The sequence below is a fragment of the Cynocephalus volans genome, chromosome 2 (genome assembly GCF_027409185.1).
Source record: "Cynocephalus volans isolate mCynVol1 chromosome 2, mCynVol1.pri, whole genome shotgun sequence".
Lineage (NCBI taxonomy): Eukaryota > Metazoa > Chordata > Mammalia > Dermoptera > Cynocephalidae > Cynocephalus > Cynocephalus volans.
Window position 1 is genome coordinate 213,491,760 of NC_084461.1, and position 144,179 is coordinate 213,635,938.

General features: G+C 42.7%; 3 protein-coding genes, 1 long non-coding RNA gene and 2 pseudogenes across 9 annotated transcripts; 4 read left to right on the forward strand and 2 right to left on the reverse strand.

Moving 5' to 3' along the window:
- Positions 1–7,818: 7,818 nt before the first annotated feature.
- Positions 7,819–36,694, reverse strand: UBE2D4 (ubiquitin conjugating enzyme E2 D4 (putative)). 3 transcript variants are annotated; one of them, XM_063087978.1, is made up of 7 exons: positions 36,578–36,694; positions 30,580–30,643; positions 26,727–26,758; positions 26,555–26,632; positions 12,385–12,490; positions 10,362–10,455; positions 7,819–8,743 (listed from the first exon to the last, which is right to left on the reverse strand). In XM_063087978.1, the coding sequence occupies exons 1-7, from the start codon at positions 36,599–36,601 to the stop codon at positions 8,698–8,700; spliced, it is 444 nt and encodes a 147-aa protein (XP_062944048.1). In that variant the 5' UTR covers positions 36,602–36,694; the 3' UTR covers positions 7,819–8,697. The 3 variants fall into 3 exon arrangements, with proteins under 3 accessions (XP_062944048.1, XP_062944046.1, XP_062944047.1); XM_063087976.1 differs by lacking the exon at positions 36,578–36,694 and adding an exon at positions 32,055–32,125; XM_063087977.1 differs by lacking the exons at positions 26,727–26,758; positions 36,578–36,694 and adding an exon at positions 32,055–32,131.
- An 88-nt stretch (positions 36,695–36,782) lies between these two features.
- Positions 36,783–67,171, forward strand: URGCP (upregulator of cell proliferation). 4 transcript variants are annotated; one of them, XM_063087972.1, is made up of 6 exons: positions 36,783–36,978; positions 58,805–58,831; positions 59,127–59,197; positions 61,512–61,562; positions 61,778–61,816; positions 63,820–67,171. In XM_063087972.1, exons 4-6 carry the CDS (start codon positions 61,529–61,531, stop codon positions 66,411–66,413), a joined length of 2,667 nt encoding a protein of 888 aa, XP_062944042.1. In that variant the 5' UTR covers positions 36,783–36,978; positions 58,805–58,831; positions 59,127–59,197; positions 61,512–61,528; the 3' UTR covers positions 66,414–67,171. The 4 variants fall into 4 exon arrangements, with proteins under 4 accessions (XP_062944042.1, XP_062944044.1, XP_062944040.1 ...); XM_063087974.1 differs by lacking the exon at positions 36,783–36,978 and adding an exon at positions 46,404–46,536 and having other exon boundaries at positions 58,810–58,831; XM_063087970.1 differs by lacking the exon at positions 36,783–36,978 and adding an exon at positions 46,456–46,536.
- A 7,279-nt stretch (positions 67,172–74,450) lies between these two features.
- Positions 74,451–79,655, forward strand: MRPS24 (mitochondrial ribosomal protein S24). The gene is made up of 4 exons (XM_063087975.1): positions 74,451–74,511; positions 74,592–74,660; positions 74,875–74,986; positions 76,136–79,655. Exons 1-4 carry the CDS (start codon positions 74,467–74,469, stop codon positions 76,417–76,419), a joined length of 510 nt encoding a protein of 169 aa, XP_062944045.1. The 5' UTR covers positions 74,451–74,466; the 3' UTR covers positions 76,420–79,655.
- Positions 79,656–85,174: 5,519 nt separating this feature from the next.
- Positions 85,175–91,462, forward strand: LOC134370817 (serum response factor-binding protein 1-like; annotated as a pseudogene).
- Positions 91,463–106,885: 15,423 nt separating this feature from the next.
- On the forward strand, positions 106,886–107,961 carry LOC134370818 (chromatin assembly factor 1 subunit B-like; annotated as a pseudogene).
- A 17,019-nt stretch (positions 107,962–124,980) lies between these two features.
- LOC134370143 (uncharacterized) lies at positions 124,981–132,024 on the reverse strand. The gene is made up of 3 exons (XR_010022648.1): positions 131,773–132,024; positions 130,788–130,866; positions 124,981–126,669 (listed from the first exon to the last, which is right to left on the reverse strand). It is a non-coding gene; the product is annotated as an uncharacterized LOC134370143 (long non-coding RNA).
- Between the last annotated feature and the right edge of the window lie 12,155 nt (positions 132,025–144,179).

Consider the following 144,179-nt stretch of genomic DNA (forward strand, 5'->3'; position numbering starts at 1 on the left):
ATGAACTCACATAAATGGAGGCTGCCCAGCTCTCTCAATGTCCAGTCATTTTTTTTTTTTTTTTTTCTTATTCAACCTTCAGTAATATCTCTCTGCTGCCCTTTTTTCCTCAGACCAGATCCTCAGGTGATGTTCCTCTGCTCAAGCCTGGTTTCTCTGCTTCCAATCCCCATATTCCAGGTGAGTTCAGCCCTCAGTCTTATGGTTCTCCTGCCTTCCTCCCTTTGACCCTACATGTCTTTGTTTTTCTTGTCTGGAAATGTTCCTATTTAAAAAACTTCCATTTGCCAGTTGCCTTCACCCAGTTGGCCTTCAGTCCCCAGCCTGGGGTCCCTGGACCCCTAGGAGGTCTTGGAGCACTTTTCAACATTTCAGTCAACCTGGGGAGAACCTACCTTTACCTGAAATCAGGTTGTTCAGGACAAAGCAGGTCTTTGTGTTCTGGAATTAGATCAGCTCAGTGTGGTGACCAGGCTCATCCATGCTGATGAGAGAAAAGCAGGAAAGACCCAGGCTCCGTGGAGAGAAGGCTATGAAGAGGGTCTCTGGTGGTGGGAAGTGGGGACACCAGGATTCTGCTTCCTGCTCTAGTGTGTGGGAACCTGTTTCAGCTTGACAGGCCAGGGAAGGCCTCTCTGAGGAGGTAACCCCGGAGGGGAGACTGAATGGGGGTGGGGGGTTGGAGTCATGGGAAGATCTGGGAAGAAGTGTTCCAGCCTAACAGATCTGAGGGATGGGGCACAGGGAGAAGAAGAGGCCCAGGGGAAGGACTTTGGGTTTTATTCTAGGTGTAATGGAATCCCTGATGGATTTTAAAGAGAGGATGTGACCTGCCATATGTAGATCATACCCACCCTTGTCTCTCTCCCACTCCCATTTTCCTTATGTTCCTGTTTCCTCTTGGCCATCCCTCTCTTTTTGGCCAGCTGTTCCTTGGTTTGAGAAAGTGAGATGTCTCCAGAAGTCCTAAGACTCCTTTCTCTTCTTAACTAACTCCTGTGGCATTGGCACAAGCCTTAATACTTTTCTTTTTCCTTTTTATTGTTTGGCAACTGGCCAGTACAGGGATCAAACCCTGGACCTTGATGTTGTCAGTACCATGCTCTAACCAACTGAGTGAACAGGCCAGCCCCTGTACTTTTCTTGTATCAGACGAACTCAGATCTGCTTTACCTCTCGATGCTCTCCTGTTGGGTTTAGATGACAGATCCAGGCCACAAAACCAGAGCCCTGAATGGTCAATGTCCTCTACACTCTGAGGGCAGTTGACTGTATCCTAAAGGCATCTGGGTCCATGTCTGGAGGGAGGATCCCACTGGCAGACTCCCTCTGGAGCCCACCGTCTGGAAGGAACCAAGAGCACAGAGGAAAAGACTGTGCTGACAAGCACAGCAAGGCACTGCAGTAAGAAGGAACTTCTGTTAATTCACTCTTCCTCGATAGAAATGTCAATTAGCAGGAAAATAATTTTCTTAAAAACCACCAGGATTACACCTCTCTGCTCCAGATACACGTGGCCACATCACTGCAGAGTTAGAGAAATGGAATTATTGCTTTTCCTGCCCTAAAAAGAAAACTTTATGCTACATGGCAAGTGGAATCCAGTGAACAAACACATCACATGTTGAGAGATTAAAAAACAAAAACCACTTTCCTAGCTGAGTCCCTGTAATGATTTGAACAAGAAATAAGCTGTCAATGGCAGGGAGGTGGGAAGGTGTGCAGCAGATGACGCTCTAATTCTGACCGCACCCAAGACACAGGCCCTTCGGGTGGGAAGCAGCCTTTGCTGAATGCAGTGCTTCCTCTGCCTGGAGGGCCCCCACTCCATGTCCATTCATCAGGACTCACCCTAGTCCTACCTCCTCCCCAAGGTCTTTTCCACACCTGCACATTGCTCTAATATGTTCCTGCAAGGCCCTTATTTGGGTTTTTCACAGCCTGCCCTGAACCGTAATGACCCACAGCTTCATGGGGCTTGTTTCAGGTCTCTTTACTTGGCTCCCAGAAGGGAGCGTGTCATGCATTCTTTTCATAATTCCCTCTTCCTCCTCTCAGACCTTGCAAACTGCAAGTGCTCGATCAATGCTCTCATAATGCCATTTGAGGTAACTGGAAAGTGATTGTGATGACCAGCTAGCAGCCAATGTTCCTCGCCTTGGGCCCTTGTGGGTGGGCTGGGGGAAGCAGGGTTGAGAGGCAGGCTCTGAGGGGCCTGGCTGAGCCCCTGCACTTGAGGGAGATCTGCTGTGGGCAGCTGGACACCACAGAGCACACCTATCTGGAGGATGGGGAATGGAGGCCTGGGAGAAGCGGGGGGTGGAATGGGAAGGAAGGAGACACATTTTTTTAGGAAAATATAGGAAGTCACTGTCTGGTCTGATAAGGAGTTTTGTAGATTCTCTATAGCTTTTTGTTTTTGTTTTTAATAAAATCTCTCAACAAGAAAAGACCAGGATGGTAGGCACAACAAAACCAGAAAACTGGCCACGAGAGAAAAAGTCCTTCTTCCTCCTGTCACCAGTGGACAGCAGGTGATGGAGCAGTCCTCTGGAAGGCATGCTGCTCAGGATGGGCTTGCTGCTGCTGCTTGCATGGCAACAGGCTGCTGTCTTGAGGGTGCTGACCACCACATCCTCTGCTTGCAGAGGACCAGCATTCGAGGCTAGGTCCAATACAGGTCCAGTCACTACCCAGCACTGCTAGGGAGGGAGTATGTGCACCAGGCAGAAGAGCCAGACTCAAGGAACACACGCCTGGGAAGAAGGGGTGGAGAGGAAAGGAGAGACTAGTGGCTCCATGCTGATCTTAGGGCTCCTTCTCTGCTCCTTGGGTACCAGGGACAGACCCTAGGCCAGGAATTCTGCAGACCAGTCCTGTAAGCACCTTCTCTGGCATTTAAACAGTATTTCTCCTGAATTTCAGAGACAGAAATCTGTCTATCCTTGAGCAACTGCAGCGAGTCAGTGTGGAATTCTAAGTGTTGATACACTACCCAACTGTGAGCTATGTTGGACGTTTGCATTCTGGCATTTTAATCCCTTATCATGAGATTTCCACCCTTTGCCACGTTCTTAGAACTCCTGGGTTTCCCAGAGCCTGACAGAGGATCAACCTCTTAGCTCCACTCAGCAAACCCAGAAGCTTCTGGGGAGAGTTAGTACAGGTTGAGCATTCCTAACTGGAAAATCTGAAATGCTCCAAAATCTGAAAATTTTTGAGCACCAAAATTATGCTCAAAGGAAATGCTCATTGGAGCACTTCAGATTTTGGACTTTGAGATTAGGGATTATCAGCTGGCACAAATTCTGCAAATATTCCAAAATCTGAAAAAAACTGAAATCTGAAAAACTTCAGGTCTTAAGTATTTCCGATAAGGGATACACAACCTGTAGCCATTTGTTCATCACAAATCAATTGCTTAAGATCATGCAACTCCCTGATCTCTCTGGCCCACAGAGAAAAATGCACATCACCTGGCAGTTGGCTTTTCAGTTCCGCTGTCCAGTGGCCAACCTGGGACTCTCTCTGGAAACGTGGCATCTGCACATGTGGATCACACGAGAGCCACACATACCACAGTGCATCTTAGAACAAGGTTTTTGACCTGTAGAGCCTGTCCTCTGGGCCAACCTAAGCCCTGGAAGGCAGAATAAGTGGTGACTTTCCCAGTGGGAGAGAACCCAGGGGATTTTCTGAGAATAAACCTGTCCCAGGGGTCTGGCAGGCACAAAGCCCACTTCAGGCTTGTAGTGGATGAGTGATTATTTACACTGGGGACCCCAAAGTATTGATATTACTCTCTCTACCACATATCTCCAACAGAGAGGACAGGCTTATGGAAATTTTGATTGGACTCAGAAAATTCATCTGTTTCTTTGGAGTCATAGCTATTACACTTCAAAGGCCAGAGTATGGTTACTCCCTACCACCAACTTGGGCCTGGACTTTCCCCTCTGACCTGTCTCTAACAAGTAAACCAGTCCCACCTTCCCTGACAACATGAATCATTATCTGTAAAGTGCTTTGTAATGCTTGGCTGCAGGAACACTGTGCAACTGCCTGAAGCACATGGTCTCAGACACCACCTGGCACTGCTGCCTGGGAGGGCCACATGCTGACAGCCTTCCTAGAGGACACCTCAGCAATGGCATTCTCCTCATCTGTTAAGATTTATTGTTTTGTTTAAGCAAAGACCAAAGGGGTAGCAAAGAGACAAAAATTAAAAAGGCAATCCTCACCATGGTGAGAAGCAAGGAACTGGGCCCACAGGACCCAAAAAGTAGCCTACGGTAACAAGAGGATCCAAAATGGGGACACTGACAAAAGAAATGCAGACCAGGCTCACTCTGCCTTACCCATTGCTGATGATTTGAATGACTTCCATATTCTCACTGGGAAAGTGTCAGGCCATAAAGTCACAGCTACATCTTGGGAATTTCTGGAGCAAGTCAATCTCCCAAGGTCACTGTTGGCTGAGCCTCAGTGCTACTTCCTTCCACTCAGCCTGGAAAGACCCTGTCTGGCCATTTGATAACAGTTTTACTGTTACTCCACTCCCTGCTCCTACTCACCCAAGCACCACTTCTTGGAAGGTGAAATGAATTGAACTGTGTCCCTCAAGTTTTACATATTAGAAGATTGGTCCCCTTTGTAACTGTTAAGAGTGGGAAATCCTATTATGGTGATTGAAAGGTGGGGCCTTGAAGTAGTGATTAGATTCTTAGGACCATGCCTTAATGAATGGATTAATAATGGTAGTCATGGGCGTGGTTCTAAGGGCTTTAAAAGGAGAGCACGTGAGAGTCTCCCTTTCTCTGCTTCTACCATCTCACAATGTGATACCCTGTGTCACTGAAGCCATCACCAAGGAAGACCCTCACCAGATGTGTTCCCTGGACTTTGAACTTCTCAGCCTCTAAAACTGTAAACAATAAATTTTGCTTTCTTTTTTTTTTTTTTTTTTTTTAAAGATGACCGGTAAGGGGATCTTAACCCTTGACTTGGTGTTGTCAGCACCACGCTCAGCCAGTGAGCGAACCGGCCATCCGTATATGGGATCCGAACCCGGGGCCTTGGTGTTATCAGCACCGTACTCTCCCGAGTGAGCCACGGGCCGGCCCTAAATTTTGCTTTCTTAGAAGTTACCCAGTACTGTGTATTTTGTTATAAAGCAACAGAAATGGACTAACAGAAAATTGGTACCAGAGAAGTGGAGTGTTTCTTATAACAACTATTTGGAACTGGGTGTTGAGAAGAGCCTGGAAGAATTTGGATGAGGCTAGAAAAAGCCTAGGTGCTAGTGAAAGTTTAGAAGACAAGAAAATCAGGGAAAGTTTGGGATGTTTTAAAGACTGATTAAATGGTGGTGACCAGAATGCTTATGGAAATATGGACTGTAAAAACTATTCTAAGAAGGTCTCAGATAAAAATAAGAAGGAATTTATTGGAAACTGGAGTAAAAATCACCCTTTCTATGAACTGGCAAGGAACTTGGCTGCATTCTGTTCATGCCCCAAAGTTTTATGGAATGTGGAACTTCAAGGTGCTGACCCAGGGTATTTGGAAGAAGGAATTTCTAAGCAGCAAAGCATTAAGGAAGCTGCATGGCTACTTGTAAATACAACAATGAGTTATGGCAGTAAAGGCATGACATGAAGCCAGAATTTAAAAGAGAAGCAAAGCATAAAGATTTGAAAAATTTGCAGCCTGGCCATGTGATAGAGAAGCAGAGAGCATTTTCTGGAGAATAATTCAATGGCATAGCCCAGCAACTGTTTGATAAGGAGATTAGTAGAGAAGAAAAGGATTATCAACAGAAGGGAAAAAAGACCTTGAAGGCATTTCAGAGGTCTTGGAGGCTGCCTCTTCCATTACAGGCCCAAAGGCCTAGGGAATGGCCGCAGGGAATAGGCCTGAGGTGCCCTCCACTGGCTCGCTGCCCAGGACCACCTCAGGAAGCTGCTTCCCACATCAGCACCCCAGCTACTTTGGCTGCTCCAGCTGTGACTAAATTAGCTGTAGGTGTGGCTGGGCCCACAGCTTTGAAAGATACAAGCTAGAAGCCTTGGCTGCATCCAGGTGGTGGTAAATTTGCAGGATCACGGAATGCCAGAGCTGGGAAAGCTTGGGAGCCTCTATCTTGATTTCAAAGGATGTATGGAAAAGCCTGGGGGCCCAGGAAGAGATCTGTCCTATGGGTGGATTCACCAAATAGAGTCTGCCCTAGAGGAATGCTAAGAGGAAACAGGGGGTCAGAGTTGCAGCAGAAAAACACCACCAAGGCCATGCCTAGTTGAGCTGTGGGAGTGAGACTGCCATGGAGACCCCAGAATTGTGGAGCTAATAGCATGTAATGCCAGCCTGTGAGAGCTGTAGCATGGCATCAGACCAGTGAAGCCATAGAAGTGGAGCTGCCTGAGGACTTAGGGACCCAACCCCCACACCAGCATACAGAGGATGTTGAACATGGAGTCAAGTTACATGATTCACCAGCTTCGAGATTTGATGCCTGCCCCACTGGGTTTCAGACTTGCTTAGGACCTGTTACCCCTTTCTTTTGGCCTATTTCTCTCTTTTCAACCGGGAATATGTACCTTATTCTTGTCCCACCATTGTATCTTGGAAGTAGATAATTCATTTTGGTTTCACAGATAGGACTTTGGACCTTTTGAGTTGGAAGGAGTTAAGACTTTGGGGATGGAATAAATGTATTTGCCTGTGAGGACATGAACTTTGGGAGCCAGGGCAGAATGATATGGATTGAATTCTGTCCCCCAAGTTTTATGTATTAAAAGCTTGACTCCCATTGTAACTGTTGAGGGTGGGAAATCCTATTATGGTAATTGAAAGGTGGGACCTTGAAGAGGTAATTAGATTCTTAGGACCATGCCCTAATAAATGGATTAATAATTGTGGTCATGGGCATGGTTCTAAGGGTTTTAAAAGGAGAGCATGTGAAACTCTCTCTCTGCTTCCGTCTTCTCGCAATGTGATACCCTGTGTCACTGAAGCCACCACCAAGGAAGACTCTCACCAGATGTATTCCCTGGACTTTGGATTTCCCAGCCTCTGAAACTATAAACAATAAATTTCATTTTCTTAGAAATTACCCAGTTCTGTGTGTTTTGTTATAAGCAACAGAAACAGACTAATACAGGAGGGGACCAGATTTATAACCAACTCAGAAAAGACCAGATCAAATTTGGCTTTCAAGGGCCGGCCCGTGGCTCACTCGGGAGAGTGTGGTGCTGATAACACCAAGGCCATGGGTTTGGATCCCATATATGGATGGCCGGTTGGCTCACTGGGTGAGCGTGGTGCTGACGACACAAGTGAAGGGTTAAGATCCCCTTACTGGTCATCTTTAAAAAAAAAAAAAAAAATTGGCTTTCGAGATTTTAAGCCCCTCAATTTTTCTTCCTCTTTGGAGGTTTTATTAGAATAATCCCTTTCCTGGGTCGAGCCCGTGGCGCACTCGGGAGAGTGCGGTGCTGGGAGCGCAGTGACGCTCTCGCCGCGGGTTCAGATCCTATATAGGAATGGCCAGTGCACTCACTGGCTGAGTGCCAGTCACGAAAAAGACAAAAAAAAAAAAAAAAAAGAATAATCCCTTTCCTGCCCTTTTCCTAGCTAGCCTAATCTCAGAGCTCTAAGCTCTAAGGGCAAACATTAAAATGTGTTGCATCAGAAAGCCAAGAGAGGAAGCCAGTCACCCAACAGACTCTTCTAATTTTAGCCTCTGAAGAACCTGTTAAAAGTTTCCATGTCTTCCGTTCTGCCTGAAAGAAAAAAGGAGACTTAAGTGTCAACGATCAATTAGAGTTATGAGTGAATTGCATTTTTATTCACGTTTAAAAGAGTATCTCCACTCTCTTGTGTTCTAGTCTGTAAAAGGCTTACATTTGGACTTAGTGCAGGCTCCCAGTGGAAGAATGTGTGGGGGCGGTGTAAAACCTCAACACATAGAAAAGCATAACCCAAATCCCTCAGGTTTCATAATTTTGCTCTTGCTTCTAAAAAGACAGTCATCTCTAATGGGTTGTTAGTGCTTTATAGCCTAACGATTTTCCACTTGCTGCTTCTTTGTGTAGGGGGAGAAACGCTAGCGTGAGGCACTGCAAGACTGGGGGAAGCCACAGGGCAAGGCCTCCACTTGCCAGTGACGCCTTGCCTCCACTGTTCCTGATGCCTGGGAGCCTCCAGGATGAATGGACACTTCTTGGGACATGGTTCTATGACAGACGGGGTGTGAGGAAAGCCTGCTCTTCCCTGGGCACCCAGGACAACCCCGAGTTCCAAAAGGAAAGGGCATGTGAGGAGAAGGGCGAGGCTCTGTGTGGCACCATGGCAGGAAGTGGCACCAGTTGAGGCCAGGCTGGGGAGGCGTGCAGGGCCTGGCCCCCAAGAAACGAGCAGATGAGTCAGGGCAGGGGGACCGATTCCAGTGTAACCAGGAAGCTGCAGATCATGACAATGGCTGCTGATATGGCATCAAAGACAAAACATTGTCAAAGCCACAATGGCTGAGACTGGCACCAACATGCTGCAGCTGTAGAGACAAGGCGACCAACGTTTGTTTGAGGAACAGATGACTCTCTGTGAGAGGCTCAGCCAGCAACTCAGAGTCTCACAGGAAGACCTCTCTGCATGGCCAGTTTCTCTTGGACAATGTCTCCTGTAAAACCTCCGAGGCACTTACATAGCATATTTCTGTGTCCACTCTCTTGCTAGTCTGTTGTACCTGGAAGAAAAAAGCAGAGGGAATGACACCCTCACTTGAAATGTCACTTCTTTCACTGTGGAACAGAGAACAGGACTGATGTGGGGAATTGCTGCTACTGCTGCTTGTCAAACATCTAGGACTGACGATGAGTGAAATAAAGACTTTCCCTGGAGCAAGAACATGTCAGTGGTGGCTGTAAACCCCTGGCTCGGAGTCCTGTTGATTCTCCATAACTGTGTACTGTGGAATAAGGCAATAAACCTCCTCCCTTTCTCTCTCTCCTCTCCTACAGTATGGATGTGGGGAGGATAGGAAGAGAAAAACAAAGGTCAGCTTGGAATAGTCCCAGGCTGTCTAGCACACAAACTCCAGAACATGGGCTTGGAGCCTGGCTACTGGAGTATGGACCAGCGCCCTCTCAGCAGCTGGGCCACCTCTCTGTGTCCTGGCCTCTGTTTCCCACGGGGAGACAATCTGCCTGTGTGGTCATGGGGAAGACTGGACAAGCATGTCTGTAAAGCACGTGGAGCAGGCCTGGCACCCATGGAGGACTATGTAGGAGTGTGTATTTATCCTCATTATGGTAAAGAGATCTGATGCCATGAGAATGTAAGAGAGATTTGTAGTTAGAGGAGGCACTAAAAAATCTTTTTGGTATGTCTAAAATATCTTTTAATAAATGTTAAAATAAATACAATTTTAAATCTAAGCAATTAAAAATCGTTGTGACTGTGATTCAGGAAACCTCAATGAGGGAAATAATGAGATCTATAAAGGTGTCAAGAAAAAAGTTAGTTGGAAAAACCACATTCCATTCTAATCTCTTCAGACAGAGAGAAGTAATGTACTAAAAGATTCACTGGAAATGTTCTTTGAAAGAGCCAGCATTACCCTCCTCTCAGTGCCACATGCTGGGATTGTGCCGCACACAGGGCCACTGCTCCTGCTGCCTGGGCCCCCACCATGCCTGGCCCTTTCTCACTATGCCATCAACACTCAGAAGTTAACATATAGTGATGACTCCTGTGCCTGCTCCACCAACCACCCCCGCTCCGAGGTTGTGCCTGGCCAGGGGGTTTGGAATTCTACAATTCTGGGTCTGGTGATTGGTGTTTAAACAGAGTTGGCAATGCAGGTCTGCTGGTGAAACAGCAACACACTGCTGACTTCTGAGCTTCAACCAGCAAACTGAACTCAGCAGCATTTCCTCCCTTGTCTGGCCTTGGCCTTACCCTGGGTGTATGACATTCCCTCGTCTTATGCTACAAACCTTAGATTTCTATCCAGAATTTTCTTGTTGTCAGATTCTTCGAGTCCATTCTTTGGCTCACCACTGACTTTGCTGGCCTCAAGGGCTTGGCAATAATATTTTAAGGCTCAGGAGTGGCAGCTGATGAGCTCTCCAGGAAGGTGAATTGCCTTGATCTGCTTCACCCTCCTTAGAGTCTAAGAACATGTTAGTCAGAGAGCCAGGACTCCAAGCCCAGGGCATGCCCTCAGTGCACATGGATTCAGCATGGGCAGGAAGATGTCTGTGGGAACCTGTATAGCCTGAAGCACCAGCTCAGGGTAAACGTGCTGCCTGGAGCTGCCTGGGGCAGCCATGGCACAAAGGCAACCCAAAGAGGATGCATACTTCTCTCTGTCAGCCTTGTAGGTGTGGGCTATCTCTGGCACCAGGGGGTCATCAGGGTTGGGGTCGCACAGCAGGGAGCAGATGGACAAGAGAACTGGGAAGAAAAGAAAAGGTTGGTCAGTTGCAGCCATGGGCTGCCAGGTTGCCACTGGGCTAGTAAGCCTCCCCGAACTTGAACTCTCTATCGACTGAGCAGTTAGCTGTCTTCTCTTGAACACCCCAATCTAGATCATTCTGCCCAACGGCACAGTAGTCATGAGAGTATTAGCTCCACACATGAGTTGAATGGCAGTCTTCGCTGTGAACTTCATGGTGTGGTCCAGGCACACTTGCTCCAGGAAACGCCCCTCCTCTGGGCAGCTGGCCCTCCTTCCCCAGCCTTAGCCTCTGCCAGCCCCACCCCCACCTGTGCTCCACACCACACATCTTTGGTGTCTGGTCCCAGTAGCTGTTTACTAATAAGGAAACAGGAATTCAGAGCATTCAGGTAATTTGTTCAAGGTCACAGACTTGGAACCCAGTAAATGGGTAAAAATGAGATTCTGAACCAGGTCTGTGTGACTGCCAAGCAAATGCATTCTCCTGCTCCTGTGCTCTCATCAACACCCTTGCAACTACAGTGTCTGGGACACGCACTCAAGGTGGCTCTCAGCAGCCCAAGGGAAAGGACTGTGGTGAGGGGCAGAAGGAACCATGGTGCCAAGATTCTTGGGGTCCTGGACAGAAATGTGGACTGTCTTTCTTGGCTTTGCTTGGGACCTACCACATGATCCCAGACGAAGTCAGTGAGTCCATCAATGTCCTGACCACAGTTCCCCATAGGTAAACTGCAGCTGGTAGGGCAGGTCTGCCCTTCTTAAGCTCCTCAACTCCTGCTGCTCTGAGCCCAGATGTCACAAGGAGGTCTGCAGTCTCCCCTCCATGTTGCTCAGGCTTGCCTGCCCTTCTTCCTTCTCACCCCTTGGTGCTGCTCCCTGCCACCCTGCTTTCCTCTCCCCTTCCTCACTCCATGCCTGGCTCTGCTGCCTCCACATCAGGCAGTCCCTGGAAGCTGGTGGACTGTGATGGCTGAATCTGCCTCCTGGTACTTCTTCCCAGCTTCAGGCACTGGGATGAGGCTACACGAGGCTCAAGGTTCAACTCAGAGAGGAGCTATCTTGGCAAGACGTTGAGCTGTTTCCTGGATGCCTAGCTTGGTGGAGCCCACTCTGCATCCACAGGGACTGCAGCTCAGTGCAGGGGCTCTGTCCCTCTGGACTTACCATGCCCACTTCTGCAGGCCTTGCTAGCCTTCAAAACCCAGCTCTGCCTGCTGCCCCGGTGCCTTGTAGCCTCTTGGGCTGCTCGGAGCTCTGCTGCCTGCACCGCCTCACACTCCACATTCTGCTTATTTCTTGCGCTCCAGTATTCTGCTTTTCTTGTGCGGATTTTCACCAGCCCTCCACCCGACAGGATGCTGCACTGTACCCACATGGCCCACGCTCAGGCCATCTACGCTCATAAGGAATGCCTGCATTTCTAAAGCCCAGTCTAGACAGGTTTCTTCAACCTCATCAGAGACATGTGCTCAATATCACTTATTCTGGGGAGGGAGGATTTCTCCACTGATTGCAAGCCCCTGCAGTCAAGCCCTGCACTCTTCCTTCAGAGCTGACTCACAGTCCGCCTTGGTGCTTGTTAGATGAATGAAGAAATGAGGGAACAGAGAAAGTAATGCAATATTTGTCTTTCTTATTTCTAGATAAAAGTGTAAGTACAATCAATATTTTCTTCTTCCACCCATGTGACATTCTTGAGCACCCCACAGTGACTGACTGCTGGGACGTGCCAGGGTCCTGAGCACTGGGTTCTGCCACTGCTGCCACCCTGCAGTGTGGGAACATCTAGGTGGGCACAGTGGTGGGTGGGGCTGTGTGACCTGGGGAAACTGCCTGCTCTTTCTTAGCCTCCACTGCCGCCCAGTCAGCGTTGGGATACAAACGTGTGTGAGACAGGGTGCAGGGAGAGTGCTGTCAGTCTCTACCTTTTGACATGGTCAGCGCTGGAGACCACTGAGACCGTAGGATGTCCAAGCAGATGCTGCCATTGCTGTTGATGTTGGGGTGATAAATTTTGGTAGTGAAAGCAACCTGCAGAGACAACAGATTCTAAGTGAGACAAACCACAGAGATGTCTGGAAAATGAATGAAGAAGAAGCAGACGCCACTGGGAAGAACCCAGAGTGTGCCCTGTATACAGCCCCACACAGTCCTGGGTGAGCAGGACCCCCATGGGATATACAGGAGGGGGTAACCCCAGGGAAAGTCCCTTGACCCATTTCCTGCTGGATTCTCACTCTGAGCACAGGGGGGATTGAAACCCTCTCCCCCAAAGTAGTACACTCTGAGCAGTATAAAGAAGGGTGGTGGGGAGGACTCAGAAGCTCCCAGAACTCAGAATTTCTATGCAAAAAACAATGACTCTAATTATGGATACAATGAGGAAATCGAGTTACCACAGGGCAAAAGCCAGACAAAATTCATTTCTTATCCCCTGCTTAACTGCTTACTTTGTTTGGTCTAGCCGGCTTAGACAAGACTTGATATTTCAGCCATGATCGGCCTTGGCTGGATCAAAGTTTTGCTGACATCAGATGTGTCACCAGCAGATAAGCCCAGGCCACCAACCTTCCTCCTTCTGTATTTCACCCTTTGTAAGAACTCTTCAGAATTTAGCCTTCAAATACCCTTGCACATTTCAAACAGGGAAGGATACCCATTGTAGAAAAAGATATGAAACCACCTAAATGTCTCCCAATTCATTTTTGGTGAAATTAATGTTACATTTACGCAACGCAGTACTATATGCTATGGTTTGAATGTCCCCTTCAAAACTCATGTTGAAACTTAGTTGCAACTGTAGCAGCATTGAGAGGTGAGGTCTTTGAGAAGTGATGAGGTCATCAGTGCTCTGCCCTCAGAGTCCTTAGTTCCATTATTGCTGGAGTGGGTTGTTATAGCGAGCCTGGCTCCATGTGGTTTTTCTTTCACGTGCGTTTTTTTCTTTGGCAGAAGGATGAGGCACCACCAAGGCCCTCACCAGATGCCGGCCCTTCCACCTCTGACTTCTCAGATTCCAGACTGTGAGCTAAATAAATCTCTCTTCTTTCTAAATCACCCAGTCTGTGGTGTTGAGTTAAAGCAACAGAACCAGACTAAGATACCATACAAAAAAAGAATTGTTTAAAAAGAATGAGGTGAATAGTTATGTGTTCATACGAAACAATGTCCAAGATGTATTTGCTGATGGGAAATGCATCAAAGCAAGATGCAGCTCCATGGTAAAATCTGTTTCATTCATGGCAGAAATAAGGGAGACCACCAGTGCCTGCACAGGTGTGGATTATGCCTAGAAGATAAATAAGAAATAGGTGGGACTCTGTGCTGCTGGCGAAAGAAGGCAAGGGCTGGGGAGGTGGGTCATGGGGACGGTCCTATTTTCACCATATACTATCCTACCATTCGACTTAAAAAAGAAAACAAAAAAACAAAAAAAACCCAAAAAAACTATAGCCACCTATTACTTCTTCAAATGACCTCCCTGGGCCTCTGGCTCCTTGCCATGAACAGTGACTTGATCTCTCTCCCAGGCCTGTTGTGGGGCCCATGGAGTCAGCCCCCTGTGATGTGCAAGGTACTGAGTCAGCTGCAGATTTCACTGTCACAGAAGCAAGACAGGAACCAAGCTCACCCCTCAGCCCCACCTACACTCCCACTCGACAGTGACCCCAACACAGTCTGGAACAATGCAACAGTGATCATTTTGCCTCCTTCCTTGTTCTGAGAACTCAACAGTATTTCTTAGGCTGCGTGGTGGATGCACGGGCATCCTTTATGTTACTACCTACAATTTTCTGCATGACTGATTGTAGGGAAAATGGTCTGAGCCCCTCAGATGTTCAGAATCTTCCCGAGCATTTGATGTAAATATGCAGGTGCACCCAGGTATTCCTCGGTTATTGTCTGATGTAATTGTGTATGTGCACCCAGGTGTCCTGGGTTATGGACTTAAGTATAAAGGATGAGTGGCTCTAATCTACAGGGCCCCCCTGCCCCCAGGGGGGCCATGGGGAGGCCACCACTGCTGCTACCGGCTCTTGCTGCCAGTGCCCCTGGGATGTCCCAAGAGGCCACTGCCGCTGCTGGAGACTACTGCTGTTGGCTGCTGATGCTGCTAAGGACTGAGCTCCTATCGTCTGCCAACAGCTCCCAGGACCTTTCCCAATTACCTAGCTTTTGGACCTGGACTGGCATGTGAGGGGTCTGGTGACCCAGACTGTACAACAGGTTTGAAGGGTCTGTGGGCCCTAATCCCTAGCCCGGACAGTACAAACGGAAAACTTAGTGTAATTAAAATAATGAAATGTCTTGGCTTCAGTTATGAATTGCTTTAGCAATACAATTGCCTCTTTAGTTATGAGATGCCCAGCCAGACAACTGGCATAGTCACATAACCCTCCAATTGGCGTAGCTATTACTATTGCTGTAACCATTCAAATGGCATAGTCGTAGCAGGATTCTGGGCAGGTAAAAGAGCCCAACAATTGGTATCATGGGTAGGATGCCAAGCAGGTAAAGAAGCAGAAAGCCCCTTGAGAGGGAGAGGAAATGTGGCTACCCTTGGGTATGTGGTGCTCGGTGGCTGCTTTCCTGTTGAACAGGGCGTGGCTGTTGCTTGCTGGACTGCAAGCCAACATGGACCAGAAGCCCCTTGAAGCAGCATAGTTTCGAGATTTGCAGCAGAAAGCAGACAGGTTAGAAGTGCAGATATATGCCCTGGAGGCTGAAGTATAGCAACAGATTGTCCCTGCTTCCGACACCAGGGATGATGACAAGCTCAACGGTGAGTCAGGGGAGACTGTGCATCTCCTGGCATGACTTGCTCATCAGAAAGTGAAGCACGAGCAGCCTATGGGGCCGGGCAGACCGGTTGGTAACCCACAGGTGACTCAATTCACTACCTATGTCCCATATACCCAGAATGAATTGGTTGGCTTGGGGAAACAGTAAAGCAGCAGAAACAGTGAGAGACCCTGGCTGCTGCAGCTATGAGACCTAGGGGTGGATGGTGTGAAGTGTTCTGGAGAAGATATAGTAAATGCATGTCGTGTTTATTTGAAGGCAAATGGCTTGCCAGGTGCCACTTAAACCCAGTGGTTTGCTGGGTGCCATATAAACCCAAGAAAGCAGATGGCTCACAGGGTGCCACTTAAACCCAAGAAAGCAAATGGCTTGACGGGTGCCATATAAACCCAACAAAAGAGTGCCACATGCAGATGGGCAGATGACCCAAGGACGGGTGCCCCTGCATAATTTCAAGTATGTTTTCACCTGGTGAAAAGGTGGAAAAGTTAGCCTCCGTTATTATGTGCCTGTCTCTGTGGCAGTGGATACAGGATGGCCTCAGATATGCACAGAGGCAAGACCACCACTTCTTGATGGAATGAGTGAATGCAGCTGTTCGAACTGTGTGGGTGAATGCCAGAGACTGTGAGTAAATAGCCACAGTAAGCCGAGTTAATTCAAGTAATTGAGGAGCCGGAGAGGGGGCAGCTAGATGCTAATAGCTAAGACAATAGAAGAAAGGCCCTGAAGGCATTTCAGAAGTTTGGGAGAGTGCCCCTCCCATCATAGGCTGGAAGGCCTAGGAGAACTGGGTTTTTACGGAGGGCAGCCTTGGGGCACTGCTGCCCTTGAGGAAACTGCTCCCTGTATCCCAGCAGCTCTGGCTGGAGCAGCCCTGCCTTGGGTGGCCCCAAGTGTGGTTTGTGTAGCAGCTCCAGAGATCACAAGCTGGAAACCTTGGTGGCATCTATGTCAAGTTTGCAGGCCAGCAGAACATGAGAGCAATGGAGGCATGGCAGCCTCCACCCAGATTTTGGAAGATGTATGAGAAAGCTGGGAGACTCAGGCAGAGACCTGTTGCAGGGGTGGAGCTGCTGCGGAGATCATCTGTGGAGCAACCTGGAGCAGAAAATGCTGGAGGCTATTGCTGTGGGCTGCTGCTACTGCTGAGGACTGAGCTTCTGTCATCTGCCAATGGCTCCCAGGACCTTTCCCAATTATCTAGCTTGTGGACCTGCATGTGAGGCGTCTGGTGACCCAGTCCGTACAATGGGCTTGAAGGGTCTGTGGGCCCTAACCCTTAGCCCGACAATACAAATGGAAAACTTAGTGTAACTAAAATAATGGAACATTTTGGCTTTAGTTATGAATTACCCCAGTAATACAATTAGCATGGCTATTGCCCTAACAGTACACTGATACAGTTTATAATAAAAGCTTTTTTTTTTAAAAGAACTTACTTTAGAATATAAGAAGGCTGTGTCTCTGTGAGCTTGAACATCTATTATCATTTGATTTTTTCCAGAAAGAGTCAAACTTCAAAAGGGGGGGATGGGGAGGGATTGGTCAAGGGGCATGAAGAACAATTACAATTTGTAACAATAATATATATGTTAGTAATATTGATTTGATCAACATATCTCAATGTTGAACCCCCAAAATATGTATAACTAATTTTGATTCAATAAAAATTAAAAGAAATTAAAAAAAAAACAACTTCAAAAGGGTCTCAGACAGGGCCGAGCCCGTGGCGCACTTGGTAGAGTGCGGCGCTGGGAGCGCGGCGACGCTCCCGCCGCGGGTTCGGATCCTATATAGGACTGGCCGGTGCACTCACTGGCTGAGTGCCGGTCACGAAAAGGACAAAAAAAAAAAAAAAAAAAAAAAAAATGGTCTCAGACAGGAGGTATTTGCCTCAATATCTCTAAAGAACATGCAGCCTTGCCAGATTCCTCCTATAGTCAGAACATCCTTGCCAAAACAAACTTCCAGTTTATCTTGTTCCCCTGGGGAAGGAGATTTTAAAAAGACAGAAGCACTTCCTCTCTTGTAGATTATCACTTATTTCTTAGTATTTTAATAGGAGCAGTGTTTTCACTTTGTCTTTGGCAATTAGGGATCCTGAAAAGGCCCGACAGACATACAGGACTACATCTTATTTATTTTAAGAAAGATCCTCAGCTGCTCACATGCCAATGAAGGAGATGTCAGAAATTACTACTTTAGACACTGCTGTGTCTCTCTGCAGGGAAAGGGAGAAGGTGGTGGATCAGAACTGTGGATCAGAACTAGTGAGCATGCTAATGCTTTTTTGACCAACCCCCCTTGAATAGCAGTTGTATTCCAATCTGGTGGAGATATTTTAGCATCCTTATTGACACATCCCACTCCACTGCCAAAGCCTGGATAGGTCTCCAGAATCCTGAACACATTTAACCATGACTTAAAACACCCAGACACTGGGTGGCCTCTGGTAGCAATGCCTGGACAGAGCTGTGGCTGGTGAGCCTGGCAGGGACTTCATACCGGCTCGGATGAACATGTAAAATGGTGGCTATGAGTCTGACTCAAACCGAGCCATTGAGGCCAACTCAGGTGGTAAGATACAGTGACACCACAGTCTCTTGTGCTGTGGTGCTCTGACATGGACTCAGGACTTTTATTTATTTATTTTTTATTTTTATTTTTTAAAGATTACCTATAGGTTTCATGGATTGTACTGCTTCTACACCTCGCGCCCGGGCAAGTGAGCGGCGATGGGGACTACCGGTCAAGATGGTGGAATAGACGGTCCCTAGCGTCACTCTCTCCCACAAATCAACCGATTTAAACTATAAAAACATAACATCAAGTGCATATGGAACGGGGAGACGTCCAGCGGGGGAGGCAGAAGCTCCGCAGAGACCACATGCCCTGCGAGGCTGCCATCTCACAATCCGGCAGATAGGCTTCACTGCTGCCACCTGGCTCCATTCCCAGCCCAGCCCCATGCGCACAGAGTGGGGAGACGTCCGGCAAGGGAGGCGGAGGTTCCGCAGAAACCACACACCCAGTGGGGCTGCCACTGCATGATCCAGCAGGTAGGCTTCACCACAGGCACCCGGCTCCATTCCCAGCCTAGCCTAGTGCGCTCGGAGCAGGGAGACTTCTGGCAAGGGAGGCGGGAACTCCAAGGGGACCACACTGCTGCCACTCGATCCAGCAGCCCAGCCCAATGCGTACCGAGCACAGAGTCGTCCACCAAGGGAGATAGAAACTCCGTAGAGTCCACACACCCTGTGGGGGGGCCGCCGCCACGTGATCCAGCAGCAGGTAGGCTTCACCGCCGCCACTCGGCTCCATTCCAAGCCCAGCCTAGCACGCACAGGGCAGGGAGACATCCTGCAGAGGAAAGGGAAGCTCTGCAGAGTCCACATGCTCTGCGGTGGCTCGGCGCATCCCAGCAGCCCAGGCCAGAGCACATAGAACAGGGAGAAGTCCAGCACAGGAGGTGGAAACTCAGCAGAGACCACACACCCTGCGGTACTGCCCTGTGATCCAGCAGCCCGGCCACGTCCAAACTGACCAGAGAGGTGTCTCCCTGGAGAGGCCCAAGACCCGAGGCAACCACACACGCAAGGCACTAGTGGCCAACTGAGCAGTCACTGAGGTAGCCATACCAAATTGGCAACCACAGCAACATCTTAGTCAGTCAATAGTGTCAAACCTGTGGACTGTGAAACCCCCTGCCACAATGAATAAACACCAAAAAGAAAATACCAGAAATACGAAAAATCAAGAAAGTACACCACCAAAGGATAATAACTCTCAAGCTCTAGATCCTATAGAACAAGAAGCCCTTGAAATGACTGACAAGGAATTTCGAGTGATAATTCTAAGGAAACTGAATGAGATACAAGAAAACTCAGCTAGACATCATGATGAAACGAGGAAAAGTATACAGGACCTGAAAGAGGAAATGTACAAGGAAATCAATGTCCTGAAAAAAAATGTAGCAGAACTTGCCGAACTGAAGAAGTTATTCAGCGAAATAAAAAACACAATGGAGAGTTTAACCAGCAGGCTTGCGAAAGTTGAAGAGAGAACCTCTGAACTTGAAGATGGGCTGTTTGAAATAACACAAGCAGACAAAAAAAAAAAAAAGAAAGAAAGAAAGAAAAAAGAATGAAAGGCATTGAAGAAAATCTGAGAGAGATATCAGACAACCTTAAGTGCTCAAATATCCGAGTCATGGGTATCCAGAAGGGGCTGGAAAAAGGAGATTGCATTGAAAACATATTCAACAAATAGTGGCAGAAAACTTCCCAGGTATAGGAAAAATCACAGATCTTCAGATCCAGGAAGCTCAACGATCTCCAAACGTATTCAACCCAAAAAGGTCTTCTCCATGACATGTTATAGTCAAATTGGCAAAACTCAAAGACAAAGAGAGAATCTTAAAAGCTGCAAGGGAGAAGCGTCAAATCACCTATAAGGGAGCCCCAATCAGGCTAACATCAGACTTTTCATCACAAACCCTAAAAGCCAGAAAGGAATGGGATGATATATTCAAGATACTAGAAGACAGAGATTGTCAGCCAAGAATACTCTACCCTGCAAGGCTATCCTTCCGAAATGAAGGGCAAATAGTATATTTCTCAGACAAACAAAAACTGCAGGAGTTCACCACCACACGACCACCCTTACAAGAAATTCTCAAGGGAGTACTGGGTTTGGTTCCTGAAAAATAACTACCACTGCCATAAAAACCCAGGAAAAATCAAAACCCACTAGTATAATAAAAATGGCACTCATAAAGAGAAAACAAACAAACAAAAAGCCTGTCTACAACCTAAGGAACCAACACAGAAACCAAACAGTAAATCAGAAAGCAAGGAACGAAAGACACCTAAGACAATCAAACAATAATCAATAAAATGCTAGGAATAAATCAACACTTTTCAATAACAACTCTTAATGTAAAAGGCTTAAATTCCCCAATCAAAAGACACAGACTGGCTGACTGGATTAAAAAGGAGGACCCAACTATATGCTGCCTTCAAGAGACCCACCTCACCCATAAAGACTCACATAGACTAAGAGTGAAAGGATGGAAAAAGATTTACCATGCAAACAGAAAAGAAAAACGAGCTGGAGTAGCTATTCTTATATCTGACAAAATAGACTTTAAATTAAAAACCACAAAAAGAGACAATGAGGGACACTACGTAATGATAAAAGGACTGATCCATCAAGAACACATAACAATCATAAATATGTATGCACCCAATGTTGGAGCAGTCAGATTTATAAAACAAACTCTATTAGACCTAAAGAAGGAAATAGACACTAATACCATAATAGCAGGGGACCTGAACACCCCACTGTCAATATTAGACAGATCATCTAGGCAAAGAATCAGCAGAGAAACATAAGATCTAAACAATACTCTAGACCAATTGGAATTGGCAGATATCTACAGAACATTCCATCCAACAACCTCAGAATATTCATTCTTCTCATCAGCACATGGATCATTCTCCAGGATAGATCACATATTAGGTCACAAATCAAGTCTCAATAAATTCAAAAAAATTGGAATTATCCCATGTATCTTCTCAGACCACAATGGATTAAAACTAGAAATTAATAACAAACGAAACTCTGGAAACTATACAAACACATGGAAATTAAACAGCATTCTACTTAATGACATATGGGTCCAAGAAGAAATCAAGCAGGAAATCAAAAAATTTCTTGAAACTAATGAAAATAATGATACATCATACCAAAACCTGTGGGATACTGCAAAAGCAGTACTAAGGGGGAAATTTATTGCATTAAATGCTCACCTCAGAAGAATGGAAAGATGGCAAGTGAACAACCTAACACTTCACCTTAAAGAACTAGAAAAACAAGAACAATCCAAACCTAAAGTTAGCAGAGAGAAAAAAATCATTAAGATCAGAGCAGCACTTAATGAAATTGAAACCCAAAAAACAATACAAAAGATCAATGAATCAAAAAGTTGGTTTTTTGAAAAGATAAATAAAATTGACAAACCATTAGCATGGCTAACAAAAAAAAAAGAAGAGAGAAGATTCAAATAACAAAAATTAGAAATGAAAAAGGTGATATTACAACTGATCCATCTGAAATACAAGGAATCATTCGGGACTACTATAAACAACTATACACCAACAAATTTGAAAATCTGGAGGAAATGGATAAATTTCTGGACACACACAAGCTCCCAAAACTGAGCCGTGAAGACGTAGAAAATCTGAACAGACCAATAAGTATAAAGGAGATTGAAGCAGTTATCAGAAGGTTCCCAACAAAGAAAAGCCCATGACCAGATGGATTCACAGCAGAATTTTACCAAACATTCAAAGAGGAATTGACATCTATTCTTTACAAACTATTCCAAAAGATTGAAACAGACGCAAATCTCCCAAACTCATTCTATGAAGTAAACATCATCCTGATACCAAAACCAGGTAAAGATATAACCAAAAAAGAAATCTACAGGCCAATATCCTTGATGAATATAGATGCAAAAATCCTCACTAAAATACTAGCAAACAGAATACAGCAACACATACGTAAAATTATTCACCACGATCAAGTGGGATTCATCCCAGGGATGCAAGGTTGGTTCAACATATGCAAATCAATAAATGTGATATGCCATATTACTAAAATCAAACACAAGGACCATATGATCATCTCTATAGATGCTGAAAAAGCATTTGATAAAATTCAACACTCATTCATGACAAAGACCCTCTATAAGTTAGGTATAGATGGAAAGTATCTCAACATAATTAAAGCCATATATGATAAACTCACTGCCAATATCATCCTGAATGGGGAAAAGCTGAAAGCTTTTCCTTTAAGAACAGGAACTAGACAAGGATGCCCACTCTCACCACTCCTATTCAACACAGTGTTGGAAGTACTAGCCAGAGCAATCAGAGAAGAGAAGGAAATAAAGGGCATCCAGATTGGAAAAGATGAAGTCAAACTGTCCCTGTTTGCAGATGACATGATCCTATATATCGAACAGCCTAAAGCCTCTACAAAAAAACTCTTGGAGTAGATAAATGATTTCAGCATAGTAGCAGGATACAAAATCAACACACAAAAATCAGTAGCATTTCTTTTCTCCAATAGTGAACATGCAGAAAGAGAAATCAAGAAAGCCTGCCCATTTACAATAGCCACCAAAAAAATAAAATACTTAGGAATTGAGTTAACCAAGGATGTGAAAAATCTCTATAATGAGAAATACAAACCACTGCTGAGAGAAATTAGAGAGGATACAAGAAGATGGAAAGATATCCCATGCTCTTGGATTGGAAGAATCAACATAGTGAAAATGTCCATACTACCCAAAGTGATATACAAATTCAATGCAATCCCCATCAAAATTCCAATGACATTTTTCTTAGAAATGGAAAGAACTATCCAGATATTTATATGGAATAACAAAAGACCACGCATAGCCAAAGCAATGCTGAGCAAAAAAAATAAAGCTGGAGGCATAACACTACCTGACTTTAAACTATACTACAAAGCTATAATAACCAAAACAGTATGGTACTGGCATAAAAACAGACACACTGATCAATGGAATAGAATAGAGAATCCAGAAATCAACCCACACACCTACAGCCATCTTATCTTTGACAAAGGCACCAAGCCTATACACTGGGGAAGAGGCTGCCTCATTAGCAAATGGTGCTGGGAGAACTGGATATCAATATGCAGGAGAATGAAACTAGACCCATACCTTTCACCATACACTAAAGTCAACTCGAAATGGATTAAAGAATTACATATACACCCTGAAACAATAAAACTTCTTAAAGAAAACATAGCAGAAACACTTCAGGAAAGAGGACTGGACACAGACTTCATGAATATGACCCCAAAACCACAGGCAACCAAAGGAAAAATAAACAAATGGGATTATATCAAACTAAAAAGCTTCTGCACAGCAAAAGAAACAATTAACAGAGTTAAAAGACAGCCAATAGAGTGGGAGAAAATATTTGCAAAATATACATCTGACAAGGGATTAATATCCAGAATATACAAGGAACTCAAACAACTTTATAAGAAAAAAACAAGCAACCCAATTAAAAAATGGGCAAAAGAGCTAAGCAGGCATTTCTCTAAGGAAGATATACAAATGGCCAACAGACATATGAAAAAATGCTCAACATCACTCAGCATCCGGGAAATGCAAATCAAAACCACATTGAGATACCATCTCACCCCAGTTAGGATGGCTAAAATCCAAAAGACTCTGAACGATAAATGCTGGCGAGGTTGCGGAGAAAACGGAACTCTCATACATTGTTGGTGGGACTGCAAAATGGTGCAGCCTCTATGGAAAATGGTATGGAGGTTCCTCAAACAATTGCAGATAGATCTACCATATGACCCAGCTATCCCACTGCTGGGAATATACCCAGAGGAATGGAAATCATCAAGTCGAAGGTATACCTGTTCCCCAATGTTCATCGCAGCACTCTTTACAATAGCCAAGAATTGGAACCAGCCCAAATGTCCATCATCGGATGAGTGGATACGGAAAATGTGGTACATCTACACAATGGAATACTACTCAGCTATAAAAACGAATGAAATACTGCCATTTGCAACAACATGGATGGACCTTGAAAGAATTACATTAAGTGAAACAAGTCAGGCACAGAAAGAGAAATACCACATGTTCTCACTAATTGGTGGGAGCTAAAAATCAATAAATTATTCACACCCACACACACACACACAAAAAAAAGCCGGAGGGGGAAGAAGACATAACAACTACAGCTCTTGAAGTTGATACGACAAGCAAACAGAAAGGACATTGTTGGGTGGGAGGGAGGGGAGGGAGAAGAGGGAGGAGGGAGGGAGGTTTTGGTAATGGGCCACAATAATCAACCACATTGTATATCGACAAAATAAAATTAAAAAAAAAAAAAAAAATAAATAAATAAAGATTACCTGTAAGGGGATCTTACCCCTTGACTTGGTGTTGTCAGCACCACGCTCTCCCAAGTGAGCTAACTGGCCATTCCTATATAGGGATTCAAACCTGTGGCCTTGATGTTATCAGCACCATACTCTCCCAAGTGAGCCACGGGCCAGCCCCTCAGGACTTCTGAGCATGTCATGCCAAAATGCATAACCTTAGTCCAATCCTGAGAAAATATCACATAAACCCCAAATGAGGGACATTTGACAACATAATTGATCAGTACTCCTCAGAAGCATCAAGGTCATAAAAGAGAAACTGAGGCACCATTATAGATCGTGACAATGAGGGAGACATGGCAACAAACAAGTGCTGGGTCCTGGAACACAAGGGGGACATTAGTGGAAACTGGTAACATTTGAATGAGGTCTTTAGCTCACAGTATCATGACTAGTGTAAGATGCATACATCACGGAAAGCTGGACGAGGAATAATGAGAATCTTGACACTATTTTGCAACTTTTTTCTAAGTCTAAAATTATTTGAAATAGTTTTCTCAAAAAGGCTGACACATCCGGGTTCAAGTGCCCCCTCCACCATGAGTCACGTCATCCTCAGGAACGGTGTATCCTCATTCATAAAACAAAATTGATATTTTTATTTAAAAACGAGAATAAAAATACATATTGGTATATGCAGAAAAAAAGCTGAAGTGATGGGTACTAGGCTGTTAGCTGTGGTCTTCGCTGGGTCTACAGCAGACTGACTTCCATCTGCACATTTAAGTGTCTAATTTAAAAATAATAAATTTTTGGCTGGCTGGTTAGCTTGTTTGGTTAGAGCACGGTGTTGTTAACACCAGAATCAAGGATTCAGATCCCCGAACTGGCTAGTTCACCAAAAAAAATGAATAAAAATAACTTTTACAAGTTTTGCAATAAAAAAAAAAAAAAGTTGGTAAAAGTGATGTGAATCCAAGAGCTCAAATCCCTGCACCAGCAGCCAAAAAAAAAAAGATGTGAGTCCCATACACACTGTTGTGTCACCACATCTGACCTGCAGCCCCTCCTGTTGGCTCCGCCTTCTAATACCTCAGAATCTGTGCTTCTCCCCACCTCCACGCCACTGGATGTTCCCTCACCACTGAGCTTGTTCTCCACACAGCAACGAGTGATCCTGTTGTCATGTGGATCCCACTGAGTCACTCTTGTCACTCTCCCAGTTGATGCCCACCCATGCCCATGCAGACCCCACTACTCAGACTGTAACTCTCTGGTCTCCTTCCCAACCCCAGGGATTCTTCCTGCACATGGCCTCACTCCCCCAGGTGGTTCCCTGTGGACCCCTCCCGGGTATGGCTGGGCTTGAGCCTCTGCAGAGCCTTCTCCTCAGGGCGACCTCCCTGGCCACCCTGGCTCCTGCTGCCAAGCACTGGTAGTGCTTCTCCTTGGCACTGATGAACTCATGAGCTAAATGTCTTCTGTCTCCTCCACAGGACTGTGGGCCTTGAGAGAGCAGGCTTTGCACATGGAGCCCAGGTGAGTGACTACAGGCAGCCCTGGTATGAGCCCTGGTACGAGGTCAATTCCAGAAGCAATATGACCCAAGACAAGACATCCTAGCACACATTGGATGCACTGGGGCAGGGGGTCAAGGCAGCTCTGCCAGGCCTCTCTCTCCCTAGGTGGCGCTGTTCTTGAGGTTCCGCCAGCAGGAATGGTGTGTTTGTGGACAAAGGAAGGCCTGCTGCTCTTTTAACTTAATAAAGGAAATTGAGAAATGATTTTCCAGGGTCCTAGACCAGGGTGTTTCCACCTTGGCACTACGACATTTGGGGCTGGATTGTCCCGTAATGGGAGGGAGGCTGTCCTGTGCAATGTAGGGTGTTGAGCAGATTCCCTGGCCTTCACCCACTAAATAAAGTAGAAGCCTCCCTCCTCAGTTTTGACAACTCAAAATATCCCAGGATGTTGCCCAAATGTCCCTGGTGCAGGGGCAAAATCACCCCGGCTAAGAACCCCTTTCCTAGAAGCTAAGTAAGGGTCTGTGAAGAAGGGAACTGGAGCCTGAAGACATGACAACGTTCAGCTGCAGCCACGAGGAGCATCATTAAAACTGCGGCATCAGTAAGGAGCCCAGTTCACTACACTGGCCCATGCTCACAACAGGGATTAATTCTGCAAGTCCAAAGTTTTAAGTCCTGAGAAGCTGTAACCAGGGAGGTGGAGTGACAGAGCCTCAGGAGAAGCCGACCTACAGATCTCCTCACAAGTGACTTGAAAAGGCCCCTTCATCATAGGTTGTCCTTTGTCCAAATGTCAGAGGAGTTTGGGAAGCCTCACCTTTGGGGGCTTGAAAGGGTAATCCGTAGGAAAGTGGATGGACAGGAAGAAAACGCCTCCTTGGTAAGGACTGTCATTCTGGAAGGACAAGACAGAGAAAGAGATCAGTGCACGTGCTCAGTGCAAAGTACAAGAAGCAACACGGGTGGTGTGCTCAGTTGCTGCTACCTACCGGGCCCATGATGGTGGCCTGCCAGTGGAACACTACAAGACAAAAGAGAGATGGGCACATAAGAGACCCCTCAATAAACAAGTCTACCCTATTGAAAAGATACTGCTAAGTTTATAGGGTACTGTCCGTAAAAGACTGCCCTCACTTCTGACACCAACTGCAAGTTTGGGGTTCCCCAAACCATCCTCCAGTTTGGTCATTTGCTAGGACCCCCACTGCTCACTGAAAGCTGCCATGCTCATGGTTACAGTTTATTACAGGGAAACAACACAGATTAACACCAGGAGGGGCCCAAGTGCAGAGCCCCCATTATCTTCTCCTTGTGGAGTCAGGACATGTCACTCTCCTGGCATCAATGTGTGACAACCAGGGAAGCTCACATGACCCCAGTGTTCAGAGTTCTTATTGGGACTCTACCAAGAGTGTATGATTGAGTGAGTGCCCATAGGGCTGAGCTAGTCTCTAGTCTCCAGCCCTAACGGCCAAGACCTAAAGCTCCCACCTTAAACCACATGGTTGGTCTATTTGGCATTGCCAGTCCTCATTCTAAATCACATTGTTGGTGTGGGTCAAAGCCTCCAGGCAGAAAGACTTTCCTATCATGTGTGGCATCTTAGAGAACACCTCCCAGAGGTTGAGGACCAAGGACACATCTTTTGGGGGCAAGATTAGATTCTTTACTACACAGGTGCCAGTAACTACAGTTCAGCTCTCTCTGTTCAGAATTAAGCCTTAGCTAGGCTTCAGCTACTTCCCATGTTGCTTTTTATAAACCCCTTCTGTTCATGGTTCTTCCCTGGATTTGTTCTGAAGCCCTCTCCAGAGAGTCTCCCAGGAGCCTGTGGACCCCACCCTGGGGCTTCACTGGTGTTGCTTTCCCCTTTGTCTCTCTTGCACAGCCCCTGGGCAGTGCCCTGTGCTCTGCGGGCTTGGTGACAAGGCCAAAATGAGCCCCTCTTGTTCTTCCCTTCTAGATCCCCACCCTTTGTGGCCAGGCTGGGCTCCTTGTCAGTGGCTTAGAGCCTTTTCCTGCTGCACATCACACCTTGCAGCCTCTCCAGTGTCTCAGGTTACTTTTACAGAGCAGCTCCTGTGCACTCAGCAACACTGGCCTGGAGTGGACTGAACACTCACCTTCAAGGCTCCCAAGTCATGGGAAGGGTCCCCAGGGCAAGAGAATCAGAGCCTCTGTGGAAAATGCCTACTCACCCACAGGAGTGGGGTCCTGAGACCATCTGCTGGGCCTGTTATTCTCAAGAGAATTCTGTCTTACATGGATTCATGATGGGTGTGGAATTAGCCCAAGGTTTCAGACCTGGTCCTGTCCTGAGTCTCCTGAACCAGGAAAGCACCAAGGCAAGGGTGGGGGCACAAGTGCAGGTACCAAAGCAGGAGCTTCCCACCCCTAGAGGTGCCCAAAGGCAGTCAAGGCAGCCCATCAACCCTTTTCAATATTTCAAAGAAATGCTGATGAAGAGAACACCTTTATCTGCAATAAGGCTGCCTGAGCTAATGAAAATATCATTTCTTTTGCTTTTGATGTTTTTATTCCAGCTCATGCTAATCATTAGCTGGCAGGGAGATATACTTCTGTATAATAAGAATGTAGAATGGAATTTCTTATTAAATAAAAATGTTTTTGATAATTAACATATTTCAGAATAGGAACCTGTAGGGAGTAGGTAGGTAATAAACGTGGTCCCTTCTTGGTGAACAGGTTAGGATTCCCTGGTCTCATTCACTTTAACCTTTGAGGGCTGCTGGGGTACTAAGCAGAGCTTGAGGACACAGAGGAGAAAGCCTTAAAAGGAAGGACAGGAAAGGGGACAGAGAAGGGATGCTGGATAGGGGCTATTTGCCCACGGGGCAAGTGTGAAATTGTCCTAAAGGGCTAGTGAGCTTCACACTATGTGAACCTCACCCACTGAGGTACTGACTGTGGTGGGTGGCCTTAATGCTGGCCTCTCCCATAGTGACAGCTGACTCCTGGCATAGGGTTGCATGCAGGAACAGTGAGCATGAGCTAAGCCAAGTGCTAAGGAGCTGCCTCTAGACAGCTAAGGCTGAGTCAGGACCAGCTCAATCCTACAGAGACCTTACCTTTTTTTTTTTTTTTTTTTAAAAGATGGCTGGTAAGGGGATCTTAACCCTTGACTTGGTGTTGTCAGCACTGCACTCTCCCAAGTGAGCTAACCGGCCTTCCCTATATAAGGATCCGAACCTGTGGCCTTGGTGTTATCAGCACCACACTCTCCCAAATGAGCCACGGGCTGGCCCCCAGAGACCCTACTTTAACTTGACATTATCTTAAGTGACAGGTAGAGGGAAAATATGCTGTGGAGTCCTGGCATGCTTATGAGGACAAGAGCAAATCAGTGGTTAACGGGGAGCAGGGGGCTGAGTAGGTTCAGGAGACAATGGCTAGAGTCGCCCTTGTTCATTGTACTCTGCACACACAACTGGGAATCATTTCTGTTCTGCTCCAGAAATGTGATTTAAACCCCCACATAAAGCTCTGGAGGCTTCCACTTGCAGTGGCTCTGTCTGCTCACCCTGGCTCCTCTCAGCCCCAGCTCCTCCCAGGACATATGGACACACATGTGACACCACTCCTCTTTTCTTCTGCCAGCTTTGTGAAATTTTTCTTTTTTTGTTGTAGTAAAAAATATATAACATAATACACCATTTAAACAACTTTTAAGTGTGTAATTCATGGCATTATGTCCATTCACAATGTTGTACAACTGTCACCACTATCCATTTCAAAAACTATTCATCACCAAAACAGAAATTCTGTCCCCGTGAAACAAACCTTCCCCATCCCTACCTCCCCTTGGCTCTGATAACCCCTTATCTACTGTCTATCTCTATGAATTTGCCTAGGCTAGATATTTCATGTAACTGGAATCATACAGTATTTGTCCTTTTCTTTCTGGCTTATTCCACTAAGCATGTCTTCCAGGTTCTTCCATGCTGTAGTCAGAACCACATTTTGTTCACCCATGCATCCACTGATGAGCACGTGGGTTGCTACCACCTTCTGATAATTGTGAATAACAGTGCTGTGAACATTGGAGTACAGGTTCTGTTTGAGTCCCTGCTTTCGATTCTTTCATATATGTACCCATGACACCACCCTTCTTTAACACATGCTGTCTTCCTTCCCCACCTATGTGTCCCACAGCTGCAGCAACTGTACACTCACAGTGAAGAATGGGTGTCTCAGAGCCCATGACGCCTAGAGAGAGGAGGCGAGGTGGGTGAGCAGAGTGCAGCCCTGGAAACCCAGCACTGGGCAGCTCAGTCCCTGGCCAGTTGGCTGTGAGGGCAGCCAAGGGCTGGCCAGGGCTGCTGCTCCCTCTAGCCCTTCTCCTAAGTAGTTACCCAGAGCTGCTTCTTCAGCCTCCCCCTGGGGAAAGGCAGACATGGGAGAAAGGAACAGGTACTGCCTTTCCCTTGGCAGAGGCAAGTAGTGGCCATCCTGCCCCTCATCAGCCTCCTGCCCCACTCCAAGGTCCAGCAGCAGCACCAGCTCTTCCATGACCAGCTTTGTGACAGTATTTACACCGAAGCCCAAGTGTAACTCCATCAGAGGCACTTTCCAGACACGATGTGACTTGGGACATGCTGGTGTTCTCACAGGCCCATGGAGGGAGGTGGTGACTTCTGGCAGTGCAGGTTCCATTGTGACTGTAACCTGACCAGCCACGCTGCCACAGCCTCCAGTGAAAAAGCAATTCACGAGCAAATGAAGGAAAAGCAACTAACTGGTTTTCTTAAAAACTGGTTGGCTGATAATTTGGGAGTCTTAATCGCAAGGCTTCTGCAATCTAAAGCCCTGAAAAGTACTTACGATCATCACCCACAGGTCCTGCAGAACACTGGGCAGGAGGATCCCTCTGCAAGTCGGTTAGTTCCTAAAACATGAGACAGTGGGTTAGAACTGGTGTGTGCCTGGGGATGCTGCCTCTACACACCAACTCCTTGGCCAAAATGAATTCTCCCAGTGGGATGGCTCCTAGGACTCAGGAGGGGTGGTACACAAGGCAGGTCATGGGGTCTACTCCCAGCTGTGAAGACACCAGAGAAGTAGGTATTATCATTCCCATTTTATAAATTAGGAAATTGAAATGTAAAGAGGTGAAGTTACCTAACCAAGATTACAGAGCTGGAAGAGGAAAGGGCAAGTAGTCAGTCACATGTAGATCTGCCTTACCCCCAAACCTCGCCTCCTACCTGCTCAGGTGGAGGACGTTCCCTCCTAGGTACTACTCAGGATATGGAAGAAAAAGAGCCCCAGGAAAGTGTTCTGGGAGAAGGGCAGGAGCCAGGTTTTAGCTGTGGGCTAATAAATTAATGCATGGAAGCACTTAGCACACAGGAAGTACTCAGTTAAAAACAGGACCCTGATATTTCAATCTCTCTAACTCTATCCAGCCCCTCCACCCCCTACCCATCCCAAATGCCCGACCCATCACTGGGTGTCTGGCAAGTCCTAGGGCTCTGAATGTGGAGACTAAGGGCATGCGAGACAAAGTCTGACAATGCTGCCCAATGTGCCATGGGACCAGGAATTAATTACACCATAACTAGATTCCCTTTATGGGACACTAACTCTAGCCACAGCCCTAAAAGAGATCCTGGCCCAGCATGAGCCTCAAGGCCCAAGACTTTGGCAGTGACTCTCAAACTTTAGTTTGCATGTATGAGAATTCTTCCTAATATTCCCTACCTTCCCCAGGTTCCAGATCTGGGTAAATTTCTTGGGGTTTCCACAGAGGTTCTAAAAGGAAGGAAGGAGGCACAATGGTGGTGCATCACGTGGCAGGGAAACTCAAAGTTCACACCTGGCTGGTGATGTTCTTCCTCACCTGAACCAGCCTACCACCACCTCCTCCACCCAGACCCTCCTGCTCCCAACACGTGTCTCTGGGATGCTGATCATTCTAGTAACCTTCTCCCTCTCTTGCCATCTTGTACTTACCCCACTTCCCCCAGATTTAATCTGCCGCAATGGGAGTGGACACACCACAGAAGCCAGCAAATGCTACAAATCAGGGCCACATTTTCTCTCCTGGAATTGATTTTTAAACATCTACCAGTACACCACTGGCCAGTTCTCAATTAGTGTCTGATATATCTGAACCCATTTCCTCACAAGTAAAATGACTGTATTGTACTTGGTGAGCACTCAGTAAGAGCATTACTAGTTGTCACAGTAGAAGTGAACTTGGGAAACAACTAAGGTAGTGTGAGGGGACCAGGGCACACTCTAGAGAAATACAATAGAGCTTAGAAACCCTTGCAGAAGAGTTCCCTTTTGCTTACCTCTCTGCTCTGTGCCTCTCAGCACTTCCACTATCACTCTGCAGGGGAATTGTTTCTATCCATTATGACGCTGCATGAATGAATGAGCTCTCTGATAGGACTGTTAAGGCAAATCCTGGAGAGACCACAGAACAGTCAGGGGCAGGAAAAGCCAGCAGTACAGGCCAATTCCCCTCTAGCTAATGAGGTTCCACACCTCCACACTTCTGCATGGGCTGTACCCAGAATCTGCATCATTCCTTTGGGGGCGTGATGAAAACTTACTGGGACTTAACAATCCTGAAAGACCAGAAGCGGATAGACACCAACCAGCACCAAGAAGTTTTGAATGCTAAGTGGAATTTCAAGGAAGAACGGTGTGACTCCAAAGAATCTTGTCTATCCATTTAGCACATTCCTGTGCTCATCTAATAAGGCTAGAAGACTCACGTCTGAGTACCAGCTCCATCACTGGGAAAATCACTTTTACCTCTTTGGGACTCAGTATCTGTTAGGTTATAATTATAATTGTCTGCCAACTTGCCAGCATTATTATATGGCTACAAATTTTTTAACGTATAAAATGCATGCAAGAGCACCCAGTAAAGATCAAGGACAACAGCATATAGAGGATGCTACCATTAGTATTATAAGAAGGGGAAAAAGAATGGGTAGAAAAAATATATGTACATATATATATTTCTGGAAGAATACTTAAGAAACTAATAAAACTGGTTGCCCCTGGGGAGGGGAACTGGATAGCTGGGAACAGGAGTGAGTGGGAGACTTCTCCCTGTATACCCTTTTGTATCTTTTGAATTTTTAACCATGGGAATTTATTACCTAATCAATAAATATTTTATTAATTGTAAAAGACTATACAATTTAAGGCTGTGTAATAATTATCGTTACAAACAACAATAATAGGAGCTGGCTGGTTAGCTCGGTTAGAGTGCAGCCTTCTAACACCAAGGTCACAGGTTCGGATCCCTGTACAGGCAAGAAGCCAAAAAAAAAGGAAAAAATACAATAATGATAGAAGTGAAGAGTCCCACAAAAGAGAAAGAAAGTTAAAGTATTAAGTATTGCTAGAGAAAAAGAGTTAAGCAAACCACGGTAAACACTCAATTCTTTTACTCTGTTTCCTCAAATCCAAGATATGGGGGATTGTAAGACGCAATTTTATTTTATGTACTACTAAAAAAGAGAACATGCTGGCAATTAAAACTAACACCAAATGGTTTCTTTATAACTAAGCTTTTATCCAAAAAAAATTTTTTTTGTAGCGAAGTGATTATAACCTACATTATTTAAGCAGGTAAAAAAATTATGTTGACTTCAATGGTAAATGAGCCATGACATGAAAAGATAATGAATATAAAAGGAAAGCAATTAATAAACAAACACAAAAAATGTTTTTCCTGCACCAGAAATGCAAACTGAAAGAGGAAGATAATATTACCCATCTATCAAATAAACAAAATCATGTAATTATACAGCAAAATTCTGGAAAGTTTATAGTAAAAATATTATACTTGAACATTCCTTATGGCACCTTAAGTTGAGGACACTCTTGAAAAACAAGTGTCACGGAAAAAAATATTTGACTTGTAATGTCATTTCTGAGATTTTCTTCTAAGGAAACAAATAAGCTAAATAAGGCTTAATATTTATAAGCATAAAACTTATCATTAGAATATTTCCTATTACAGCAAAAAAAGAAACATATTAGAAAGTACTAATAGGAAAACGGTTAAGAAAACTGCAACAATGTTCACTTAAGTAAATATCTAACAGATAAAAGTGATAATGAAATAGAGCTCCATACACCCTCATAACGTATGCTATCTGCTTCTGTAGAATTGCTTGCTTAACCTAAGTAACTCCATTTCACCCCCTCTCTGACCTGCAGACTACTCCCCCGCCAGCATGAGAAACTGTTGACCTTCTCATAGAAACAAAAAACAATTGCATAGAAACAGGAGTCATACACAGTGAATTATTACATGGGAACAGGAACCATACACAATGAAAACTTGTATGCTTGATTGCTCGAATGGCTCATACTCAGCCTCTGTGACCTAGCTCCCTAGCTTGCTTTGTGCACCTGAACAAACCCGTATGCCAACGGGATGTAGTTTTTGCCTTAAAAACCCCATAAGACCAAAGCCCAATGCCGCTCTTCCTTGGCTGCTCCCTGGGAGACGGACGCTGGCCAGCTGTTGTGAATAAACTGCCCTTTTCTGCATGAGTGGCATGTAAGTGCATTTCTTGTGGGAGGGTGCCTCACAACAATAACTGAACATTTTTTTTTTAAAGATATTTTTATTGAAAGACATCTTCCAGGCTTCCTTAGACCTAATCAAGTATCACTCAAGCATACAAAAAGAAAAAAAAAAAAGAAAGAAAGAAAAAACATGTGAAACTAAATAAGTTGATTTGTTCAGGTATTCCTAGAACTTCTTCTCATTCACAGTCCAACACCAGTCATTGAAGTCCACATAATATCATCTTCTGTGCTTTCCAAGGTTCTGGTGATGCAGCAGTTCTTAGAGTTCTCCACTACGGTCTCTGGAGTTTTCTTCCAAGCCATTGATACTCTGCAAAGGCCCATGATACAAAATTTCTTTGCACATATCCCAGCAAGAAAAAGTGACCCAGCCTCACTAATTTGAGGGCCGGTGGTGCCATTGTAGGCTTGACATACTTTTAAAGTTAGTATTTCCACAATTCTATTGTTTTTTCCAGGACTTGATACACAATTTACAGGGCCCATGCAACATGAAAACGTGGGGTCTCTTGTTCAATAATCATTAAGAATTTCATGATGTAACAGCAGAGCATAAAACCAAGGGTTGGGCCCTTCTAAACACGGGGCTCTGTGAGACTCAACATGCCACACACCCCTGATGCCAGCCCTGGTTTCTTCCTATCCTTGATTCTTTGAAGGAAGGTTCTCCCTGGCCCTATGACTTCAGTCACCTTGGATGTACAGTTGCCATCTCATCCTCAAGGACCAAACTTTTTTCTCCAAGTCTTCATAAATCTCATCAGCCCACATGTTCAAACATGTAGGTTCAAACCTACACTCCCAGCTCCCTGCCTTCAAAACTTTTGATTCCTCATCCTAGGGAACCACAGCACCATTCCCCCAGTGACCCATCTGTGTACCTCCCTGTCTCACTTTCACCACTTCCTCTCCTCAAGTACTGTTAGCTCCACCTCTGTCATCCTCCAAGCACTGCTCCTGCCAGGTATCCATTCCATGGTCATTAACTCCGGCAAAGCCTTTGCTGGACTTTCACAATAGCCTCAGCTCTCCCTCTGCCTCACTAAAGGCTATACTTCAGCCAGAAGGATCTTTTTATAACACAGATCTCAGCATGCCATTCACCTATTTCAGTGCCCTAGGAAGACAGAAGACCCCTTTTAGAGAATGATTCATCAAAATTATCTCACTTTTAGAAAGCTATTTATAAAAAATGAGTCATACTCTTAGAGATCCTGTAATTCCACCTCTGGCAATCAAACCTAATAATCTGAATTAAGAAAAAGGCTCATTGCACAATGATGTTCATCAGAGCATTATTTACTTAACGAAGCACTTGTTATAATAACAACGTCAGTGAACTCATATTGAGTGCTTGGTATATGTCCAGCATGTGCTAAACATATATAATCTCACTTAATTCTCAAAACAACTCTACAAACATGTAGGACAGGGAGGCTAGGTGCCTTGCCCGAGGTCAAGTGTAAGTGACTTCACATTCTCTAATCCAGGTCCGTCTGACACCCAAGTCCATGCTTTCACGAACTACAGATAATGAATGATTAAAGTTACTGGTCATGCACTTGTGGACGTTAATGTTAAAAAATAACGGTTATAAATACTATTTTACAATATGGAAAATGCTTATGTTTAATGCTGTGTGAAAAAGTGGATAAGACATACAGTATAATCACCATTTTTTAAAGTACAGGGAAAAATACTGGAAGTAGGTATGCTAAAACGTTCACAAATGATAATGTGCTAGAATTGGAAATACTTTTTCTTCCTACTGTTGTGGATTTTCCAAATTCTACTTAATGCATGAAACCTCTATAAGGCCTCGCTGTTACCTACAGAATAAAATTCCAGCACTGCCCCTGAGACCCATCCCAGTCCCACCACTGTTTCCCCAGCCGAGCCTCCTGGTCTCCCCGCTGCCGGGAAGGCTCTTTTCCCCCTTCTCCACCTAATCTTTAACTGCCGAGTTCCTACTCATCCTTCAAGTCCAGCTCCAGCTCTGTCCAGCCCTTCTGGATACTCCAAGAGCGAGCCTTCCTTCCTCAAGGGACCGGCGCCGCCCGCCTGACGCAAGCCCCACGTGACCCCGGCCCCGCCCCGCGCTCGCGCTGATCCCTTTTAAGGAGGAACGCCTCCATCCATCCCTCCTTGGCTGGTGTCGCTGTGTCCTGCGGCCTCTCAGCGCTCTCCACTTCGGCTGAGGCGCCCTGCCCGCGTCCCGACGCCCAAAGAGTCGGAGGGTGGGAGGGCTCCTTACTTTCTGGATGCGTTTCAGCGCCATCCTGCCTCCGCTGCTGCGGCCCTGGGCGGCCCGGCCGGGCTGCCTGAGGCGGCCGCTGCCGCTGGGCCACAGCCGCGCTGCACGCCGGTAGTTTCCTCCTGCGCGTGCGCGCTGCGGTGCACTGTGGGGCCGTCGTCGCGCTTGCGGCGTTCCAGGCGCGGCGGAGGGGCAGCCATCCTTCCTCCTGTCGGCTACGCGGCTTGCTGCCCCTAGTTCTGCGGCTTTACCTCTGGTCAGCGAGGGCCCAGGGAAGCCGGCGGAGAGGACGGGCTGGTTCATGTCACTGTGAGGTGCTACAAGCTATGCCCCCTGTCCTCACCTCCTGGGCTGATTCTCAGGCTGTCACATGACACCTGAGAGTAGTGGTTCTCAACTCTGTGAGTATACATACCTTTTTAACGTTATTTCCATGGAGATGTATGTACAGAAACACACACATAACCATATGCAATGGGACTGGAGATGTGCATGTTCAGTAGCCCTTTGGGTGAATTTGATGCACTGTTAAGGTGGAGAATCACGGCCTTAATCTGTGCATATCCCAAACTTAATTCTCTGTTTTTTTCCCCTTTTCCTAAGACCCATCAGGCATCTAGGTCAGTTTTTCAAACTATGGGTTATGAGCTAATTAGTGTGTCACGGAATCAGTTTAATGCGTTGCTTCCAACAGTTAAAAAGAATGAAATGGGATAAAATATAAAATACGAGTGCATCTCACATAGTAAGGATAAGAATTGCGAAAGTTCTGTTGACGTGTTTGGATGTAGATAATATTTATTCTTCAGACTAAGACACTTTTTTTTTCCCCACCAGTAAGGGGATCGCAACCCTCGGCATGGTGTGGTCTGCACCACGCTCAGCTACTAGTGAGCTAACCGGCCATCCTTATATAGGATCCGAACCTGCGGCCTTGGCGCTACCAGCGCCGCACTCTCCCGAGTGAGCCACGGTCCGGCCCAGACTAAGAAGACACTTTTGAGCATGAAAGGGGGTGCTGATATAATCACTCTAGGACCAAAGGTGTAATCTGGGATTATCTCTGGCCAACCTGGACATATGGTCACCTAAATGTGTGTATTCAGGATGTAAAATGAATTACAAATATTTTGATGGTCTCCTCGCCATATCCTTGGTGTCCGTTTTCCATTCACCCAATCTGTCCTCCACACAACTTCATGAACTATCTCCCTAAAATGTAAATATTATCATGCTGCATTCTTTCCCCAAACTCTTAAAGGAAGCCCCACTGCCTGGAGGATTATGTTCTGTCATCCAGGGTCCTTCAAAATCTCGTGTCCTCCAGCCTTACCTCCTCCTTGCTGACCTCTAGCCCATCTGACTATCAAGGTTTTCCATCAGTGCCTCATCCACATTCCTTTACTCTTGGCTGTCCTTGGTCTGGAAAGCTACCTCGTTTTTTTCCCTCTAAAGCAGAGCCATCACTCACCTTCCAAAGCCAGCTGATGCATTACCCCCTGAATGGCCTAGATGGAGCACCTCCTGTTGGTGTCACATCTTTACAACACAGGGTCATCCATCTTCACATTGTTAACGTAGCTTTCCTTCCCCATACCACAGGTGATCCTAAATTTTTATAATTTTTTTTTTAAATGACCGGTAAGGGGATCTTAACCCTTGACTTGGTGTTGTCAGCACCACGCTCTCCCAAGTGAGCTTACTGGCCATCCCTATATAGGGATCCGAACCCGTGGCCTTGGTGTTATCAGCACCACAGTCTCCCAAGTGAGCCACGGGCCGGCCCTGATAATGATGTTTTTAAATTTTATTTCTGGATGGTGGGTTTGCTAATGATGTTAATTTCCAAATTTCCACAGAGAATTTGCATCATTTGTATAATCCAGAAAAGAAAGAAACAGAATTATGTAGAACAGAAAATGAAGAGTTCTATTTCTAATTTCTGTTGGTAGTTTAGTGCATAGTTTTCTAAACTTTTTGCTATGCTTATATGTGATGTTTAATTTATTAACTTTGAAATAATTTCAGATGTATAGAAATGTCACTAAAATAATATACAAATTATTTAAAAATTGATAAATTTGATGTCATAAAAATTTAAAACTTTTGTGTTTCACACAACACCATCAGGAAATCAAAAAGACAACCCACAGAATGGGAGAAAATATTTGCAAATCGTATAACTGATAATGGGTCTGGGATCCAGAATATATGAAAAACTCTTACTACTCAATAAAAAAGTCAAATAACCTAATTAAAAACTGGGCAAAAGACTTTTTGAGGAAATGGACATTTCATCAATGAAAATATACAACTGTCCAATAAGCACATTAAAAGAAAATAATTAGTCATTGTGGAAATGCAAATCAAAGCCACAGTAAGATATCACCTCATGCCCTCTATGATGGCTGTAATCCAAAGGACAGAAAACAACTTTCCCTGTAAGGTGGGGATGGGGAGACAGGACAGTAGAAAAATAACTGATTATTTAACATCAGTTTACTTCAAGTGACTTCTTTTATGTAAGGATTAAAGCAGAGAGTACTTCATCATCATGCCTATTGAAGATTTAAATTGGCCTGTTTGGGAAATTGGCTTTTTCTCTGATTTTCTGAAAGGTTAGACAATAACTTAAGTTTGGTGATATGGAACTTTAGTAGGGGTGACTCCATTTTAATTTCTTAGTTTGGTCTTTTGGAGCCTAATGCAGGAACTTAGTTCAAAACAATGGCCTTCTGTAAGTTTTATTTAACAAGTCCAGCAGCCCACAAGGAACTGAATCCTGCCAACAGCTGAATCCTACCAACAGCCATGTGAGTAAGCTTGGAAGTGGGTTCTTCATTAGTCAAGCCTTGAGATGATCCTGGCTGATAGATTGACTGCAACCTCATGAGAAACAACAGAAATTTATTTTCTCACAGTTCTGAAGGCTAGAATTCCAAGATCAAGGTGATGGCAGGTTTAGTTTGTTCTGAGGTCTCTCTTCTTGGCTTGCAGGTGACTGCCTTCTCATTGTGTTTTCACATGGTCTTTTCTGTGTGTGTGGGCATGATCTTGGTGTTTCTGTGTCCATATTTCCTCTTTTTATAAGGACACCTGTCAGATTGGATTAGGGCTTACCCTAATGTTCTCATTTTAACTTGATTGCTATTTTAAAAGCCATATCTCCAAATACAGTTGTATTCTGAGGTATTGGGGATTAGGGCTTCAATATATGAGTTTTGGTGGGAACCCAATTCAGCCTATAATAGAACCAAATTAATCTGTGCCTGGATTCCTAATCCATAAAATCTGACGTAATAAGTTTTTATGTTAAGCCACCAAGTTTTGGGGCATTTTGTATGCAGGTCCTTCAAGTTGGATCCTGTGTCCTTTAAACATGCCACCATTGTTTTTTGAGCACACCTTACTTTCTGGCTCCACAAGATATACCACACTAATCTTGAGTTATCTGTGTTCCAGACCTGGAATCAACCATTTCTCCAAGGAGCCCTGGTTCCTGTTATTGGAGAATGGTGTTTAGAAATCAACAGCTGGTCTCTAGGTGTGCTCATTGCTACTGGGGTGTTATTGTTTCTAGGCCTTTACAGTGTACAGAGTTAAAAAGTACATTTATGTATACTAATCTATACCTACTGAAACGTCTATATTTATTTCTATATCTATCTGTATGTATATTAAAATCTATGAGTTCTTATACTTCTGATCTCAATCCAACATCACAGGTCTAATTTTACCTTTTCCCCTTTCCTTATTAATAATATAACTATGCTCTGTTCTAACAGTGAGAAATCTAGCTGTCGTTATTCACTCTGTGTGTGTGTGTGTGTATTTTTTTTTTTGGCTGCTTGTTGGTATGGGGATCTGAACCCTTGACCTTGGTGTTATCAACACTGTGCTCTAACCAATGGAGCTAACTGGTGAGCCCCACAATATATTTTTTATTTGCTCAATCCTAGTATATGCATTAAGTAGTTTTGGAATTACTAACTGATATACATCTGTGAAAAACATTTATTAATTGGATTATAATATTATTTACAGTGTTTTGTCTTTAGTCTTGTAGTACTAGACAGAATACTGTTTCTAAAAGTTATCTGGGTTAGTTCTTTACTTCCGCAGCAGGCAGAGAGGTAGGAGAACAAAGAGAGCCTAAGGCAACAGGGGAGAAGAATAGGGAAGGCCTTTCTAGACAGACACAAAACTCAGAAGGCACCATGGCTAATACATTTTCAGAAGGAAAGAACAGAACTGTGATTACTGGAGGTGGGAAAGGGTGAGCTGGAGAGGGGTTAGCGAGAAATTGGTTAACAAGACATGTATTAGGCCATTTTGGTGTTTCTATTACAGAATACCTGAGACTGGATAATTTATAAAGAAAAGAGGTTTATTTGGCTTATGATTCTGGGTCAGCAGCATCTGGCATGGGCCTCAGGCTCCTTCTACTCATGGTGGAAAATGGCAGGGCAGCCAGCAGGTGCAAGGATATCACATGGTGAGAAGAAGCAAGAGAGGAAGGGGATGTGCCAGTGTCCTTTAAACAGCCAGCCCTTGTGGGAACTAATAGAGACGTCACTCACTACCCTGCATTCCCTGGAGGGCATTAGTCTATTCATGAGGGATCCACACCCATGACCCAAACATCTCCAAACACTGCCACATTGGGGATCACACTTCATGAGCTTTGGGGGTGGGGACGACATATACAAACTATATCATGACATAAAAATGTTTACATTTTGTAATTATAAACATGCAAATTATCCTGATTTGATCAGCATACATTATACACAGGTATTGATATTCAACTCTGTACCTCACAAATATGTATAATCGTGTTTCAATGTAAATAAATAAGGGAGAAAATATTTGTAAATTATATATCTGATAACTAATTAATATCTAGAATGTATATACAGGACTCCTAAAACTCAACAACAAAAACACAAACAACCCAATTTTTAAATGGGCAAAGAACTTGAATAGACATTTTTCTAAAAAAGATATACATATGGCCAATAAGCACATGAAAATGTGCTCAATATCACTAATCATTAGGGAAATGAAGCCAGAACTGCAGATCCCACCTCACACGCATTAGGGTGTCTGCTATAAAAGCACAACAAAGCAATAACAAATGTTGACAAGTTTGTGGAGAAATTGGAACCCTTTTGCACCATGGTGGGAATGTGAAATAGTACAGCTGCTGTGGAAAATAGTATGGTGGTTCCTCAAAAAACTTAAAATAGAATTATCATATGACCCAGTAATTCCACTTCTGGGTATTTACCCAAAAGAATTGAAAGCAGAGTCACATAGAGGTATTTGCACATCCACGGTCATAGCGCATTTTTCAGAGCAGCTAAAATGTAGAAGCACCCCAAGTGTCCATTGACAGATGAATGGGTAAACGAAATGTGTGAATACATATAATAGAATATTTTTTAGCCTTAAAAGAAGAGAAATTCTGACACATGCTGCAACATGGATGAACCTTGAGTACATTACACTAAGTGAATTAGGCCAGTTGCAAAAAAGACAAATACTGTATGATTCCACTTATATGAGGTGCTTATAGTAGTCAAAAGCATAGAGAGAGGAACTAAAACAGTGGGCTGGGGGTAGGGAAAGTGGGAGTTATTGTTTAATGAGTATAGAGTTTCAGTTTTGCAAGATGAAAAGAGTTCTAGAGATGAATTGTGATGACTGAACAATATGAATGTAGTTAATACCACTGAACTGTACATTTAAAAAATGGTTAAGTTGGTAAATTTTGTTATGTGTATTTTACAACAATATAAAAAATTGAAAAAAAAAGAGTCCATGAACTACTTTTATTCTGATGACATTCGCTAATAATAGCCAATTTAAAGTTTAATTTTTAGGGCCGGCCTATGGCTCACTTGGGAGAGTGCGGTGCTGATAACACCAATGCCATGGATTCAGATCCCTATATAGGGATGGCCGGTTAGTTCACTTGGGAGACTGTGGTGCTGACAACACCAAGTCAAGGGTTAAGATCTCCTTACCTGTCATCTTTTAAAAAAATAAAATAAACACATAAAGTTTAATTTCCATAGCCTTGTGAGTAATGGGCTCAAAAATCAAAATCCAACACTTGTACAAAATCTAGGACCTGCAGTAAGAGTCTAAATACATTTGGATCCCAAAGGTTTATGGCTAAGCAGGAACCTGAAGTAAGTGTTCTAATTTTCTGCTCAGATTTGTGTTGCTCAGTGGTCTGGGGAACTTAAAGCCTTGAATTTGATTAAGATAATCCTAGACTGGTGATATTCCCAGGCATTTGGCGGAAACAAATGCATATTTTCTCTGGAGAAAGGTGTCTTCATCCAAGGCCTCAAATTATTTTTCCAAATAATTTTTCAAATATGATAACCAGCCCTATGGTGAGAACCACGAAAAACAAAAGACAACAGAATGACTTATGAAGACTTTAAGCACTGGAATTATCAGAAACAAATAGTCAGGAGTAGAGAGCTGGAAGGAAGTAGAAGTATTGTTTAAGGGCTTGTCCTTTTTGAAGAAAAATTATTTTCAAAATGATAAGATTCATTGCTCTCCACTGTTTCTTCTCCTCCTCCCTAAAAATACACAGAGCTTCTAAAAGTTGACCAGGATAATACCCAATGGAAAAAAGCAGGTGAAGGATATGAATTACAGTTTACTGAAGAGTAAATCTAATAGCTAAAAAGTTCGGAAAGATTCTCAGCCTCATTGGTAATCATGGAAAAATGAAAACAACAATGGGATATTCTTATTCATTTAGCAGATTAGCAAACTGAACAAGAGCCACAATGCTTCAGAGCAGGGCCTTCAAATGCTTCTGAGGGAAGTAGAGATTGCTGCAATCCTTGGAAATGGGAATCTGGCAAGAGATTTTAAGATGAAAAATACACATATTTGAAATTCACTTTGGGGAATATATCTTATGAAGATTCAGAGTGTGAGTGCATAAGGAATAATACCTGAATGTCAATCAATAGGAGAATGAATGTTTGAGTAACTTATAGTACCTCTCTTTGCTATGGATTATTTACTATGCAGCTATTAGATAAATTATATGTAATACAATTTTTAAAAATAGCTTTATTTATATACCATAAAATTCACCTGTTTTAAATGTGCAATTCAGTGATTTTTAGTAAATTTACAGAGTTGTGCAATCCTCATTACAATCCAATTTTAGAACACTTCCATCACCCCCAAAAGATCCCTCTTGCCCATTTGCAGTTAATCCACAGGCATCTGCGTTCTTTCTCTTTCAATTTGCCTTTTCTAGATATTTCATATAAATTGAATCATACAACATGCGGTCGGTTATCTATGTCCAGCTTCTTTTACTTAGTGTCTTAGTCCATTTTGTGCTGCTATAACAGAATACCTAAGACTGGGTAATTTATAAAGAACAGAAATTTATTTCCCAAAGTTCTGGAGGCTTGGAAGTTTAAGGTCAAGGTGTCAGCATCTGGTGTCTGGTGAGGGCCGCCTTACTGTATTCACACATGCCAGAAGGCAGAAGGGCAAAAAGGGATGAACTCTGTGTCCTCACATGGCAGAAGAGAAGACGATGTCTGTATGGAACATGTATAGACTTTTTTTCTTGTCATTGTTTCCTAAACAATACAGTATAACTACTTACATAGCATTTACATTTTATCAGGTATTATAAGTAATTTAGAGATGATTTAAAGTATATGGGAGGATGTGCATACATTATATGCAGTACTACGCCATTTAAAATTAATTTTTAAAAACATCTTACCATATTTTTATTTTGTATTTCCTTTTTTTTAAGTAATAGACTTTATAGCAGTTTTAGGTTTACAGAAAAATTGAGCAGAAAGTACAGACAGTTCACATACTCCCCCCCCACACACATGTAAACACAGTTTATCCTATTAGTAACATCTTACATTAGTGTGGTACATTTGTTACAATTATGAACCATTATTAATACATCATTACTAACAAAAATTACATTAGGGTTCACTCTTGTACAGTTCCGTGAGGTTTGCTAAATGCATAATGTCATGTATCATCATTACAGTATCTTATGGAATAATGTCATTGTCCTAAAGATCCTGTGTGTTTGACCTATACATCCCTTTCTCCCTTCCTCCTTCCTTGAAGCCTTGGTAACCATTGATCTTTTTTTTTTTTTTCCATTACTTCATTTATTATTTTTTTGTATTGGGATTCCTGCTGTTTTAAAGATGGCTTTTTCTTGCTTGAGTGTTACGTGAATCTTTTTATAAACTTTTTAAAGTCCCCCTTGTATATGTATATATATGTGTGCATGTTTATAAATGTGTATGTATATACATATGTACACACATATACACACAGATTATATATGTATCTGAAAAGCCTTCGAATACTGATATCCTACTGATGTAAAAATTCAACTCCTAGAAACTTGGCTTAAGAAAACAATCATGGATTCATATGGCTACAAGGATATTTATTGCCTACATTCCTTATAATAATGAAATACTGGCAGCATTATTTATGTCCAACAATAGGATTTGGTTAAACACATGATGGTCCATCATGCAGTGGAATGCTAAAACTCATGTTAAGGAAGGAGATTTAATTTCAATGAAATTGTATTATTTTAAAAACCAACAAAGTTTATTTTTCAAAAATGATCTGACCTCCCTCACTCCAGTGGCAATGATTACTGCCTTGAATCAGGCCAGTTAGCATTGCCCACTCCTCAAATTCTTCCTAACCCTGGTCCTCTTGGATTTGTACTTAGAATCTCACATGTCCCCTTGGCTTTACTTATCGGCTCTCATTTACAGAGCATTAATTATCTTCTGAACTCAAGGCAGCAATTGTGAGCTTCCATTTTACTGAAGAGGACAAGGAGGCTCAGAAGCATTGAATGGATTCTCCCGGGATAGAAAGAGACCATCTACCAAGCAATGTATTAATTGCTTTACCAATATTAACTCATTTAATCCTTACAGAGAAGGCACTTATTAGCTCCATTTTTCAAGTGAGGATCTGTGGCCCTGGAAAGGTCTCTCTTGCCTGAGCTCCTACAACTGGTAATTGGAGCCCAGATTCCAGCCCAGGTCTTCTGGCTCCAGAGCTAAAGCTTTTAATCACTGCTTTACTGTCTCGTATTCTTATTATTAGGAGAAATAATAAAATAATGATTATTAATATTTAATGTAACAACAACAAAAAAATGCCATCAACAATGGTTACGTTGTCCAGAGCTTTTATTAATAAGCACTTTTACTTACAAGAGATCATTTATTTCTGAAAATTCATTTTGCAGAGACAGGAACTGAGGCTCAAAAATTTACCTGCCAAGTACTCAGGGCTCGTAGTTGATGCTGAAACCCCACTGCAGGAATTCCGGACTTATTATTTTTGCTTGATAATACAATATAAAGAATAATAAATGTTCCCCACATTCCTTAGGGCTTCACCATGTGATTTTACACGCGTTTTACAAGGGGTAACCGGCTTAGGTCAGTGATTTGTCCAAAACAGCACCTCAAGTAAGAGTAAAGTTATTGTTTTGCTCAAAAATAACAACGCCTCACACCCCAGGGCTAAACGGAAGGTTTTGAAACGGAAATTACACTCCGATTGCAGAGAGGTATGGACCTAACCCAGGGCCTGGACCTGGTTCGTGGCCCGGGGGCAGGTTCTCCAGCCGGTCTGGCACCGCTGGGCGCTTTCGGCGAGTTCCGGCAGCTGGGCAGGAGGGCGGGCTCGGGGCTGCGGCGGGCCCGGGCCATACCCCTCCCCCGACGCTCCCACCCAGCCCGGCCCGCCGCCCGAAGCCTGGAGCGCAGCCCAAAGCGGGCCTGGAGCGCCGGCCGGCGGCGAGGCCCCTCCCCGGCGCCGAGTCGCGGCCGCGCGGAGGACGCGGGGGAGGCGGGAGCGCGAGACCTCGTCGTGCTCATGGCGTCGCCCGGGTGAGTTCCGCGTTCGCAGGCCCCGCGTCCCCGCGGCCGCCCCGGGCCGGGAGCAGCTCTGGCCTGCGGGCCCCTAGCCCGGCCCGGAGCGTCCCCGCCCCACCAGGCCCGCCAGGCTCGCGGCCCCGGGCCCCTACCGCCGACCTTGGGCGGACGCGGCCGAGCGTGGGGGGTCGGGCCGGGGGCGCTGCGCGGGGCGGGGGCGCCGGCCAAGGACAGCGGCTGCCCCGGGGTACGGAGGTCTGGACTACGAGGGCCCGGAAGGATTCGGGGTGGGTGCGAGGTCCAGGAGGCCCGGCGGGGGTAGGGGTCACTTGGGGTCGCAGCGGGGGGGACACCTATGGGGGCGCGGCGGGGGATCGCTTGGGGCGACGGCGGGGAACCGGGGCGGGGGTCCTCGCAGTGTCCGAGGGTAACCCGTGGAGGCCTGGAGAGGCTTCACCCTAGCGCCCGGCATTTGTTTCTGGTTTTTAAACTCGCCTGCGTTGGTAGTTTATGCTTGGTTTTCAGCGTGGTTAGGATGTACCCAGAATGTCAGGACCGAGGGCAGATGCAGACCCTTTGCCCAGAGCCCCTAAAGCCATTGTGGGATATCCTTAGTTCAGGCGTTGCCCATGGGCCTTGCTTAGGGTGGCTGGGCTTATTCTGATGATTACCTCTTTTTTACTTTTTTTAGTTTAAAATTTTCTTCCTTTTAGGAAATAATGACATACATAGTGTGTAATTTTTAAAAAATTCTCACTTGGCAAAATAAAGCCTCAGCAAATCATTATTACCGTTTTGTTTTTGTAATTTTACTAGTCACGAAGTCTGGGGATTAACCCAGAATTAACCCAACATCTTCATCTTAAGGGAGGAGGAAAATTAGTCTCAAGGTCATGCCTTAGTTGGTAAAATTCTTCTTTGACTTGTTCATCATTTGAGAGGGTGTTAGACCTACTGGCTGTGATAGTAATTCAAGTCGTACATCTTTACAATTCACAAAGGGCCTTACAGGTATGTCTTGGGGGGCAGGCATGTGGGATAGAGACCATGGATATTATTATGCCTCTTACAGGTGAGGCCTGAGCCATGCCTTGGAGGGATTAGGCTCAGAACAGTGGGCCTGAATGGAGCAAGTTGGTTTGAACCCAGGTCTGTAGACTCTAGCCAGGTCATGGGTATTTTCCACCTGCCTGCTATCTTTCTAGGCTGGGGGAGGAGAGAGGGCAGTGGTCACTTCTGGGACCAGGCCTTTTCATCGCCAGCTGAGTAGGCAGTACTTTGAACTCATAAGTAGAGTAAGCAACGGCCCATCCCTGGAAAGGCCAGACTCACTGACCTAGGGGTTCAAGATCCCGCTGCATTCCTGCTCCTCTTGTCAGGAAAGGATGAGGCAGGGCCTGGAGGCAGCATGAAGGTGGCTGAGCCTGGGTGGGGCCACCATGAGGCTTTTAAAAAGTCATGGTGCATTTGGGGCCAAGTGCATTGCTTTGTGGACATGGGTCAGAGGTGTCTTAAGGCTGGTCTGGTAATTCTATAAGCCAGTAGTCCCTAAATTGTGTCCCTGTAGTAGGTGGCATGTGATATTTGCAGTTCCAACTGTTTGTGAGTGACCCCATGAGACTGCAGTTATTTGTGATTTTCCAAGGGATACTCATTGCAAAACGAAGACACAAACCCTTTAGTATTCTTTATTTCATTTTATGGGGAAAACCATTACGCACCTGTTACAGTGTGTACAAATTTAGGGATAGTTCTTAACTCCAGACCTAAGTCCCAGGTGGCCGCTCTACAGGCTTCTTTGGTAGATCAGAGGCTAGCCAGGGAGACAGTGCTTCCTGAGATCCCCTAGCCTGTCTCAATCAGCTGACTAGCAAACATTAAACCTACTACACTAGGCATGTGGGGAGCAAATCCAGAGATAGAGGGTAGAGGTAGGAGGAGAGTGGTGATCCTGACTGGCTGTTCATAGAGGAGTCCCCAAATCCAATGTTCTTTACTAAATGACAATCTCCATGAGAGAGTTGGGAAAGAAAGAAGAAATCCTGACTGTTTTTGAGTACCTTACGAATGTGCTAGGTATTGTGCCAAAGGAAATGGCAAGAATGAAGGCATCCAAGGAAAAGGTGTGTTTGAGAAATGACCCACAGCCCGGAGTGTTTGCAGCTAAGTGCAGACAAGGCCACAGGAGAGGCTGGGGCCTGACTGTGGGACCTGGCCTCGATGGTGCGCTCTCTGCCCACCACTCCCTGAAGGGTGTTTTCTGGTCAAGAAATGACACCATGGCTTTGGCGCTCTGGAGAGTCCATGTGACAGCAGTGTGGAGGAGGCAGAGGGGCAGGAGACACAGGCTATCCACTCACCTGCTACCATCTGCCTTCTTGTGAATGGGTCTCACTGTGTGCCCTTCTCCTGTCTTTGTCTTTTGCCTGGCAACTGCTCTGCCGGCTTCTTCATTGTGGGGCTTCCTGGGGTTCTGTAGGCTGTCTCTGCTAATTTCAACACATTTCTCTGCAGGGTCGCATCCATTTCTGTGGCTTTAACTGTTGTCTAAATCAGAAGTTCTTAACCCAGGGTCCATGATTCGTGGATGGGCTTCTGGGGCTCCCTGTAATTGTATGCAGCGTTAGGGGTAGTGTGTATTTTCCTGGGAGCAAGGTCTGTAGCTTTCATCAGATTCTGAGAGGGGTTCTTACTCTTAACATGTTACAACCATCCATCCTGAATTTATAGATTTTCATTTCCAACTGTGCACTGTATACAGTTCCTCGAGTTTACTTGACAAACCTGGGCTACCAATGCAAAATATATATTTTTTTCAGATTCTCGGGTAGATAATTTGAAAAACACAAAAAGTATAAAACAAAATAAAACTAAAGTGTAATCCAGGTTTCCATAGACCACCACTCTTAAAATCTTGGTGTATTTTTAAATAGTCTATTACTCTTACCAGAGAGACAGTCTTACAGAAACAGCTAGAGTCCCCCCCACCCCCCCATTTGAGTTTGGTGAGTACCTGGCAGACATTTTCCTTTGCATTTACATATTGTGTTTGTTCTTTGCTTTGTATTTGCATAAGTGCTATCATACTGTTCTGCAGCTTGCTTTGTTAACCCAACAGTATGCTTCGAAATTCTTTCCATGTCAGAACAAAGAACAGATCTACCTAAGTTTTGATAGTTATATAATATTCCATGGTGTGGTTATGTTATTCAGTGAAGAATGTTTCCAGTTTTCTCTAAGATCCTGCTGCTTGTCCGTGTGTCTCTGGGCACTGAGAGTTGGTATGAAGAATTGGACTTCATGGTCAGAGGGCTTGCCTGTCTTTAAATTGATCCTACCAGATTATCCTCATAAATGGTGGTACTTCCTTCCCCTCCACCTACAGATTTTAAAGGTTTTGTATACCTCCCAACACGTGACATCAGACTTTTTGACTGTCTGATGGAATTATTGAGTCAGAAATAGGAAGCGAATAACAAATTCACTTTAAAGATAGGAATCTTGGGATAGCCAATTAACTCGATTAGAGTGTGGTGTTGATAACACCAAGCACCAGGGTCAAGGGTTCAGATCCCCATACCAGCCAGCCACCAAAAAAAAAAATCCTTGTATTTCCTCAGAAACACTCAGTCACAAATAATGTCAAGTTCTAACCACCCACATTCCACAAGTAATATTTGATATCCATAAGAATCACCTGTCTGAATCTGTGGGGAACTGGTTCCAGGACCCCATGAATACCAAAGTTTGCAGATGCTTAAGTCCCTGATATAAAATGGCATAGTATATAAATATAACCTATACACATCCTCCTGTATACTTTAAATCATCTCTTTGTTACTTATAATACCTAATGCAATGTAGATACTATGTAAATAGTTGTTATAGTGTATTGTTTTATTATCGTATTATTATTTTTTTCTAATTCATTTTTTCTAATATTTTCGATCCACGGTTGGTTGAACCTGTGGATGTGAGCCCACGGATGTGGAGGGCTGCCTGTAATCTCATAGTCCTCAGCTTTTTTTCAGAAAATGTGGTCATTGTTGCACTGATTTGTTTTTACACTAGGCCAACGATAAGGGAAGGAGACCTGTCCTAGAAGGAAGGAGCCAGGCTGAGGATGGCTGGAAGGATCCACAGGACTGTGGGGTGGGCATGGGAGAGGTCAGAGATACTGAGTTCAGGGAAGGTACCCTGGCTCTGGGTGGGTCTGGGGAGAATGCTGAGCTGCGTAGAGGTGGGACATGTGGTAGGGATGAGGTCACTGAGTGAGTAAAACCCAGGACTGTCTGATTGGTCAGGGTTGAGGAGAAGCTGTCACTGGGTGACAACCCAAGGCCAGTGGTTCCTCTGTGGACCCAGAGTCGTGACTGAGGAAGGAGGGCACATGTACTATGGCTCCTCCCTCCTCTCCTCCTCCCTCCCTCCCCCCTCCTCTCTTCCCTTGTGACCTCCTCAGGTCCCTTCCTCAGCTCACTGTCCTTTACGACCTCAGCTGGAGACCTCATGCACCCTCCTGGCCACTCCTGCCTGCTTCCCTCAGGAACGTCACCACCCCTTGAAATTCTCAACGACTAACTACTTGGCAGCTTAAAGTACTACCCTTAACATTCATTGGACATTTTAAAGTACCTAAGACTTCATTTTAATCTTTTGTCTTCCTGTAAGGGAAGATAATCTCCCAACACCATCATTTTGTGGGGACGGATGGGCTCAGCTTTCCCATTGGCAGCCTGGCTTGGTGCAAATGGGCCAGGCCACAGTCCCAGAGTCCACAGGTTCTCTGCACTCAGTAAAAGATGGATCCTCCGGCCAGGCGGAGGGGAGGGAAGGGAAGGGAAGGGGCCCACAAACCACACTTTGAGGAGGAAGCACTGATGAACTCAAACAAGATGTGTCTTGGTTTTTGGGAGAAGTCTGACAGGAACCCTTAGCTTGCTCAGTAGCTGCTGTAGCTTGTGCAGAAGGGACACAACTTTGCCAACAGGACCAAGACGTTGCAGTGTCTCTCCTTCATGGATCTGGGATTGTCCAGCCAGCCAGCAGCTAGCTATGTGGGATACAAGGGAAGTACCGTCCCTGTAGAGCAGCTCTCCAACCTTTACTTAACCTGCCATGGGTGGCAGAGTGCACCAGGGCCTCATCAGAAGGAACAACCATGCGCTTGACCTCTCTGAGGAGACAGACAGAAGAGCCCACCCCAGTTCAGGGGAGGGCCTCTTACCCAGAACCACGAGTAGCAGGGACTTTCTAGTTCTAAGGAACGTTCTTTTAAATTTAGATCCTGCCCATTTCCAACAAGTGTGTGGTTACGTACTGTTCTGAGTGTGCTTTTGCACATGTGAAGTTATGTGATCTTCACAGCCACCCTGTCTAGTAAGTACTGTATTGTCCCCATTATACAGCTGAGAAAACTGAGACCCAGCTAAGCAGTTTAAGGTACACTTGATGCAGAATGACCCCATTCAGAATCATTACAGTTGGTTTTAATTTGGTTGTGGAGGCACAAACAGAAATGTTGGAGTTGGTAGTTTTTGCTCTGATTCCACAGCCCATGCATCATCTCCCCAGTGTCTGTGGATGCATCTGAAGTAAGGATGTGCTCACATGGCTCCCAGGGGTAAGAAGCTGTATTGAAAGAAGGGATAATACCTTCAATTATGGCTTTGCAAAAGATGTCTGAAAGTGGCATAACTTAGAAGCAAAGATTCTCACTCGAGGCTGTGTGCTTTCCTGCTGTGGTTAGCTGTGGAGGTTCTGTTTTAGATTCTTGGCACTGTGACTTTTGATAAAATTGTTAGTTGCTTTATTTTTAAAAATAAGTAATATATGCCCATGGTATCCATTTCAAAAGTTATAAAGGGGACGTAGATGAAAATTAAGGCACCTCCCATCCTATTCCAAGAAGCATGCTTACCTGAGGATCTGTGCTCCCACCACATACAGCACTGAGGGTGAGCCTGGCTCGTAGTTCTCTGTGTTTTTTAAACCCAAAATGTGTCGCAGAGATGTCCTTTATCAGTTTTGTTTCTGTTTTGATTCTTGGCTTTTTCTTACAGGTCCCTAGGTCTTTATACCTTAAGAGAATGAACCCTTGTCATTTGTACTGCAGATTCTTTTCCTTGGTTGGCCGTTTTGCCTGTCTGTCAGTCTTGTCTGCTTTGGTGGTGGGCCAGCACAGGGATGGAGCCCTGGACCTATGTGTTATCAGCAGCACATGCTAATCATTTTGCCTTCTGAATTTATGAAGATTTCCCTACTCAGATATTTTTCTTTAAAAAGTCTTTAATATTTTCTTTCAGTGCATTTTTTGTTTCCTTTTTAATTTAATCTTAGATCCAGTTGGTATTCATTTTGGTGAAAGAGCAGTAAGGATCTACCTTTATTTTTTTTCAGGTTGTTGTAAATGGAATAACCTCCAGATACTCAAAGCCACTCAGATCAGAGATAGAATTTCCAACTGTATTTGGGCCTATTTCTGGGATCTCCTTTTTCTGACCTGTTTGTGTATTCATTAGCTAGTTCTACAACCTTAAGTTATTGTAAAAAAATTATTAAATTATCATGTGTTATGATCCGGCAGGTTTTATCCTCCTTCATTCCTGTTCTTTTTCAGAATTTTCCTGATATTGTACAAATATTTCTATACAGAATCAGCTTATCTGTTTTTGACCCTAAATTCACTTACAGGTTAATTTGGGGAGAATTGACTTTAAAAATTATGAAAAAATTATGTTAAGCTTTCCCTTTCAAAAACAGGGTATGCCTTTTCATTTGTTCAAATCGTTCATATTCTTCAGTATTTAAATTTCGTACAGGTGTTGCGTATCTACAATTTTTTCTTGTTGTTGCTACTATAAATGGGAGTTTTCCTTCCATGTTTTTAACCTATCTTGATATAGGAAGGCAATTATTTTTTATCTTAACTTTGTTATGTCCCCAGCTTGCTTAATTTTCTCATTGTTTGCAATAGTTTTCTGGTCAATCTCTTGGGTTCTCCAGGTCTGCCTGAACTATAATTTCTTTCTGTTATGGATAAAATGCAAGTTGATTCCAACTTTGTGGCGGCTGAAACTTGGTGTTGGGTGGAGGCCATAGAATATGGTCTTTTTTTTTTTTTTTTTTTTTTTTTTTTTTTTTTTTGTCGTTTTTTCGTGACCGGCACTCAGCCAGTGAGTGCACCGGTCAGTCCTATATAGGATCCGAACCCGCGGCGGGAGCGTCGCCGCGCTGCCAGCGCAGCACTCTACCAAGTGCGCCACGGGCTCGGCCCGAATATGGTCTTTAGGAAGGTTGCTGACCATGGTCTCCTGAGTATGTGATGGGGTTGACATTCCTAGCCCACCAGTCCTCCAGCCCCCATGTCTGCTGCATCTCCCGCAGGCATGTCACTTCCTATCTGCTCATGGTCCTCTTTATCTACCACCTTTCCCCGGGGATCTGAGATGGGAGCAACTGGTTGAGCCTGGAAGCTTATCCTTGGCCGCCGTCTTTCCAGATACGTTGTCCAGTATGTTGAGAGCCAACTCATGCACCATCCCCACTGGAGCTGCTGCCCAGGTTTGAGCCTTCGTGATCTTAGCCCAGCAGCCGGTGACGCAGGCCTGTCCCCCTGGACGCAGGGCCCTGTCATGGCTCCTCATCATCCAGGATAAAAGCCAGTCTTTCCTGTGGCCCATAAAACTCAGCCTTCTTGGCCTCTCCTGCCACTTCCTCCTCCTCACTGGTCACTTTCTCCCCTTGCCTCAGCTACATGGGCCTTCCTGCTGATTCCTGAGCACCCTCAGGCCCTGTCCTGATGGTGCCTGTGCTCCTCTCCCCAGCAGCGTGTGGCTCGCAGCTTGCCTCCTTCAGGCCTATACGCACACAGCCCCTTCTCCAGCAGACCACTCCGACCACCCTGCAAACACAGCAATCTGTCCCCTACCCACTTCTTGACATGCCTGGTCCCCTAATCGTAGCCTACTCTTTCTTTTTTCCATAGTGCTTAATATCTAGTGTATCCTATTAAAAAAAAAAAAAAAAAAGTCATTGTTCATTGTCAGCCTCCCCTCACCTTGTTGGATGAAAGCCAAGAGCAGGGCATTTTTGTCCTTTACTGATGTGTCCCAAACACCTAGAAGATTCCTAGCAGTAAATAAATATGTGATAAGTTCAAGAGGACACTGACTTGCTTCACGCTCGTAAATCTCTTCGGACCCTTGCAGCAGCCTCGTGAGGTGTGCAGGGCAGGGAGGTCCCTCTTATAGATTAGTATAGATGTGCTTAGTAGTGTCTGTGCAAAGACTGCTCCTCTGTCTTGCTGCCTACCTCTCCTTTGAGCTCCTGGAGAATCTGGGCTGTGTTTTAAAGCCCCGTTTCCCATTGTACAGTGTGACTTATACAGCCTTGAACCCTTGGCAAAGACTGGCTGCTTGTTAGAAAGCGATTCTCGCCTCCGAACACTCTCAGGTAGCGCGGATTGCAGTGATCATCGCTCTGGAGTCCAGCTGTCACTCTGGCCTCCCCATCCCAGGAGCCAGTGTTATAATATCTGGCATCTGTTTGTCCTTGTGTGTTACTTGATAGAACCTTTCATGCACATTTTCTTAGCCAGGCCCCTACTGCTGCACAGTGAGCCTTAAACTTTTCAAAGCATGTCTTCACCCTGTAGAGGTGGGATGCCCCTTCCCCAGATTTGGCTTGGATGTTACTGTGTGTTGAATTGTGTTCACCCAAAACATATGTTGAAGTCCTAACCCCCAATACCTGTGAATGTGACCTTTTTTGGAAATAGGGTCTTTGCAGATGTGATTAGTTAAGATGAGGTCACCCTGAATTAGGGTGGGTTCTCACATATTATGACTGGTATCTTCATAAGAAGCAGAGAAGAAATACAGAGACAGACACACAGAGGGGAGAAAGCCATGTGAAGACAAAGGTGGAAGCTAATGTAGCTGTCAAGCCACACATAGGCCATATGAGTTTCCTATGGCTGCTGTCACAAGGTACTACAAACTGGGTGGCTCCAAAAAACCCAAATTTATACTCTCATGGTGCTGGAGGCTAGAAGTCTGAAACTAAGGTGTTGGTAGGGCTGGTTCCTTCTAGAGGCTCTGAGGGAGAGTCTTTCCCAGCCAGGCCTCTCTCCAGCTTCCAGTGGTGCCCACAATCCTCAGCGTTCCTTGGCTTGTAGACACCTCACTGCAGTCTCTGCCCCGTTGTCACATCGTGTTCTTTCCGTGTATTCAAATTTCCCTCTTCTTATAAGGACACCAGTTATGGCATTAGAGGCCCACCCTAACCGAGTATGACCTCATCCTAATCTAATAATCACATCTGCAAGGACCCTATATCCAAGTCAGGTCACATTCACAGGACTGGGATTAGGATTTGGACTTACTTTTTGGGGATGAACTGTTCAACCCACAGCATACACCAAGAGGGTTTGAAAAGCATTATTACTCATATAGTGAGGCTTTTGGGGCAGAGCAACTGGCTTGAGGTTCTCTTTCGGTTCGGAGGTGGCACCTGCATGAGGGTTCCTAGCCAGTGCCAGAGGGGGGGCCTCTGGGCTTTCTGCCAGCTGGCCCAGATGTGGGGCAAATGGGGAGGGGACTTGAAAGCTGTTGGCATCAAACGTCAGCAATGGAGCTCGGCTCTTTATTATCCGAGCAGTTAATGATATATTGTTGGTTATAATGCGGTGAATAGTTGCACTCAGATATCTCTAGCACTCCTCTTGTTCAGGATCATTTTCCTGGGCCTCCTTGTTTTGTTGGCACCACCCAGTGAAGGAGCAAGGTTTGTTGCTAAGAATTCATGGTGAATGTAAGACAAGAACTGGGCCCTGCTCACAGGGTTTGCCCTGCTTATTCCGGGCATTGATGGGCACTGCCCCAGGAGAGCGCGACTCTGAGGTAGGTCAGTGGAACAACAAAGGCGCGATTTGCCTGGTTGATCATTTCTTACGCATCGAACACCAGGTGTGCTGAATCGGAATCTCCAGATGTTAGTAGAAAGCTCCTTAGGTAATTCTGTTGGGCAGTTAGAAAGAAACGAAAAGGAAAAAAAGAGAAAAAAAAGACAAATTTAGCCCTGTGCCACCTTCCGTGGAGAGACAGCAAGACAGACGGCCTCCAGAGTAAGGGGTGCTAGAAGCGGACCTGCCAGAAGTAGGGACAAGACCAGCCACATGCTATTTACGGTATAGGAGCTCCCAGGGGGAGGCCCAGCTGGCCACCCTGGTTGGCAGGTCCCAGGTTGGAGTCCATCTATGCCCTGAAGCTGGTCAGTGTCTTGATTCCTGCAGCCAGACTTGGACAAACCAGCACATCCACTTGCTAACTTAGTGATAAGGAGCCGTAGACACCCTGGACTTTGTGAGGGTGGCTGTGGGGTCACCCTGCCCTGCAGAGAAGTCTGTGTGGGGAAGCCCCCAAGGATGATGGGTTAGCTGCCTCTGTGCAGGCAGCCCCCACTGGGGGGCTTCAGAGGACTTAGGCTCTTCTGTTTGTTTGTTTTGTTGTGTTTAAGCAATTTATTGACAGACCTTTGCTGAGACAGGGTTAGGTTATTTTTGCAAGTGATGGAGGTGGTTAGTTTCATTTCTAGAGAGTGATTTTATCTTCATATTTTGGGGCCACCTTAACATATTTACCTTTTAAAAAATTGCCTCCAATAGTAAAAGTAGAATGTTTTCCAGAGTTGTTAAGGATATGAGAAAATATTCATGATTAGTTAAGTGAATAAGGAAGTGGAGTGTGTTGAGCAAAAGATGCTAATTAGGAAAACAAGTGCAGGTCAGGGTGGCCCAGAAGACCTAAACTGAGCAGGCATGAGTCAGACAATAGGACAGGCACTGCATTATTGAGGTTCATTTCGATTACCCAGTCAGAATGTTGCCCATGCTCTACATTGTATAATTACTGTTTTTTATTTTCTCCCTGGCACCTTGTAGGCAGTTTATGAGGAAACATTTTAAGACTGGGCAAGTATCTTGCTCCTCATCCACATTTTCCTTGGAGAGTTAATATTCAGGACCTAGCATTGATGTTTATTCTTGCTTGAACCAATCTCGATTATGATGGTTGCAAAATGACCTATTCTGACTGCAGCGCCCCTCCACATGTAGCATTCTCTTGTGAGCAAGAGCTCTCTCTTTTCCCCATTTCTTTATCTATTTATCATCTGTATGGACTCATTATTTCATGTTTTTCCATGGTTTTAAATTAATTACTGTATTTCATTATGTTTGTGCTCACATTGTCCCAGATTTGACCAGTGGGAGCCCCGCAGGTTGGCTCCCATGTCTTGTGATGTGCCCCATCACTTTTGCGAGCACTTCCTGACTTTCTGAAATAAGATGCTCAGGCTCCTCTGGTCTTTGCCTACCCCAGCCCTCATATCTGCCAGGATCTCCAAGGAGTCCTTGTTTCTTTTAGTGTGGGATGGTATTAAAGGGTGCCAGGTGTGCACACTGCCCTTATGGTAAGGACATAGCTAGGAAACAGATGCATGTGTACACGCATATACACAATAGAAACATGCATGCACAAATACACATCTGCACAGATGCATACATGTGCATATGAGCACACATGTAGAAATCACAGTTCACACCAGTACCTCCAGTTCCTGTAAGCCTCTGTACGTTCTTTTGTAACTTCCTCCATCCCGTATTTGTATGTGCTTTCTCAACAGTGACAACCCTGGCTCCTGGCACAATCAACACATTGATTCATTTGTTCATTCCTATGATACCCAAAATAGTCTATTCTTTGTCTTTTTTTTTTTTTTTTTGGTGGCTGGCTTTAGGTAAGGGGATCTGAAACCTTGACTTGGTGTTGAAACACTGCACTCTAACCAACGGAGCTAACTGGCCAGCCCAATTTGTTCTTAACTGGATTACAGTTATCAATCAAACCTGCTTAAGAGAATTCAGTATCACCCCTCCCTGACCATGGGCACCATTAACTTTTGATCAACATTCTTGTAGATTTCTTTATATGCAGCTATTGATAAATATGCACAATTTTATTAATTATAATCATACTGTACATACTGTTATGTAATCTGACTTTTCCCCCCACCGATTAACATATTCGCATCTTCTCATAACATTTCATCTAACATCTATTTGTCCACAAAAAGAAATCTGTAGAATATTTTGTAATGGCTGCAGAATAAGACTGTCATTCCTTGTTACTGGACTTTGATTTTAAAAGGCATCCAATTTTTTGCTATTATATGTAAAGCTGGCATCAACATCTTTGTAACTAAATCTTAATTATTTCCGTAGGATAGAAGTGGAATTACTGGTCAAAGGGTATGTATATTTTTCTGTCTTTCTGAGTGGCTATGTTGCTCTCTGCAGCAGTTTCTGAGGGTGCTGGTGTTTCCAGACAGTGCTGCTCAATTGTGGCTGCACAGTAGAATCATGAGGGCACTTGTAAAAGCAGTGATGCCCAGGATCAGCTCTCAGGGATTCTGGTTTTGTGGATCTGGGGTGTGACCCAGGGTTTGTAGTTTTTAAAAGATCCCCAAGAGATTTTCGTATGTAGCGAATTTGATAGGTGAAAGTGATATTTCATTATTATAATTTTCTTCTGAAATTATTCCAGGCATTCAGATTTGGGAGAAGTGGCCCCAGAGATAAAAGCGTCAGAGAGACAAACAGCCGTGGCCATTGCAGGTAAAGTTAGACGTGGGCCCATTCTGAAGCAGGTGAATTTCTTTTGTTCCGTTGGGATTCTGGGTTCCAGCACCTCCCTGGGCTGGGGATCATGGACATCAAAAATAAATAAGCTTAAGCCTTTTATGTTTCCTTGTACAAGAAGATTCCATCTAAGGGCCTTTTAAGCATCCTTCATCTATTCTTTTAAGCATCCTTCATCCTTCATCATTTTTTCTTTTTTTGCCTGGGTTTTTGGTGTCATATCTAAGAATCCATTGCCAAATCCAAGGTTATGAAGATTTACCTGCATGTCTTCTTCCAAGAATTATATGGTTTAGCTATTATATTTAGCTTGTTGATCCATGTTAAGTTAAATTTTGTGTATGTTGTGAGGTAGGGGTCCAACTTCATTCTTTTGCATGTGAATATCCAAACCTCACTCTTAATGCTAACAGCCCCAAGGTGTGAAATGGAGGCTTGAATGTCCATTTAGTGCCCAATAACAAGTATTCCAAAATTCAGTGAAAAACTCCTATAGGGTGAGTACTGGGTACTGTAATAATTGGGGGGAAGGTCAGTTTGACAGGTGAAAATGGTTTAAATTACCCCACCTGAGTTCCAGCAGGCGGCTCATAACAGTTCTTTTTCTTTTTTTTTTTTTTTAGTAATTCTTTTTTTTTTTTTTTCTTTTTTGTCTTTTCCGTGACCGGTACTCAGCCAGTGAGTGCACCAGCCATTCCTATACAGGATCCGAACCCGCGGCGGGAGCGTCGCTGTGCTCCCAGCGCCTCACTCTCCTGAGTGCGCCACGGGCTCGGCCCGGCTCATAACAGTTCTTACTGGGCTCATTTTCAGTGGTGGGGCCTGGCCAACACTCTGCCCCTTGTGTTCCACTTGAACCCAGGGCTCCCATTGTGTTGGAGCCTAAGCTTGTGTCACATTTAGACCACTTCCTGGTAAGAGAAACCTTGGCTAAGGGGACCAAGCCCATGCTGGCCCCCATGTGTGCTGCTGACTTGTGTCCTCATGTGGGGCCCTTCCGCCCGTTCCATAGTCTGCTGAAGGCTGAAGAATGTCAGGCTCTCTCCACCCCTAGTCAGTGGTTTTCTTAGTTTGGTAGCCCTGACTCTTTGGCTACTCCTGCGTCCTTGACCTCATCTACCTGTCATCTGTTCGGATCCACATGAGAGCTTTTTCCCATCCCCAACCAAGCAAGGCCCTGTTTTCTCCGAATCTGAAGGTTACTACTGATTCCAGCTCAAAAATACTCTCAGAGTCATCTCTACCCCATCTCTGGCAACTCTAGATTTTCCGATTCACTTCTCTAACCATTTTCTCTCCTTTTGGATTTCTTGGAAAAATTCTTCTGATGTCTTTTCTTGAGTTAGAATGAAGTAGTCTTTTGACTGCTTGGTATTGGGGTTTGGTCTATGTGGGTCATCTTGTGTCTTCTCCTATATTCTCATGCTTTCTGAACCCCCTTTTCTTTTTCTCCTTTTCTCTTTCCAGCTCTTCACATGTCTAACTCCCAGAGACATCATCAAATAAGACAGTTTGAAATGTTAGGTTTATCTGGCTGATTATGTGGGAGTCATGAGATAATTGATAATTCTGAAAATACCGGAATCTTTTCTTGATTCATAAACTTTTCAAAACATAAAATTTGGAATAGATGATACTTTTACTTGGATCAAAAATCACACACAGAAAAATCTTGCTCACCCAACTCCAAATATATAGGGTTTTAAGGTCTTTTTTGCCAATGTAAATGTCTGAATAGCACTAAATTAAATACATTCTATAATGAAAATATTAATGTTGATAACCTATCATGATGTTAGAGACATTGGACAAATAACAATTTACTTGTAAGTCACAATTTTCCCCTACTCTGCTCCTTCCCTGCTTATTTGTGCTCTGATGTCAATATCGTTTAAAATGATTACAGACCTCAGGTCTTATGATAGAATAGATATAAGTTTGATAGGAGGTGATGGATCTTGAAATTGCACCAAGGAATTATATCAATTTACAATTTAAATAATTTCTGAAATCAAAGGTTAACCTATATGTTTCATGAATTTATTTTTTTTATTTTCACAAAGTTTAGTAAATTCCACAAGAAGTATATCCTAGAGCAAATCTCTGTCTTGTGTACAGCTATTACAGTTTTGTGATGTATTTGTTGTTGAAGAGTAAAATTTATATAGGATGAACTAAAGCCAGTAATAGCACTAAAAATAAACATCAGCCACATATCCTTGCTTGAACTTTTTGATAGAAAGTTCTAACTTGCTGATGAAGCTAACTGCATGGTTTTTTTTCCTTCTAGATTTGGAATGGAGAGAAATGGAAGGAGATGATTTTGAGTTCCATTCTGGAGGTAGAAACTACAGGATTTGGCAACAAATTGAATTGGGGAAAGAGAGGGAATGGGTAAAGTGAAAAATAATTGGGATTTTATATTTTGCACAAATGGGAGAAGTTGTTACCTTGGTAAGAAAGCAGGGAGGATTCTGGGATTAGTTTAAGTTACTTTATGTCAATCAAAGGCACATTATTTGATTGATACTTCATTTTCCTTTGCTTTTTCCATAGATGGTACAAATGAGGCTCAGGACAATGACTTTCCAACAGGTATGCCTTTTCTCTTTATATTTTTTCTCTCTGTGTTCTAGCTTCCTGTCCCGTTGGAGGGGATGTTATCTAGGCAGTTGGTTCCCACACCTGACTGCGTCAAATCACCTGGGGAGGCAGGGCACTCTGATTTAGGATGTCTTAGTGCATTAACCCTTTATGCACTATCAATGATATTGCTTAAAAAAAAAAAAAAAGAAAAAAATCCTAGGGAGTTTGCTAATCATATAGAGTAACCAGCCCCGACTCCCACCCCTCACCCCCCACCAACCATACCCACTGCCTGTAGTGAATTAACATCTTTGGAGAAGAAGCCAGGAATGATTCATTTTTAACAAGTTCCTGAAGTGACTCTAATGCACGGCCAGCTTTGGAAACCATTCATCGGGTCCAATGAATGGCTTTGCCCAAAGCTGCCAAACAGCCTGCCCAACACAGTGGGCATGGGTGCATATATAAATAGGTTTGTTTACTCTGGTCTTCCACCTTGCCTTTTACTACCATGCTACTTAAAAAATAAAAACAGTTGTTTCACATCTAGCCAAGAAAAATGGTGTCCCTAGTTTCATTCAGGCAGAACTAGGAAGCCTGAACAACACCTGTGAAGGACTTCTGCCACAGTGTGACTCTTTCCCATGCAGTTCTTTGTTTTTGCAATCAGTCAATCCACAGGTCCCCTGTACTCTCTGGGGCAGTTCTGCAACCAGACTGCCCATAGAACTCTCTGAGCCCTGTGTCCAGTGCTGTGAGTCCTGCTGGCCACCTGGGAAGTGGTCCTGAAACCACCACTTGACCTTCTTGGGAAACAGGAGAAGGGCTGGATCAACCAGGGTTTCCCCTTGTGATTTATTTGAGCTTGTAAGGCAGCATCACATGCATTGCTTCCACTCTTGAGAAAGGAACTGGAGAAAAGTCTGCAGCTCAGTGGGATTTGTATTTATTTATTTTGTTCATTAACATTTAAAGTGAACTAATTATATGTGGTATGAACATTGGTAAGATGTCAGGCCAAGACCTGGGATGTTGGACAGAACTTTTGGAGATAGTATTGTACTGAGCATCTAGCAAGTAAGAGTTTATATTATATAGGGTGATATTTGAATATATGTACAAAGAAGAGCACACTTAATAACAGTCTGCACTGAACATGTAAATACAGTTAAAATTAAAAACTGCATTATTGGTCTCAGATTTGCAAAATGGTTATTTAGCTATGATTATGGACATTCTATGCTTAGTGATATTTTCCTGTTTTTCTTTAAAATATTCTCCAACTTGCAAAGAGAAAAGAGCATTAATTGAAAACCAGAGAGTGAATCAGTGATATTGTCCCTTGTGGGAACTTCCTGGTGACGTTGAGGGAGTCCACAGCTGGTCCTGGAGTGTGGGGTGAGGACGAGGGAGCCCACAGCTGGTTCTAGAGTGTGGGGTGAGGATGAGGGAGTCCACGGCTGGTCCTGGAGTGTGGGATGGGATGAGGGAGCCCGGGGCGGGTCCTGTAGTGTGGGGTGAGGACGAGGGAGTTCATGGCTGGTCCTGGAGTGTGGGTTTGGAAGCACATAAATATCCTGTGGGAGTGGGTTCTGATTGGGAGGTGGGGCCTGCATTCAGCATCTAGGGGGCATGTGCTTTCCACTCTAGCCAATTAATTTTGAGTGTAATGTTGTTAGATTTTTCAGGTTTCTAGAGAAACTAGAAATCTAGACTTTTACATGAACTCTCTCAGTACTTAAATGTGGTTCCTCAGTGTCCTTTTTTTCTTTCCTTTTTTTACTGTCACACATACCTGTGGTTGGAGTGGAATTATTTTACCTTGATGTAGGGGTTCCACCCTGTGCTTTGACCTCAGGTCAGCCTCGGGCACACTTGGCCTCCCATGCCTGCACATTGCTCTCCGAAGGGAGCCATCACTGACCCCTGGCTGGGCTCTCCGTCATGAGTGGTACCCTGGCCCTGACTCAGGATTGCAGGGTGAGCGCTTATGTCTCGATTTCTTTCCACAGTGGAGAGAAGCAGGCTTCAGGAAATGCTGTCACTCTTGGGACTGGAGACATACCAGGTCCAGAAACTCAGCCTCCAGGACTCTCTGCAGATCAGCTTTGACAGCATGAAGAATTGGGCCCCTCAGGTTCCCAAAGACTTGCCCTGGAATTTCCTCAGGAAGCTGCAGGCCCTTAATGCAGAAGCCAGGAACACCACTATGGTGCTGGATGTGCCCCCGGACGCAAGGCCCATGGAGAAGGAGCACCAGATGGAAGAGGAGGTCATCTATTGGGACCCGGCTGACGACATTGCTGCCGACATTTACTCTTTTTCTGAGCTGCCAACCCCCGACACACCAGTGAACCCCTTGGACCTTCTCTGCGCCCTCCTGCTGTCCTCAGACAGCTTCCTGCAACAGGAAGTAGTGTTGAGAATGTCCCTCTGCCAGTTCGCACTTCCTCTTGTGCTGCCTGACTCAGAAAACCACTATCACACATTTCTGCTGTGGGCGCTACGGGGCATCCTGCGGACATGGTGGGCCCAGCCCCCGCGGGGGGTGGGCAGCTTCCGAGAAGACAGTGTGGTTCTGTGCAGGACACCCACCTTCGCCTTCGTGCGCATGGATGTCAGCAGCAACTCTAAGTCCCAGCTGCTCAACGCTGTCCTCAGCCCGGGCCACCGGCAGTGGGACTGCTTCTGGCATCGGGACCTCAACCTGGGCACCAACCCCCGGGAGATCGCAGATGGGTTGGTAGAAATCTCCTGGTTTTTTCCCAGCGGCAGGGAGGACTTGGATATCTTCCCTGAGCCTGTGGCCTTTCTGAACCTGAGAGGTGACATTGGGTCTCACTGGCTGCAGTTTAAGCTCTTGACGGAAGTGTCCTCAGCAGTGTTTATACTGACAGACAACATCAGCAGGAAGGAGTACAAGCTGCTGTATTCTATGAAGGAACCAACCACGAGGTTCTACTTCATCCTCAGTCCCTACCGTGGTAAGCGAAACACAAACCTGAGATTCCTGAACAAACTCATTCCTGTGCTGAAAATAGACCACTCGCACGTCCTCGTGAAGGTCAGCAGCACCGACAGTGAGAGCTTTGTGAAGAGGATCCGCACAATCGTCGGCAACGTGATGCGGGCCCCCTGCAGGCGGGTGTCTGTGGAGGACATGGCGCACGCAGCCCGCAAGCTGGGCCTCAGAGTTGACGAGGACTGTGAGGAATGTCAGAAGGCAAAAGACCGGATGGAGAGGATCACCAGGAAAATCAAAGACTCGGATGCCTACCGAAGGGATGAGCTGCGACTGCAAGGGGACCCCTGGAGGAAGGCAGCCCAAGTGGAGAAGGAGTTCTGCCAGCTCCAGTGGGCCTCGGACCCTCCCGAGAAGCACAGGGCTGAGCTGAGGCGGCGGCTGCTGGAACTTCGAATGCAGCAGAATGGCCACGACCCCACTTCAGGGGTGCAGGAGTTCATCACAGGGATCAGCAGCCCCTCTCTGGGTGAGAAGCAGTACTTCCTGCGGTGGATGGAGTGGGGGCTGGCGCGGGTAGCCCAGCCTCGGCTGAGACAACCCCCGGAGACACTTCTCACCCTGCGACCAAAACACGGGGGTACTCTGGACTTGAGTGAGCCGCTTTGGCCCGAGCCCCTGGGGGTGGAGCACTTCCTGCGGGAAATGGGACAGTTTTATGAGGCTGAGAGCTGCCTTGTGGAGGCAGGGAGGCTGCCGGCAGGCCAGAGGCGCTTTGCCCACTTCCCAGGCCTGGCCTTGGAGCTGCTGCTGAAGGGGCTGCCGCTGGAGCTGATTGATGGGAGCACCCTGAGCATCCCTGTCCGCTGGGTCACGGGGCTCCTGAAGGAGCTGCATGTCCAACTGGAGAGGAGGTCGCGCCTTGTGGTCCTGTCGGCCCTGGGGGTGCCAGGCACAGGGAAGTCCACGCTTCTCAACACCATGTTCGGGCTGCGGTTTGCCACAGGGAAGAGCTGTGGTCCTCGAGGAGCCTTCATGCAGCTCATCACAGTGGCTGAGGGCTTCAGCCAGGACCTGGGCTGTGACCACATCCTGGTGATAGACTCAGGGGGGTTGATAAGTGGGGCCTTGACCTCGGCTGGGGACAGGTTTGAGCTGGAGGCTTCCTTGGCCACTCTGCTTATGGGGCTGAGCAACGTCACCATGGTCAGTTTAGCTGAAACTAGGGACATTCCACCAGCTATTCTGCATGCATTTCTGAGACTGGAAAAAACAGGGCACATGCCCAACTATCAGTTTGTGTACCAGAACCTCCATGATGTGTCTGCCCCCGGCCCCAAGCCAAGAGACAGGAGACAGCTCCTGGATTCACCCAGCAACCTGAGCAGAGCTGCAGCCCAAATGGAGAAGCAGGGTGATGGCTTCCGGACACTGGCGGGCCTGGCCTTCTGCGACCCTGAGAAGCAGCACGTCTGGCACATCCCTGGCCTGTGGCATGGAGCGCCTCCCATGGCTGCTGTCAGCTTGGGGTACAGTGAAGCCATTTTTGAATTGAAGAGATGCTTGCTAGAAAACATCAGGAATGGCTTGTCTAACCAGAACAAAAACATCCAGCAGCTCATCGAGCTGGTGAGACGGCTGTGAGAGTTGAGAGCAACGGAGTTCAGGTGCGGGAGGCTGCTTTGGCAGCCTGTTCTGATGGGGTGTCCACACGGGGCTGCACCCTGGCACCTGAGAGTGGCAGGTGCATGATCCACGTGAGAAGGAAGACAAGCAAAAGACAGGGTTGGAGTCTCCTCAACAGAGTTGAGAAAGGCGGTAACCTCCCAGACCAGCTCAGAGATGTTCTGGGGAACACAAAAGGCCCCGGGTGGGGGAGACACACAAGCAGTAATTTGTTCATGGTCTCTGAGCACCTGTCCAGGCGCCTGTGGGGCTAGCCCTTTGAGCAGCTGCTCTCTTTCATTGGCCCCTGGAGAGGGGAACAGCTCCCTCAGCTGCTGTAGGCTGGGCAGGACAGAGGAAGCAGAAGTAGGCCTTGTCTCCACCCAACCCAAGGGCCTCCCTGTGGACCAGCATTCAGATGTTTTGGTGATGTGGTCCTGCTCTGTGTAGTCACTACCATGGCTCCATATTTATTGACTGATCTGTGTCGCCTTCCCTGCGCCCCCCAGGAAGAGGTCACCAGGCACTCTCTCTGCCCACAGCACTTTGTTATACCTCTGCTACACACTTCACACAGCGTTGTAACTTGTGTGTTTACATGTCCGCCCCCACTTCCCAGACTGTGAGCTCCTTGAGGGCAGGGACTGTACATTATCCAGTTCTTTGTCCCCAGGGCCTGGCACACTGTAGGCTTAATAAATGTTTGTTGAATAAATGAAATGAGTGAATGCTCACGAGAGTAATGGGCAGGTTCTGCCTCTCTGTGCCGTAATCTTCTGTTTTGCAAAGAGCATCTGTCTAAGGAGGGGCATGCAGGAGAGCATCTGGAATGGGGGGCACCTCAGCGATGTGCATACAAAAATGCCATGTCATGTACTCTCTTGAGCATAGAGTCATTCTTCAGGCCGCTACTGGGGAATGGTACTGAATCTCTCCACGGTAACTATAAGGTGTCTCCATCATTACCCCGTTGCACAGGTGAGGAAAAGGGGGCCAGAGCAGTTAAGCGCTCGGCCCTGCACTTGGAGTGGGATCAATGTGTGAACATGGCTCTAGCACACACACCCTGTGCCCCTCTTCCAACCTCTCCTCTCCTCTAGGCTCCCATAGCTTCCAGGACCACCTCTGTCTGCCACATCAGTGCCATCCCCTCCTCTGACATTCTTGATGTCACCCATGGCCCACTTGCCACCATTTGAGCCCAATGCTTGGCCAAGGACATGGGGCTCCTGCCCTGCCACTTTTCCAGCTGGAGTCCTGGCCTGTACAGCCCTCCCCAAGGGCCTTAATCACCTCTCTGAGCCTTGGAAGCCCACCAGCTCTAGGAATCTCTGCTTGGTCCTCTGAGCCTTGCTGCTTGGGCTTTGAAGACTCCTTCCCTCTGTGTTTCTTGACTTCAGAGACACTAGGTCCTTCCCCAGGCGGTGACAGGAGATCCTACTATGTATCTTGTTACTCCTTTTATTAGACTCAGCAAGGGAGCCCTTGGCTCCAGTGCACTCTGAGCTGGGGACTGGTAGCCTTTCTTAGTGAAGGTGCTTGGCATACTGCCTGCCTGCCATGGCTTCCTTGAGTCCCAGGATGCTCGACCTGCCGCTCCCTTGATGTTCAAAGTGTTGGCCTTGCATTCTTGGAGTCTAGTTCCAGATGCATGAAACGGGCTGAAAGCAGTTCAGGAAACTTTGCAAACCTGATCTTTTGCTAGTACAGGAAGACCATTCCTTTCTGAAATTCAAAAACAGTCTCTAATCCTCAGGCTCTAGAAACTTTTCATCTGTCCTGGATCAATGAAATAACACAGATTGTAAGACATTGGTTCAGTTGGAAATACGAAAACTTTCTTTCCCACCCGAGTCACAGAAGCTACCCAAAGGCTTCTTCAGCACTGTAGGAATTTTACCCAGGATATTTCCAGGCCCCAAATTCAGACACTAGAAACCTATCTTAGAATTGTCAAATGTAAACAGTTCCCTTAAAGATTGATTCAGGCTATTCCTAAAATCTGAAACAGGGAAGCCAGCCCTAGTGGGTACTTACAAATTAAGGATTCTTTACATGGGATCTGTCCATTGTTCAAAGATAGGTTCAATCTTTGAAACTTAGGTGTATGCATTTTTTTTTCTGGAGCAAGAGTTCATAGCTTTCATCAGATTTTCAAATAGATGCAGGGTATGGCAGTGCACACCTGTAGTACCAGCTACTTGGGAGGCTGAGGCTGGAGGATCACTAGAGCCCGGGAGTTGTGGGCTGTAGTGTTCTATGTTGATCAGGTGGCCACACTAAGTTCAGCATCACTATGGTGACCTCTTGGGAATGGGGGACCACCAGTTTGCCTAAGAAAGGATGCACTGGCCCAGGTTGGAAAAAGAGCAGGTCAAAACTCCCATGCTGATCACAGGTGGCATGGGGTTGTGCCTGTGAATAGCTGCTCCACTCTAGCCCAAACAGCACAGCGAGACCCCTCTCTGGAAAAAGAAAAGATGCAAGATCCAAAATAGATCAGAGTAACTGCTGAGTAATCAGGGAGGTTATTCCACACGTTCCCAGGACCAGATACCATTAAATTGCATCAAATACTTGCCCGGAAGCATTTAAACTTTTGAAAACAGTCAAGTCTAAAGACTGTATCTAACAGACTCGGAGCAAGAGGTTGCGCCGGGCAGCCTTGAGCAGAACCCGAGGAATTCTGGAACTGCCTAGGTAGAGTCGAAAGTCCATTGCTCCTCTCAGATGTAGGAACAGGTGAGGGTACCCTGGAGCTGAGTGATTTTTTTCCAGGAAGAGTCACTTACATGGTCCCCTTGCCCTTTTTGAGGGGTTGATGTTTCAAATATAGGACCTGTGAAGGGGATTTGCCTTCAGACCCCCAAGTCAGTGCTGCTCTAAAGATTCAAATTTGTACAACACCTAGGTTTTGCCTGGCAGTCCTGGAGCGCAAGACACTAAGCATCAGTCTGCCCTACCCATTCTTGGATGGTCACCACAGCCAGAGACCCCTCCTACACCAGACCTGAAGACATCTCCAGGGTCTGAGAGGCCCCAGAACTTGCCACGGGGCTGCTGGGTGCTAACGTTTGTGGATCCAAGCTTAGCGATGAGAGGGCCACTCAGAAGGGTGCACAGGGAGGCAGGCTGCTCACGAGAGGATGGCCATGTGCTTGGTGTGGACCAAGCAAGTGGCGTCCTGGAGGAGGTGGGCCTGGGGGTGGAGGCAAGGAACAAGCAGCTCCCGCCCCGTTCCCGCCCCTCTCCCGCGAGACGGGTCAGAGCTCGCTTCAGCTCACGGACGCCAGCCTGGTTCTGAACCTCCGCCTTGCTTTCTACTAATTACATGACCTCTGAGCGAAGTTACTCAACTTCTCCAAACCTTAGTTCCCTCTGCCAGCACTTGCTTAGTAATGGAAGGTGCTTTGGCAGGGCCTGCTCTGTGGCTGTGGAGGAGCCTGTCTGTGTGCAAGACAAGCAAGGTGTCCAACACAGCATCTACACAGCCTGCACGCCTGCAGGGTTGTGCAGAGGAAACTCAACACCTTCCACATCGGCCTCAAACATTTTAACATGTCAAATTGGAGTTCATCATGTAATTAGTCAATGGTACCTTAATTTGCAGCCATTTTTCTTTCTTAATGGCATTTCAAACTGTCTTCTAATCGATGTTGTCTTAGACTTACTGAAATACAGTAGCCAGCAGGCTGGTGTTGAGCATTCTGTATCAATGTAAACCTGATCTGGTGGCCACCCTGACTCCTCAGATACGGTGAGTTAACCCAGTAAGGAAAAATGCTTTCTGTTTTTCTGAGTTGGTAATAAAAAATGGTTTAGCCATAAACCTATCCTGAGTTCTCCTAAGACTCCAACAAAATTACACCAGAGTGCAGCTTTATGAGAACTGATAAGTCGGGACCACAGAAGAGGGCCCAGGTGACCTTGATCCTAGTTCTCCTGCCATTGCTTCATCAACTCTGCCCTCTCCCATGGCTTCCCCCAGGCTGCTGTCGCCTGGCTGGCCCTGGCTGGCACTTCTCTCTCAGGTCAGCCTCTGATGCCAGTCCCTCCTCCATTCACACCCACCTGCTCGTGTCAGGGGCCCTTCTATGCTTCTCTTTCATTCCTTGTCTTGCCATGTTTTAATTGTCTCCCCATCTGACCCCATTTTCATGTCCAGATGTAGCACAGTCTCTCACAACCAGGGCATGGAGGTCTCATTGCCTGTGCACATGAGGACCATTCCTCTGTCTTGTCTCTCTTAAGGTGGATTCCATCTATCCCAAGCCCTGGTTTGGCCCCTTTGGGTTGTTTTAGGCCAGGGAGGGTCCCAGTGTGGCACTGGGAGTTTCTAATTATCTGAGGTTCTGATGTCAGCAGAGTGGATTTCCTCAGGGCCCCAAAGGTGAAGTTGGTAGTTATAGGACCTGACCCACAGCACCCAGCCCCTCCTCCCTGTGCCTCAACAGAAGGAGCATGGGGTGGGAGGATGGAGCAGGAGCCCTCGCGGAAACACAGGCTCAGAGCCATCTGGTTGTCTGTGGCCTGGAACATTTCTCTGCTTTAACTCTGGGGTTTCAGTGGTGGTTTGACTTATTCCCCAGAACAGAGCTGAGAGCCTCTGGGATTCCTCTTGGTGAATGGGTTGGTTATTAGGAGAAAATGAATTACCAGGAGTAGAGTAAAAACATAAGTTCACAAAGTACAAAGTAGGCTGGCTGGTTAGCTCACTTGGAAGAGTGTGATGCTGGTAATGCCAAGGTCATGGGTTCATCTCCCATACCAGCCAGCTGCCAGAAAAAACAAAGTGTAAAGCATCAGCAGTTCTGAGTTAGGGTAAGTCAGGCGTTGTAAAGAGAACCCGCAAGAGTGGGTCTCAGCTAACCCTCCTGCCAACAGGAAATAAGCACTGTGCTCCAGGCTGGACTGTGCTGGGAGTACAGGCACGCTGAGAAGGCTCTTCTCATACAGCCTCTCTCCACAGCCCAGTCAGTGCTGTGTCCTCTGACACATGGGTGAGCTCATGGTGGCTGCGCTTGACCCAAGTGGACAGACCATTCCCAAGAAGTCCAGACCACCCAGCAGGCCCCTTCTCTGCCTGGTGGCCCACGAGTAGCAGGCCTGGACTGGTTTCCCAGGACCCATGGTAGAAAAGGGGTTTAAGGAGCATCCAACAGCTTTCTTTCGCCCCCAAAGGGGTCTCTACAAGTACAGGCTTTTGGAGTCTCCCAAATAAACTATGAATTTAAGACAATGATGCTCAACTCCATCTGCAAACTGGAATCATCTAAGGGGCATTTAAAACATGGCTGCTTGCTCCCCTCCTCACAGAGGTGGTGTGGCTCCCTGTGGACTCTCATGCAGTCAGGGCTGAGAACCACTGCTTTGAGAGCATAGACATATCTTCTGGCTCCTGGCTGTCATGTGGAGAGTAAAGCCTCCCTCTCCTCTGAGAAAAAACAGTTGTACACCCTGCCTCTGCATTAGGCGCCATGAGGCACAGATGGGCCCTTCATATAGGGTCCCTTGCTCTTGGTTGGGACTGCTCCATATACAGGCAGTTCCTGAGGGCCAGTTGGGAGCTATCTGAGATGAGCCACAGTAACCCAGGCCAGTCCCCCATCTGAACATGGTTCTGAACCCTCACCCCCACCAAGTGCTGCAGTAGGGCCCCAGATTCGGAAAGAGTGCATGGACCAGAAGGCCTGCCAACGTTTATTGGCACCGTAACCTCAAGTGAGTCTCTGAGCCTCCACCTTCTGATCTGTAAAACCTGGAAATGTGCCACCTTGGCAGGACTGATGGGAGAAGCAGCCTGCATCCAAACACCAACAAATGAAAGCTACAGAAAAATAAAATATCCCCATTAAAAATTTTAAATGGTGATTTAAAACTAATGTATTAAAAAATGTCATTTTAAGTTATTTTAATTAAATAAATATATCCACATGAACTCCTCCCCCCAATCAAAGAACCACCCAATACCTTTTTTGCAACAAGGCATGGAATAAACAAAGATGATAAACAAATGGTAGGTAACAGGGTATTTGAACCCCAGAAGTGGTCACTATGATGCTTGGAAAGATCTAGGTTAGTTTGGAATTCCTGGGAGATACCTCATGCCTAATGGAGAGTGGCTTGAATAGAGAAAAACACAGATTCGATCAGAATATTGCCTACTGCCTCAAGGGCAAAAGTTGAACTCCCAAGTACAGCCTTTGTGATGTGACTCCTGCTAACCTGGCCAGCAACCCCTGTCTCCTGCTGCCACCCGCACCTTGGATAGGTGTCAGTGCCTTTGTCACCTTTGCCTTTTATCTGATTCCCGTGTGATTCAAGACTCAGCCCAACTATCTGTTCTTGACCCCACTTCCTTGTCTCTGGTCAGGGTGGTGTTGCTGTGAGTTTGCACAAAACCCTTAATAGCTGGTTCATCTCCCTAAGAGGATGTGAGGATGTTTAGATATAAGGGACCCTTTTTTTTTAAACTCTTAACTGCTCATTCTGCCAGGCATTTTACAGCGTAATTTTCACAATAACCATTATTGTCCCCATTTTACAGGTGAGGGAAACGGGCTCAGGGAGGTCCGTTACATGCCCAAGTCACATAGCCAGGAAGCAGTACATCCAGGATTTGGACTTGGGCAATCAGATGTCAGATCCCATGTTGCTTATCACCTGGGAGCAGATTTATATAACTTAACAAAAGGTAGAATTATCAAACTTTATGGAAATCTTTAAAATGTATTGTCAGTTTAAAAGGATTCTTTAGGAAAAGTTGAAAGTTCTTATGTTTGCAAAGTGTTGTGGACTGGAGAGCACCTCATCCCTGTTATGTCCCCTTATCCAGTAAGTGGAACAGTTGGAGGCCACAGTTTGAACATTAAGAATAAAGCGTTTCTAGTGAAGTGGATTTATTAAGGTTTTTCTGAGGACCCAGCTTCCAGCAGTCAGAGAATCTTCATCACAGAAAATGGACTGAAGTCAAGAGACTTGTGTCTAGGTCCCTTTCTGCCTCTCCCCAGTGCCATCTCTCCCCAGTGCCATCTTGTGCAATTCACGCCGGCCTTCACTTCCACGCCCCTCCCCGCAGATGATCATTTATGCCCCTCCGACAGGAAACCGCGGCCCTCTGCAAGTACCATTAAGTCCCAAACGGCCAAATACTGGCAATTTCACATGATTCAACCTAACATAACCCATAACAGCTATCATGTATTAGATGCTGTCTTGATCCCAACGGCTGTACGAGGTAATACCATTAATAAAGCCCATTTTGCAGATAACACAACCGAGGCTTAACTGAACGAAGATTGTTATGCATGGGCCTGACTGCAGGGCCCGCGTTTTTTCGCTTACTGAGGAGTTCTAAGATATCCAGCATTGCCATCTTGCCCGCTGACATTAACAATTGCTGGCTACCAATTACAGTGGCAGCTCTGGTTTGAGTATTACAGGCCCTGCGATAACCCCATGAAATTTCCTTGCTCTCCAGCCTTTCCCCCGCTTTACTTAAAATTGTCCTTTGCCAGGGGGCAGCCGCCATAGTATGGTCATGGTGTGGGCAAACTCTACCCTCTGCCTAATTCCTCCTTGAAGAACTGGGTAGAGTTTTAGCCAAAGCATGCTTTTTTTCTTTGTGGATAAAAGCCGGGAGATTTCTTTTTTTCTTTTGGTAAATTATTATTTGGAGACATAGCTCAGCCGCCTAATTTCTCTGACCTGGGAAAAACGAGGGCCACGGCTGGGCAGAAGGGGGTCCGGCGGGCGGCACACCCATAGCCCCTACTAGCGCGAGCTCTCTGAGGGGAAACCTCACGTTTTGCATCACCTAATTTCCGAGGCTAAAAGCTGACGCAAACAGCGACCGCGGCGGGTCGGAGAGCCGCAAGAGTCAGCGCTCGACGGGTTGCAGGGGAAGGGTGAGTGGTGCCGCCCCGCTCGCACACCCGCGCGGGCTCCATTTGGTCTCGCCCGCGGCCGTCTCGCCCACCTCCCCCTGCCGCGCGGCGCCGTGGTACGTCCCGTGCTCTGCGCGTGGGCCAAGATGGCGGCGCCCTTGTGCGGGCGAGCGCTGGGGCTAGGGCAGTCGGTGAGTGGGCGACGCGGAGGGGCGCGGCGGTCGGGGTGGGGTCCTACACGTCCCTTCGTCTCACGTCCCCTCCCCCTCAGGCGCTGTCCTGGAGGCGAGAGCTGCCGTGCGCCTGGCGCGCCTTGCACACCTCCGCGGTCTGCGCCAAGGTGAGCGCGGCCGGGGGTTCGGGTCCGGGGTCGGGGCGAGGTGGGGATCTGGGTTCGGGGCTGAGGCGAGACGGGGTCGGGTCGCGGGATCGGGGTCGGGGCCAGAGTCAGGAGGTGGGGCGGAGGCTGGCGTCACGGGTGCGGTACGGAGGCTGGGCCGGAGCGGGGGTCCGGGGCCAGGGTCCCGCAGAGTCACAGCCTCTGTTGCTCCTAGAACCGGGCGGCCCGAGTCCGCGTGGGCAAGGGGGACAAGCCAGTGAGCTACGAGGAGGCGCACGCGCCGCACTACATCGCCCACCGCAAGGGCTGGCTGTCGCTGCACACAGGTGAGGCCGGCAGCACGATCCCAGGCCTCCGGAAGGAGCGCCCAGTCACTGTCACGCAAACGGAATGAACAGGTTTAACTCCGCAATTACTGTCAGGATCAGAAATCGGTTAAGTCGGTTTAAAGGAGACGCTAACAAGCAGAGACATATATAGCCCAGAATGTTGAAGTGGATTTGAAGATGTATGCAAAACTGACTTTGTCCATGGGGCGCGGGGACTCACCTGAGCCTCTGCTGAACAGAAATGATTTGCACGTCTATAGACAAAAAGTATTTTGCGTTGCCATTAGTTACCTGTAATTTACAGAGAAGTAAAATAGTGCAGAGGCAATGAAAGCAGTGAAGCCCCCATAGAACCTGATACCTGGAAGCGTGTGTTCTGAATAATGCAGATCTCTACTCAAACAGTTTTCTCTACAAGTGCGCACAGTCAATCCTCATCATTCCTGGGTTCCATATTTGGGAATTCTTCTACTTTATTCATTTGTAACCCGCAAATCAGTACTCTGGGCGCTTTCAAGTTTCATTCTGGGACATGGCAGAGCAGCGACTCCACAAACTCAGCAAGTCTGAACACTTGACCTAGAGACTGGCCAGCCACCAAAAACAAAAACAAAAACAAAAAAATACAGAATCTCATCCCCCACCCTTTCAGGTTCTGATTCTGAGGTCTGGCCTTGGGTGTGGAGACTCAACAGACATTGCAAGGAGTCTGGGGTCCACACCGAGAATCCTCTGGTGAAGGCCGTGGCCCTGGCTTGTGAGAGAACTAGTGTTCCAAATCTCAAAAGTGGTGGCCTCATCTGTCTGGTCCGTGGGATGACCAGTGCAGCCAGGAAAGACTGGAAGAGGGGCTAGAGGTGGAGGCATCACCCGAGTTTTGTGCTCTCGCTCAGGCCTCAGCCTTCCCTTTTGTAAAACAAGGATAATGAAAACACCTACTTAACAAGTTTAGTTTGGGAATTAATGAAATAATGTACTTTGAACATTAAACTGTTATTTTTCTTATTCCATTAGTAGAAGAAAAGAGAAGAGGCTGGGGGTGAGGGTGGAATTGAGTGCCCAGTGCTTCTGGATGTTAACTCTGGAGCTTCGGCAGGTCCCCAGGGCAGCAGGGCTGACTCTTCTCTGATGTCCTTCCCGCTTTAGGTAACCTGGATGGAGAGGACCATGCTGCCGAGCGAACAGTGGAGGATGTTTTCCTTCGCAAGTTCATGCTGGGTACCTTCCCAGGCTGCCTGGCTGACCAGGTGGTCCTGAAGCGCCGGGCTAACCAGGTGGAGATCTGTGCCCTGATCCTGAGGCAGCTGTCCCCGCACAAGTTCTATTTCCTCGTGGGCTACAGCGAGACCCTGCTGTCCCACTTTTACAAGTGTCCTGTGCGACTCCACCTCCAAACTGTGCCCTCGAAGGTTGTGTATAAGTACATCTAGGACAACCCTTTCATTCGCAGGAAGCTGTAGCCGGCAGAGGACAGAAATGTGTGGGAAAGGAGGGACATGGAGCACAGGGAAATGCGTCCCCTCATTTCTCAGTCGCTGTTGAACAAAGACCCTTTGTGTCAATTTGCCTCTGTTTGTCTTTGTTCTTTAGGTGAGGGAACTAGAGTAGGGTTTATCTGAGGGTGTTCCAGGGTTGCAGGAAGGCTGCTGGTTGTCTGAAGTTCAGCTAAACAGATCAGTGAGTACCTGTGCCAGTCGCTCTGTCAGGCACTCCACCTAAAGTTTTTTATTTTCTCTCAAAGCGGAATAATCCATTTTTGATGATAATAAAGTAATCAATGTTAATTTTTTGAAAATCAAGAGAATATGGACATAAGTCAACTGTGAAGCTTTGTTGTCATTTTATGCCAGAGATTCCTACTATGAATGGTTTGTTATATTTTACTTCAGATGTACTTTATTCTAGAAATACGTTAGTGCATACTCATCATTTATTAAACTTTTACTGAACACCTGTTCTGTGCCAGGCACTCTTCTAAGTGCTTGGAACCTATGAATGAGGATAACATTCCATTCCAAGACCACTGCCTTTGTCACTATATCCTAGTGGACCGGGACAGGAGATGAGGCAGCATTAAAGACTTCAAGCAGGTGATGGAGGTAGACATGCAGGTAAATGGGGAAGAGCTTTTCAGACAGTTCCATCCACAAAAACCAGCCCAGGGTGCTAGGAAGTGGGGAAAGGATTGCTGAGCCTCACAGCTTCACCGATACCGATCTCAGTCCTCACTTTGACAAGGACCCTGACACCTCTCTCCAAGCCTCGACCTGACACACCCTAATCCTGACCTTGAACTTGACAGTGGCTCTAACTCACACTAACCCTGAACCTGATCTGATCTTTGCCTTGATATTGACTCATCACCCTGATCCTGATTCTCCCTAACCCTGACCTTCACCTCACTCACGTGGACCTTTCCCAGTCATGTCTCTTACTGACCCTAACCTTGACTCTGAATCATGTGTGCTCACACTGAACTTCACTCCGTACCTGACCCTGACCAAGACCCTGACTCAGAACTTCAACCTAAAGGACCCTGAACCTTAGCATGAGCCTGATGGCATCCTAACTCTAGCACTGATGCTCAATTTTACTCTGACTACGACCCTCACCCAGACTCCTATCCTGAGTCATTTATTTATTTATTTAGTTTTTTTTTTTTTTTTTTTTTTTTTTTTTTTTTTGTGACCGGTAAGGGGATCGCCCCGCACCGTGCTCAGCCAGTGAGCGCACTGGCCATCCCTATATAGGATCCAAACCCGCAGCCGGAGCCCTGCTGCACTCCCAGCTCCGCACTCTTCTGAGTGAGCCACGGGGTCGGCCCCTGAGTCATTTAAATTTGACTCATCCCTATGCCAGATTCTGACCCTGAAACTCAACCTTCACCTATAACGTGTTCCTGATCTTCACCCTGACACCCTCATGGAGACCCCGTCACTCACTCTGCTTTGACCCTACCTTTGACCCTGATTCTAACACTCAGCAATTCTGAAACTGGTTATCTTTCAGGTGCTGGGACTCACCTGGACCCTGACTCAAGACCCTGACTTGAACCTGACCTTGGCCTGATTCTGCCCCTAACTCTGACCTTCACATGAATTTGTCCCTGTGCTTTACCCTGATATTGACCGTTGTTTTAGTTTTCTATTGCTTTCATAACAAATTACCATAATCAGTGGCTTAAAGCAACACATTTATTTCTTAAGAGTTTTGTAGGCCAGAAGTCAGAACTGGGCCTCACTGGAGGCAGGGCTGTGTTTTTGGAGGCTGTTGGGGAGAATCTGTTTCTTTTCCACCTCCAGCTTCTCCAGGCCATTTGTGCTCTTAATTTGTGACCCTTCCTCCATTTTCAAAGCCAGCAGTGGCACGTCAGATCCTTACATTGCACCACTCTGAAGATTCTGTCTTCCTTCTTCCACTTTTAAGGACTCTTGGGATTACATTGGGATCACCTGGATAATCCGGGGTCATCGCTCCACCTCAAGGTCAGATGATTAGCAACTTTCCTTCTTTCTTATGTAATATAACACGTTCACAGATCCCAGGGATTAGAATGTGGACATTTTTGTGGGGTTATTATTCTGCCCGCCACAACCCTAAATATATCCTTGCTTTGATCTCACCTTGAAGCTCAACATCACTCTCTCTCAGACTCTTACACTGAATTTAACCCTTGTCTCTAACTTGCACCATGACACTTAACTCTGAAGGTGACCTGACCCTAACCCAACTCTCACCTTGACCTTGACGTGACTCACACTGATCCTGATCCTCGTGTGACCTTTAACAACACCTGGACTTTCATCCTGCCCCAACCCTGTTCTCAACTTCACCCTTATTCCACTATGACCCTGACCCCGACTCTCGACTGGGGTTGGTTGAACAACAGGCCCCAAAGATGTGAGTATTCTGATTCCCAGAACCTGTGAGTACAGTACTTTGTAAATGTGATGTTAAGGGTCTTGAGATGGGGATATTATTTTAAATTATCTGGGTGAGCTCACTGTGATCATAAGGGTCCTGTATTAGTCAGGGTTCTCCAGAGAGCCAGGCTGCTGGAGAAAAGGAGGACAGCCCCAGGGCCCTGGAGCCTCAGGCTGCCACTGACTGTGGGTGAGCTTTTGCACTGTTCCCTCAGGGGACACCAAAAGCTCAGGTCACCCAATAGGCCCTTGGCCATAAAGCAAACAGAAACATACACATTTTCAGTTGTGGTCTGTTCACGAGGGTGGCCTGTGCATGAAGCTAGAGTGGTACAGTGGTGCTCCTGGGCTGTTGGCCACTGGCCATGAGAGGCTGGGACAGGCTGCCTAGTTCTGATCTCCAGCTTTTATCGTTTTAGATTTCTGTTAAATTAAGTTTGACCTAGAGTTTTCTTGGGACATAATTAACTGTAACCTAACTTGTAACCTAATATGTAAACAGGCATAACCTACTCTCATAACAAGTAGCCAAGTCTCAGCCAATCACAGGCACCCAACTGTTCAAACCATGTCCAAATAAGGCAGTGCCCAGCTGTGACCGTGTAGCTGTGTCCGTGCCTCACTTCCGTTTTCTGTCCTTCGCTTTCCTTTTTCTGTCTGTAAATCTCATCCGACCACATGGCAGCCCCAGAGGCTGTCCGATTTGCGAATTGTTCTTTGCTTAATTAAACTGTTGAATTCCATTTGTCTAAAGTTTTTTTTTTTTTTTTGTCTTTTTTTCGTGACCGGTAAGGGGATCACAACCCTTGGCTTGGCGTCGCCCATACCCCGCTCAGCCAGTGAGCGCACCGGCCAGCCCTATATAGGATCCGAACCTGCACGGCGAGAGTGCCACTGCGCTCCCAGCGCCGCACTCTCCCGAGTGCGCCACGCGGTCGGCCCTTTGTCTAAAGTTTTTCTTTTAACACTTCTGATCTCCACAACCGTAGGATATTAAATTTGTGTTCTTTTAAACCACAGAGTTTGTGATTATTCGTTACAGCAGCAATAGGAAAGCAATACACTACTCAATCTTTTGATGTCAATTTAAGTCATTTTTCTTTAAATTTGTAGAACAGGTGTTTTTTTTTTCTTGGTGGCTGGCTGGTAGGGGCCACCTTCAAGGAAGAACTCTTGACTTCGGTGTCATAACACTGTGCTCTAACCAACTGAGCTAACTTGTCAGCCCAAAACAGGTGTTAATTGAGTCTCACTCAGTAGCAGACATGGACTTAAACCAGCCATATCCTGCAATGTATCACTGTCATATGAGGCTCCCTCCTGTGGGTTTCTTTACAGCACTGATCACGAATTCCAATGGAAGAGAGATTTGATGGCTATTTATTTGCTATCTGCCTCCCGTGCCTCTCAAACAGCAGGCTCTGTGAGGACAGTGGCCCTTCTGTCTTGGGTCCCCAGTGTATTTCCTGGTGCACAAGAGCACAGGGCAGATCTTGGAGAGCTCCGTGCTAGTGCTTCACCTGGGCCTTTTTTCCTTGACTTTTCTCTCCTGCCTGCCTTCCAAATCTAGCTGTCCTGTGCCCCTTCCCGTGCTGATCTTTGCTAATGCACTCCCCTGAGAATGTGTGGCTCCTTCTGGGAGCAGAATACCTTAGCCCAGCTTTCCAGGGGACGTGAGAAAGGGGATAAAAGTGGGGCTTTGGGGTCAGGATTACCACAAGGAGGTTGACTAATGGGTCATGACTAATGTAGATTCCCACTTTCCCAGGCCCTGCCCTGGAGATAGCAGAAGGGAAGGAGCATGGGAAAACCTGCCTAGGCCACTGGCCCCCACTGTGCCTATGGGCAGTGGTGTGCAGGTAAGGAGTGGCTAGGGGAAGGCATCTGCCAATTTCTGTGGTGTAAGAACCACCCCCTACCACCATGGCTGATTTCAAGACACCAGGGATAATCCTTCCCAGTGGAGCTGGGAAGTGTTTTTTCTGATACCAAGCAATTCTCCAAGTCTCAGCTTCTCTGACACCAACTGGATGTCTAATAATTCAGTTCAGTTCTGCAACTGACTACCCAGAGTTAGCATCAGACCCCACAAGTTAAATGGCTCAGTCTTATAAGACTGCCCATACTTCTTTGGCTGACTACAAATTGGGGGTTCCCACAACCCCCTCTTCATGTTTCATAATTTGATAGCATGGCTCACAGAATTCAGGAAAACACTTGAATTACATTTACTGGTTTATTATAAAGGATTAAGATATGTGGGAGGGGCATGGAGACTTCATGACTTCTCCGGGTACCTCACCCTCCCAGCACCTCATGTGTTCCCCAACACAGAAGCTCTCTGAATCTCAATGTTCAAGAGTTTTTATAGAGCTCTATCTCTGGGCCCCTCACACCCGTTCTAGAGGCAGGGGGTGGGGCTAAAAGTTCCCACTGGCTAACCGCTTGGTCTTTCTTGGTTTTTCTCCTTTTGAGGCTATCTTGGGGTACCCTAAGTCACCTCATTTGCATAAGCTCAGGTGTGATCAAAAGATGCTAGTTATGAATAACAGAAGACACTCTTATCACTCAGGAACTTCCAGGGTTGTTTTTATTTTTTCCTTTTTTTGGTGGAATAGGAAGTCAGCTTTGTTCAGGAATACTGGTGACCTGAGGAGAGGTGTTAAGGCAAATCTATCTCTCCAGTAAACCTGAAGGAGAACGGCCAGGCTAAAGCCATTTCAAAGACTCAGATTTACCGAGGGGGTTTTAAAGAGGGGGATGAGGGAATGGAACATAGGAAATGAAAAGCAGGAGCGAGGGAGACGTGAGCTGTGGGGGCTCCGTGCAAGGAGCCAGGTGCAAGCTCTCGCCAAGGCTCCATCTAGTTTCTGATTTTGATTTGCTTCGGGGTGGAGTCAGCACAGCTTTGTTGATGTCTTTGGTTTCTCAGGGTCTGGATAGTATGTGTCTCGTGGCAAGTTTGCAACTCCAGGCGTTAACTCTTTGATACAATTGCCTTCTGTACTAGTTCATTTCTGCTGCTTATAACAGAAATACCTGAAACTGGGTAATATATAAAGAAACAATATTTATTGCTTCCAGTTTCAGAGGCTGGGAATTCCAAAGTTCAGGGAACTTACGTGGTGAGAGCCTTGTTGGTGGGTAATGACTCTTCATAGCAAAGCAGGGTCTCATATGGCAGAAGCAGAGAGAGAGATGAGTTTTCTCATGTGCTCTCCTTTTAAAGCACTTAGAAGCATGCCCATGACCACCATTAAACCATCAACTTATTAATCCATTTACTAGGGTGTGGTCCTGACAATCTAATCACCTCTTCAAGGCCCCACCTTTCAATTACCATAATAGGATTTCACACCCTTTTAACACTGTCATAATGAGGACCAAGCCTCCAACATATTAAATTTTGGGGGGACACAATTCAATCCATAGCACCTCCCTACTCTTGAGTTACTTTTGTTCATGTTCTCTGTTTCCTGCCAATCATTTTTCAGGGAAGGTTCTTGGTTGACGTACTTTCTTAACCTCTGCATATTTGAGACTGTCTTCCAGTGGCCTTTGTACAGAAATGATAATTTGGCAGGGCATATAATTCTTGGTTCGAAATTATTTTCCTTTAAAACTCTTAGATATTGTTCCATTGTCTTCTGGCATTTAGAGTGGCAAGAGAAAAATCTGAGGTCTGCCTGACTTTTGCCCCTTTAACTTGCTTTCTCTGTCTGGATATTTGCAGAATTTTTTCTTTATCCTTGAAATTTAAAAACATTACCAGAACAGGTCTAGGTGTTGCTTTCCTTTTGTCAAATTTTAAAGGTAACTTGTGCACTTTTTCCATTTGTGGATCTAGTTCACTCTTCAACTCCAGAAAATTTTCTTCAGTTCATTCCTTAATTACTGTTTCAGCTCCATTTGCTTTGTTCTCAGTTTCAGGTATTCCTATTATATGTCGATTGTATCCCCTGCACTGGCCTACTAGGTTTTTTTCTCCTCTTTTCTTATCTTGATTTCTTTTCCCTTTTTTCTCTGCAATCTGTGAGACTTTCTCTTGTTTTGCACTTTCTTCAGTAATTTGATTTTGTGGACAGTCTGGCTTGTACATTTCTATTAACTCTCTCAACCCCCCAACATTTTTCAAGCTTTCTGACCTCTCTTTCTCTATTGCTGCATATAGGTTGTTAAATCCCTGTATTATATGATTCTCGAACCTTTCTATAGCTTCTATTTTCTGGGCTGTATCTGTTTCAAGAGGAGGCATTTTCTCGATTATTTAGTATTGTTCCTTTCTTCTGAATTGCAGTTTTACAACCTTTTCAATGGCTCTACTCAGCAACCAGGACCAAAACCAAAAATTCTCCAAGGGTTTTGGAAGCTGTGTGCCAGGGCATAAAGACCAAATTTATTTTTGTATTATACCACAGGAAAAAATGCACAGTAGCACATCACTGCAACATACAAGAGTAAATATCCTCAAGAGCATAGTCATGGGAAGATTTAATAAAAATAATAAGGTGTGATATATTTTAAATATGTATTACCTATGTTTTAAAAATAATTCAAAAATAAAAAATAAAAATATTTAATTGTAAGTTTTATAATTTAATTGTTACTAATAGATTTAACTGTCAGCTCACAAAATACCTGAAAATTTAGCAATTGCCTCTTGCAAGCCCCATTTCGCCACTGCATAAAATTCTTTTGTAATCTGTCTGTATGACAAGCAATGCCTTCCGGGGATTTCCAAACATAAACAAATATATACTTAGATCGATTTTAGGCCTGTGTTCAGAAAAGCTAGAGTGAGATCAGACATAGGCAGCCCATCCTGGTCTCCTGTGTCCAGTGGCCAGCATCTCAGAGGTGAGCAGAGGCGTCTCACATACACTAAAAGAAAAAGAAATAGGTGTGCAGCACTAGCTCATTGGTGTTTTAATATGTTTTTCCCTCACGACAAGTGATATTAAGCACCATTTTCTATGCTTATTTGCCCTTTGCATATCTTCTTCAGTGAGGTTTCTGTTCACAACTATACCCATTTTTAATTGAATTATTTGTTTTCTTCTAGTTGACTTTTAGAATTCTTACTACATTTTGGATACAAGTAATTTTTCAGATATGTGTTTTCCAAATATTTTTCCCCCATCTGTGGCTTGCCTTTTGTTCTCTTAAGAGTGTCTTTCACATGGTAGGTATTTTTAATTTAATAAAAATATAATAAAGTAATTTAAAAATTAATTTAAATTTAATAAAGTTGATGTTAATTTTTTTCTTTTGTGGACTGGCTTTGGTGTAGTATCTAAAAACTCATCACCAAACATGATGTCATGTTAAATTTTTTTGTGTTTTCCTATAATTTTTACAGTTTTGCATTTTAAATTTATGTCTATGGACTATGTTGAGTGAATTTTCGTATGAGCTAAAAAGTTTGTGTCTGTGTTCACTTTTCCCCGTATGGTTTCCAATTGTTTAATCACCATTTGTGGAACATACTTTCCTTTTCCTTTGAATTACCTTTGTCCCTTGGACAAAATCAGTTGACTATATCTACACGGGTCTATTTTGGGCTTTTTTTTCTTTTTTTCTTTTACAGGTTCAAAAACTTTTATTTCATTACTATCCAAGTACCTTTGTGAAGATAATTGTACAAGTCATCGCGTGGAGAACGGGCTGGGATGAGCTGCGCAGCTGGAGACCGAGGGCGGAGGGGGCGTCCGAGAGCCTCGTCACCGTATTCACACTTGGGCTCTTTATTCTGTTCCTTTATCTGTCTATTTCTTGACCAGTATCACATTTACTTCACTACGTTTATGGTAAGCGTTGGCATCCTGATGCGTGAGTTCTTCCTTTGTTCTTCTTCAGTTTTATGTTATCTATGCGAGGTTTAGAAACACTTCGCTGGGAACATTTGGGGGTTATGCTGAATCTATACATCATGTTCGGAAGAATTGTCATCTTAACAATATTGCTCTACCAATCCTGAACAAAGAATACCTCTGCATTTAGATTTTGTTTGATTTCTTTCAACCGTGTTTCTAGGTTTGCTGATTGCATATTTCTTTATGGTTTGTTAGGTTTATACTTACGGACTTCACTTTTTGGGGTGCTTCATAAATGGTATATTTTTATTCCAATCATTCCTATATTACTGATATATTGAAAATCAATTGACTTTTGTCTATTGGCTATCTACTTTGATTCTTGTTATCTCCATCCATGCCGATCAGGGTACGGGATGTAGGCTTATCCTGTTTGATTTTCCAAAATAATGGCATGGAACAATCACAACACTGAATTCCAGAGATTCACCAGGATCGCCTGGAGGGGGCGCACGGCCGCCGCCAACAGTGAGCGCGGAGCGTCCTGCGCTGCGCCCCGCGGCCGGCAGGGGGCGCGAGACCGCCTTCGCCTGCTGGGCTGGTCCAGAGCGTGGGCAGGAGCTCGGTTCTCAGCACCCCCAGGGAGGCGCCACAGTGACAGCGGCTTCGGCTTCGCGATCCCGGGGGGCCGCGTGAGGAAAAACGAGGAAAACGCTTCCTGTTCATGGCCCTCTGGGCTGAGGAGGGAGCTTTATCGTGGTTCGGCGGCTCGTCATCACAGCCTGCTGCAGCACTGTCACAGACTCGGGTTTGTTTCCGGGGAGAAGCCCCAGGACAGAGAAGGGAGAAAGTCTGGGGAGCACTTTTATGTCGGTACCACGTTTCCAATTTATTAATAACTTCCTAAGCTAGACTGTACTCATTTGTAGTGGATTGAATTATGTTCCCCCAAACTCACTGAAGCTTGAATTGTGTCCCCCAAGTTTTATGTATTAGAAACTTGGCCCCCACTGTAGCTGTAAACAGGGTGGGAAATCCTATTATGGTGACTGAAAGGTGGAGCCTTGAAGAGGTGATTGGATTGCAGGACCATGCAGTAGTGAATGGATTAAAAACGGTGGTCAGGGGCGTGGTTCTGAGGGCTTTAAAAGAAGAGGAGAGTCTGTCTTTCTCTCTCCTTCCACCATCTTGCAGTATGAGACCCCCTGGGTCACTGTCGCCACCACCAAGACCCTCACCAGATGTGTTCCCTGGACTTTGGACTTCCTAGCCTTGGAAACTGTAAGCAATAAATTTTGTTTTTCTTTATAAATCACCCAGTTCCAGCTATTTTGTTATACACCGTTTCTCTTTCTTTTCAGCTAAGTCAATAAAGCTTTCTTCTGTTGTTAGAATTTTTAATGTGAACGTACTTTAGGATAATGGTACATTTGTTCATTATGGCTACTTCTCTTGTACAACCAAATGTAAGGAAGAATATTTTGATTCTGATTTCTCTATTGTGTTTAAATATAACTTTTATAGTGCTATTCTATTTAATCATCTTGGGTAAAGTAATTCATTGCTCGGATTAATCGATTCATTGATTTATTTGTATATTCTCAACAATATTTACTGAAAGTTTAATTTTGTCAAGACTTTCTCTTAAGTCCTACAGAGAAGAGAGGGCATAGAAAAGTGTAATAACTATCAAGGAATTTATATCCTAGTGAGATAAAAAAGTGTCTGTAAATAACTTATATTAGAGATCCTCAAATTAGCCATTCAGTGGTAGAAGGGATTTCCAGTGGTGTTTTGGCCTGGATAATTTGGATAGGGATAGTAGTAACAGAAACATAAAAGACAGGAAAAAGGTCAGTTCTGGAGAAAAGGTGATGAATTCATTTGAGATATGCTCAGTGTGAGTAGAGGATGGTATTTCCAAGTACGTATGTGCAACAGGCTGTTGGAATATATGTTAGAAAAAATTCAGGTTAGAGATGCAGATGTGGGAATCTTATTTTTTTATTAAGAAGCAAAAATTGAAGCCATAAGATTGAATGAGAAGTGCCTGCAAGTCTTTTTCACCTTTAGTTGACAATGGAATTGATGGTGAAACTCTTTAAAAATAAATATGGCCATGCCCCACCCTTGAAGATTCTGACATGGAAGATCTATGGAGCCTAAATATATGTGTTTATGAAAAGTTTTGTAAATTCTATAGTTGATTCTGAAGCAAATGTCTAATGGAGGTAACTGACCTTTAGAGATGGGTCCCGTTGAGAGAAAAGGAAGACTGTGTGCATTTAGGAAGCAGCAGCTTAGCAGGAGAGATAAGGGAACAGGGGACAGGTGCCATGGGAACTGTGCGCCAGCTCTCAGGACAGCGGTGGTAGATACTATTCCCCCTACAGAGACCTGCAGGAGGATGCAGAGAAGGATTTGGAAAGAAGCTGCTGATGTGGGCCGAAGTCACGAGGTGGAAGAAGTGCAAGGAGGCACATTTCAGTGAGAGATAAAGAAGAAATATGTCCTTTTCTAAATTTAGAAAATATGTATCGAAACCAATGAAAGCACGTGCAAGGGAAATGAGAAAAAGGGAAAAGTGGAAAAATTGCCTTTAATTCCACTATTTTAATGCAGCTCTTGCAATTTTTGTGTATTGCTTCCAGTATCTTTTTATGGAAACTCTTTTTACTGTGAAATATCCCCTGCAGAGAGAAATAATGCATACATATATATGTGCAGCTTAACAAAATTATTATAAGACAAACACCCATGTAACCAGGGTCAGTAAACAGCAATGCCACGTCCCTCAGGGCTTTCTGTGCCCACACCAGTCCCCCAGCAAAGGCTGCTTCCTCTTACTCCTACAGTAGTGACTTTCCTAGTTTTATTGTTTCATCAGCTGTTTGCATCTCTATTCACTATAGTTTAGGTTTGTATGTCTGTGAACTTTATATAGAAAGATTCATGATGTATTTATTATCTTGTGATTTGCTTCTCTCTCAAAATTATTTTTGAAAATTTATACATTTTACATATTGCTTTGGTAATTTGTTTCATTGTATAAGTAAGTATAACACAGTTTATCCATTCATTCTACTGTTGAGGGTTTCTTGGACTGTCTGCAATTCAGAGATGCTGCAAGCAGTGTTGCTGTTGTACCCGTGTCCTGGTACATATGGACACGGATTTCTCTGTGGTACATGTCTCGGGCTGGAATTGCTTGTATTAGAGGATAACACCCCTTTTCTGTGTTATTAGATAATACCAACATGTTCTCCAAAGTGCTTTTACTGACTTATTCCCACAAACACAGTAAGTGGATTCCTGTTAGGCGCCATAATGTATGATACTGGGCATCATAATTTTCACCCATCAGAAGAGGGTGCAATAGTAACTCTGGGTGTAAACTGGCATTTCTCTGATAAAAAGAGGCTGAACACCTTTTCATGTTTATTGAACATTTAGATATCCCTATTTGTGAAGTGCGTTTTGAAAGGTCTTGCTCATTTATCTATTGTAGTCTGGTTTTTTTCTCATTACTTTATAGATGTTATACATTTTAGATACAAATCCTTTGTTAATTATACACACTGCAAAATCTTCTTTCATGTGGCTTATTTTTTCCCCCTTAATAGCCTCTTTTGATGAACAGAAATTCTTAATTTTAGTGTAGTCAGATTTATTAAACTTCTTTATAGTTAGTGGTTTTTGACCTGTTTAAGAAGTCTTTCCCTAAGAAGAGGTCATGATGAAGACATTTTCCTTTTTTTTTCTTTTAAAGCTTACCCGTTTTGCCATTGACATGTACTTTTGTGTGTGTGTGTGTGTGTGTGTGTGTGTGTGTGTGGCTGGCTGGTAACAGGGATTGAACACTGGACCTTAGAGCTATCAGTGCCATGCCACTCACATTTAGATCCATGGTTCACTTTGAACTTATTTTTGTGTGTTATATGAGTCAGTGCTCAACTCTGACATCTTCTGTATGAAGACCCAGTTATCATGGTACCACTTATTGACACATTTGACATAAGTTAAATGTCAGTTTTTTGTATATTTCTGGGTTCTCTATTCTGCTTTGTTTATTTTTCTATCTTTGCCCAAATGTATACAGCTTCAGTTATGGATTTAGTAATGGTTAACATTTTACTCTTTGCCTCACCTCACCCCTTTTTTTGCTAAATATTTTAATATTTTAACAGCTGTTGCCATAACCTAGTCTAGATCTAACCGTTACTTGAACCATGCAGGTGTCCAGGGAGGTAGCCAGGTGGGTAACAAATGAAGCCATTAGCCTTAAAAGGACCTGGTGATTGACTAGATGAGAGACATGAAGATGACTGAGGATTATGGTTGGCCTCACTCTTTTTGTTGGTATTACTTTTTCCTAAGAAAAGAAGGATGAGCAAGTTTGTAGGAGGGGAAGATTATATAAATTTAAGACTTGTTGAGTTTTGGGTTTCTGTGGGACACTTGCGTATATAAATCCAGTGGGCATTTCAGTATCATATTCTGATATTTAAGAGAGGGATCATAGTGCTTCTCAAATTTTAGTCTGCATTTTGCAGTCATCTGGAGTCATCTGGAGAGGTTTCAAACACATATTCCCAGGCCCCACCACAGAAATTCTAAGTTATCAGGTTTGGGGTGGAGCCCAAGAATTTGCACTTCTGAGAAGCTACCAGATGATGCTGATGCTGAGCTAAAGTAGACATTTAGGAGTTACCCGCACAGCTTCTTAAAATTTTGCATTTTTGTTGTAAAATCCCTGCATACCTATTGTTCAGTTTATTCATAAGCAACTTTCCCCAGTTTTTTTCTAACTTATACTGCTTCTCTATAGGAATACTAGTGAATTTGTATATTTGTGTCTCTTAATCTTTATTATAGAAGGATCCAGTTAAAAGTATCATATTGGCAGAAATCCCATTGGATACAAAAATATCACACTGAAAAAAAAAAAACGAAGCTGATGGCAGGATAAGGCCATGTCTCCAATCTCCTCCACAAGGATTTTATCCTTATATCAAGATTCAGATGTATGTACTGCTTGTTGTGCCTGTGGTTTAAGCCAATTACATGCATTTTGTGAATTTTTTTTTTTTTCAAAATGATGAATACTCTGTAGACTTATAAAAGTTTACAAAAAAATCTTTAAGTCTTCTTTGCTTCATAAATCTGTATTCATTCAGTTCTCCTCATGGATGCTCTGACCTGAGGAGTGCTATTAGTTTTATTATTTATTATTATTATTTATCCACATTTTTAACAATGAGTTTTAAAATGATTTTTTCCAGGGAATAGAGCTGTGAGAGAGCTGCAGACATAAATTTGAGATCTGTCTACATGGAGGCGACACCTGGAGTAATGAAATAAATGAGTCTACAGAAGAGCTTACAAAGAGAGAGAAATAGAGAGTTTGGGCTAGAACCTTTAGACATATTGACAATTTTAGGAAAATTAAGAAATGGTAACAGAGGGAAAGCAATAGAGAAAGAAATATGTTTTTACTTTTCTTTTTTTTTAGTCAAATGATTAACTCCATGAATAAAATAACTATACTTACTATGAAGAAGTCCTTAAAAAGTAGCACGATACACTGGAAACAGCAATGGAAATTAAGAGATTTAGAATTTCCTCTTATCCTAACAATAATCATCTCTTTGACCCTGAAAGTAATTTACCTTGTTCACCTATTAAATAAAGGAGGTGGAATTGATATCTTCAAGGTATCATCTATACCTAAAAACCTTTGAATTACAAAGTCAAAGTTTTACTTTGTTGTCACCATGATTCAAAGGCTTTTGTAGAAAATAAAATGGATGCTAAAAGCTGTTGTCAATGCCTTTAAAGATGCAAGACAAAATGTTGCTGAAATCAAATCATCAAGGAATGCTTCAGAAGAAAATCCTTCCAAGAACATTTTGTGTTCCAATGATGATGTACGTAAGCATGAAGAAACTATGATTAGAGAGCAAAAAGTGAAAGCATACAAAATATCGGAGAAGAAACAAAAATCGAATTCAAAAGAAAAAATGACCAAGATGTGACATGGACCCAAAGCAGTGAACTTTCCAAATTCTGTATCAAAGCCCTTGTAAAAAGAATCTGTAGTTCCCCATGAGTCCCAGAAGACACCCGTTGACCCCAAAATGAAGACATTATATCAAACTGAAAAAAAAAGGTGCAATAGTTTGCATGGTGGTAACAGTGATAGGGAAGAATTACATGAAGAAGAGAAGGACTTTTTGATGATACTACAGAAGAAAAGCTTTATAGTCTTCCGTGTCTGAGGATAGTAATAGTGGTGACGACTTCTTCACTGGAAAAGTCAGATTGACATGAAAGAAGAAAAGTAGTTGCCATTCTTCAGTTAACAATAACAAAAAAATCTCAGAAAGTGTTACCCAAAGAAGATATACTTGAATCTCATCAAGATATAAGAAATGACAAAAACAATCAAAGCACACAAGCCAGGAAATTTAAATAAGTGATTTTCCCTTCTTTATCTAGACGTAAAAGCTCTAGAAGAAATTACTGTAAACAGGTTCTTAAAAACAAAACTTCAGGTTTTCAGCAAAATGAACCTCTCAGATGAAGAACTGGTTTAATAAGAGTGCACAAGAGGACTCGAAAATACAAAACAGCGATCACAGCTGCTGCTTCATCCTTTGTGGGAAGCGAGCAGGATGCGAATAGAACAGCAGTCTAAAATTGCTATTTCAGGGGGAAAAATTACATTTGATGATTGATTAGTGTCTCTTCCATAAACTTTTTCATCTAAATCTTTTTTTTTTCTTTACTAGCATATTATCTAAACTTGTATTTGAATGAAACTCTTTGTTTTTTTTTTTTGTTTTTTTTTTTAAAGATGACCGGTAAGGGGATCTTAACCCTTGACTTGGTGTTGTCAGCACCAAGCTCACCCAGTGAGCAAACCGGCCATCCCTATATGGGATCCGAACCCGTGGCCTTGGTGTTATCAGCACCACACTCTCCCGAGTGAGCCACAGGCCGGCCCTGAATGAAACTCTTTGAAGGGGTTATAGAGATGTTTGTTTTTGTCTTTGGTTTTCTTTTCTCAAGTGTGTTCAAGTTGTGCTTGTATAAGACTCTCACAAATCAACTAAACACTTAAACTGATTTTTAATAATATGCCCCAAACTATTTTTGGATAAAAGAATTTTGGGATTGTAGCTGTCTCAGATTTTTCTGTTTGTGCCTATCATTAAGTGTATTTCATGGTTAAGATCTGTTTTTTTTTTTACCTTGAAAATAAGTGTCAAAATATATTTAAAATGATAGTTAAAAATGTAAGACTATTTATCGCTTCTCGGCCTTTTGGCTAAGATCAAGTGTAAAAATGTAAGACTATTTGAAATAGTCAGATCGCCTTTATTAAGTTATTCTTGTTAATAAAACTAAGAAAGTGATTTTTTATGCAGATAATAAATTGTATAAGTAAATATTAATTTGTTATAATAGTTTAAAAATAATGAAATAAAATGGATCCCCAAGAAATCTCAAATCTTGACACCAGGCATTTAGGACTGATGCCTCAGTTAAAAATTTATGTTTGCAAACCATCTGTTGATTAGTAACTACTTTCCCCTGTGATGATTGAGTTAATTTATTAAAAACTTGTAAGGCCGGCCTCATGGCTCACTTGGAACAGTGCGGCGCTGAGGGTTGCGATCCCTTTACCGGTCAGAAAACAAAACAAAACAAAACCTTGCAGAACATTACTTTTTCCTTCTATGCAAGCTTCCATAAAGAAACTTAACTACAGGTAATTTGACACAATAAGATTAAATATCCTTTTGTCACCATAGCAAGAGATGTTTTTATCATCACAGGCAGTAAAAGACAGCCATTGCCAGAAAGTAGATATAACTTTTTGCAGAGTACCAGTTTTAAAGTGCATTTAAATGAAGAAAATAGAAGCACAGTCATCAAAGCAGCAAAATGCCAATTTTCAAGAATATTTTAGGGAAGCTTTTTTTTCCATAAGATCATCAAAGGCAAATGAGAATTGCTATTTTGGGTTAATGAAAGAAAACAGAGAAAGGAAATTGACTAAAATGACTTCCATCACTAAAATTAAGTAGGATGTGAAAGTATTTAAACAGAATAAATGCTGAAAGTAGCTATTTCAAGTATCTTCAGTTAATTTTAACAAATTTTCAGTGCTAAACTCTGACATTGTAATTTAACTTAGATTTGTAATTTTTATACTCAGAATGTATGTGAAAACACTCAGTATACAGTCAACACTTGACATACTTATTGAGAGTTAAGTATGATTCAGGAAGGTGTATTAACATTTTAATCATTTAATCCTCAACTCCATGGGATTGCCACCACTTTTAGATGAAGAACACGGGACATATAAAGTCAACTTGCTTGCCCAAACTCCAGTAGATACTATGTGACGGATCTGGGATTCAAACTTTTTCTCCCAAGCCCATGCTCTTAAACCACTCTGCCTTACATTTATAAATCTGACTCAAGCTACGTCATTCCAAGAACTAACCTCGGCTGGTGCTTTTCTCTCCTTCTCCAAGATGGGGCAGATCTGGGTGAGCCGAGTGAAGGTTGCTTTGATGGTGATCACACCTCTGAGGACATAGGACTTGCAGCTGGCCAAAGTCAATGAGAAAAGAAACGTTCTTACAAAGATTTTTTAAGGGAAGAGGAAGAAATCACTGCTCAGGTCAGGAATTCTTCCAAGAAGTTGTTAAAGGACAGTGAACTTTATCTCTTGGGCACGGACACACACAAGAAGAAGAGTGTTGGGAAAAGGGAGCAATTTGGTCAGGCTCCCCTCCTTGCCTTGGAGCTGGTTCAGGGTGATTCAGTAAACATTGTGTGGGTGGAGTACGTGTGCCTGCAAAGCAGTGCCACTTTGGCTGGTGTTTACTGCCTCTGGTGCCTGCCCTGCGTGGCCATGTTTTCCAGACCTGCAGCTTCCAAGGACCGTGTGGCTGGTTACCTAGCTCACAGACCTGCATGGAGAGGTCTAGTGACCCAGCCTGGCATGGAGGGGTCTGGTGACCCAGCCTGGCCTATGAAGGGTTTGTGACCCAGTCTGTGAACGGGCTTGAGGGGTCTGTGAGCTCCAGACGCAGCCCTAGCTCAACCAATGGCCCAGTTGGTGCAGGATTACCAGAAGGTAAAAGAGCTGTGATAACTAGCGTGGTTGCCAAGCTTTACAGTTGGCATCATGAATAGGATTAAGAGCTAGACAATTGGCGCTGTGAGAATTCTAGGCCTTAGCCATAATTTAGCAGTAGCCAGACAAAGAGGAAGACTCCCCTGGTGATTACTACTATGGAGGACAGTGGTTCTTGTTCTGAGTGCCCATAAACCAGTGTGAAGGAGCAGAAAGGGGGAGGGTTGGCATTTTGGAGGATTCAGCATAGAAGAACAGTCTTCATTTGTGATACATCAGACATTTTGTCTTTGAAATCGTCACAGAAGAAAAAGAAAAAGCCCAGCCTGCAATCTGCTGATACAGCTACGGGTCTATTGAGAGCTATCACTTCCCCACTGGCATCAGCCTCCAAGTCCTCCAAAAAGACAGGGGAGAAATACTCTAGCTCTTCAACCCATTCAGAGAGTAAAAGGGACACCACAGGAAGAAAGTAAGTGGGAGACATGGGGAACTAGCCCTGGAGGATGGTGACTGCCACAAATCCAAAAAAATGAAAGCGCTCTGTGTGTACACAGAGACACTGACTCTTTGTGAGCCTGGTGGTTTAAAGATGAAACTTATTCTCTCACCAAAGGAGAAGGGAAGCAGCTCAGGTGATGAGGAGTCTTTTCAGTACCTCTCTCAACAAGCGACTGTGAAAAAATCCTCTAAGAAATCAGCTTGGGATGAGCAAAGTGCTTTACTTCTAGGACACCAGTTACACAGCTTTCTTAAAACAGACTAGAAGAAGCACAAGCCATCCTCAAACCCACAGTCATCTGGGGGACCCACATGTCTTCAGGACAGGGTACCTCACTGGGCAGTCATATTATGTAGTTATATTCTTATGCATTTTACAACACTGGGTAGTGAAGCAGATTGAGTAGGTCAGTAATGTTATTGAATGTGTTTCTGTGCTTTTATCGATCATTTCTGGTTGGTACCTACATAATTATAATCTAGTCAGTTATCACATAAATTCCATCTTATTTGAGAGAGGAAAGTCACAGAAAAGTTTTCATCAGGACTTTTCTACTCCTTTAAAAAATCAGAAACTTTTGGAGATGTGATGACATTATTTAGCAAAGCTACTTTAAAAAGGAGGTACTCAGAAAAACAAATGCTAAGCTAATTATACAAAAGTTTTCAAAATATTTCCTCCAGATTTATATGATTTGATTTACTTTTAGCACTAACTTAGTGTTTTTGTATAACTGATTAATCTAAAGTTATTAAATATTACAAGTTTAAAAATTTCTCCAGGGTTCACTACTCGACTGTAACCATTTTCATCATTAATTGGATGTCATCTCAAATGAATATCTGCATCTATGCCTATATATAAATAGGAGGATAAATGAATGAATGTATGAAAATCATCAAATTGTGTACATTAAAAATGTGCAGGGTTTTTTTGCATATCAGTTATACCACAGTAAAGTTGCTAAAAATAAATGTATGTATGTGTAGATGAATGGATAAATGGAAGGAGAAACAAGTTGAATCACACTATAGTTATTTCATATATTAAATTTTGTAATACTTGAATTTATCAGAAAAAACGAAATTGAAGTGAATCTAACAGTATCATTAAACTTTAAATGTTTCATAAACGTTTATTAATACTTAAAATACCCTTTGTAATTAAGAATAAAGATTAAAAATATTGAGATGGATATAATTTTAAGTTTTACTTTTAGGTAGTGTCAATTAAGTCCTGACATTAAAGATAAAGAAATTAACACATTTTTACCTCTGTCTCTGTCCTTATCTCCTGATTTTTCTGGCTATTTCTACTTTATAAAAATTTCTAAAATTTGTCTTCTCTTCTGTAACTGTAATCTTTATACCTGTTTTGTCTTTTTTAAATATATAAATGGATTTGGTACTCATCCCCGGTTCTTTTACCATATTCATAGCAGATATGTTTTTTATTAAATCGATTTTGGTTGGTCGAATTTTGTTGTCAAGCTAACTTTTTTAGATGCATTTTCAAGTAAGGTTGATATAAACTGTATTATTAAAACTTCTGTTTGCTGTTGAAATTTTATGATTATCCACGTATGGTTTTTCTTGTTTGTAAGAGGATACTGAATACACAATACCATGCTAGACTGGGCATACAGAAATGTATACATTGAAATTCGTGACCTGAAAAACTTTAAAGTTGAACAATCAACCACATGCTGCACCAAATACAATAACAAGTAAGCTCAGGATGTTATGTGAGTTTTCAAAACAGAAAGAATAGGTTGAGCAACCATCATGCAGAGATAACATTGGAATTTAGATAAATGTCGTTGCACATGGAAGACAGAACAGGATGACAGAAGAGTCTGCAACAGTAGATCTAGACCCTAGCTGAAGGCCCTGCAGCCCCAACCTTATTCACTGGATCAATTGGATCGATCAGTTCCCACCCATCCCACTTCTATCTCCGCCCCCAGATGTGTACTGTCAATCTTCTACTGTCTTCTGGCATTAAAGGTTGCACTCATCTTTTTCATGACATTTCCCTTATTTTTTAGTTGGCTGTATTACGTAGTTAAGTGACTTTTTAAAGAAGGGCTCCTGTGATACACATATTCCCTGAATAACTTTTGACACACACTTGATGTCTGCCAGTTGCTTTTTACACTTGAATAACAACTTGGCTGTAAATAATATTTCAGAATCACACCTTCTTTCTTTCAACACCTGCAGACACTACTCAACTATTTTCAAGCAATAGATATTGCTTTATAGAACTGGAAGGATAGCTTAAGTTTAGCACTTATAAGTTATTCGCTTCTTCACCTGGGACGCATGAAGAATTTTGTTTATCATCTAATGTCAAGAATGTAACTGGGATTATGGGGGCCAGCCCGTGGCTCACTCGGGAGAGTGCGGTGCTGATAACACCAAGGCCCCGGGTTCGGATCCCATATAGGGATGGCCGGTTTGCTCACTGGGTGAACGTGGTGCTGACAACACCAAGCCAAGGGTTAAGATCCCCTTACCGGTCATCTTTAAAAAAAAAAAAAAAAAAGAATGTAACTGGGATTATGAATTTCTATAACTTGTCCTCTAACATTTTTTCCCCAAAAAACTATGCACCCTTTTTGTTTGTGATTTCAGTTCTTCCCTCATTATTTGGATCTTTTATTGTATTATATCTGGAATAATTGTCTGGTTTACTTGTTAATTTCTACTGCAGAACCCCTAATTGTTGTTACATGGTATCATTTGGTCTTTCTTTTTAAAATCTATTATCTTCTAATTAATTATATCTTTGTCTCCTCTCTTCACACTTACCTTATCTTAAATATAATATCAATTATTAAAGTTTAAGCTTAAAAAAAATAAAGTTTAAGCTTTATTCTGTTTATGGTTCTAATTTGTTTAGTTATTCTATTAGGACCTTGTTTAGAATCTCCATTTTTTCCTCAGCCCTAAATTCTCCATTTTTACGTTTGTGCATTAACTGGTCATTTTGTCTTGGTGTTCTTGCTTATTGAATCTCGTTTCCAAAGTTCTATGGCACAAGTAATTTTCATGTATTGTCTTTCTGTTCCTTTGGTTATGTTTCATCTCAAACTGGAGTTTTTGGCTTTTTATTTCATACTGCTTTGTTTTAATCAATGTGTTTACATAGTTGCTGTGCCATTGTCTATTGATTTTGCTTAATTTGGAATTTCTATTCTCAGATCACTATATTTTACTATAGGTGAATTCTCTCTCATACTCTCTGTTTTTGTCTTGGTGTGGTAGGCTGAAAAATGCACACTCCCTCTCCTCCCCCCAAAACATCAACTTCCTAATCCTTGGAACCTATGAATATGTTACCTTCCATGGTAAAAAAGACTTTGCAGATGGGATTAAGTTAAGGATTTTGAAATGGGAAGATTATTTTGGATTATGTGGGTGAAAACAATGTAACCACAGGGGTGTTTATGATAGGGAGCCAAGAGAGTGCCAGTGAGAATGAAGGTATAACAGTGGAACTAGATGTTGGAGTGACGCGTTCTGCAGATGAAGGAAGTGAACATGAGTGAGGGGGTGCAGGCAGCCTCTGGAACCTGGGAAAGGCAAGGGACCGATTCTTCCAGAGAGCCTCCAGACAGAACCAGCCCTGCCAACACCTTGATTTGAGGACTTAAGGCTCATATTGTACTTCTGACCTCCAGAACTATAATAAATTTGTATTTTAAGCCACTAAATTAGCAGTAATTTGCTATAGCAACAGAAAACCAATACAGTAAGAACAATCTGTTCTCTTAGATCTAGACCCAATCAGAGCCATTTTTACTTTGGGGGGAAATTATTCATTTTTTTCCAGTTTAAAAATTATAGACTATTAATAATACCCTCAGTCATTAACCTGTTAAAGAAAACACTTTTGATTACTTCATTGAGTTGAATTTTCTTTTTTATCTCTAATCACCAGTCCCTTCCTGTTGCTCCTCTCCATATACATATATTTTAGTTGACTTGACTTCTTCTTGGAAATTAATTCTATAGTTTGTACCTATCATAATTTATCCTTTCTTCTTGAGTTAGAAACTAAAAATTTCAACTCCCTGATAGCATAAATAATACGGGGAATATCATACTTATAAATATCCCTTTATAGAGTGAGATTATAAAGCCATAGGTTACATGCTCATTTCATTTTACAAAATGTTGCCTAATTGTTCTCCAACATGGCTACATAGGTCAATACTTGATTTTAGTTTATAAAGATTCCCCCTTTCATCCGTAACCTCTATAATCATTTGGTATAGTTTGAGCCTCTAATTTTTACCAATTTGATACATGAAAGATAGTATCTATTTTTTGCTTTAATTTTACTTTTTTCTGATAGCTAACAAAGCTGAAAATTTCTTGATAAATGTGCCTGTCATTCAGTGGCCATGATGTGTGAGGGGAACATCCAAAGGGCAGGGCCTATTGCAGGGAAAGGACACTGAAGGGGGCTAGGTCATGGCCTAGTTCTTACGATAATTACTAACATTGAAAGTAAACACATATTGACCCTAAGAGATGAGGTGTGTTCTGTGGTGGGTGGGAGGTAGAATGGAGCTGCCCCAGAGTTCAAGTCCTATATACAAGACCCAGTTGTTTTCAGAAGACATAGCTCGGGGCCTGAATTAGAAGCCTGGAGAGTGAGACCTTCAGATTTGAGAAAAACAGAATTCCTGACAAGGGCCAGGAGTTGTAAAGCCAAAGGTTATCACTTCTTCCAAACCAATGGGAAAGTGATGAGAAAGAGTGGCAAAAGAGACATGTCTCTTTGTGAAGATATAGATTATTGTCAATAGCAGAAGAAATTCAATAAATGTTATTGTATGAATTTATGACATGTTCTCAAATACACATCTGTATACCAACATACATTTCACATATTTATGTTTATACATAAGTAAAATAGTACTACTAAGATATAGTATTTATAATTTGCATGAGACAAGCATGGTTCTAATTCTAATCCTGTCAGGTACTGCCTTATCATTTCCACCGGAGAGATTTTGTGATGCAGTATTCCCAGATACATTAAAGAATTTCCTTTGTTTAATACAAGTCATCTATCTTCTAGTTTTGGTGTCAAGTGCAAAATATAGAAATTCAAGTTAAAGATAGACTTTGCAATGTATAAAAGGAATCGCCACAGGCAGTGGGTTGTAGCAATCTTGCAGTCCTGTAACTACTAGCTGAGTCCTTAGAATGTGCTGATGTCATCCATAGGTCACAATGTACTGCTGAGGCCTTAGTGATGACTTGTAACAGACCTGATAACATACTGAGCACTAGTCAGGACAGTGATTTGGTGAAGAGACAGCCTATTGAGTGATTTGTTGTTCCTGAATGTACAAATTTCATTGTCTGCCTTCATCAACTGTCTCTCTGAGAGAAGAGATTCAGAAAGAAAGCTACCTGATTTGAGTAACTCTCCAAAGAGTTGAATTATGAAGTGGAAACAAGAAAGAAAACATCTGAAAAGCACATACTCCCCCCAAACTGCACAGACGTCAAGAGGTATGAGTTAGCATATTCTCTGCGAATAAGATAAGCAGGAATTGCCTCCTAAAAAGGAGGAATCTAGGATTCCTAGATGTGGTAGAGGAGGAGAGGAGAGAGAGAAAAAGAGGGAGAGGGGAAGTGACTCAAGGAGGGTGGGAGAGAGATGTATGTGTGTATGCTGCTCTCCCTAAGGGCCCAGGTAATCTGAGAGTAAAGAGAAGGTTCAGGTGACCCAGGTATTTGTCTCTGTGACTTAGGGCCTATGCTACTTACACAAAGTCATTCTGCATGACTCTGACACAGACACAGTGGTTGGTTAGTCTAGACTACTTTTTCTTAAAAAATGCATTTCTCTTTATTTGACTTTGGAGGTTATTGAGGAAGTAAATGATGTTATTATAACTTTTCTCCTTTTAATGAAGAATGTGTGGCTCACAGAAGTGAGGGAAACATTGAAAAAGCAAGTTTGAGCACTTAAATACTACTTGCACAGGGATGGAAACATTAAGTCATAACGAATTTACCCAGTGGATTGTTTTGTTTCAGACTATAAAGATGTAAATGTGGGGCTCCTATGTAAAATGTAAGAAAGAAATGACACACACACACAAAACCATTTAGCTATGATGGTTGAATCAAGGAGATGGGGTTTGGCTCTTTCTGGAAAGTAAGAAACCAGATAGCTGTGGTTGCCACGGAGATTAACAGTAAACAAGTTACTCTTATGAAGGAAGACAGTTGCTCTGTGGTGGGAGGGGGACAGACTGGAGCCAGCCCCAAAGTTCCAAACAGTGGCTTATATTCCTGAGGAGAATCTGATATTTCCAGCAAAGTTTGGGGGCTCTGCATATTTTGATAGTCAGTTAGAGAAAGACCTGGACAGTGAGGCTGTCTTCATGCTGCCTTCAATAATATTAGTGAATATTCAAAGACGTTATTGAGTGTAAACTATGAGACATGCAAAACACATACCCACACCTGTTTGTGTATACACACATAAAACATAAATAAGCCAGAGGATGATAAATATTAATATCTAACATAATTGCCCACTTACCATGTACTAGATCTGATTATTTGCCTCTCAAAACCACACTACGCCCAAACTTTAAAAAAATTTTTTATTTATTTTTCATTGTGCATGTTTATGGGGTACAGTTTGTTGTTTCAATACACACACATATTGTATAATGATCTAATCAGAATAGTTAGCATATCTATCACCTAAACATTTATCATTTCTTTGTGGTTATAACATTCAAATCCTCTTTTCTGGCTATCTTGAAACAAACAATACAATATCATTAGCTATTGTCACCCTAGGGTACCCTATCTAACAGTACACTCTAACTTCACTAGTCAGAATAAACTAGGCCATAGTAACTAATACACAATGAATCTATTTCTTGCTTATTTAGCAGTTCAGGATATAAGTGCAGGTCCATAGGCAAAGTCTCCTCCATGAAGTAATTTATGGGCTGGGATTAATGAAAACCTTGTCATCATTAACATGCAGCTTACAAAGAGACCCTGGGTTATCAATGATACATCTCAGTCAGCTGGAAAAGGAAAGAGCACCGAGGGGTACAGAGATTTGTATGGCTATTCTTGGAAGTGGAACATGTCACCTCCACTCATTTTCCTTTGTCAAAAACTTAATCACATGATCAGAACTAACTACATGGGAGGTTGGTAAACATACGACAGTAGTATGCCCAGGTAGAAAGGAGATAACTAGCAGTCTCTGCTCCATTTGGAGAGAACACAAATTGTACAAACGCAGTCACTCATTATATATTTTGACACAATAAATATTACCCTACATTTAAAACTTTCAATAGCAGGAACCAGATTATGCTATCCATGATGATGGAGGCCATGTTTGTTCATTGAACATGTTACATAGTAGACTCATTGTTTAATGAATAAATACACATAAACACCAATCATAGGACATCTCCTTTATCTTTTAAAAAATTTTTCACGTAGTCGCACTTACAAAAAGATGCTCTGCAACATGGATGCAAGGTATTGGCCCCAACTCAAGACCAGCAAGCAGGGGAGGCATCTTCTTCCTCAGACTACTCCTGAATCTCATCTGAAGATGAGCTCATTGGTGCCGGTATGGAAGGACTATAGGAGAGTATGTGGAAGGGAAGCTGGGATCTAGGCATAGTCCAGAGGTGCCCATCAGTTGAGACAAAGCTGCCCGATGTGGAAGAAAACTCAAAATTCTCTTCTATATTTTAAAAAATCATTAGCGATAGAAACAATAAATTCCAAAGGAAAAACATCTAAAAGGACTGGGGCAAGCTCAAGGATATCAACAGAGAAATGGTTTCTGCTTAAGGAAATGTTGGGAGAGGGACTAAGGAGATAAGAATTTTATCATACTATGTCAGTATGAGCCAGGAGAGGGTGTGATATACTTATATTGTCAGGAAGGTGTGAAAGTGCTGACAGATTAAAACAGGCCAAAAGTCACAGGATCCTCAAGAGCTGGACTTGAGGCACAGTATAGACACACCCAGTCCAAGACCCCATCACGTCCGCATTTCCCTACCCTCATCTCTCATTTCCTTGTCTTCCACATGCATACAGATTCTCTCTACCCAATTTTTGTCCCTACCATACAAAGAGTAATTATTACTCTGACTTCTAGATGATCCTTGATTCATTATTCTTGTTTTCTAAACTTTATATAAATAGAAGTGCACAATATATTTACCTTGTATCTGGCTCCTTTCACGCATCATTATATTTGTGAAATCCATCCATGTTGCATGTGACTGTAGCTTGTTCATTCTCATTGCTGTATATATTCCATTTCATGAATATAAATAATTATTTAATTATATTTTGTGGGGAATTTAGGTTGCTTTTACTCTGGAGATCCTCTAAAAGGTAATGTTCTAGACACTATTGCATGTATTTTGCTATAATGACCTATTTCTGTTTGGTGAAAAGGTTGAGTTCCCATATTTCTGTCTTAACTCTTTTGGAACTCAATCTGTCATACTTTTATTTCCTAAAGCAGTCCTATATTACAATCCACTTACTCTTACACATTCTTCTCTGCACTCTCATCTATTTTTAGTGCTTCACACAGCCTTGCGTTCTGAAAACTCATATACTATTATTATACCCTTTGATTTTCACATCCTTATGTTCTTGCCTTATTCCCTTAGATTTTGCAACTATACTAATTCCTCTAGACTCAAAGAGAATATTCCCATTGATTACACAGCAAAACCATATAACAATAAACAACACAAATACACAAATCTGTAATCATAGGACATGCAATGGACACACATAGATACGTTTCCAGCTAACACACAGACAGAAAACACACATACCATTCCCACTCAAACAAAACTCACCCCATATTCCCATTTGCAAACACTAAATCAATCACACATTAAACTCTAACCCAATTTTAAACAACATGTTATGAATTTGTGCACACCAAGCACGCTGCATTCAGCACACAAAATTTTACTGAAATGTGTGCATAATACACATGCCACACATATTCACAATATCTTGATAATTTTGAACAGTTAAATGATATTGGTGGGCTTCATTAACATTTGAAACAGGGACAGTAACATAATAAAATGATAAATATTTAGCTCTTTAAAAAAACATTTACCAATTGTTTTCTTTGAGGTTGTGAATCTCTAGGATGTGGGATGAAGAGAGTGAAAGTGTGAAAAATGTAGAAGAAGGCAAACTGTACCAAAAATCTTAACCAGAGTTGGTGGGAATGAGGAGACTTGAGGGCAAGATCCAGATATAAGAAGAGCATACTGAAGTACACCAGTTCCCTGCCCAGGCTAGAGATAACTGTTCAGGACAAAATAAGAATTCCTGTGTGTGTGTGTTGGGAGGAGGGAGTTGTACATTGGGGAGAAGAGTGGTAGGAAGAGAGCAGAGTGGGAACTGCTGTTTTAGCTGTAAGCTCTTGTCCCTACATGGAGCTCTATAGTTTCCTCAGGAATTTTGGTTCCTTGGTGTATAGAATTACACCCTGGGAACAAAGAACTAGATTGTGAGAAAGTGTAGGCTCCAGATGAGTGGATTTTCAGAAGAAAAGTTTGGCAAAATAACGGAAGTCAATAGTTCTATCATCTCATGAATTATGACACAATCAGGGATACAGCATTAGTGGATGGTATGCAGTCTAATCCAAATGGGGGACGTCTAATCCAACCCCCAACACCCAATGATAATACAAATGTTTCTGTGTACATGTATGTTAGGGTTTGTAGTAGGATATAGATTTTATTTTCCAAGAGGTCATAGGTCATGTCTGTTTCTAGAGCTAAGCACATAATTCAGAATATTTGTCAGTTGAACGAATGAATGAACCAAACACCCACTAAATCTTTCTGAACTTTGTTCCAATATCTAGAAATCTCAAACTTACATAAATATGATTGACAATCTGGGTACACTTCGGAGGACGGTATGCTGGTCCATGACTCAGGAGATGAAACCTCTGAATCAGAATATTTCTCCTGTGACTCCTCTTTACAGATGCCCTTTTGTGCTGGTAAGGAGAAAGGTAGAATGGGAAAACCAAGGCAGATCAGTACAGCAGGAGTCTGAGAGTATCTAGAAATCCAGTCCAAAATCTTGGGGGAGGGGGGAATATACAGTGTTCCATAAATTTCATGAAATATGTTAAACACAATGACATATGTATAGTCAGCTAAACAAATATTAAAATACCATATTAACTGTACTCTATGTGACATCATAGTTCCAAGATACACACTACAAGCAACTTCATTACGACAACATATGTACATAGTGTCCGTTCAGCCACTGACACCTGGGTAAAACTAAAAATTATTAAATACTTATATTTTAAAGCTTTGGCCAGGAAATAGACTGTGGTCTCCGTGAGTGTCTGGTACAGGGTGAGCTATCAAGATCTGACAAATGGGTAAAATATTGTACATATGTCTTTAATTTCCATTTGATTTGACAGAAATCTGGACGATGTAGAAGGATGATACACAGCCTGGTCGTATTCCACAGAAAGAGCAGAAAACCAGTTTTAGGTCCAATTATTTTTCCTCCTTCTCCTCGGAGCACAAGAATCCTCATAAGTGGAGATGTCTAAACTTGAGCTAGGGTAGGAGAGTGGGGAAGGGAGATGGAAGCATGGCTGTGGGGTCTGGCTGAGATCTCCTGTCTACAGCCTGATAGATGGGAGATTTAAGTTGGGACAGCCCATGCCCAGACCACCACAAAAACACAAGTTCTTGTATTTCTCCTCTGGGAGATGCTCATTACATCTACATAAAACAAAGCCTTGAGATTCCAGGGAACTCTTGCAAAGGACAAGTGTCCAAAAATGGAAGGGTTCAGAGCAGGGATGCATTTGAGAAGGCAGAATCCTAGCAGAATGACAGTTCTTGTCAGAGAAACAGGGAAGCCTCACTCAGTCTGAACCTGAGAAGTAGAACTCTGTAGGTCACAACTGTTGGCAGGTCACTGACAAACAGAAAGATAGAGACCAAAGTATCTAATGAGGAAGCAGTGGATTCTACATTTGCCTTCAAAAGGGGGGCAAAACTCCCTGGCTCATGTCCCCTCATAAGGCAGAAGATTTGAAAAGGGAACTCAAATTCTGGCCTCTTACAACCTCCTACCCTCATAAACACACGTGAATTTTTACCCCGTCATGCCCAATTAGCCTCGACACCATACGTCTTCAAGTTTGTCTCTGTAAACTCTTATCCCTTCATTCTCCCTTCCTTACTCCCATTTCCTTATTCTCCCAGATGTACTTGTAAACTCATACCCTCACACACTGTCATCATGCCCTCGTTTCATAGCACATGTATTGTATTCCTCAAATTTTCTTTCTCCTAACCTCATTTTTACAATATCACAATCTCTCACACAAATAATTCACTCTTGTAGAACCCCAGATTTCACAATAACAAAGTATGAAGCTAAACAATCATATACCCCCTTCTCAAACTCCTCTCTGTTCCCAATTCTCTAGTCCCTTCACATAATCCCACAGTCTAGGAGCTCACATGATCTCCCTTTTATCCATATGTGACACAGCTTTTTGTAACAGTTCCATTGTCTTTTCAGATCTCACAAAATTACTCAGATCCACAGTCTCTCATAGAAACCAAAAGCTCTTATATAACTGCTTGTACTTAAATATCACATGACATGCAGATCACATAACACATGGAAGATGAAATACCTATACATACACAAAAGTGTGCTGTGCATCACCCAAACACATCACACTCATGCTACCTTCATGTACAATGACAATTTGACCCCATACTCACTACATGAAATTTTCAAAAAATGTAAGAGATACACACAGACGTGTATATACACCAGACTCTACTCACCAAACATGACACTAATTCTATGTAAAATGTATACCTGACATACTAAACATCGCCAGGAGGATGAAAGTCATCACGTGTGAAATAGCCTGGGTCTTGAAGGGGCAAAAAATTCCTCCCTCAGGCAGCTTTCTTTTTCCAAAGGCAGGAAAGCTGAAAAACACTGCAGGGACACAGTCAGTGGCGCCCCTAAACAAGACATACTTTCATTTATTGTACTATAAACTGTGCTTTGCAAAATCTCTACAGCTTTGTCTGTGTTTGGCTCCTCTCTGCTGTCACTTAGAACAAGACATTTGATACTGTAACCAAAAGAAATAATAAGATGTGAGAATTGTGAAATTTCTTAAAAGAACACGGGGATCCACCAGGAAGCAAATCATGTCAAAAGTGGCCAACAAGGGTTCATGACAGAAGAGTAGCCCCTATTTCTCTCCTTCCCCAGTAATACTTGACACCTTTGAGGAAACAGCCTTCACTCCTGGTTCTTAGTATACCATGGAAATTTTTTCCCAAGGGGGGAAAAGAAAGAATTCCACTCCTTGTGGACTCATTTGAAGCTCCTCAGCCATCTTTTCCCAAGCACGAAAATGATGAAATGGACAGCGATATCTCAGTCACTTCCAGGGAAAGGCCAGCACCATGACTGGCCTGCACTTCAACCCTTCCTTGGGACCAAGGCTTGTCTCTGCCTTGTCCAGTGCCTCTTGGAAGGGAGCCAGGCCAGGTCTTTGTTCCTCGTGCCAGCTGGATGTGTGGAATCTGGTGAAAACATAATGAATAAACTTATGTTTTCTCCAGGAAAAATCTTAAAAGGCACGTTGCTCATCTTCCATGTCCTGGAAAAGTGACACTTGCTGTTCACTGTTGTCCAGTCTACTTCGAATTGAGGCCAGCGGTGGAAACAGCCACGCCTGGAGCTGGTGAGTCTGCATTACCGCCTAGTGTTTGCTGTGGCTTCGGAGGACTCTTTGCTTCTATATGACACCCAGCAGCCTTTTCCTTTTGGTTACATGTCTAATATACACTACGACACCCTGAATGATATTTCATGGTCCAACGACGTGGCTTTCCTGGCCATTTCATCCATGGATAGCTATTGTTCATTTGTGGACATTTGAGAAAGATGAACTTGGAATTCCTTTGAAAAGGAAGCCAGTTTTGAGTATGGGAACTCCTGAGACAGCAAAGAGAACCAAGAGTCAGATGCACCAAGGCTCTTCACCAGGACCCAGACCAGTAGAGGGAATCCCCCACCAGCAGAATCCAAGACCCCAGCAGTCCGTGAACAACCCCTCCTCAGACCAGACAATCTCCAGCCCCAGAAGCAATCTAGGACACTCCCTCAATCACTCTTGGTGTCAAAAACTCCTTGCCAGGGCCAACAGAGGAGAAGACCCTGCAGCCCAGTAGTCAAAACACAAAAGCCCACCCATCTTGCAGGGTTACTCTGAACACGTTGCAAGCCTGGAGCAAGACAGTGCCCCAGAGAATAAACTTAATACCCTTAAAGACAGATACTTCACTAAATTCTGTACCGCTCAGCATAATTCCCAACTCTTGCACAGGAGAAATTCAGTCAGAGATGTCTGTAGACTCGCAGGGCAGTCCTCCAGAGCTGAAAAGCCCAGACTCGGTGAAAACAATGGAAGCACCCAAAGTCTAGACCCTTGATGGGACCTCGACGTCTTCTTGAATGCCTGCCAGGTCAGGGACTCCCCCATGAGCAGGGTGGGAGTTGAGGCCAGTGGCAGCCTACACAGCAGAACAGACATTATAAATTGATTTCTGTAACAGAAGACACTCATGTACTGACTTTTCTCCAGAAATATGTATACTCTTGTATTCAGTATCCATCTTAACTTGGGAATATGAATATTTTAATAGACTCAATCTTTTTGATGAGTTTCTGAAACTGGAGCAGTTCATCATTATGTAGTGTGAAAATCAGTAAATCCTCCCTCGAACTACTCACGAAAGTACAGACACTTTATGGGTGGACTCCTTTGAAAGTTAGGATTAATAAGAGGAAAAAGTAATTTGAAAAAGTTAATTCTGTTGAATTTTACAGTGTTTGAAGAGTTTGTTAGATTTAACTTTTAATTAATCGATTAATTAAACTTTGGCAGTTTGTTAAAAAAAAAAAAAAAGAAAGTATATCTTGTTTAGTTCATGGACAATGAAGGGCTCCTCTTCCATGCTCCAAAATTCAGATAGAACAACCTGAATTTTTTCTTGAGTTTTCCAAATCATGCAGGGATTCCTGAGAGTGTCTGAGCACCAGTCACTACAGTAAGAAAAGCTGCCTTCTTCCTCAAGTGGGTTCCCTTCTGTGTTTTGATTTAGTTCAGAGCATAAATTCCGTATCATTTCATGTGGATGGTGGTTTGAATGTCAGTTTAGTTTTCAGTGCCTTTGGTATGCTTCTTCGGATTCATCCTGCACATGTGCTGCTCTTGAGTTAGAGACTTGGCACAAAATGGATACTAGAAGCATTTTTTCACTCATTTAAAATTTTTAATACAGTTCATTTAAAGCTTAATAATATGGAAGTATTGAGTTTAGAAAGTCTTCATGTTAAAAAAAAATGCTACGCATATCAATCTTATCCTGCACTTACTGATATGTTTCTTTAAGGACCTGATTATAACTTCTTGCATTCTGCAAGGTGATATATATCAATGAGGGCCACAGTGAATTTTGTTAAATGGGCAAAGAAAATAAAAATTTTTTACATGTTACCCATTACATTTCTGGCATTTCCTATTTGTTATTGTTTTCTGTACAATGACAAATAATTCTACTATCCATATGGATTTTGTTAACCTTGAATTTTCCCATTTTTCTATAAAAGTTCATGTACATAGCTTTGAGATTCAAAATTCTCCCTATGCTTGTCTTCCTTGTCTTACTCTGACTTAGTATAATTAATATTAAGTACAGTATAAAACATGTTTTTAAAAAGCTTACTAATTTCTGCTACCACAGATTGACGTAAGTATGAACAATAATCTGTTTAATGTGATAAGGATAGTTTTCCTATCATTTTTTACATGCTGAAAATTGAGTTCACATATATAAAACACTTTGCCTTATTATAATGTATTGTCTTTGTGGTTTGAATTTTGTATTGTAAAACTTTTCCTTAATTGTGGCATAGAAATTTTTAAGATATGTGTTCCATTATAGAATGTGTTGGAACAAGTTTGCTACTTTTTTTTGTTTTTGGGTTTTTTTTGTGTGTGTGTGTGTATTTTTAAAATTGAAAATTTGAAGAACCCATCAACATAGCATATGATACCAATAAATGAAATCAAACTTCATCTCCTCAATTTGGGTATAATTTGCAAATTAAAAACTTTTGAAACTATAGCATATCTTACAATTAATAAGCAGCAATTAAATACTAGCATTTTCTTGTTTCTAAGAAAGCATATTCATATCAAGAGTATCATACTACTACTGAGAGTTGGACTTCAGAACATAGGATATAAAGCATGCAAAAATAATTTTGTCATGGCATGGTCATGTTTGTTTTTGTTTTGTGTATTTTAAAGGCAGACTAAAGTAATAGATTAAAGTTGTGTTTATTCTGAATTGATAGATATGAAAGTAGGTGGGTAGATGAATGGATGGATGGATAGGTAGACAGACAGGTAGGTAGATAGATAGATACTAATCTCAGTGACTATAAATTCTTTAAGAAATTCATGCAATTATTCTTTGAGATGGGCGTTTCCATCTGTAGGTGAATAAACTTGGCTTATAGAAAGAAAATTTCATGTATGAGTTGGAACATGTACAGGGAGTCCAAAAAGCTGTGAACCATAGGATAAACTTATTTTTAAACTCTATTTTTCTTGTTTCTAGACTACTTGAACACTGTTATTCTATTATAAGTGGTAATGTTGCAAACATTCTGATCATAATAACATGAAGCTACAATTGTGAAATCAGAAAACATAAAATTTCTCTTCACCTAGGAAGTGTCCAACTTAATCTGAACAAAAAAATGCAATAAATACACTAAAGTATTCAAAAGGCTACAGACTGGTAATAATCTATTTTCTGTACTCTAATTAGACCCACTTGGGGGGGGGGTACTTTATCTAGATTGGAGTTTGGAGTTTGAAGAAAAAATATATCGTGGGTATTATTTGAAAATTTCACAAATGTACTGTTTAAAAATAGGTTTGCCCCTGATGTATTAATAACTTAAATGAATACATATGCACCCTCAGGCACATAGATAATGTCCTTTTACAACCAAGCAAAACAAGTTTTATACGTACATGTGTCTGATTTCTCTTCCTTTCATTTTTGCAAACTTATGTTTTCTACTCTTTTAAAGTCTTGATTTGAATCAATCAGGATTTGTTTTTTATTGTGGCTCCATCATTTTTCTTCCATAAAGTTCATGTAATTATTATAATTACATTTATTGTGTTTATAAATATTTTTTGCTTGATTTTTTTCCCCTTTCCATTAACTAATTCAATAAGTCTTGTCTGATTATTTGACAGTACTATAAAACCTCCCAATGTGTGGGACTGTGAGCATAACTGAGTCCATCTTGGGTTCTTCCCATAAAGTTATACAGCAACTAGGGGGAAGGTAGTTAGAACAATAGGTAGGAACAAACTGCTGACTGTGAAGAAGGAAAGATTAAGTATGAATGTGATAATAAGCCAGCCTGGCCAACTGCATCAACATTTGGGTATAGTTGTGTTAAATTTGTTTATGAACTACCTATATAAACCTGAGCTCAACCTTGAGACAGTGTGGAAAAGAGCTTGGCATATGCCTTTGGGTCACTGTCCACCAAACTCATTACCCTGTAAGTAAGTTACTGTGCAATAAAGTTCTTTTATTGCATGGAATGGCCTAATTTTTGTTTGGTCTCAAGATACCTTTTCAGTTTGGTGGACAATCTGCCTTTGGTCCACCTTCAGACAGAATGCCACTTTCTACTTATTCAAATACATCAGGTAAAAATTAAAAAAAAAAAAACCAAAAAAACCCCCAAATACATCAGGTAATCTGGTAATCTATCAATTCAGTTTTTCCCATTGGAACATTACACATATAGTCTTTACCTTTGTGAAACAATCTAGAATAGTTACTTGCCAGGTCTTCAGTACAAATATACTCATGGGATGTACTTTCAGTGAGCTATTATTTTCAAAGGTCTACTTGATGGATCCCAGGACTTCCTCTTCTTTTGGTCTAGATTTAGTAAGTTAAAACCTCCAAGAGTTGTTTGAAAAAGAGCACATTTTGAGACACTGAGTGTCTGAAAATGTCTTTATTATTTACACTTATAGTTTGGCTGTACAAAGTTTCAGAGAGGACCATACAATGCTGATTGGAACGTCTGTGACCATTATTAGAATTCCTGATGGCCCTCACTGTGGGATAAATGAGACATTACTGGCCATTTCAAATTTCATATCTGTAAGGATTTTCTATAGGATCATTTAAATTCTATAGAAAAAAAGTCTTTAAAACTTCTGCTTGGGAAAATATGTGATTCCTAGGGTATTATTCAAGTTAAGTTTTTGGAAGAGAACTAAGAGTATAATATTCTGTATGAAGCATTTCAATAAATATCCCTATTTTAAGATCATATCTTTCCCTCCTAATTCATACTGTTTTTGTTTCCCTGGATCTGAGAACTTCTTTTCTACATGAGGCTTGCAAATATTACATATTTTCATTGCAATATGTAAAATTTATCTTTCTCACATAGTTTCAATATAATTTACTTAGGTATGATAGCAAAATATGCCAATCTTATGTGATTCCAATGAAAGACCATATTCTAATCTGTTGTTGCTGCTATAAACAAATACCTTAGACTGGCTAATTTATGAAAAATAGAAATTTATTTCTCACAGTTCTGGAGGCTGGGAAGTCCAAGATCTTGATGGCATCAGCAGACTTGGTGTCTGGTGAGGGATCTCTGCTTCCAAGATGGCACCTTGTTGCTACATCATCTGGAGAGGACAAATGATGTGTCCTCACAGGCAGAAGAGATGAAATGGCAAAAGAAAGCTTCCTTCAACCTCTTTTATAAGAGCACTAATCCATTCATGAGTGTGCAGCCCTCATGACTTAATCACTTCTTAAAAGGCCCTACCTGTTAATACTATCATGTTAGGTAATACGTTCCAACATGTGAATTTTGGAGGGACCTATACATTTAAACCACAGCAAGCCATTAAAGAGAAATTTCACCAGTGGTCTCTTAAAATACCAAGATTAGAAGTGACTTCATTAAGAAACAAAAAACTTCAGCAGAGTGATTGCAGCTATGAGCTCTGAAACCAGGCTTCTAGATTAAGAAATCTTCTAGATTTCTGTGGATCTAAATTAATTAAGCTTCCTATGCTTATGTTCCATAGTCCCCTCTGGGAATATTAATGTTTCCTATATCTCAGTGCTACTGTGAAAATTTCATAAGATAATAAATGTGAAACATTTAGTGCAGAGCTTGGTCCACAGTAAGCTCAATGTGTTGATTTTCATCAACAGCACCACCAACCTTATCAATATTTTTATCAATAAACTGGTGTGAATAATGATAGTATATGGGACTCAGAGACTGACTCAGCTCTAATGCAAACCTTCAGCAAGTACAGCATCCAGTTGAGCAATTATGCCTCAGCCCTGTGGTACATGAGGAGCAAGAAGGATAAATATGAATATCATGTTTATGCTGCTTTCTGTGCCATGAGTATTAAATCCTTTGTCACTGATCCATGGGTCTTTTTTCTTCTGCTGTGATTCATAAAACTGTGGCTTCTAACTTTTTAGCTGGCAAGCAGAGTAAAACTCAGACCTTCTACAAGTTTTAGCAAATATTTATTTTTAATGATGGTGAGAAAATTCATTTATTTGTTGTAGCATTAAGCTAGTAGTCTTTTCAAAAGTAAACCTCTACAATATGAAATTATAAAACTCAAACTATGTTTCTTATATCTATATAGAGTCTTCATGTTCTTTTAAGCATAAGTAATATCCTACAAATATTAACACATTCTTTAAAGAGGTTTTTGTGCTCAGATGTAACTAAAATGTGAGCTATTTGTATCTACAATTTTGAGGTCAACAAAACTGAAAAGGAAGTTTACCAGTGCAATTAAATCTGATTATTTTTAAACTTCAATATCTGTAAAATTCATACCCTTAATATTTCACAAATATTCTTATTTTGTAGAGGAATAAAACTATTACCATTTAATTCTGCTTAGGTATTTTATTTTGGCTTAAAATGGATGCCTATTTATTTGTGACCACATTCCTTTTTGCTAGTCTATTTTTTTCACTGGTGTTTGGAAACAGGTTATTCTGATAAATTGTACAATGTGCAATACCTGTGTCTTAAATAAATCTGGGTTCAATAGATAGATTTTACTTTCAGTCTTAAGAGAGTAAAATTAAATTAGTTAAACGTAGGGTTTGAAAAATATTTTAAATAGTTAATATTTCAGTGTTTTTTCAGGGAAAATTTATTTATTTTACTCTATTACCTCTTCATTCATGAAAGCTTACATTTATCTCAAATATTTCTTATATTTTCTACTAGCATCTATTTAGGCGGTTAGTATTTGACCCAAACTTAGATTGCAGATTGGAGCACCCTCTTGTTACTTCACATTGTGTTTTATAAATAAACAAAGCTCTGAGTACATTGAATGTAAATCAAGCATTTTATGATTTCCAACATTTCATAGTAAATCTTGAGCCTCAAAACAATCTGTTGAAAGAATTGTTTTTATTCTTATAATTTTTATATTTGGCAAGTAGTTTCAAAATTATCTTAATTCTGTTGATTTTTTTACTATAGAGAAAGATTTGGTCCTTAATCTTAATTTATTTAAAAAATTAATAGAGCAGTGTACAAAAGCAGTGAGTAGCCACCAATATGTACATAAGAACATAGCAGCCACAAAAATGATTTTTTTGGTTCAAATTCCTGATTTTATGGTGACTTGTAGCCAAGAATGAGAAGCCAGGAATGTAAATGGAGTCCTATCTCATGTCATATACTTTCTATTTTTTATACTTCAAGATTATGGTTGAAAGTAGTGAGGCAAATCTCCCTGCTAGTCAAGAACAGTAGAAAATAATGCAGTAGCAATAGGGATCCAGATATATGAAACTATCGCTTAGAGAATCTACGAGTATAGAATTGACATGTTCATCAGTATAAAAGCCTATTGATATGATTTCACACACAAAAAATACTGCTTTCCCAAAACATGTCTTCTGCTCATCCCTTAAATGTAGTCTCTCACTGAAGAGACTGTGGATCAAAACCTAAGGCGTAACGTTTTGTTAAAATTTAAATATAACTTGAAGGCACTATAATCTCTCTCCTTGCTTATTTCTCTCAATTATGCCTTTTACCATGCTGTCATTCGCATAGTACTTACCCAGTACTCTTGCCTTTCCTCTTGCCTGGCATCTTTCTTTTCTCTACTTATAAATTCATATAGATGCTACAGACAGATATTTCCTAAAGTAACAAAGTTATATAGCTTTCTTAAAAAAAGCAGACATTATGATGTCTGTCCCTTAACTTTTATAAGAAAAATCATTTTGCCTAAGACTGTACTGCTTCTCGGTCCACTGTTAATATCTGTCATGTCCTGTGTCTCTAATAAAATGTAGTGTCTTTTCTCTGATGAGATACATTGGTTAACACAGTTCACGATTCACAGATCACAAAATTTGAAAAAGATGATACAGATTTATTGTTCTATCAGAACAAAATAAAACAATCGTTTTGCAAAAGGTAGAGGTGGAAGAAATGTCCCAAAGCACTATACCATCTTTGTTCCTCCATTATCCCCAAATAAATTTAGGGTTTGGTCATAGTTAACACCACTAGTTTTATAGTAATCCATAGAATTATTGGTTTTGTGATGGGGATTTAACATTTAAACCAGGTGAACCTCTATTAAGAAACCCAGTGAAATTTTTTGAGTGAACATCTAGGCTTAAAATAACCTTGTAACATACACAGCGTTCCTAAGATCTCTGTATCTTTATTCATGCCACAGTGATGTCACCCCATGCTTTTTTTTTTTTTTTTTTTTTTTGGCCAGTAAGGGGTCTGCACCACGCTCAGCCAGCGAGCGCACCCGCCATCCCTATGTAGGATCCGAACCCGCGGCCTCGGCGCCACGAGCACCGCACTCTCCCGAGTGAGCCACGGGGCTGGGCCGGCCCCTTCCATGAACTTTTTGAAGACCTCTTATATATGTGTTAAAAGAGTTTGTGTGCATAACCCTTAGCAAATGTCACTAAATCTTTGTCTTAGACAACCCTGTAGCCTAAATCTAAAGGCCAGAGACACATTTTATTTTTATTGGACCTTCCACTAGCTTCCCCAGGAACAGCGTGCCTGTGATCACTATAGAGTTCTGTAGCACCTACTTCTTTCATCAGACAGTGTAAATAGAACCCCTAGTGAAGACAAACTTTTAAAGCAGTGAGTTAGTTTTTACAATTTATTTTCCCTAGTGTGGTCAGGGCTCCTTGAAGACAGGTCTAGGTGCCTGCAAGCTTTCCATTCTCTGGGCCACCCTCTGTATTTATACCCAGTTCTGATCATTGCCAGTGATTGAAAATTTGACAAATATGTATGGAATATTATTATATTCTTGGTGATGATGATTTTAGGCCTATCTCATTTCATCCTCATAAGAATGCTTTCCAATAAAAACTGTTATCCCTAATCAAAGGTAAATAAACTAGGGCCAAATCATGGAAAAAGAGTGGCACAATTGGGGCCAAAATGCTGAGTCCTAGAGCATCCTTCTGGAACATAGCTGCCTTTCTGATGGGGAGGTGAAGAAATGGGGAGAGAGACAAAGACCCCAGGAGAACCAACCCTTCCAGCCTTTCCAGACAGAGTGCCTGTGTCCTAGATTGCTGGCTGGAGGACAGCAGGTCAGAAGAGGAGAAGGCTTGGGCCACACCTCTGGGGGCTCACATACCGGCCACCCTCGCCAGCCTACACCCTGGCTCAGATTCAGAGTAGCAGGTGCTGGAGGTTATTTTAAAAAGTTCATGGAAAGGTTCATATTATCTTTCAACTCTATTTTTCCACGAACTTTCTAAAGTACCTTCATAGCTGTGTGACCTTGGGGAAAGTTAGTCTCCTGCTCTGAGCCTCAGTTTCCTAGTAAAATAAGGAGATTGAATCAAAAGACCTTCACTCTTTCTTCAAATTATAACACTCTATGACCTTGGCTATGATTTGAAAACCCATTGTATTAGTCAGTTTTTGTTGCTTACAACAAAATACTTGAAACTGGGTGATTTATAAAGAAAGTGAAATTTATTGCTTGCAGTTTCTGAGGCTGGGAAGTCCAAAGTCCAAGGAACACAGCTGGTGGTGGTGACAGTGACCCAAGGGTCTCACACTGCAAGATGGTGGAAGCAGAGAGAGCAGAAAGAGAGCTTCTCATTCACTCTTTTTAAAGCCCTCAGAACAAACGCCTATGACCACCATTTTTAATCCACTCTCTAAGGTATGATCCTACAGTCTAATCACTTATTCAAGGCTCCACCTTTCAATTACCATAATAGGATTTCCCACACTCTTAACGGTCACAGTGGGGGCCAAGTTTCTAATACATAAAACTTGGGGGACACAATTCAAGCTTCTGTGAGTTTTGGGGGGACATAATTCAATCCACTACACCCATGGAAGGACTGGGAAAGCTCATAAAGCCTAAGAAAGACTATGGTTTTCTATTTATAGAGCAATATATATTTTTCTGTATTTCTGCTGCTTTGCCAAACATCCCTTTCACCTTCTCCTTTGAGGACACTACCCTTCCCACATTCATGGGATTCTGATGGGGCTGCCAATCACAGTACCAAACCCCACCCCTGGCCAAACTTATTGGCTCAAGGATTGAGCACTGGACCCAAGAAGACCAATCAGAATCCTCCCCTAAATGTTTATGTGTGGATACAGAGAGAAAAAGAGTACTCACTTCTTGGGTTGCAGGACTGTTGTCTGCTGCCCACCTTCCTCCCTACTATCTATCCCCTCCCTCCGCGTATAGACATGTCCTCATCTTTCCACTTCATTGAGGAGGCTCATCTAGGGTAGGAGAGAAAAGCAAAGGCAGGAGAGAGAACAGACTGAGGCCAGGCACTGTCCCAGCATCTTGCTTGAGCACCTCAGATCCCAGCTCCTATTGGGGCTTCTTAGCATGCAAAACCCCAAATTTCTTGTATTTAGGGTGGTATTAGTTTCCTGTGGCTATCGTAACAAATTGCTACAAACTTGGTAGCTTAAAACAACAGAGATTTATCTGCCACAGTTCTGGAGGCCAAAAGTCTAAAATCAGTATCATTGGGCTGAAATTGAGGTGTCAGCAAGGCTGTGCTCCCTCCAGGGGATGCAGGGAGAATCCAGCTCTTGCCTTTTCCAGCTTCTGGTGGCTGCTGGCATTCCTCAGCTTGTGGCAGCATCACTCTGGTTCCTGCCTCTGTGTTCACATTGCATCCTCCTCTTCTGTCCATGCCAAATCTCTCCCTGCTGCCCTCTTAGAAGGACGCTGTGACGGCCTTTAGGGCCCATCCAGATAATCCAGGATAATCTTCCCATCGCAAGAACGTTAACTTAATCACATCTGTGAGACCCCCTTTCTAAATATCTACAGGTTCCAGAAACTAGTACCTGATTAATTAGCACATTAATCAGCACATTACAGTGTATGAACTAATTTGATTTCTATTTCTGTTATATTTACTTCTTAAAGTTAGGGAAATAACAGACAAGAAGAAAATAAAATTCTACTCCACTCAATCATGCAACTATTAAATGAATGCCTAATACAGAGCAGAGATGGAACAAGGTTCTAGTTAACAGAGAGGGAAAAAACTGGCCTATTTCTGTCTCTCTGGATGTTACAGTCTGATGAAAGAAACAAAAAAATAAATAAACAAGCAAATATAAACTACTCTGAAGGAAACTGCTAAAGCTTTATTGCCTTCCATTCTTCTTCCATGAGTATTTTTCACTATTGGTATCTCACTTTCTTCACTGATTTTATATAATTAGCATTTCCCCTGTCATTAAATTTCCTTCAAAAGCAAGATGTTTTATACTCAAATATTCCTTTATTTGGATGTTATGACTTATTATCATTACCTAATATTTTTTTCAGTTTTTTGTTCCCATAGACAATACCACAATGAACATCTTCACTTGAATGGCTAATTGCTTCCATAGGAAAGCTTCTGAGATGTGGAGTTACTAGGGTGAAGTGGAGATACTTTAGAAAGCTCTAGATGAACACTGCCAGGTGACAGAAGGATAAGACCCATTCACATTTCTACAGAATTGTCTGCGTGCCTCTGTCACTGCACATACACATTTTGTTTTGAAAATTTTGCCAATTCGATGGATGAAAATTATATCTTAAGGGCTTGGATTCCCATACCAGCTAGTCCCCCTTCCCCAAATTATACCTTATTTCAATATATATTTCTCCAATTATTAGAGAGGGTAAACTATTTTTACATCTGAATAGCCATTTTTATTTCCTCTACAAATTTCTTCTTCAGGTCCTCTGCCATTTTTCCCATTTGATTTTAATGCTTCTCTCATGGATTGATAACCATTCTGTCTTGTTCGTGGAAAATAGTTTTTCCTTGTCATTTGCTTTCTAATTCTGTTTACATGGATTTAGAATTTTTTAAAAGGAAAATATCCCTGCAAACAGATGAACCCCAAATGTGCACTTTTTCCCTGGGTGAATTCTGGCTTTGCTCTAGGAGTTGCTTCTGTGCCTGATGCAGGGGCTTGCAGGCGGTTGCAGGGGGTGGGGTGGGGTGGGGGGTGGGTAGGCTCGGCCCTCCTGGGGTCTCAGTTCAGCCTCACAAGCCTTAAGTGAAAGAACTGCAGATTGTCCTTTGGACTGGCCTTCACCTCCATTTCATGATTGATCTTTTTACTTCTTTCTTTTTCTTGGGTGTTTGTATGTGTATGTGGTTCATTTCTAGTATTTACAAGGTCTAAAAACCAATTTAAAAAAAGTGAATTCCCAGGAACACACATAAGTTCCCCTCTAAATTGACACTTCTGGAAAACCCACCCTGTGTGGGAAGGAAGGTCTTGCAGGATGAGCGCTGGGCTCAGCTGGGAGCATGAGTGGATGTCCCACGGTATGGCCTGTGCCCCAGTCCCAGCCCTGAGAGGGCCTGTGGCTTCTGTTGTTGCTATTGGTGTTCATTTGCTTTGGTAGGTTGTTTCATATGGCACATGTGTGAGTATACAAAGATAGTCCCTAACCTGCATTCTAAGGTGGAGGGGCTCGTGAAGTTAGGCTTTTGATTTAACAAGCTGAGGGCCAGAGTTTAGTTGCTCAGGCTAAGAAGAAAGATTTTAGAGACCACACAGGCAGAAAAAGGGAAACAGAGGAAATGAGTGCCTGGCATCTGAAGAGAAACTGAGGAAGGAATAGAGACATTGAAGGAGATTTTATGAATTTTACCACGAGGCATGTAATGCAAACCTTATCTCCTGATGGAAACTTCAGGGAAATACACACTCCACACAGGTGTGTTTGGAATTGGGCCATCATATGAGATGAAGAGGGGAGAATGGCCTCACAGTGGATGCTGGGTGAGCACCAAGGCAGAAGGTGGGGGACAGCCATGTCTGGGGACACGCACTACAGAGGGATGGTCACTCCTTGCAATGAGGCAGGGGAAAGGCAGCCCTCTTGTTCATCCTGTCCATGCTGCACTGGAGGGCAAGATGACACCCTTTGTCCCACTGCTAGCTACACTGACCAGAGGGAGCTCATGCCCTCATTATGTCTCACCTGGAACATTCTGGCAGTCTCTCACCTGTCCTCCCCCAGCCACCAACATGATCTTTCTAAATCACAAATGTGATCCCATTTCTCCTTGATTGTGATCTTTGATGTCTCCCCACCTGCTAGCCTTTCCTGTGCATGCAAGACCCAGAGACAAAGGCCCTGTCCACGTTCCCGTCCTCATGGCGTCTTCCCTGCACATCTGTGCCCAGCCTCACAGGCCAGTCCTTCCCCATGCCAGGCTCTCTCCAACCTTCATGCTCTCACACATGCTCTTCCTTTGCTAGTGTGGTGTTAAAACACTGTGCTCTAACCAACTGAGCTAACCAGCCAGCCCCCGGGAGCTCCTACTTGTCCTTCATGTCCCATCTTAAGTGCCATCCCCTAATGTCTGGGCCTTGCCAGCCAGGTTTTATGTCCTCTTCACTCTGGCTCCCGAAGCACAGCAAACCTACATGGGTTCTCGTAAAAGCCACAGGTACTTATCACATACCAGGAACTCTGCTGAGCGCATTGAATCCATAACCCAGTTAGATCAGTCCCACTACTAACCAACTTACAGATGAGGAAAGTGAGGCCCAGAGAGGCTTTATGCCTTGACCAAAGCTACACAGCTACAGTGGCAGATCTGAGAGTTAAGCCCCAACCTCTTAAACCATCCCTTTTTGTGCCTGAAAGCATGTGAATACTGCTTAATTGCATGTCTCCATCAGTAGCTCCAAACCTGGCTGTCCTCAGTGTCATGAATTCCTATAATTTCACATTGCATCCGCATTCATTTTGAATGTGAGTTTAACTCTCTCATACCAGAAGCAGGGCTTAGTCACCCTTGAGAGTTTCCAGTTCTCCACCTCCTTCCAGCTCCTCAGTATGGTTGATCCAGTTATCTGCCTTATACATTCAACTGCTAGTGGCCACCTCCCCCCGCACTGACCCCCACGCCCCGCAGGGGCTGCACAGAGATGCCACAGTGATGACCTCTCAGTCACAGTGGGACTCCAAGGAGCTGGTGTCTGCTTGCTCTAAACCCACCAACGAGGACTCCCTGCGGGAAACCTGCTTGGGTGAGCCCTGGACCCCACCAAAGGCTTTGGCCCACAGGTCCTTCTCCCTCACGTTCTTGCGCCCCACCTGCTGGTTGAGTGTGTGTGTCCCAGATGGCTGTCCCCTTCCTGATGGCCTTGCAAGTTGCTGCTCTCTTCTCTCTGGGATCTGTAATCAGCCACTCCTGTGATTTCGTATTTTGTTGAGTTGCCTCTCTGTGTCTCACCTGACCGACACCTGAACCTAACTCCCCTCCTTGTTGGGGCTGTCATAGAGAGTGGCTGTCTCAGTAGGAATAGACTGGACACAGGTCAGACAAGAGCCACAAGGGCATCTGCCAGTATTCACAAGTTTCCTGTAAGAGGTTACTCCTGCTCGCAGTTGGACACTTAGGCACTAGGTCTAATGGCCAGGATAAAGGCACACTGCAAATCCCCAGACACATCCCTGGGGCCCTGTCAGGGCAGGGCTAGAGTTTCCAGCCACTCTGTGAGAGAGACCTCAAGACCAAATCAGAAAAAATACTACGTCGGGATTACTTACGGAGTGCACAGACGTGGCGCTGCCCAGAGCTGCTGAACCAGAGTCTCTTGGGTAGGGCGCAGAAGTCTGCCACCTTCAAAAGCTGTTCAAGTGATGCAGATGCTCAGCCAGGCTTAGCAATCGGGTGACCAACCGTCCTTGTTTGTCCAGAAGGGAGGGGTTTCCCAGCAGGGGAAAGTTTTGGGGAAATGGGGATGAGTTGGTCACCCATTTGGAAGTTGAGGTGAGAAGGGCAGTGTCCTCTCACGGCCTTTCAGCTCCCGCCGCTGGGAGTGAGCGTTGCTCATCCTTGTATCCCGTCAGCACCCAATGCAGGAGGTGTTCAGTACATGGGGAGAAGCGTGTCATGTATCTAGGACGTAACAACATGGAACAATTCTCCTCAGCTTTAGGCTCAGCTGGAAAAGTCCTCAGGGCCTTCAGTGTGAGGGCAGGTTGGAGTCAGCAGGGACAGCCCTCATCTCGTCCCACACCACACTGCCCCACCCCACCTGCCCTCAGAACCCGCTCTGGGCTGGGGACAACCAGGCGGCCGGCTCAGCTGGGAGTCCGCTGGGAGGGACCCCTGCTCTTCTCGGTCAGGCCTGAGCAACACGGGGCGCCCCAGCAAGCTGAGTGGGGCTGTGCCAGTGACAGCGCGGTACTGGCGAGCAATGGCCCAATCCCCTGTGTTACAGATGAGGAAAGGAGTCCCAGTGACGTCAGTTTGTATGTGCTCTTTGTCAAAGGAGGAAATGGCCTCTCTGCCCACCGTATATGCTGCCAGTGCATTTTCCTAGTTTGTTCTTGGTCTTTGAATTGTTTATGGTATTTTTTGTCCCATAGTGATGTTTTAAAATTTCTGTGTAGTCACATACTATCTATCTCTTCCTTAATGTTTTCGGGGTTTTGTGGCATGCTGAGAAGGGCCCCACTTCCTCATTTCTTCTAGAATTTATACAATTTTTTTAGTGTGAAGAGGATTAGGGATCCAGCTTTTTTTCTCCCAGTGAGGCCCAAACAGAAGAAATGACTTCTCCAAAGTCACAGAGTGGGTCTGGCGACTGCTGGGAGGAGGGTACCCCATTCAGAGCTCACCAAGCTGCCATGCTGTCACCACCCCAAGTGTGTGTGAAGATCTCTCCTTTAACCAGTCCCGCTTAATGCAGACTCACAGTCTCCTTTTTTGAGGGAAAACGGGATTAGGAGCTAAGATGTTGAGAATTTAGAAGTGATTTTCTTCTAAGGGATTATTGAATAGAGTCCATATAAGATTTAATCTAAATAATCAAAATCATTATCATAAAAGAATCCATGGGAATGATAACATGACACCAGAACTGTGACAAAAATGCTAGTTATCCCCAGACTTCTTTAATTTGTGATACTCCATTATCACTGGTTTCATTTTTTTAAACTTCCACTTCTGTTATGGACTGAATGTTTGTGCCCCCACAAAGTTCAGATGTTGAAATCCTAACTCCCAAAGTGATGATATTAGGTGAGGCCTTTGGGAGGTGATGAGGTCATGAGGGTGGAGCTCTCATGATGGGATTAGTGCCCTTGTAAAAGCCCAAAGGAGCTCATTTGCCCCTTCTATCAAGTGAAGACACAGTTAGAAGGTGCCATCTCTGAACCAGGAAGTGGACCCTCTCTAGACACTAAATCTGCTGTTGCACTGATCTTGGAATTTCCAGCCTCCAGGATTGTGAGAAATAAATTTCTGTTGTTAATAAACCACCCAGTCTATGGTATTTTGTTACAGCAGTCCAAACAGACTAAGACACCCTTAAAACTTATATATTACAAAGAGTTTTAAAATTAGAGTACATTAATATTATATTTTTTTTCTGAGATTCTCATTAACTTTACCTTGAAATAACTGAAAACACCACAGGCTACTGAAATACCAATATTGGAAATATCTAAAGGATAAAAATTGACTTTAAAAAATATCACATTGGACAAATATTTTGAATATCCAATTTGTTCAGGCTGATAATTCCTAAGCTTTTCTGTACTAACTATATATGAAATTAATATAGCTTTATGTAAAAGTTCAGGAGGAGGAGGAGGAGGCCACAATAATCAACCACATTGTATATTGACAAAATAAAATTTGGAAGAAAAAAAAAAAGTTGGGGAAAGGATACTAGAAGGGTTAGAGTATAACATACCAATGTTTTGCTTCCTTGGATCTGGTTTAGAGCTCATCACAAATTAGCAAAGGGCACATGTTTTATGGCTTCAAACTAAAAATTCCATGCGAATGCTTAACAAAATACTGCTTAAAGTACTGCAAATGTATAGCTCAGTTTCCAAAACAGAGCTGAACACAGCTGAGGAGTGAAGTGGATTAACTGGCCCAAAATGATTAAAGGGTAATTAAAAGCAGACAGTTACTTTGAATTTAATGCTATTTTTCTTCATAAGCCTGAAATCTAAACATGTATTTTAAAGCCAATACATTTAGCATTTATTTTTTTCCATTCAGAGCATGGTGTTTGATGTTTATCGCTCTAATTCTGTTTATTCATGAAAAAGAAAGTAACCTTTCAGTGTGTAGTTAACATTAATACAAAAGTGCCACCCAATGAATATGCTGTACATACAAAAGTGTTACTAGAATTTACCATCTCCTTTAATGAGTGTAATTTTCAGTATTTATATGGCCCTGATCATTTATATAAAATTATGCACTAATAATTTACTATTTCAAAAATATGTAAAAGCATCATATATTTTACCTATTGGTTCATAATTAACTGAAGATGTGCAAAGGATATCCCAACACTTGTGAAGAAAGGGTTTTGCATATTAAATGTTACTTGTAATGTTAGCAAGCCCAAAATGCTGGCTGACAGGAGAGACACACTGTTTCTTTTCAAATGTTAGGCAGCTATAAAACTATGATGCTCCTTCACTTTTGTAGATTTTGTCTATACCTCATAATATATAATTTCAAAGATTTTCTGTCTGGTGCCCTTAATATGAAATGTGTGTTCATAATTTCACTTCAGCCTGCTATTCATGGTCAGTCATCATTTTTAAGAATTCAATATTTATAATTCATATAAGTAAATTGAATGATAGCATCAATAATAAACCATAGAATCTGTAAATCAGTCAATAATGTGACGTGGTCAAAATATTAATATGATTTCATATAGCCTTATGATATCACACTCTATACTGATCAGACCATAGTTGGAGTATTGTTTTCAGTTTTAAGACTGTACGAATTGAATGGAACACTTTTTTGTCATCCTTTTATTTCTCAGGAAATATAAGCACATGGGGAGGGGGAAGGAAAAGGAACCAAAACACATACAATAAAAAAAAAAGTCTCTTTTTCACCCTGATCCCCCAGTTTCTCTCTTCAGTGGCTACTACTACTACTTTCTCATGTTAGATGTACTGTGTTTAAAAGGAATAGTTCAGTTCAACAACAGGTTGAATGGTGCCCAGTTTGCGCCAGGAATGGTGGTAGGTGCTGGGGAATCAAAGGTCATTAAGAACCAGCATTGTGCCATAGTGGAAACAGGCTCAAATGTATCATTTGATATAATACAAACTCTTTTTAAGTATGCAAAGAATTCACCTCAGAGCAGTCTTCTTGAGTTTCGGAATCATTCTTCCAATTACCATGTAGCTGAACAATATCATGCATATGTTTCATAGGCACCTTGAGCTGGACATGTCCAAAACTGAACCACCAGTCACCTCCCAAATGAGCTTGCCTCTGTTACCTAAATCAGAGAATGGCACCCAATTCATCTAGGTGCTCCAGCCAGAAAACTCATTCATTCAATAGGTATTTATCAAGCATCTACAGTGTGTGAGGAGACTTCAAAAAGTTCGTGGAAAAAATGGGATTAAAAGAAAAAAGTCAAAAACTATTTCTCAACATAAGCTCCATGAAGTTCAAGACAATGATACCAGCCAATTACTCCATCCCTAAAGAACTGAGGTCCTGGGAATTTCATCATGTCAATAGCATTTTTTACTTTGTTAACTGAAGAAAAATGGGTGCCCTTTAAAGATGTTTTAAAACTAGCAAATGAAAAGAAGTCAGAAGGAGCCAAATCAGGACTATAAGGTGGATACCTAATGATGTCCCATCAAAACTCACAAAATCGCCCTTGTTTGAAGAGAAGAATGAGCAGGAGCACTGTTGTGGTGGAGAAGAACTCTCTGGTAAAGCTTTCCCAGGCGTTTTTCTGATAAATCATAAGCACTCGTTATCATTCTTTGGCCCTCCAGAAAGTCAACAAACAAAATGCATTGAGCAACTCAAAAAACTGTTTCTGCGACCTCCACTCCTGACCAGTCTGCTTTTGCTTTGACTGGACCACTTCCGCCTCTTGGTAGCTACGGCTTTGACTGTGTTTTGTCTTCAGGATCACGCTGGTCAAGCCATGTTTCACCTCCTGTTACAATTCTCCGAAGAAATGCTTCAGGATCTTGAACCCACTTGTTTAAAATTTCCATTGAGAGCTCTGCTCCTGTCTGCAGCTGATCTGGGCGCAACAATCTGGGCACCCATCGAGCAGAAAGTTTGCTCAACTGCAATTTTTCAGTCAGAATTGTGTAAGCTGAACCAATTGAGATGTCTATGGTGTTGGCTATTGTTTCTGCTGTTAATCGTCGGTCCTCTTTAATTAGGGCCCGAACAAGATTAATTTTCTCCTCGCAAATTGATGTGGATGGTCTGCCACTGCGGGCTTCGTCTTCAACGTCATCTCGTCCTTCCTTAAAACGAGTTATCCATTTGTAAACTGCTGATTTCTTTGGGGCACTGTCCCCATAAACTTTTCTTAAAGCATCAATGATTTCACCACTCTTCCACCCAAGCTTCACCATAAACTTGATGTTTGTTCTTGCTTCAATTTTAGCAGAATTCACGTTGCTTTTCATACTGACGTCTTATCCTTCTTAGTGCCTTAAACTAGATCCTGTTCAGACATGTTATAACAAGTTAGTACAAGTTTATTTTTGTGCAAAAAAATTTGAAATCCATGCATAGTTTTCTCATGATATGCTTTTTCCATGAACCCCCTCTTCTAAGGACTTATGCTAAGCTGTGAATACATGACAGCAAATAGGGCAGTCCTTGCCTTCACTCAAGCCTGCTTATGGAACCCCATCCTTCTGTCATCCATGCTTCCATCTCTACCCTCACAATCTAATCAGCCACCCAGTTCTGCCACTTCAAATTCCTGCATTCTTCTGGTCTATTTCTATCTACACTGGCAATACCCTAGTACAGGCTGCCATATTCTCTCCCCTGGATTACTACAATGATCTCCTAACTGGTTTCCTTCCCTCTTGTGTTGCTGTTCTTTACTTCCTTTTTCTCAGTAGCCAGATTCATCATGTAAAATACAAACCTAATCATGTTGAAGTCACTCAGACTTACTATTACCCTTCAGAAGCCCTAACTCTACTATGACTAGTAATGCTCTTCATGATCTGGTTGCTGTTTACTTCTCCAGTCCCATCTAAAATCTCTCAGTTCCTATATTTTTCTCCTGTCCTGCCCAGGCCTTCACAAACATTGTTACCTTTATCTAGAACAGTTGCCCTTCACCCTTGAACCTGGCCAGTTCCTGGCTATTCTCAAACATGGATCCAATCAGCAGATGGGACTGCTTTTTTTTTTTTTTCCTTTAGTTATCTGTCTTCCTTTCCTAAGAGACTGTAAGCTCTTCCGGGGGCAGGTATTAGATTGGTTATCACCACATTTGCTTGTTTGCTATTATATTTCCAGTATCTAGCTCAGTGTCTGGCACAAAATAAAAGCCCAGTGAATATTTTTTGAATGAATAAATAAATGCCAAAAAAGCAAGGAGAAAAGGTAGCTAACTCAGACTATGGAATAAGGAAAGGCTTCTTGGAAGACCTCTGAAAAATAGGTGAGGATAAAGAAGAGTCAGGCAAAGAAAATATGGACAGTCCAGATGGAGTCAACAGAATGAGAAAAGGTTTCAAAGTGTAAAACAGCCTCATGAATGGGAAGTGGGTTTGATGGCAGACGTGGCAAGACCACAGAGGCCTGAGCATGCCAAGCTGGACTTTACCTTGGAGGTGACTGGAGGGGGTGTGTGCAGAAATTTAAACAGGCAAGTGGAGTGGTCAGATTGACATTTGATTCTGGTCATTCTGGCTGCTACTTACAAGACAGCTTTGGGGTGTAGGTGGGGGTGGTAAGGCAGGGAGATAGAATTGGTAGTGGAAATGAAGGAAAGAACACTTTAGAGTTTGAAGAGCCCTCTCAAGTGGAGGAAATGAAATTCTAAACCTCATGAGAAAGGTCAGGAATAGCGGTTGTTTTAGGATCCGGGAGCAAATAAGTTTAAACAATGGGAGGGAACACTGCCCAAGAGGAAGATACAGACAGAAAAACAACTCAAGGGTAGAATACCATTTAAAGGACAGGCAGAGAAAAGGCCCTGTAAGAAGCATGCACAGGTAGAAAAAATGGGGGAGATGCAAAAGGAGTTAGGTCTCAAGGCGGGTCTGATCAATGGTATGAAATGCAGCAGAGAGGTCCAGAAAAAGCAGCAGTGATCAACAGCAGTGGTAGAAGAAGTACATTTTATTTTCTGAGATAGACAAATGAGAGGTAGATATTGTGGCACTGAGGGAAGTGGGGAGGCAGGAAGTCAAGGTGTATGCTCCATGATGGCATCATCAACTTACTGGGGAGAAGGCACTGGAAATGCCTGTGGCTCCTAGGGAGTCTCTATACCAATGAATGGGTGACTGATGGCAAGCAGAAAATAGGATCCAGTCTTAATATTTCACCTATTCCTACCACATTAGACCTTTTTCATCCTTACTAATCTGCTACAAACAAAGCAGATATAACAGCATGGACTCCATCTCACTTAAAAAAGAGATTTCTTTTTTTTTTTTTTTTTTAAAGTTACTTTTATTTTTTATTTATTTATTTATTTTTTTTGTCGTTTTTTCGTGACTGGCACTCAGCCAGTGAGTGCACCAGTCAGTCCTATATAGGATCCGAACCCGCGGTGGGAGCGTCACCACGCTCCCAGCGCAGCACTCTACCAAGTGCGCCACGGGCTCGGCCCTAAAAAAGAGATTTCTTTAAAGCACTAGCTCCCACAGGAACACCATGTGTATTAAAGATAACGGCCCAGCTGCAGGCTGCCATGGTCTCAGTGAGCATCCCTGTCTTGTCACTCAAAGGTCCCTTCAGTCCTCACAGGTCTGTCATTCAGCCTTTAGGTGCAGTCTAGAAAGGAAACAGGTGCAACAAGTTGCAGATGCACACAAATATGTGTCAAGTGCTTGAAAAATGTCTTTTAGACCGCTCCGGTTACCTTCTAATGAAGAGCAGAATTGAAGCTGGGAAGGGGACTGAGGAAAGTGGTAAAGTTTGTGAGAAACCACTGAAAGTTACAGGATAGAGAACTGACTAATGATGCATTTAAGGATTGTTAAGAGTCAGGGAGAGGGCTGAAGCTGGAGACGGAGAATCTGTTGTATGTCATTTCGTGTTACTTTCTACAGGGCGCCCAGCTGGGATTTGTAGAATAGATTCAGGGATAAGGTTTTGACAGGCACCTGGGTCAGAGGCATTGGACACAGGGAGTTTGGATGCTGATAAACCATGCAGATTAGGCTGGGAGGGGAGGCAACGGCAGGAGGGCTGACAGGGAAAATGAAACAGAAGAGCGGATGCAGTGCACGGAGGGTACGATGCTACAGCCAGAAAAAATAATGGACTTTACTTTTCTGCAGTAGTTAGTGTTTTTATGAATGATGACAAAACTCTAGAAAGTCTACAGTGAGAATTTTGCTGCTTCATTCTCTACCTCAAACTAACCAGAATCAGGCAACCAACTTTTGAAAAAGATTTTCCCTTGTAATTAAGACAATTTGAATAAACACTCAGTTTTTTCCACAAATAATTTCACTTCTAATATAACTATCAATTTGCTATATGTGTAGCAAAATTATCCCCCCAAATAAACAATTTTTTATTGTAGGCACAATGAAATGGTTGCCCTGCTCTTTTCTTCCTTCACCTTGTTCTTCTCTTTCCATGTGGTCCACTGTAATCTTGGCTTTCATGTATGTCACTTTTTCCTTGTCTAGACTTCCAACAACAGTTCAGGCATTTGTTGAGCACTTACACTTGCAAGATATTTTACTAGGGACCATGTACAAATAATAATAGTCAAAATAACAGCTAATGCTTATCAAGTGCTCACAGCGCTGCCAGGCACTTCACTAAGCACTTTACATGAACTAATTTGCTTAATCTTCACGATACCCTGTAAAGCTGACAGGACTGTTACTATTTTAAAGATGCAGAAACCAATTCAGTTAGGTTAAACAACTTGTCCAAGTCCACACAGGTAGTGATATAGTCAGGGATCTACATCCAATTCTTTTCTCTAGAGCTGTGCTCTCAGCCGCTTTACTGTGCTCCCCATCCCTGCCTCTAGGAGATGTGGTCAAGTGGAGGATGTGCATGCATAAGTAATCAATTTGATTTCATAAGGTACAATGAGAAGGTCTTTTTTTCTCCTTTCCTCACTGTCCTCTCTGATATTTTTTTAAAGACGATTTTCCTAACCTACTTTTGTGTTTTACTAGATTGACTTTGAGTCTAACATGATTAAGAAGACAGGGGGGGAAAAAAAAGAAAGCCCTAAACTACTAAATATAAAATGTATTTTTATTTAGAATTGATATAGACTTCTATGTCCATAGGTATAGTCCTTCAATCCACACAAGAAAGCAGCAGATTTTGTTTCTATTTTCAACACAACCTTTGTAGCACTGTTTTTCACATAATTCAGTCCAGACTCCACATCCAACATACCACTGTGACCAAACAGTGCTGTAGCCTATAACAAGATGCAAATCCTATTATGTCCTCTGGTGCCCCAAACCTCAATGAAACTTAATGGCCTTTCCCCCTGACTACTAGGCCCATCATTCCTTTAGCTGCAAGGACCCTGATGTGATGTATGAAGTGTACTGTGTTGACTCTTGCCGGAAAACCCATGTGAAAAATACAGATTTCAGGGTCCCTTACCTGAAAAATCCAACTCACTCAGGGACATGCAAGTTTGTGGAACAGTTCAGCGGCGGAAAGCAACTGGAGTACCTGGCTCCTGCGCAGGAATGAATAGAGAGAGGGAGAAGCTAAGATCAGGAGACTAGGGTTCTACCCTAGGCAGTGCCACTGACTTTGTAATGGGGATCAAATCACTTCTCTCTGAGCTCAGTATTCCTACCTGTCAAAGTCAAAGGATTTGGCTAGCTGACCTGTTAGGTTCCTTCCACCCACCTCTCAAGGTCATGCTTATTGATAACAACAACAGAAAAATCTGCTTTGCCCAGGTCAGCTAAATTATAATGCCTTGGGAGATCTGGTAATAAATGAGGAGTCACATCTGCAAGTCCTGGAAAACGTTATCATAAGATCATTTTTACTTAGATGCAGGTGTGCTGACACTAGAACGTCACAAAATAACCTAGAATGCTCTTGTAATCCTTACTCTAGATTCCCGCATGTAGGATGTAACCTAGAAACAATCCCGAATCTATACGTCACATACAGCCAATAGAAAAAAGTGAAGTGATTAGGCGGGGCTGTCCCCTGTTTCTGCCCCTTCTTGTGATTATGCAGTGCTAAGCTCTGCTGGCACTCTTCGGAGGACACTTCTCGGGCGACCTGGTCTATGCATTTCTCCAGCTGCAATCGTCACATTGGCTCAATAAATCCTATGCTTTATATGTTCGGCCTCAGTTTCTTTTAGGTCAACATACAGCAGAATGAGAAGATCGGTGCCCATACCCTGGCTATGTTGCGTGTGAACTACCGTGCGCAGCTGTGGGTCAGTCGCATCACCTTCCAGATTTAGAGGCCGCCTTTGAGGCGACAGAGGGTATCTACCCGCCCCCGCTCTCCCCTCTAACAAAGCCTACAGGAGACCATGCCTCCAAGCATCTGACGCAGAACCCGGCTCAAATCAATGCTCGGCAAACGGTCACCCCTCTGGCACTCTCCGACTCACCTCTGTGCCTCCCGTCCTTTCTCCTTGGCGCCCTGAGCTTGGCCGAAGCCTCCTGAAACCCTCGCTCGCCCGCGCTCTTCTACTCAGCCCCTCGAAGGCTCTCCGCAGCTCCGGGGAGTCGCCGGCACCGCGGAGCACCCAGGCCCAACCCTTCCCCACGCAGCGCGGCCCTGCCCGCGGAATCCAATTCCGACTGGACACCGACGCCGAGAAGCAGGGTTCCGCGGGCGCCGCGCAGTCCCGGCTCACGCCCTCCCGCCGGAGCCTACGGAGCACGGCCGGCCTGCGCAGCCGGAAGAGGGACGGGCGGAAGGGGGCGGGGCGGACGGGCGGAAGGGGGCGGGGCAGGGGCGGAGGCGGTGGGTTTGAAGAGCGCCGAGCTGGGGCTTGCTGGTTGTGACTGCGCCTGCGGCTGCGGCACGACCCGGCGGCGGTCCGTGGGCCGCCGGCGTTGCAGACGATCGCGAGAGGCGCGGGAGGACGGGGGAGCGGGCCGAGGCGGGCGGACGCTGGGCCTGGCGGTGTTTCCGTGGTGCGCGGCGCCGGGGAGGTGTGGAGCCCGCAGTTCCTTCTGATTTCAGATCCAGAAGCAACCTGAGCTCCTTTCCTGCCAAACGATATGGGTTTGGTCTGCTGAAGCATAGACTGTGGAAGAAGAGACTTGACCCGAAGCTGGTCAATGTAAGCCTGTATTTATGTATGTTTTTTAGTCCGTTTATTTGGAAGGGTGGTGGTAACGGGGCTTATTCGGTTGCAGGTGCTTGTCGCCTTTCTAGAGATTTCGGTTGCTCAAAGTTATCTCTTAACCAAATCCAAAACCATGAATCAAAAGGCAGAAATGTCGTACTTAACACAGAAGTCAAAGAGAGCAGTATATGTATGCACTACGCATGCATAACACGATTTTTTTTTCCCTGTATGAATTTAAGGAATTTTTACGTGATTCATTGAGGTTGGCAGTTATTTGTGTTTGTTTTTGTTTAATCTCTGCCTCCTGGAATGTTGATTTCACAAACTAGTTTATTTTAGCAAAACGAAGAGTGTAAATTTTAACATGTATTCTTTCCATATTTACTCTACTTATCATCGTAGTGTTGCAAATAAAAGAGAAACAGGAATGGCAATTAGCAGTTAATCTCTGCTACTTGCTAAGGAGTCAGAGGGTCACATTACATATATTAGGTCATTTATATACTTTACCCCGCCTAAGAGCTCAAACTATATAGTTGGAATATCTCTTTCTCTCTCCGTCTCCCCTTCTCTCTCTCTTCCTCCCCATATACACGTATGAATGAATTGGAACTGCAATTGTACTATGAAAGAACAGTAGGATTTGGATATGGTAGGCGATTCCAAAATGAAATATTGGAAGTCTGGGAAACACCTTGGAGGAGACTAACTTGGAGCATAAAGTTCGTTAGATTATAAAAGGTTTGAGAAACCAAGCAGAAAAATTTGAATTAAATGTTGTGGGTAAGGTGAGTAACTGAAGTGTTTTTGTACAGATGTTCCATGATGCATTAGATGTTCTATAAAGATTAATCTGATAGCAGAGTGTGCAAAGCATATTAGAGAGGAAAGGGATGTACGACAATAATTATGAAGATATTTTACACCTACTCTTTCTCTCTGTTATGATAATCACAATCAGATGTAGCTTGTTTTCAAAAAGAAAAGTGACTTTTTCTGCAGTCTTTCTTTGGCCCAGTCTTTTTATCAACAGTTTAAATCTATGACTTAGATGAGAATATAGAATGCATATTTATGCTGAAAGGGACATTTAATATGTGAGGTATCAGAATGTAGATTCAAAAAAGTTCCTAGCTCTAAAATGCAAGCTTGCAATTATGAAATTCAGTAGTAGAAAATACAAATCCTTGCTTACAGTTCAAGTAATCAATTATGTAAGAAGAACATGGGGATGTCCTGGCTTGATATAAATGGGTCATGTTGAAGAAGTTCTCAGAGTTTCAGTTGATTACAAATATATATTTGTCAGTGCTACAGTTGTAGACTAGATCAGCAGAGGCCACTGTCTACTGTATTAATACTTTGTCCTAGGCAGACGATATCTGGAGTCCTGTACCCAGTTTGGGCATTATATTTTAAGAAGACATTGACAAAACAGGTGTGTTTTAGGGGAAGGAGAGTAGGATGGTAAAGTTCGTAAAACAGTGTGGCTGTGTTATGTATGAGGAGTGGGTATACGTAAAGAAATTATACTTAGAGGACAGAGGGCTTAGCAGAGACATGAGAGTTTTCTTTACATTTTTGCAAGTGGTGCCGTGTAAACAGGCATTAATATATTCTATTTAGTTGCAGTGACTAGAAATAGGACCATTAGGAAAAAATTACAACAAACTTATTTCTACAAGGTATGAAGAAGAGTTATCTAATTATTGGAGCCACGTTAAAGTGGGAGAAAGTTGCCTTGAGAGTTAGTGAATTCTGTCATGTTTTGGAGTGTTCAAGCAGAACCTGGAAGTTATTTGTCAGTCATCTTTTAGTATGGCATCCTACATTTACTGGAGGTGAAGCAAGTTGCCAAAGCTTTTTAACCCTAATATTCTAAGAAACATTAGGAGCCTAAAGAAGATTTCCAGAATTGTGGGCCATTTCAATTTGTTCACAAAATTGAATGAGGGCAGGGGATCTGCAGGTGGTTAAACAGGTATTTCAGAGAGTGGCTGAGGCAGTGGCTGCTATTTCTGCTCCTCTTCCTAGTACAGTTAACTGTTGCTATTCTGCTAGGTGTGGGCAGAGATATCAAAATGAAAAGGTCTTGGCTTACTGGGATCTCACAGTGTAGTGTCAGAGTTCTATAAACATAAGCTATAGTCTATATTTATAACACATTAAACTTTCTTAATGACATGGTTTTCTTTGGGAAGGAATTGCTATCTTCTTCCTCTCCACTCCATCCCATATACATTCAAAGTTGAAGACTTCCACCAAACCGAACTGCCTCCATCTCTGGCACTTCCTCAGGATGCTTTTATTTGAAGTTCTAAGATGTAAATCTAAAATTGTTTGCTATCATTGTGGAGGGTTTTGAGTTTTTAAAGCGTCTTAGTGTCTCCAGGACTGTGTGTGTGGTTTATTAGAATCTTTCACTATATCTTGGTATTGCATGAATACTTAAGTAACACACAGAAAAAAGAGATTTCGGAGCTATGGAATTATGCTTTGTAGTAGACTTAGGACTTGGTCCTTTGTCATTGAGAAATATATCCAAAAATCTCTTTTTGAAAATAGGATGTTTATATCCTATGCTTAGAATATAATTTATAATATGCTTTTCAATATTTTTTCTCCACTTCTTCTTCAAGAGACTCATTTCTGCCCATCTGCCAGGTGAATGACTTTAAGACTACTGATGTTCTACATCCAAGTTCGTGAGAATTTAAGCAATTCTCGGTCAGTATACCATTTCACCTTTCCATTGATAAAGGTAAAAAAAAAAAAAAAAAAAAAAAACCCTAAAGGAAATTGGCTTTAGAAAGTGTATTCTGTCCCTTTGCTTGATGTCCTCCTGTATGGAAAAGACCAAGTATAAACCATTCTTAGGGATGAATTTTTTTATATCCTGTGATTGGAAATTTTTCCCTTTGTAGGTCCACAGAAAAGCTGTTTTTCTCTATTTCTTCTTAACTCCTTACCTTTAAAAATGTTCTATAAATTTGGGAATAGGAATACAAATAATATGCAACTGTGACATTGCATAGTGGTTTCATCATGCCAGTTTCATCAAATGTAACAATTACATTTTACCATGAAGAAATTATCTTTTAGAATTAATAATAGTCATGATGTTATATTAGAATGTAAAGTTCTAGCTTTATTTAAGTGTTCCTTAATTCATTTCACTGTAATATTTATCCATCAAGTTATTTTATGTCGCAAGAGATTTGGTGTGCTATTTAAAAATTTATTTTTTATCCACTTTTGGATCTCTTACTTTTTTTGTTGTTTATTGACAAAATTTACATACAATAAAATTCACCAATTTTAAATGTAAAATTTTTAATGAGTTTTTGGGTTTTTTTAATCAATAAACAATGTAGTTGATTTTCATGTCCCTTTACCGATTCTTCCCTCCCCTCTAAAATGAGTTTTAACAGATGTATATAGTTGTCTAGCCACTGCCACAGTCATATATAGAATATATGTATATTTCCGTGATCCCCAGAAGTTCTTTCATGTCCCTTTGTAGTCAGTCTCTTTTGGCCACTCCCATTCCGTGGCAAGCACTGCTTTCTATCACTATAGTACTGACTTTTCTAGAAGTTCATATAAATGACATTACATAGTCTATAGTATTTTGTGTCTGGCTGTTTTAAGCACAATGCTTTTGAGATTCATCCATGTTATTGCATTTATTAGTATTTTGTTTCTTTTTATTTTGGAGTATTCTGTTGTAAGTATATATCACAATTTGTTTAACCTTTGACCAATTGATAGATGTTTGAATTATTTCTTTTTTCTTTTTCTTTTCTTTTTTTTGTGGCTGGCTGGTACTGGGATCCAAACCCTTGACCTTGGTGCTATAATGCTGGAAAAATACAAAATTAATTCTTTCAATAGCTTGTTTTGCCTTTTGAACAGAACCTACTTATTGTAGCTTTACTGATAATCAATGGCTCTACTCCTGCTTTTGTAAACGTGCTTGCTTATTGCAATGACTACTGTACTGGCTACATGAATGCTGAGAGAACAAAACTTAAAAGAGCCCAGAAGAGTCCGCCTATATAAGCCCTATAAGACCTAAGCTCGAGGCTCAGATTTTGAAGCGCTAGCTCATCTGGGCCAGCCGGTGTAATAAAAATACCTGACTTTTCAACCCCCTGAGTGCCGACTGCTTCTCTGTCGAAGTCTTCTGTAACAATAACACCGCTCTCTAACCAACTGAGCTAACCGTTCAGCCCTGAATTATTTCTAACATCTGGCCATTGTGAACATTAGCACACAATTCTTTACGTGGACATATTTTCATTTCTCTGGGTAAATTCCTAGGAGTAGAAATGCTGGTTCGTGTGGTAAGTATATACTTAAGTTTTTAAGAAATTGCCAAATTGTTTTCCAAAGTGGCTGCATCACCACCAGCAATGTGTGACAGTTTCAGCTGCTCCATGTCCAAGCTGGACTTGGTACTGTAAGTTTTTAATTTTAGCTATTCTAGAAGATGTGTAGTGGTATCTCAATTTCCCTGATGACTAATAACAATGAGCATATTTTCATATGCTTATTGCTATCTGTATATTTTCTCTGGTAAAGTTTCTGTTTGAAATATTTGCCTGTTTTTAAAAATTGAGTTGGTTGTCTTATTGGGTTGTAAAAGCCTCCTTCAGATATTTTGGAAACAAGTTGTTTATCAGATCTGTGTTATGTAAATATCTTCTCCCAGTCTGTTACTTGCCTTTTCAGTGTCATAACAGTGTCTTTTAAAGGGCAAAATAAACTTCAATTTTAAAGATTCTAATTGACCAATTTTTTTCTTTTGTGATTTTTTTTTGTGTCTTGTTAAGAAATCTTGGCTTGATCCAAGGTTGCTAAGTTTTATTCCTGTATATTGCTTCAGGAGTATTATGGTTTTAGTTTTTATTGTTTATGTTTGAATTTTTACATATGGTATGAGGTAAAGGTTAAGGTTTATTGTTTCTTTTTGCTTAGGGAAATCAAATTATTCTTACGCTCCCTTTTGAGAAGATGGAATTACCTTGGAACTTTTTTGTCAAAAATCAATTGATCAATCACTACACACCTATTAGAATGGCAAAAATCCAAAACACTGACAATACCAAATGCAGATGAGGATGTGGAGCAACAGGAACCTCTCATCCTATGCTGGCGGGATGACAGTGTGGCAGTTTCTTACAAAATGAAACATACTCTTACCGTGTGATCCAGCAGTCATGCTCCTTGGTATTTACTGAAATGAGTTGAAAACTTATATTCACAAAAAACCCTACACACAGATGTTTATAGCAGCTTTATTCACAATTATGAAACTTGGAAGCAACCAAGATGTCCTTCAATAGGTGATTAAATAAACTGCAGACAGCCAGACAATAGAAAATTATTCAGCTCTAAAAGGAAAGGGGTGATCAAGCCATGAGAAGATATGGAGGAATCTTAAATGCATATTACTAAGTGAGAGAAGCCAGACTGAAAAGGCTACACAACTATTTGACGTTCTGGAAAAGGCAAAACTATGGAGACAGTAAAGAGATCAGTGGTTGCCCGAGACTGGGGGGAGGGAGGGATGAAGAAGCAGAGCACAGGGGATTTTTAGGACAACAGAACTGTTCTGTGTGACACTGTCGTGATGGTTACATGTCATTATACATTTGTCCAAATCCATAGAATGTACAACAGCAACAGTGAACCTTAACGTAAACTGTGGATGGGGGATGATGTTGGAGGAGGCTGTACCTATATGGGCACCTGGGGTATATCAACATTATCTGCTTCCTGCTTAGGTTTGCTGTGAACCTAAAACTGCTCTGAAAAAGTGTATTTAAAAAATCACTTGACCCTATATATAAGTATATATGAATCTATTTCTGGGCTCACTCTTCTACTCTGTTGATCTACGTGCCAATCTTTATGCCAAGCACAGTACCTTGATTAGTTTAGCTTTATAGTAAATTTTTTTTTTTTTTAAACTGGCCAGTACACAGGCTGCTTTTTATCTTAGAATAAATTCCTAAATTTAGAGTTTCTGGGTCAAAGGAAAGACTCATTTAAAATTGACCCATGTTGCCAAACTGACTTCTAGAAAGATACCAATTTATATTCCTGCCAGTAGAATATGAGGGTGCCCCTTTCCCTATACCCTTTCCAAAACTGGTTGTCTTTAGTTTTCTCTTTATTTTTGTCACTCTTATAGAGAAAATAAAAACTCATTTTAATTTGATTTCTTTAATTCTGGTGATTTTTGACTATCTTACTCAGTGATTTGTTATTATTTCCTGTTTTGTAACCTACTTGTTTGTGTCCCTTATTTTATTTTTTTAAGAAACTCCATGAATTGAGATATGAACTCTCTATTTCTTTGTTTTTCAAATTTATGATTTTTTTCCTTTTAGAAGGTTTATATTTTTATGTAGTAAAATTTATAGATATGGCCTTTATGGTTTTTGGCTTTAATTCTTTACACAGAAAGTCTCGTCCCATTCATCAGTTTATTTTTTAATACTATACATATTTTCTCATTGTACTTTCTTTCCCTGTTATTTTAACACTTATACTTTAGGTCCATCTGAAATTTACTTTGGTGTTATATATTCCTTATTTTTCTGTCATTCTTTTTATTGGCAAATGCTTTCATCTGAGTAGTACTGACTGTGGCTCAATTATGTTATTCATTTCTTTGTGTCTGCCCCATTTAAATCTAGGTTAAAACAAAATCATTTCATAATTATAATATCAAGTTTTTAGTTTTTTTATAAAGGAAGGAAAAGTGATGAAAGTAAATGCTATTGTAAGGAAAATGAATTCTAATTTTGTGGAGCCTTTAAAGAGAGTAGATAGCATGGTGGTTTGCTGAACTCTTATAAAATAACAGAATATACAGAAATAACAGTGATGCTTTATTTTAAACATTCACCTTTGGCCTGTGAGTTAATTGATTAAAAGGTAAGAACCTTTTTTTATAAATAAAAAAAATTTAAATTACACAAGACATTCAGTAATACATCCCTGTAATAAAATAATCAAATATCCGAGAGAGAGAGACAGATCAAATATGAAAGGCTGTCTTCTCTCAGCCCAGTTCATCTAGACATGACATCCTTCCCATCCTTTTTCCATGACATTTCATGCACATATACAGATGCATATAGTCATGTGTCCCTATTTTGTTGATCTGTTTTTAGAGAAATGTATTTGGGTTATATGTTGATCTGTCAATTGGTTCTTTCACTTAATATTTTTGGGAAATCTTCGATGTCAGTACATAGAGTCATAGAGTGCTCCAAAAAAATGTAAACAAAATTTGGGAAGAAGTTCATATGAACTTTTTCTTCTTCTTTTTTTTTTTTAAATTGTAGACTTGCAGCAAAGTTTTATGAGAATTCCCAGATACCCTTCACTTCAATTCCCCAAACGGTTACATTCACTTTTGAAATTCAGGAGAAGAAAGGAACTTGTTTTGATTCAACAAGCATGTACTGAGGAGCTTCTCAGTGCTGTTACTTTGTTTGGGTACTGGGGTGGGTAAAGAAAGAAAAATTTTCACAGCTTCAAATTGCTTGGTCAATTAGGAAACACATTAAAAACATAATTATAGTATAGAGTTGCATGTACAATAATTGTACTGTTTCTGGAAGGAATGTAGAGGAAAGGGGAGCAGGATTTTCAAGGTCAATAGAAATTCAGCAGGCAGACAGAAGTAGAATAATGATATACTAGGAAGACCATACTGATCAAAGAAAGATCACCTAGAATTGTCTAATCATAAGACTAGTATTACCAGGTTGTAGGATGCAGAAGGAAACTGGTGGGAGATGAGATTGGAAAGGTGAACGAGAAGCACACAGTGAAAGGCCTTGAATGTCACACTAAGGAGCTTGATGTCTGGTCTGTGGACAAGGGTGAGCAAGTAAGCAGGTGAGTGATATGGTCAAAGTTTAATTTTATCTTCACTACAGTGAACTTGGAGCGGATTTCTTCTAATTTCTTTGGTTTTTTTTGGTTTTTTTTTTTAAATTACTGGAATGGTAAATAATTTTATTATATCTAATGATAAAAAAGTTTTCTCACCAGAATGAACTGAAATCGTCAGTGGTTTCTTTGAAAGAAGTACAAGAGAGTTTGAAAACAAAAATGGTGGATTCTCCAGAGAAGCTAAAGAATTATAAGGAAAAAATGGAAGATACAGTCCAGAAACTTAAGAATTTCAGGGTGAGTTTCCTTTTTTAATTTTAATGCTTTTCTATCTTTTAATTTCTTTTTAGCAAATCCTTGTTTAGTCATGTGTTAATTGTTTGATTTCTGGATTATCTGTACTTCTCTTTCTTGTAAACTTTTGACCTTTAATTTGCAGCTCTTCTCTAAAATGGTTATGGCAAAAAGAAATATAATTTCAACAAATTTGTTGAATTAGGCAGTGAATTTTTGAGGCTGTATTATGTGTGATCAAATAGAAATATTTTGTCCTCATGAGATTTAGTTTTTTTTATTATAAGGGAGGAAGGTTTTCAGCAATTTTACAAACAATTATATAATCACAAATTATAATAATGTATGATAAAAAGGTATAGGGTGTGCATGTGGAGGAGCAGGGGATATTGAGCAGTCTCTGTAACTTCTGATCAATTTTGCTATGAATGTAAAGCTGCTTGACAAATTTAAAAATATTTTTAAAAAAATAGCACCAAAAAGAGTGGGGGGAGGGGGGAGAAGTAGAGGGTGCTTTGAAATAATGTAATGGGAGAGACCATTTTAGTATTGAGGAATCAGGTAGAAGAGAGAAGAAGTGGAAATTTATGCTAACGTCTGAAGGGTGAGCAGGTGATTCCAGTAAATCACACATGAAAGAGCATTCAAGGCAGAGGGAACAGCATATGTGAATTTTGTGAGATGGTAGGGAATGAGGTATGTTCAAGGTTTTGGGTTACTGTGGGAGATGGATTGAGATGAGGCAGGACAAAATTAGAAGTGGGTAGATAATTTAGCATCCTTTATGAGGCAAGGCTTTTAAAATGTTAATTAAAAAACATTTCTGGTTTATCTCTGAACTTGTTATCCAAGTCATTCCTGATAATTTAAGATTATCATACAAGGATAGAGAAAGATCACCAGAACAGAAATGAGAGCCCAGAAATAGAACTGAGCACAGTCATCCCTCAGTATCCATGGGGGATTGGTTTCAGGTCGACCGCCCCCACCCCACGGTTGATGGATATGGAGAGCTAAGTGTATCAATGGGAAAAGGATGGTTTATTTAAAAAACAGTTTTGGCTCAAGTAACTATTATCTAGAAGAAAAGGGAGTTAGGCCTATACCTTGCACCATTTATGAAAATAAATTCTATGTGAATTAAAATTTTAAATTTGAAAATTTAACAATTTTAGAAATTTCAGGAGAACACATATAATCTTAGACTGGATAGATTTTTAAAATTAAAGAGTGGAAAACCAAGAACTGTAGAGATAAGCGACCTATTAGAACATATTTACAATGCATATAACAAGTAAAAGGATTATATCCAGGTTACGCAAAGATACAAAGAGTATTTACAAATTGTAAGAAAAAGTCAATAGAAAAGTGAGCAGTAATGATTAGGCACATCACTGAAGATGAAATCCAGCTGGTTAATAAGGTAGAACGAGAGATGGGCTAGCAGGGAAAAGGGCAGAAGTCTTTGTATCGTACCATGGTTGTGGTAAATATACGAGAGTACTTCAAAAAGTTCATGAAAAAATACAATTAAAAAGATAACACAAATCTTCCATGAACTTTTTCTTTCCCTTTCTCTTTCTTTTTCTTTTTTGTTTTGGTGGCTGGCCAGTACAGGGATCTGAACCCTTGACCTTGGTGTTAAGACACTGTGCTCTAACCAACTGAGCCAACTGGCCAGCCCTCCACAAACTTTTTGAAGTACCATTGTATGTTCATTTTGCAATTTTAGAAGAGGAATTAATCTTTCTAAAAGAATTAGCTATAGTAATAGTTATACAAATGAATAGGAAGATTATAAATATGAAATATGATTGCGAAGGAGTAATCAGAAATATTTTGAGTATTAACAGAATGAACTCCTTTAATGTCATCATGAATAACCTTTGGAAGATACTTCAATGAATGATTTAGTAAAATTATGGCAGTTTTTAGAGTATGGTGTTGATAACACCAAGATCCAGGATTTGATCCCTGTTACTGGCCAGCTGCCAAAAAAAAAAAAAAAAAGTAATAAAAAATTATGGCAGTTTTCCTTTGTTCGAGGATATTTGGTGATTACGAAGCATAATTATATGTGTTTAGACAGTAATAGTGCCTTGTTATCAACCTAGAAACTTAGTTGTTCTCTGCTCATAAGCTTTTAGTGTTAAACGCAGGAATTATTTAAGAGCAAACAAACTGACATTATGCAGTTTTGTAACGGAGAATATCCAACTGTGGTCTCTATCTCTTTTCTTTCTAAGCAAGAAGTGATGGAGAAGTGTGAAATCTATGGAACCATGGTTAACTGCCTGCCCTCATGTCAGCTGGAGGTGCAGTTATATCAAAAGAAAATATAGGACCTTTCAGATAATAGGGAAAAATCAAAACGTATTTTAGAGGAGGTTTGTACTATGTAGAATTTTCCTGTCTTTATTAAGGAAAAGCTTACTATAGTTCCTTGGATTTTGCTTTCACTTTTTGTTACTATTTTTCTAAAGAAAAGCAGAATCATTCTATAGTACAGTAGATGTGGCAGTGTATTCTAGGAATTAAGACACTTTTCCTTTTAAACATAGCAAGACCCATTTTAACCTTCAGATAAAAATGAATAATAAATTAACATACTACATTGCCATATATATTTTGGAAAATAGTAATGGGATTTGAAACTTTTTCTAACAGTTGAAGATGATTTTATAATCAGTAAGCATAAAGTCCCAACTTAGTGCCTCACATGTACTGAGGGCGTAAGGATAGGTGTAAAGTTTATGACGTAGTCTCTGCCTGGAAGAATGAGAGCCAATGTTGTCATTTAAATTTGTCAGGATAGAAGCTTGCAAACCCTTTCACTTCTCAGCTTTATCATCATAATCCAGACTGTCCCCAGGATCACTAACATTATGTTTGATAAATGATTTCTTGTTTGAAGAAAGGGGATTCGAAGGGGAGATGGCCTGACATATTTTTTCTCAACTCATAATCCCGTTCTCTGCCATCAGGAGCCACCCCAAAAAGATTGAGATCTGCTTTTAATTGTTTCTAGTGTCTACGCTTTTCTCGTTATTCCTATTAACCCCCTCCGCTCTAGCCTCTTAGCTGATCTCAGTGTGTCCCTCTGTTCTAGTCCTTGCTGAAAGAATGACATGATGAAACACCTGGCTAGTTGTCATGTTCTTTCTCAGTGCCGCTAGTGCCTTCCTGTTGTCACCTTTGTTCAGTCCACATTTCTCTGCTGGGCTGTCAGGGTTCAAACAGTTTTATCTCATTTTAAAATCGTATTTTATTGTAGTTCATGCTAGAAAGTACCTTTTTGTTTTCTTTATAAATCCTAATTGGTTGTATTGACTTTAAATACTTCTCATAAAATACAGAGCCTGAACTTGGAGGAACAAATTAGTAGGTATGAGTTAGAAATGAAGAAATTGAGGATTGAAGAAAATTCATTCAAAAGACTGATAATTGTGGAGAAGGAAAAGCTTGCCATAGCACAATTCAGAATAAAGAAGCAGCATGAGGATGCT

What these genes read in the sequence shown, in the direction of transcription:
- UBE2D4 (XM_063087978.1), bottom strand. Translation starts at nt 36,601, where the DNA reads ATGGCGCTGAAACGCATCCAGAAA. An exon ending in AGGACCTGTGGGTGATGATC is followed by an intron (nt 26,759 to 30,579) that starts GTAAGTACTTTT and finishes TTTGTCTTGTAG; the next exon opens with TGTTCCACTGGCAGGCCACC. An exon ending in AGGCCACCATCATGGGCCCG is followed by an intron (nt 26,633 to 26,726) that starts GTAGGTAGCAGC and finishes TTGTCCTTCCAG; the next exon opens with AATGACAGTCCTTACCAAGG.
- MRPS24 (XM_063087975.1), top strand. Translation starts at nt 74,467, where the DNA reads ATGGCGGCGCCCTTGTGCGGGCGAGCGCTGGGGCTAGGGCAGTCG. An exon ending in CCTCCGCGGTCTGCGCCAAG is followed by an intron (nt 74,661 to 74,874) that starts GTGAGCGCGGCC and finishes TGTTGCTCCTAG; the next exon opens with AACCGGGCGGCCCGAGTCCG. An exon ending in CTGGCTGTCGCTGCACACAG is followed by an intron (nt 74,987 to 76,135) that starts GTGAGGCCGGCA and finishes TTCCCGCTTTAG; the next exon opens with GTAACCTGGATGGAGAGGAC.
- URGCP (XM_063087970.1), top strand. An exon ending in TTTTGAGTTCCATTCTGGAG is followed by an intron (nt 61,563 to 61,777) that starts GTAGAAACTACA and finishes CTTTTTCCATAG; the next exon opens with ATGGTACAAATGAGGCTCAG. An exon ending in GGACAATGACTTTCCAACAG is followed by an intron (nt 61,817 to 63,819) that starts GTATGCCTTTTC and finishes TTCTTTCCACAG; the next exon opens with TGGAGAGAAGCAGGCTTCAG.